Source organism: Ischnura elegans, chromosome 12 (genome assembly GCF_921293095.1).
Source record: "Ischnura elegans chromosome 12, ioIscEleg1.1, whole genome shotgun sequence".
In the NCBI taxonomy this organism is placed as follows: Eukaryota; Metazoa; Arthropoda; class Insecta; order Odonata; family Coenagrionidae; genus Ischnura; species Ischnura elegans.
The window spans coordinates 4,387,761-4,531,939 of NC_060257.1; the positions used below are offsets into that span (position 1 = coordinate 4,387,761).

The 144,179-nt window shown below is 38.5% G+C and overlaps 1 protein-coding gene and 3 long non-coding RNA genes across 4 annotated transcripts; 2 read left to right on the forward strand and 2 right to left on the reverse strand.

Annotated features, from left to right (window-relative positions):
* Positions 1-12,932: 12,932 nt before the first annotated feature.
* Positions 12,933-71,686, forward strand: LOC124169515 (DC-STAMP domain-containing protein 2-like; the record flags this gene model as incomplete). The annotated part of the gene is made up of 13 exons (XM_046548148.1): positions 12,933-13,247; positions 15,764-15,891; positions 17,487-17,622; positions 21,816-21,966; positions 22,402-22,561; positions 24,456-24,719; positions 25,667-25,880; positions 49,212-49,365; positions 54,387-54,555; positions 55,891-56,055; positions 58,209-58,461; positions 69,839-70,072; positions 71,527-71,686. Coding segments are annotated over exons 1-13 (2,433 nt in total), but the record flags the coding sequence as incomplete, so codon positions are not given.
* A 3-nt stretch (positions 71,687-71,689) lies between these two features.
* LOC124169609 lies at positions 71,690-72,719 on the forward strand. The gene is made up of 2 exons (XR_006867174.1): positions 71,690-71,831; positions 72,662-72,719. It is a non-coding gene; the product is annotated as an uncharacterized LOC124169609 (long non-coding RNA).
* A 17,435-nt stretch (positions 72,720-90,154) lies between these two features.
* Positions 90,155-91,606, reverse strand: LOC124169326. Its single transcript, XR_006867094.1, has 3 exons — positions 91,349-91,606; positions 90,735-90,961; positions 90,155-90,396 (listed from the first exon to the last, which is right to left on the reverse strand). It is a non-coding gene; the product is annotated as an uncharacterized LOC124169326 (long non-coding RNA).
* Positions 91,607-102,646: 11,040 nt separating this feature from the next.
* Positions 102,647-104,034, reverse strand: LOC124169408. The gene is made up of 4 exons (XR_006867122.1): positions 103,737-104,034; positions 103,425-103,664; positions 103,124-103,281; positions 102,647-102,888 (listed from the first exon to the last, which is right to left on the reverse strand). It is a non-coding gene; the product is annotated as an uncharacterized LOC124169408 (long non-coding RNA).
* Positions 104,035-144,179: the final 40,145 nt, after the last annotated feature.

Below are 144,179 nucleotides of genomic sequence, written 5' to 3' on the forward strand. Positions count from 1 at the left end.
TAATGCCAGCCAAGTTCAGCAACCCGAAAAACGGCGTCATTGGCCACCGTCTGGATCTTCTGGAAACGGAGAAGTTTCCACACGTTTGATCTATGGTGTCAAAACCTTCTTTGGTTCGGTTATAGTCCATAATTATCTCAGGTTTCTTGTTTTCAATGCAAATACTATTTTCGTGATGCATAATGGATAAAACAGTCACAGCTCTAATTTTATAGGCACGTACGACACGTTGCACTTTTTTGATGCCCAAAAAAAGATGATTCTATTTTTATTGGGAAGAAACTCAGATGGTGTTTCCCTTTTCTTTTTTCTGACGGTTCCAACAAATGTGATTTTGTTTCTTTCAAAAGCGATAATCCCAGTTGGTATACCAATTATCGCATGTCAGGTTTCTATTAGAACCTTTTATGTATTCAATGAGCCTGTGAACAAAAATGAAGGGCTGTTGTCTACTCTATACGGTTCAGCGGGCTGCTTTCCGCAATAAACTTCCAAGTTACAAGCATAAAATGTTGAAGCATCAGCAAACACGAACACCTTCAATCCATATCTAGCTGGTTTACTAGGTATGTACTGTATAAAACTATAACGACCTTAGATTTTTTTTACAAAACTTGACATACATAAGAGATCCCCTTCTTCGAGGCTGTAACCGCTCACTTGCCTGGTCTCGGCGTCTTGCATTTATGGCTAGGATTGACCCGTCTCGGCTGTCATCCTGCTCCTGAGGTACCTGGCTGCGGCTCGACAGGCACCACAGGAGCAGCAGGCGGGGCGGGCCCTATCAGTTTGAGGCAACGGATCGTGCCTCCTCGACCCTGCGGGCGATCTCGTCCACTGAGAGCGCAGTGATGGGGAATTGGCCTTGTTGCACAATGGCTGCCGGCTGCATGAAACGAGCGCAGTTGGCATCGAAGGCATCCGAATAATCGGGGTAACTCTGGATCCGGGCCCTCGAGAAGTGGGGTGATTTAGCCAGAGTGCTACGGCCTAACACGTTCACGACATAGCTACCAAGACGCCCCATGCAGTCTTCAGCGTCTGCATCTGAAAATACGGGAGCTGCGCCATCACACAGGCATTTGCCTCCGATGTGATACTTGGCAGGGTCCTGGGAAACCAAGGCGGCTCGCTCAACTAAGCCACGGAAGGGGCCTAAGTCGCCAATATAGGCAACTATGTCGCTATTCTGCAATTTTTTGAATGCCGCCCTTGCAACATAATGTTTATGCGTGCCTGCAGGCATCGAGGTGACCCTGAGTTCTATATCCTTCCCTGGAGTCAGTTCTTTTGCACACGTGAATGGCAGCCTATAGGTGACTTTGATGTTGCGCACCCCGCAGATGGTGAGTACTTGCCTCGTTCTGGCCCAGTGCCCCATGGTGTGCACCACATTACTCTGGACTTGCTGGCCAAGGTCCTTCACAGCCGGGACTATTTGTACGACCTTGCCGACGTACCCTGTCAAAGGCTGATCGCCTTGTGCTGTATGATGGTTTGTAGCCCACCATTGTACTTTTGTGGCTACAATAAGGGTGGCTGCAGACCGGATGAGGTCCTGGTCAACCCCTTCGGCAACATTCTCAGGTGCTCCCTCTTCATTCACATGCCAAAGACAAAGTCTCCATCGGGTACCCTGCCGTCAGCATCCTCTGTTCGGAGTAGCCCTAACTCGCAGGCGGCATACACCCCGGCAACTAGAATACGCCTCACTTGTACGTTACCTGCATAAATTTTGTGTGCAACTATGGCAGCGGACCTCACAATTTGCTCGCGCCTCACCACCGCAGACATGTTGGCGTTCACACACACCTGAGTTTCTGCGTCTGAGAGAGAGAGAGCGGGGTCCAATGTGGAGACTAGTCCAACTTCAAAGGCGCCATTAACCTCAGGAAGGTCTAGTTCCGCCATGGCAGCACAAATAAAGCACGCTTATAAAAGGAGAAGTGGTCTTACAGAATGGTTAGACACTTTGTGTTTTACGTTGTGGTGGCTCCAATTGATTGTCAATTGTCAAACATTCACTTGATGAATATGAATCTTTGCAGTTGTCGATGAATTTTTCAAGCACAGACCTTATCGGTGCCAACTTGTCTGGCTGTCTCCTTTCGTGTCTTGTTCTTTCATCGTCAAATCTCATACACGACAATAAAAACAAAAATCTCTTGTAAGACATAACAGCGCGATATATTTATATAACTATACCATCATCAGTCCAAAGTTCATGAAAGTTTGTATGATTAGATTTTTTTAATCCAATGAGATATAAAAGACCTATAGCAGCTTGAATTTCATTTTTATTTGTGTCTTTGATGCCTCTATCCCTACGCGTTTCTCTTGAATTTCCTGATCAGTATGAGGCAGTATTATTTCAATAATGTCAGAGTCAATAATTTTAGAAAAAGCTGCAAACTCATCTTTCACATTTTGGCCCCTCTTCTTGGCATTGGGAAACACTTTCACAATGTTGCATGCAGCAGTTCTACTAAACTTACTTTTACAAGGTTATTTACTCCATATAGTCGCTTTATCCCTCCCCAAGTAAAATTCGCCATTCCCGTCAGCAGAATGACTTTCTTCTTCCGATGAAGCTTGTAATTTAGATTCTGAATTATGTTGCTCTTCAAAATGTTGTTCATATTCTGAATCCGAATCACTGCTATCGATATCCGTCATTGGTAAATCTTCAAGAACCTCTGCGATCTCATGATCTCTCAAACTTCTTTTTGACCTATATAAAAATTACAAATAAACTCTGAAAAGCTGTCTTGCTTTACTTAAATCAAATTTATTCATTCCCAATCATTGTTATAACTATTTACGAATTTATCTAAAAATATATGCTAAAAAAGAACTATTTTTGTACGTATAGAGAGAAATAATATCAAAGATAAAAAACTATATGTAACAAAATGACTAAACCTCTTTCGGGCTTGCGGGCGGATAAGCTGCCAATAGATTTTCTTGCCCGCGAGCAAAACCCGGAGACGTTTATTCATAATACAAGTAGGTGTGGATAATGACATGAACTTACATGAATTTTCGTAATGCCGACACGCACTTCAGATGCACGGTAGATTAAGCTAGTAGATGCAGAGTAGAAGGAGGTTTTTTTCCACCGTTGTCAACGAGAGCACATAAAACTATGGAACGAGAGCTAAAAGAACAAAATGTACGAGATATCATCCCCGCACGGGGAGAAGAGTGTGATCTCTTCCTTTGGGGAGCCGCGCCCCCACGGACCCGAGCCCACCGAGGAGACAACCTCGTTAATAAAAACCGGTACGACTAGGGTAGCGTCCGGACAGTCTTGTGGGCCCGACTGTCCGTGTAAGGTGATACTATCTTGCCTTGGCCCTCCCACGTGTTTGCCGTGCGTGGCGACCCGTGTAGCAGGGAACGGGGATCATGGTGGTTGAGGGGACCTCTGAGGGATGGGAGATCCACAACACTCCACTTTGGCCCCTGACTCTCCTAGACGGCCGGCCGGGAACTAACCCATTCCCGGTCAATCGGCTCCTGGCGGCTCCTTTCGAGCGTACGCCAGGAAGGGTGAGCGTGATCCAAAGGGACACTGCCAAGAGCATTCTCGGAAGGCACGACTTATCTTCGGGGGAACCTGGCGCTCTGCACCGGCCCGCGGTGCATCGTCCCCTTGTTGGACTCCATGGTAGGTAGGACCCCGGAGATGAATATAATCAATGTCTATGGATACCCAAAACCAAACACCTATTGCCTCTAGGGAGACTAATCCCAGTAATCGGCTCTGTACGGAAAATGTACTACAGAATGATTACCCATCGTACCTAGTAACGAGCAGTATAGAAGAGGTAGCTTTGAAAGAAGTGTCTCCTTTCGTAATTGCGAAAGTGATCCAGGGATTGGTTGGCGACGTTAAAACGGCGAAGAGACTGCGGTCAGGTTCTCTCGTCATAGAAGTCAATAACTCAAGACAGGCAAAGAGACTGCTGGAGCTGAAGGAGTTCTTCCAAGTTCCAGGGAAAGTGGAACCACATAGATCACTAAATACTGAAATAGGCCGTCGTAGCATCTTAGGACCTTTCAGACTGCACGGAGGAGGAAATTAAAGAAGGCCTGAAAGATCAACACGTAATATCGGTATGCCGCTTGAAAACGAGGCGAAGCTGTACTCTCAAGGACACGAACAGCTTTGTCCTCACCTTCGCCCTTCCGAAGCTTCCCTCGTCAATTTATGTATGCTACAGCGCTATTCAAGTTTGACCGTAAGTTCCCAAGCCTATTTGATGCTTCCGTTGTCAAAGGTATGAACACACGTCTAGTTACAGTAAAGGAGAGGAACTCTGTGGTAGATGCTCTCTGAAGAAGCACGAAGGAGACTAGTGAGAAAGAAAAATGTGTGAACTGCCATAAAGAACATCCAGCGTGGTCACCATCCTGCCCAATGTTCATAGAAGAGAAGAAAATCCCAGAAATAAAAACCTCAAAGAAAGTAACTTACGGAGAGACCAAGAAAGAATTCAGAGCTCTACACCCTGTTTTCTCTGGAAAATCCTATAGCCAGGTGACGGCCAAAAAATATGTGGACGCTGCCGTGCAGACACACACGCCTTCTCTATGCGCGCAATGCAAAGGCGTGTTCCTGCCCGCCAAGTCTAAGAACTTAACAAGTATCAGCATCACGCAGGATAAAGGTAAGGCTACTGCGGAGAGTGACTCTTCGGGCGAAAACTCGCCCTCATCTAAGAAGGCCAAAACACTTACGCAAAACTCACTTTTAAAAATCGGACCTTGAGGAGGACGCAATATCAGACGATATGATGGACGCCGATCCCTCCGAGGTAGCTAAGCAGTTCAAATGCTCGACTAAGCCTCCGGAAAAGGGGAAGATGAGACTACGACGATCGTAGTCGACCGCATAAGGAGTTTTAAATATATTTATCTCTTTTTATTATTCATGAATTTTATGTTTAAAACCTTACAGTGGAACTGTAACGGTATTTGCCGACACAAGGAGGAGCTGTATGCGCTAATTAAGGATTCTAACCCACCCTGCGTATGTCTGCAGGAAACCCATTTGAAACCGTCTGACAGAATGTCATTACAGGGCTATAGCGTTTACCGCGTTGATGATGTTAGTGGCAATAGAGCCCAGGGAAGGGTTGCAATAGCTGTCCGGGAGAACATTAACTCTTCCCAGATCACGTTAAGAACCCCCCTACAGGCAATTGCAGTGTCTATAGGTACCCCCAGAGTTACCTTTTGTAACGTTTACTTGCCCCAGTGGGCACCAGTGAACAAGAATGCCCTTGAGTCGCTAGCCGCTCAGCTTCCAAAACCACACGTGCTGTTGGGGGATTTTAATGCTCATGACTCCCTTTGGGGAAGCAACAGAGCACAAGCTAATAGTAGAGGAAATCTAATAGCCAATTTTATTAATGATTTTAATTTCATTTTACTCAACAACAGTGAACACACTTTTAATAGTGAAAATGGAGAGTTCTCGGTTATTGACTTTTGTTTTTATAGTCGTAGTCTAGGAGATAGATTAAAGCTGTCAGTACATAACGACCTCTGTGGAAGCGACCATTTCCCTATTTTTATTTCGAAACCGAGTGGACGAATTTGCGATTATAACGGACACCGTACTTGGACGATCAAAAAGGGGACTGGTCCCTTTTTAGAAATCTTTTCAATTTTACATTTACTGACAACCGCAATGGAGCTGAAAATGCTTTAACCCTTACCAAAGCTATGTTGTCGGCAGCATCCCGAGGGCATCGATAGCTGCAAGGCGTCCACCCGTCCCATGGTGGAATAACGAGTGCGCAGATGGTATTGCCGCAAGGAAAAGAGCGCTTATAATCTTTCAAAAATACCCAACGACAATGAACCTGACAGCTTTCCGTCGAATCCGGGCCAAAGGCAGGCGGATAAACAAGGAAGCCAAAAAGGCTTCGTGTATTTCTTATGCGTCCCAAATAAACTGTCGGACTCCTATATCGAAGGTATGGGAAAAGGTGAATCAAATCACAGGAAGCCGAACGTCCACTGCTGTCACTGGCCTAAAAGTGGGACCCAAAATTATAACTTAAGTCGCGGAAGCATTTGTGGAGCACTTCGCTGAAGTAAGTTCTTCCAAAAATTATGACCAGACATTGATATCAATAAGACGGATAGCTGAGGCAGCCTCTCTGGATTTTGGTAATAGAGCAGAATTTCCATACAATGAGCCCTTGAATCTATGGGAACTCGAAGCTGCAATCGCATGCTCGAAGAATACAGCTCCGCGTGGCGATAATATCCACTATGCCTTCATACGGAATCTCCCCGTTAAGGCTTTTGCTGATATACCCTCAACATGCAACCGGATCTGGTATGATGGATCTTTCCCGGATGCATGGCGGGAATCTATAGTCATCCATGTCCTGAAACAGGGTAAGGATCGCAGCGATCCTGGGAGCTACCGCCCCATGTCACTCACAAGTAGCCTCTGTAAAATGATGGAGAGAATGGTTAACCGACGCCTGGTTTGGTATCTGGAAAGCCGAGACCTTCTCTCCAAAATCCAATGTGGATTCCGCCGCAACCGATCGACAACGGATCATTTCGTTAGAAGTACCAACTTTATACACGATACCGTTTTGCTCCGACACCACGCAATAGCAGTATTTTTCGATATATAAAACGCTTATGACCGATTATTGCGACACAAAATTTTTAAAACTCTGTTTTAAAACTCTCTAATTGATGAGGTTTTAGGGGCAACCTTTTAATTTTTATCAGAAATTTCCTAGAAGAACGGGTCTTTAGAGTTAGGGTCCACAACATCCTGTCAAGCTCCCGCACCCAAGAAAAAATTATGACCAGACATTAATATCAATAAGACGGATAGCTGAGGCAGCCTCTCTGGATTTTGGTAATAGAGCAGAATTTCCATACAATGAGCCCTTGAATCTATGGGAACTCGAAGCTGCAATCGCATGCTCGAAGAATACAGCTCCGCGTGGCGATAATATCCACTATGCCTTCATACGGAATCTCCCCGTTAAGGCTTTTGCTGATATACTTCCTCCTGTTCCTCAAGGTAGTATTTTAAGCGTCACACTGTTTGCTATCGCAATTAACAGCATTGAGGAATGCATAATACCTCCGGCAATCGGATCCTTATTCGTCGATGACTTGGCATTTTTTTGTCGGTTATCCACGCTCCATTCCGCTATGAGGCAAATTCAGATGACCCTCAATCGGATCGAGAAGTTGTCCAACTGCAATGGCCTTCGATTCTCGACTGAGAAGACAAAATTCATGCACTTTACCAAATACGTGGAGTATTCCCTATACCATCCCTGTTCTTCGGCAGAAAGAAGCTGCCTTTTGTGCAGACGACTCGTTTTTTAGGGCTGACCTTTGGCTTTCGGTTGAATTGGCGCGACCACATTTCTATTGTCCGGGACAAATGTTTTAAAAATTTGAACGTAACGAGAGTTTTAGCAAGTACGACATGGGGTGCTGACCGAACCACGATGTTCATGTTGTATAGAGCTTTGGTGAGGTCTAAACTTGAGTATGGTTCGGTTGCCTGCTCTTAGACCCGAGAGTCCTATTTAAGACCTTTGACTACAGTACACAATGCTGGCCTCCGGCTGGCCACTGGTGCGTTCAGGACCAGCCCGATTACTAGTATTTACGCTGACTGTGGAGAACCAACGGTGTCCATCCGCAGGAATATTTTAATGTGACACTATGCTGCCAAAAGTTAATCATTAAAAGCGCATCCTTGTTTTACTACAATTTTTAAACCTAGATTTTTGGATGTTTTTAACCGTAGGACAAGATCTACGAAGCCTTTAGGCGTGAGATTCCGTAATTTTATGAACGAAGCTGAAATCCGGCCACCCGAGGTCATCCACCAAGGATGCTCAGTTAACCCGCCGTGGGTCATTCCACGACCAGATGTCATTTTTTCTTTAGCGCGGGGAGCGAAGTCCTCCACTTTGGATTCGGAGTACAAGCTCCTTTTCAAAGAAGTTCTCGACCGCCAACCGCGGCTTATACCCATTTAAACTGATGGCTCAAAATCCGAATCAGCTTGTGCCTGCGCCATCATTCCTTATGATGGCGGCACGATATAAGCAAAACTAAACCCGCTCTGAGTATATACAACGCAGAACTTCTTGTCATAAAATATGCTCTGGCAAATATATCTGTACGCGAGTCCTATCTAATCTGCTCAGATTACTTAAGTGCAATCCGAACTATTTCAAATTACTACCCCTCTCATCCCTTGGTGCAGTCCATAAATGATACCCTTTACTCTTTCAACAGGAAGGGCATTACAATTTCTTTCATGTGGATCACACATGCATTCCTCTTCACCGAAGAGAAGCAACCTCCCCGCTGTGATAGCTGTTATTGCCATTTTACTGTGAGACACGTTCTGGAGGAATGCACAAAATACTCTCATGAACGTAGGAAACTAGTTCGAAACCAAGATATAAGAACCGCTCTGGGTTGTAATCTGTATAATATCAATAATGTAATACAATATATCATCAACACAGGCATAATTAAACTCATGTGACTTCATACAATGGGATACCCCTTTTTATTGAAAGCGCGTAATAGAACTCAATAAGCTTCCTTAATGTAAAGGAACCACGAGCGGTACAAATGACCCTGCTGTCGACGCACCCCTAAAAAACGCATCTCTACTACTACGGAGAGTGGTACGATCTAATGGGTATCCTCATTCCGAACAAATCATATTTCTGTCCACTTAATTTTTTCCATATCTGTTTGACCACCCTGAGGTTTTATGATCGGATTTTTCAGATGTCTGAATACCGAGTATGGAATATTGTATTCAAGGGCAGCATTACGAATTACTTAACCCTGATTTCAAAGCCTCTACAGCCTGATTGGTCTCTTCATGAGTCCTTTTGATGTAACGTTTTCCTCTTGGGCCAGGCTTATAATTTCGCGGCATAGTGATGGGTGAGCCTATTTACCCCACTTCGGACAAGATTAGCCACAATCTTCAGGAAAATGGCTGCTACTTTTCACTTAATAAGTTTAAAATTATCAAACTTTGGGGGTGGGAAGAAAAATAACGGTTTTTATAATTAATGAAAACGACTTTTGACTTCACTTTGACTATTTATGGCCAAACCTAGTTTTTTTACAATGAATATTCATACTATAATTTCTATATTTATATTATCATTTTTAGGGATAAATCAAGCATCTCAAGTGTAATGGCCAAGCCATATAATGATTTATTTAAACAAAAAATAGATTTTACAGAAAAAAATTCTAAGGGAATGTTGAAATTTTCCTAATCTTCTTGTTCCTTCTCTCCCTCATCAATTACACATTGAGAAATATCATCCACATTGCCCAATTCAGAATATTATGCTGCACTTCTTTTCCCTTCTAATTGTCTCTGGTTGCTGGTGTTGAACTGAATTTTTGCCTCTGTATTGATTAGTTTACCCTGAGGGAAATTCTTAAATTGGGAGGCTAGAAACAAAGGAGAAAGTAATGCCATTAAGCTGAAAGTTTCTAATTTTGATGAAAAAATGTAGAAGAATGGATACTTACTGCAAATCGCCTTGTTGATGTAAGTTTTGCTAAATGTAATTTTTCCATGTCCTCCATCCCAATTAATGCAACGAGCGATTTTATTCGTAAACATTTTTCTGAGTATAACGGCTGCAGAATCCTTTTCATCAGTCTGATCTATTGTCATTTGCCTAACATATGAAACCTGTGAGAATGGAAACCAAAATAAATTAATTGTAATTTTAACTTTGAACAGAAAAAGGAAAAATAGAAGGTGAGAAGTTGATGGATGATGAAGAGTTGGGGTAGCAGACAAGTTACTCACAAATGATTTGAAGTTAGATGGTGTTTTGAGGAACTCCTCAAAGTTGCTCAGGCCCTTTTCAGTATCCAAAAATATTTTTATATTTTTGGCAAGATCCGATAAAATATTTGCAGGCTTAAACATCTCGTCTTCTGGAGCAATATATGCGAAAAGTTTTCCTTGGTTTTTGGTAATACTGTGTTTAGTTTAATCTCAAGACTTTTCAGAGATTCCGCAACTAATATTTCACGTTCTGCAATGAGTTAAGAGTTACAAATAAGATTGGACAAAGCAAATTGTGTCTGAAAATCAGGGAGCAATAATGATGCCAACTTACTCTAATTATCACCTTGAATATTCGTTATCATTTTATCACACACCAAGAGCGTGTTTGTTTACTCAGCGCCTGTGAAAGATAAGAAGGAAAAGTTGGTAATTAATAAAATATACTAGTGAAGAAAAGAGACAACAGTTTCTTTTACAAAACAAGAAACTAATGATCCGTGTGTACCAAGGAACAGTTCAAAATTATCAGCATTAAAAAGCCATAACAGAGGGATAACTTTTATCGTATAAACTTCCGATCACAAAGCAAATTACTTTGGTACTCCTGGTTGCCTTCTCCAGATCCTCATTCCCGTCTTCTCATCCCTTGACTCTGCTGCGTTCATTTCATTCATTAGCGTGTTACTTGGGTGATGTTGTTGGATGATGCTTGCAGTGTCTTTATTTTTATACTTCTTGGCGTCACCCAGGTTTCCTATAGTAACCCGTTGTTTTGGTCAATCTTTGGGAATCCCTTCGGCATCCAATTTTCCCTTTTCCAGCCCCATGTCCGACTGCTGGAGACCATTACTCTCACTAGAGCTTTCTCTCTCCTGAATCTGTTGATCAGTATCCATCTTAATCTCAGATGGACATTTCTTCTCATTCACTGTATTAACAACAAGGAAGTATGAGATCCATAACTGTTTACAGCATTCAGAGATTGAGTTTTAACAATGAAAAGCAGAGTGAACACTAATTAACATACCTTTAACAAGTTTCATTGTCATTGATTTTGGAGTCTCATTTCCCTTCGATGTTGGCACAGATATAAGTTGACCATTTTTTTTCATTAGTTCCATATCTATTTCCTCATCATCAGATTCTGACTGCATTGTAGGAACTCTTTTGATATCCTTTCTTGGCTAAGGCATAGACTCGCATTGACTTATGCTTAGATCTTCATCATCGCTTCCATTTGTGTACCTTTCAGGTGCCTTCCTTTTCTTCTTCACACCTTTCAAGTCACTAGGTTCAGTGGCAATTGTATCTTCTGATTTATTCTGCTTCTCGGCAGCTATTCTGGCTTTATGGTGCGAATCTTGGTAGACAATGAAGGACTTATACTCGCAATCGTAGTTAACACAGAAAAGCCTCAGAAAGAAGTGAATAAGCAACAGCAAAAGTTGTCCACTTTACATCTGGCTCTTCCAGGCACATTACTTTCCTCGAGCGGTGGTCCACAGCTGCCTTTTTTGGAGGATTAGGCCAGTAGACCATTTTTTTCACCTTCAGGGAATATCCATGGCTCTGGCCAGGCTGGCACTTCTCTCTCCCAAAAACCTTGTGCACGCACAAACCTCCAGGCCCTTCTCGCAGCCCTCCTCCGCATTCGCATAGCTATCGCCTCATCAATATCTATCATCCTCGCGAGGAAGTGAAGCCGTCTGTTTCGAATATTGATGTACCTCTGGTATGCGGCCATCATCTGTAGGATAAGGACATCCATCTTTCTTTATTCTAACTTCAGCAACCTACATGATCAGAATAAGATATTTTCAGAGATACATGTACTTCCCCCTCCTTATGAAATACGTTTTCGCGCATATAATACCTTAAATACGCGTTGAAATGTAAAATAATGCCTAAAATACACGACGAAATATATAATGATTTCTTAAATACACAGTGATATCGGAACCCTACTTACCGCAACCGCTTTGCTTACTGCCAGTCACTTGTTTCCTTTGATTTCAGCTCTGGAGGTCAGCACAGGTTTGACCATCATTGTGTGAATGCAAGATAGTTCTGACAATCGCTCAGACAATCGTAACGTGAATGAGGCATAACGTTGGCCCTTTCCAGGTAACTTTGGCCCAGTGACGTTTAAAGATTCATAGTTCTGTATTTTTGCCATTTGCATTGAGTTTTCGCCTTAGTTCTTGCAGTAGTCGACAGGTAGCAGAACTACCTTCTCTCCTAAATTAGTGTTGGTTTCAGTTCCTTACAATAGACGGAATTTTGAGCATTGGCGGTTATGTATAATACGCAAATTAATATGATTTTTTCCAAGAAGAAATGTTGTATTTTAGTTTTCATTTTTATCCGAATGAAATAAAGGTTAAAATCAAGGAAATTTGAAAACAGTATACTAAGGGGTAATTTGGGTAGGGTATCTTTGCTCCAAGTCATGGTTTACAACTAGATATAAATGCTTTTATTAGACTGGGCCAGAGTAACTCCAATTCATGATAACTTATTGTTAGACCCAAAGTTTTGAAAAAAATTCTGGTTTATAAATAGTTCGTAGGCTCAGAAACTGCTTTAAATTGGAGGTACCTTTATGGACGCTTACCAGACATGGCAGAGACGCTGGAAAAATATGTTGAGGCCGAAGGACAGTACTTTGGGTAATTTAAAGTTTTTGTGATAATCTGCTAAATAAATTACTTAAATAATTACATTACTTTCGGAACGTCATCTCTGTTGTATGATTGCCATCGCAGCCAAGGTCTTTTGTGGATTTTCTTCGCGCGTCGTGCTTTAAGAAACTCGCACACGAGATCATACCGAAGAAACCGACCTTTTTAAAGAGGTGGAGCAGGAGAGGCGTTCTAGTTTGACTCGGAACTATCCCAGTACGAATAGTTAATGTCACTGGCGGTTAAACTGACTCGTATTAGGGATCCCAGTCGACATGATAAAATCTCAGGTTTTTCATAACTCTTTTAATGAATGGTTGTGGTATTAGACATGCAATTGAAAGTATTTGCTACAATATATGGTTCAATTCAACTTTAGTTACATTTTGTTCTTATAAGGAGTACTGAAAGCTCTATTTGCCTTCTTCTGAGCATATACATTCTAAAGTTGATTCATAGCTAGTAGACATGTTTGCCCATAGCAACGCATCTGCTGTTTACATGATCGAGCAGTTTCGTTTAGAACAAAAGAATCCAACTCTCCGAGTGCTCTGCGAATTGAAAATGAGTTTTTTCATCTCAGTGTTGAAAGCGCAAAGAATTGAGAAGAAGAGAATATATTATGAGAAGGAGCGATTGAATGCCATCGCAATCCACTCGAAGAAAAAACCGAAGATAACTCTAGCCGACTGGTTCAATCGTTGCTTGGATTGGTAACGTAAATTTAAACATTTCTTCCCGCTTGTATTAATATAATCTTTCTCTAATTAATAGCCGAATCGGAAGCATATTCGGTGAAATGAGATTTAATCTAATCTCTGGTTTTTGACCTGGCTACATGGACAGAGTGATAAATTTGTAACGATGAAAAAATTCCCCGATATTTCCAGGTTTTCTAGGCAATCGCTTTGTTTTCTAGGGTGCCACCCAGTTCTAGGTGTTTTTCAGAAAGATATGCATAAAATTAATGCATGAAAATGGTGTTTTTTCATATAGATGACTATCTTAGTATAAATAAGCGTTTGCTTAGATAATCACAGCGTCTATAGTTGTAAGATTGGAGGAATCTCAATAGTACATTAAAAAACTTCGTCTACATATTTCATCCCGTATCCCTCTCCTGAGGTAAACAGCAACAGTATTCCTACAGCATTTATCAACGTTCTGTATTCCTTGTATTTCATCTGTAATCATACTGAAGCTTAGGAATACTATCCGGAAGTATTCCTGATGAAGAGGACCAATGATGAGGGAAGATTCTCTCTTTTTATAAACATTATTCTTTTTTCTTTTCTCACTTTCCTTTAAACAGTTCTGCAGGGAGTCTATTCCATTCAGTAATCGTCCAGTTGAGGTACGAGAATTTCTTTACGTTAGTCCTTTGTGGCCGGCATTTCATCTTGTATTGGTGATCGTTCCTACCAATATTAAATTATTCTATCTTATTCAATCAATCTATTCAATCTTCTTCTGTGGTTCCCCCCATACCTTTTCCCCCTTAAGTGTGCGGAAGACTGCGCAAAGCGTATTTATTTTTCCTCTCTGTCCTAGCCAGTGTTTTATTAGTTTTTCATCGGGAGTCTGCGTAGATTTTATGATGCTATTCTAATATTGTCACATTTGAACAATTATTTCTACACCATTTAATAAGTTGATTATTCAACAAGTCTCGGCCAAGCATCGCACAGAGACTCAAACTCAGCTTCAGTTGAACTGGAACAAGCGACAACTGGCTGGCCATTTTTGCGTTACATGACACTGAAGTTTGCCGATCTACATTTTGCACTATGTAATGTCTCACACTCTTGATGCACTCATTCTACGCTCTACATAGCTATGTACAGTGTACACATTTATTCCATGTTTTTAACCGCATCGAGTGACTTTGAGATAAAGTATTGTCGGTGTTACCTTCTCAGAATGTTGATATTTTTTCTTTATGCTAAGGCAGTAGTTGGAATCAAACTAAAAAGTCACTAGTATTACTTGCTAAATCCAACTCAGTGAAGAGTGAATGCAATATTCACTCGGATATTTATTTCTTTACTCTAAATACGACGTACCTCTCCCGAAGTTTGCATGTCTTGGACATACGGCTGTGGTCAACTGAATTTCCAACCCCCACTTCCGGTTTGCGAGACGCTACACTGATAGCAGTCGAAATGAAGACGCGCTCTGATTGGCTATTCTTAAAACACGAGGATAAACATTGGAAAATCAATTGACTTAAACGTCGATTGAGGAATAGCACTAACGGCGTAGGCTAATTATAGAGTTGCCCTAAATAAGTGAGGCACCGCATAAGGAGAGGAAATGCATGTGAAATGTTGCATGGGACTATTATTTCCTACCCCTGTTACGGGATGAATAGTTGGGAATTCAGCATCGGGTGCTGCGATATAGAAAAAGTAACCGCGCGTAAAGACTAGTACAAATTTCTATTGCTAGACATGGGTCTCTACCAGGGTTGCAAGCGAAAAACAGACAGATTGAATTTGAGTTTAATAAATTGAACTTTTCGAGGGGCTTGGATACATCTACATAATACCCTGCGAGCCACCTCTAGGGTGTTTGGCAGGGGGTGAAAAATTACCAACATGCAAGAGGACCGCCACATGCACACCACACGGTCATAAACATATTACGCACACTAGAAAAATATACATGCTTATTCATAAAAAAATTGCTAATGGTTAACAAATACATGCAAGATTAGAACTGTGAAAAAACATGCAATGAGTGATCCTAGCGAGCGATGCCATTAATCCTATCAATGGAGACAGCGTTGCTATCCTTAATAGTACGTAGGAAGGATGACATTTTAAATTTCTCCGTTTTGCGGTCGATTTGTTTTATTTTATTCTCATGATCGCGTCTACCATAGTACGATGCTAAACGAAGGATATGATTCACGTCGTCTGAGAAAATATCTTCTTCGAATTTCCTAAGTAAGTTAAGCCTATACTTCGATCGACGCTCCTGTAAAGATTCCCATCCTAACTCGTGTAACATGCTTGAAACGCTGCACTTTTTGTCGTAACAACTCATCACAAATCTGGCCGCCCTGCGTTGTACTCGATTGATTTAAGATAAAATGACTTCTTTTAATATTCAATCTCCTCACTCTACATCCGACAAGGAAAGGCTTCTCAAGGGGATTTGAATATTGGAATGAATTTCTCCTTCGCTCTATTATAGCTTAACGGCATTGATTTGAACTCAATTTCAGGAGGAATTGGCCATGCTTGAAACCGTGCTTGTACCTGCCTTACCTCCCAAGATGGGCTCTTGCAAAATTTATGGGAGAAGATGGCACTTTCAGAAACTTTGTTATTAAGAGCGTTGTTGGTTTCCTCAGTAAGTTTTCATTAGAGTACCTACCTAAATATTAGCATTTAAGCTTAATTCACGATTGGCGTCAACTTTTACTTCAAACTCGAGTTGAGTACAATAGGTTCTTGTGGACGTCAGTAACGATTTCGTGAAATAGCCAACTTCAAGCCAAGGCTAAATTTGAAGGCTGGAAATTAACGTTGACGGCCTGACTTCAGCGCATGTTTAGTACAAATGCGGACTTAGGATTACAATTTCTCCCCCTTGTAAGCAAATAGAATACTATATCGACGTACTTAGGCTCCGCAACTGGTAAAACAATCTTTGGGGAAATAGAGCCCTAATTTTATTTGTGCGAAGAAATTGCTGAGTTTTCAGAAAGCTTCCTAATTTCTGTAAATTGCTGAAATGGAGTGCCTTCTTCAGTCTTTTCATAGTGCAGATTATACGCAGCAAGGGTAATCGCAGCTGCTAAAACTGTCTTACAACGCTGATCCATACTTCGCTTTTCCTTTGGTGATTACGCTATTTGGTGATCAGAAAACTAAAGCTCAAAAATTCAATCGGCAACTGTCGAGAAGCATTCCCTTATGCCATAGTATTCCCGTCGACGGGAATCGTAAGCCGACTGATGTAATTCAAACTCAGAACACGGTTCACGCAACCGCGGTCGTAACCGAGATCCGTACCGTGTTGGCCCTTCACCACCGTCTGAACGCGCGCGTTGGTTACCGAGATATCAGTAGTTCGTAACTCTGCCACTTAACAGCATGGGGCTGAGGGGTCGTCCGTTGAGAGTCACGTGAGGTGGTTTTCGAACCCTCCCTTCCCCCTTAGTGAGATATCGAGAGATTTGGCTTGACCCCTTCCCCCTCTAATCTCACGTGAGATTTTTCAAGTGCGTATTTTCGGTGTAAGTACGTTAATCTATGCCTCACCCCCTCCCCCTTAAACGCCTCACGTAATTAATGGCTGCCCCCATACATAGAGTTGAATAGCATTGAGCTTAAGCTCTGTACTTAACAGTGATCAGTGCTGCTGGCGCGGCCGAAACAGGAAATATGAAGGGAAGGGCGTCATGATCATTTCGAGTAATAGTGTGCGCAAATGGGTTAGGGAAGAAGCGAGGAGGGGGTGGACCTCCTCCTTGAGGTACACATCAATCCTGATTTTCAAGAAAGATATATCAATAATCGAAAGTACTATTGATATAACGAGCATAATAACTGATAAAATAATACTTATAATATAATGATCTTCTTCCATATAATCATGACTATAAAAATTGACTATAGAATAAATAGCAATATACCTATAAACATCAAAGGCATGCAAACAAATGAAAAAGTGAAGTTATTCGCAGCGTTATGGACATTTATTTCCCTTATTTTCTGGTATTTCCAAACTTCAACACATGAATGCAGCACTGGGTCACTAAGGTAGTGTGAATTCTCGTTGGTTGGTTACCGAGGTACTGAGAGGGATTTGACGAACGGGGTATTACAGTTGAAGTTGACGCCAATCGTAAACTGAGTTTAGTTATAGTTTAGTCATAAGCGTACGTTTAATCATCAATATCTTTCTCGCAAATTTGTGCCTGACCTTCATTCATCTTTCAGGTGGGATAATATTGAGTTATTTGTTCCTTTTATTCCTTGTATTCCAACTCAACTTCAAAGTATCAACAGCAACCGGGTATACATGTGTCCTTGTGATATTCCTTTCACTTGGTCTGGCTTTCTCAAGGAGAGTGAGGTATGTGTGTAATTGTCTTTGTTTTCCTCTCAGTTAACTCTCCTATAGAACTGCAAGACATCGTCCACGACGGTTGAAGTCAATTGAAATGACTAAATTTAGCATTAAGGACTCGTTCCATCACGTAGACGGTCTGTTTCTGTTCCGGCCACTTCGCTCGATTTTAAATCGGATTTAAAAAATGTCCGCAGCGTGGCATTGAGTGCATAGCGATCCACTATTTCCCAATGTATGTATTGCGGTGTAGTATTTGCAATTACGAAGGATAGCATTGTAAAGTTAGAGAGTTGATAGACAATATTATCTGAGATATAACTTTTGGTCAGCTCGCAGCCATGGTTGTAGCGACGCGAGTGGCGACTTTTGTAAACTATTTTATAGGCGCGATGGGTGACGACACAGTGTGGTTGTAGTGCTGAAATTAACCTTAGTTATGATCGAAGACCTGTTTGCCGAAAGACTTTACGATAAATATTTCGCTTAGCGTAAGATGTGACGAATACAGCAAAGGAGAATGTCCAATGGGGCCACAAACTGAGTTGTCAGCCGCCGCGCTTGTAAATATGTTTAAAAAAAAGTCGTCCTCGCGTGCGTGACGGGGAGAGCGATTCGATTAGCTCGAAAAAATTGGCAACTACGTATATTGCAAGTGAGCAATAGATAAATGAAATTAGCAGAATTATTAATGCAGCTGCGGGAATTGAAAGTCATGTGATATATTAGGAGAGAACCAAGAACCCTACATAAGGACGGTAATGTCCTATCTGAAATATGTTATCAATGGCTGCGCAAGTAATTCAAGTTCCTACTTTGGCCGCTGTGGCGCCGCCAACCGCAGGCGAGGCAGTTAGCAGATGTTACAATAGGGAAAAATGTTATTTCTCAATTTTGTTTTACCAAATTACGGCGAACAATGATGAGTTTTACCAATTTTTCTGATAGGATGAGTTAGATAATATTCATATCTGTATTTGATGGGATGGAATAGACCCAGATGCCTGTGATAGTGCAGCGAAGTGAAATTATATTCACACCGGTGCCCTCCACAAGAAACTGTTTTAGCTGTCTGAAAAAGTTGAAAATCCGCCATTGAACCTCAGGTGCACGATATAATCAAGGAAGGAAATCGATAAATGAATGAATATACAAGAAGTTTGCAGCATGCAAGTCTGTTCGCCATGATACCTTGACAGACTCTTTCGAGAAAAGCTCAGGTGATAGTGCAGCCTACCGACGACACGTTTGAAACATGGCGGATCTTTGTTTACAATTTTTCGTTACAAGCTGATGACTTTAAACCATTATCTCGGACGCTATACAGACTTGGAAGCGCTCACATTTTAGGGCTATGTAAAGTAAATGATTGATTTTACCCTCGAAATATAAAATTTACGTTGTGGGAGCAGTGATTAACTTTACTAATTGCTAATTTTACACTCACATTACACTCTAGTACGTCATATGAATACATTACGAATTTATATTTATTCCTTCATCTCACGATTGAAACAAATTGCTTCGATATCACTCATTAAAAAAAGAGGTATCCACGGTTGAATAAGTATATGGTTCTGAAATCAAATTATACTTAAACAATTGGCCTGCTATGCAAGATCGATGCATCGTTATTGAAAAATTTTCATGTATTCAGTTCACTTTCTACGTAACTTCAATAAATCATGTGACCAGCAGAATATAGAATTAAAACGACAATACCTCAAACTTTCTTACCGTCATTGTAATAAAAATACCTTTGCGAGCATTTTTTCACGTACACAGACAGCATCGCCCATTAAAAATACAACACTCTCACCCTCACTGATGCCGATATCGGTGCGCATGGATTTTGTATCAAGCAATACTATTTCTTTCACCATAGGTAATAACCGAACACCTAAAACGACTTTTAAAAAGATTTTCTTCGTTTTAAGATCACAGAATGCGTACCTTCCATTCCAACGGAATAAAGGGGAAATAAACAGAATGATTGCTCGAGACAAAAAGAAATTTAATGAATTACTCATCTTGAAACAGCATACATTGCACTAGAACAAGGCAAAGTCTTCAAACTTGCTGCGATATATCACAATTTTACCCTGATTCAGTCTATTCAGTAATTCAGAGTCTTATCCTCGCAAAGGCAGTTGAAGTAACATACGAATAATATCAAAAGGCAAACATTTACACTTCAACAATCGTTTCTAAAAACACTGAAATTATAATCAGCAGAGAATTGTATCACAAGAATTCACAATCACAACACTCAATCATTTTTTCTCTACGAATGACCTTTTAATCGTTCCACATGTGATTTCAAGCCACAGAAATGTTTTCTTACAACATAAAAACTTCTGTGGAAGTCGTAGATTCGTAGCGAACACTAAATCAATCGATGTAAACAAGCCACGCTAAAAGATACACACCAACACAATAAAAGCAATGCTGTCACTACTAATCACAAATTAAAATAATTATACGCCTAAATAATTAATTATGTGATATCTTCAGGGCGAAAGTGTAGGTCACACACTCAAAAACACATTTGCAAACACGGTAAGTGCTAAAGCGCAATCCTTCCTTGGAATAGCCTTCCTCCATTTCTGAAGCTCGGACTCCATCTGAAAAAGTATCGTAAGAGCCTTTCAAATTTCGGTATTTTTAAAATAGTGAGAATAATGAGACTTAACGCACAAAATTAGGAGCAAAATGACTTCAAATTTTCATGCAACCGCAATGGCGAACGACAATGACTCACGTGTACTTACTTTGTCTTTAAACAACCTCCTGATCTTCACACCCTGAAGTTTATTATTCCCCTTCGCAGATGAATTTCCGCAAAAGCATCCCGCCTACCAATAATTACGTAAACCCATTTCTTCCTGAGTGATCTTCGATTTTAGAAGAGACGCTCTCTTATCTCCCATAAGAGGTAATGGCAAAATGACGGTGTTGGTGACTACACGCAATGGCCAGCGCTGCCATCGGCGGGATTAGGAACCATATTAACTTGCGACACGAATTTTGGACAAATGACGATCGGAGCGCACGAAAACAATCGTCCTTATGTAGGGTTCTTGGAGAGAACTATACTTTATGTGCGTATAAGTGATGTTGATCGGATGTACTCATTTAAATACCGATATGCCTCGATCGCATCGGTCTAAAACTCTAATCCTTTTACATGTGATTTTCGTTTGAGCGAGATGAACGAAGCTATAATAATAACCATATCATGAAGGTGATATATGGTAATGATAGGCATTTCACTTGATCCATTTTTCTTGTAACAACATTAAATAGACATTCCTTGATTTCAATTATTATTATCATCGTATATTGGCGAATGCTACTCGGCTAAATATGCGCTAAAAGTAGCGCGAGGTTTCACTGTAGCTGCCAAACTGCCCTCCACTGTTTTCAGTTGAAATTTGAGTACAGCAAGTCTGCTGAAACCTGGGGATGCCACCGCCTTATCTCGACACAGTGTTGTCTTGCTGTCGAGCATCTCGTTGTCTGTGAGTTCGGGTAATAGCTTCCTCGTCGATCAAGTTTTCGTACGTATGAAATCGTTTTAGGCTTGATTTTGTCGATGTTCGCTATGTCCACGATAAAAAAAAACAAGTGACAATTTCAAAACTTTTTAATTCAACACTCAACGATTAACCATGGTTCCAACACATTGTGAAACCTTGAAATTGACGCAATGTGTTGAAACCATGGTCGGTCATTGAGCGTTTAATTAAAAAGTTGGGAAATTCCACTTGCATTTTTATCATGGATAAGTTTTTGTACGACAATGAGAAAAGTGCCACGCTTTCCTGACCTAGTATTGCTTTTGAGAAAAATCAAATTTGAAGATTTTATCATAAAAAGAAATTGTGTATTTTCAATTCTTTGCTTTGCTACAAACCCCATTCCCCCCAAAAGTTTGAGCGAAGACATAGGGTTCCTCCTCAGCCAATGAAGGAACCAAAACGTTAATCACATCCGCCTTGGGCTATCGTTTCTAAGCAGGTCGTTCGATACCCTCATCAGATTACCCTGAAGGCGATGGGCAATGCGCTCGTCGATGCGAAATTTTAAGTTATTCATTGTAAGAAATCAGTCACCAAAATAGTCAAAATAAGGACCGGGATCTTCTCACATCCAAAATGATTTCTTTTCTTCCTTTTCTTCTTCTTCTTCTTTGAAAGGTGTTTCGTTTTCCTTGTGCTGCCAACCCTCTTCTCCAAACGAGGGCGACAGGCATTGTTGGCGTATGCCGTTGTCTTGGCGCTGGCAGGACCTGCAAGGAACATTCTCCACAACGCCAGCGTTCTCTCGCAATCCCTCGCTTGCTCTCAGGTCAGCCCAACCAATCCAACCTCTGAATCATTCGTTCCAATTTACTGACGTAATTTATTTTAGTCTTGAAGGTATCAATTTTACGTCACCAATATCCCTTTCATCTCTCTATCCTTTTGCTGACATACAAGTGACGTCATATAAATATCACTTTTGATTTGACACATGTTTACCGTGACAGAATGGTGCTGTTTTGAACATGATTTAATTGAAAGCAAAATTACCTAAAGCTTATGTCTTTTATTTATCGAATTTTTTGTCTCAATCATGTTGTACCTAATTGATAAATATAAATATGCGTTCCCTAAAAGAGAGAATACCGGCCACGACATTAGCCTTCTCCCCAAGTGGATACAACAATCGCTTTAATTTCCTGATTGAATTGAATTGGGTAGGAAATCATTAATTTCATGAGATTCCATGTCTTCTCCGCAGGAAAAAGCTAAAGGAGCCGTGAGCGATGCATTAGATATGGTGAAAGAGCCTTTGAAAGGAATTGAAAATGCGGTCAAAAGAGCGATTCAGGCCATCAGAGAAGCTGTGGAGAAAACCAAGCAAGTCATCCTCAACATATTCCGGGTCATCAAAAATATGTGTAAGAAAAGTCCATTGCTCGCATTTGGTGACGTCACAGAGCAAGTAAATTCGTAGAGGACAGATGGTGCTAAAATTGATAGTCATTCGATGCCCCTTCGGCCATCTTCTAAATAAGTGAACTTTAATCACTCGGCAGTGAATAAGCATTTCTGGCATTTATGTTTGCGTTGTGTTTGTTTGATTTCAAGAATCTTTCGTTGTCGGTGATATTAGTTGTTCTACTGGGTCAAGGGGAAGGAAGATAGGAAAAGAAGCGGTTTCACTTGGCAATTAACTGCATATATAACTCCGATGTAAAAGTAAAGTGCAGTTTTTACAACTTCCCGAAAAATTCAGTTAAGTAAGTGTTTTTTTGCGAATACTGGACAGTCTTACTCTAGTATCTTAGTAAGTCGATCGAAAAACTTCGCATTTCTTCGATGTCTGATTTGATTCAGGCGCAATGAATTGGTGGCGCGTTTCCGTACGCATGCATATATGGCGCGGATACTTAAAAGTAAAGGAATTCGTTTCCGGAAATTGAAGGCGTTATCTCATATGGGAATTGCTAACATGAGCAATAATTGGAGTGAAAACGAAGACTGATTTGTTAAGCGAAGATAATCTCCAATTACATCTTATTTACCACTCCCCGGTCAATAATGACCTCGGCTAACCCCCAGGGATCATCCTGTTTAATGGAAGTCAATTACGCAGAGCGTATTTGTTCTGTGGAAATTACCTTGAAGTTATTTATAATTTGGTGCACATTTAACTTATTTTCAAGATGGCCGCCATGCGAAATTCCCTCTACAAGATTATAATGGTATATTTTCATGATGTCCTCTCTTCATTTTCCTATTATGTGTAAATACCGTATGCATAAAATGATTATATTCCTCCTCGGCGAAATATTCTGGCAAAATCTTCTTGGTATTTTCACCGTGTTAATTTTTATATATGACTAACGTTTCTACGGACGACTAATCTATCGTCACCCGGGTGAGTTGTTGGTAACAGTCGAGTTTTATCGAATGGTCGAATGGTCGATTTTTGTCGGATTTTCACCAAATGTGGGAGTCCTCACTTATTTCACTTTCTATACAATATCTGATATGGAAGAAACGCTGCGAACCAAAGTATAATTACTGGTACATATCTACTTATTTTAATAAGGGAATAGTATATCGTTTATATTCGCGTCCATAACCGACGACAGCAGACGATAGAATCATCAAGTGGCTCAGCGACATGAATTAACATAAGAGTAATCGAGCACTTTCGGCCACTATTAGAGGCAAATTAACTACCTCAAGCTGAGAAAATGACTTTTCGAGTATTCACTTTGGCACGACGAGGAAATGGTATCCTTAGTGCAAACACCATTCCCAGACCCAGCACAAAACCCAAACCACCCCAACATAATTCGACTGCCTCACGTCAAAATTCGATATCCATTCGCTCGGATTTTATATAAGTTAAAGGAAAGAATAATTGCATAATGTAATGTCATATCACTTTGATGCTTGTTGATTTGGACATTTGTTGTCATTTTTTATGGGCGCCGATGTAAACCATATACCATTCCCTCAATAAGATAGGAACCATATTAACAATTACTTTAATTGTGGACCATATATGGGATTGATTAGATTGTTAAATAAGTGAAAAATCCTAAATTTAGTGAAAATCCGACAAATATCCCATAAAAGTTGGCTGTTTTCCTGGAATCTCACGCTGACAGCTCCCTGTGGATATTATTGCTAATTTTTGAGAACATTTGTAGATGAATTAATTGCTAATTTTTGAGTACACTTTCCTTTAATTTCGTTCTAATCACGAATGTGGCGTAGTATACTTTTGTTCTGCAGTCATTGGTCTGCCATATTTCTATTATTTCGCCATCTTTGCAGTGAACATGATAAAGAACGCCCTCCGATGGATTGCATCGATTGCCAACGTCTGCAACCGGAAGTTGGGTCCCCCGTCTGAGAGGTGTTTCCGCTCGTTTTCGGCCGCAGTTGACGACTGCGTGGTCAAATTGGGACCACTCTTCTCCTGGCTGTGCTCCATTGCGAAGCTCGCGTCCCTCATTTGCCATGTTCTCAAAATATTGGACAAGATTTGCGAAGTCATCCATTTCACCGGAGAGAAAATAGCCAACTTTGTGAAGAAAAGTGAGTATTTTTGCTTAGAGTAATGCCATCATCATAAGTCGATCCGGATATTGGTTTGACGCAGCTCTCCATTCCTCTCTCCTATCCGATAGCCTTTTCACAGCGACGTACTTCTAATCTTTCACATCCTCTATAACTCATTGTCCTACGTAACTCACTCGGGGCCGTCCCTTGCCCTTCTTCCCTTCCACCTGTCCTACATCATCAGGCCATCATGCCTCATTTTGTGGCCAACTAAGTTGTCCCGTCTTCTGCTTAAAGTTTTTAGAAGATTGTTTTCTCCCACTCTTGTTAGCACTCCCTCAGTACTTTATCGGTCGATCAAATTTATCTCATCATTCTTCTGGTGCACCACATTTCGAATGCCTCGACTTTATCATCGACTTCTTCCACTCTCGTCAACGTTCTTGCCTCCCTCCCTTAAAAAAAACATGCTCCGTATGTACCATTGATAAATTGTTTCCGTACTCCTAGCATGCTTGTATTCTCGGGTGGAAGTTGATGTTTCTTTACGTAGAATACCCTCTTCGCCTGAACTGTTATGCTATTTCTTCCCTGCTTCGTTCATCGCCGAAAAGTCGACTTCCCAGGAAGCAAAACTCTTTCACCTCTTCAATATTGTGTTGTCATAGTTTAATGTTGGTCCTGGTCTCATCTCTTTCTCTACATATTCAAGACTGCTGTTATAGAGTTTGCACTCTATAACAGCACTCTTTTGGTGTAATTGCCAGCCGATATATGTGGCAGCACACAAAAACAAAAATACCAAGGTTAGTATGTACTCAGAATTTTTTTATTAAAAATACCAAAATCAGTGCACAATAACAATATAATGCAAAAATTTATGGATACTTAAATTATCAAATCATTCAATAGCCAAGAGTTATTAATACACTTACAATCAATGCGAATTTAAACGAAGTTCTCTTTCGTTGTTTTTTGGACAGAAATCGAGAGCCTGGGACGTCAGCTGCACGATGCTTTCTACGTCAAAGTGACCTTCTCGCATTCGTTCGATTTCGAAACGAAATCATCGGCTTCAATCGGCGAGGTGGCCGGCAACATTGTGGCTGAAGTCAAACAGAGGACGAGAGTGCTGTCTGACACGTTCGGATGGATGGGTCTGGCAACTTCCTTCTGCTTCCTACTCGTCTTTTTCAGGTACCTATCACATCGCAACAGTAGTAGTAGCGAGTATTCATTTTTAAGGGCTCGGTGAAGGTCATTTGGCATCTCCTCGGTCGAAGATAAAGGGTGGAGAAAAATCGTGTAGCGAAATTTTAATCCGGGACAGCTGATGCCGGCAGGGGCGGCTCAGATGATGTGGCATACAAGCGTCAAAATAAGATAGGAGTTTCGGCATTATAGTTGAGAAAGAATGAAGCAATTGGTACAAATTGTTTGGTTTTAATGAGCGAATTAAGAAAGCGTTACACCGAGAAAATGCAAAAGCCAGTGTTATTTTATGGAAAAAGTTATAAAAGTAATTTCCGATTTACGTATGGAATTTCAAACGATCTGTATAATTTTCGTTCCAAGCGGGAGACACAAGCTTTGAATAGACGTTCGAATCGTAGATTTCGATGGAGAGTTGAGGGAAATAGGGCGAGAAAATAAAAAAAACTCTGTGCAATCTTATGGGAAAATTGTGAGTATAATTTACGACTCATGTATTAGTATTTATGCACTTTCAATTATGATCAAATCATGAAAACAGAGAATCCACACCAAATGCAGCAACACCATCGCTGTAGATCAAAAATTGAGAGAGAAAAAGCAGGCATAAGCGTAACATTTATAAATAGAGGGCAGTCTACGGTACGTGATGCGAGCTCGCATTTTATACCCCTTGACAAAAGTGCTTAGCGGGCGAAATGAAGTTTTATATTCCATATATTCAATTCCAATTTTACCCATGAGTATTTAACTTTTGGATTTCAGGAACTAATGTATGATCGATCAAGAAGAAAATAGAACTGAAGTCGACAGTAAAATCATTTGCCGCATTTCATTTGAATATCTTGGAAAATATTTTTGAGAAGTTATGATAGAGATTATTATCAAGTATTTATAAATACAATCATGTGCACAACAAATTTTCTGATGTATATAGCAAGATATATTTAAAGAATGAGAAAGCTAGATTTCTACAGGAACTATAGATTAACATGGTTTTTTAACATGAACTTTTAGAAGTAAAATGACCATAATATATTTTAGAAATAAAATGCCGATAAAATTTTATGGATCATAATAAGGATTCACATCTTCTAGTCTTTTGAATAGCAAATCGATTGATTACGTTGTCAGTATTAATATTTATGTTTCTGTGAATATATAACAACGCCAACCCAGTCAATCGATCACCCTTGTTCTGACAATGAGCCAAGTTTTCAGTCTTCTCAAACCTGAAAAGCTCCGTTCAGCCGTAGCAGCAGAAATGGGTAGGGTCACCAAAATTTGATACAAGATTATCTACAGAGGATAATCATTTTCATCACATTTCATGTCATGTTCCATGGCAGTTTTCATTGATTTCATGTCATTAAATTCCAGACTTTTTTTCAAAAAAGTTATCTCATTATCTAATTCCGTTAACTTTGTACTTATATTTTTTTTCAATAACGGTGCATATTAATCACATATTTTTTCAAGCATGCTTTCTAACGAGTCCGAATTTATAATTTACTTGATGCTTTAAAAAAGGACACGACTTCATTAATTACGCCAAAAGAATTCCTCACACTCTGAACTTTAGAGCTCCTTGATATGGCTAAATTGAGAGCATGGTTCTTGCAAATACATAAGAGACTGTAAATCGCTTCTGTCTGCATTTCGGACACCGCACCTCTACTCTGATATATTAACAGAATAAGCATCACAACCAACACCTATGCAATATTTTGTATCTAAATTCATCTGTTTAAGTAGAAATAAAACAGATTGTCCTAAAATTTTGCCGGTAATCTTTGGTTCTTCTTCAACCCCAGAATAATTATGGTGGTGCGAATCCAGAAAACCTACGAAATCTTCATGTATTTGCCCTATCGCTGTCAATCCTAAATCTTAATGAAGCTCTGAAATTTCCATCATTGTGAAGAAGATCTTCAGAATCTTCGAGCAAACTCCCATCATCACGGTGACCTCTCAGCGGAATATTCTGCCCTCCATGGAACATTATTGTTTTAATTATTAGGATTAGCCGGGCACGATTACTCATGATCTGTTTCTTCCTCTCTTCGCTTATAAGATTAATTATGCTGTGCTCTGGATTTTTGTAAGCCTTCAAAAATGCATCGCCATCTATTTCCGCATCCCGGTGATGTTTGTTCGCACGATGTTTTTCCAAATCTCCATCTTTTCCAGAAAGTTTAGCATATTTTTGTGAAGGCTCAGTGACTAATTTCTTTAAGGGTACGGTTTTTTGTCCTCCACTCTGCTTAGAATAGCAAAAGACCGCACAGAACTTGCAAAACAGACCCCGTTTTTCTTCAGAGAAGACTAACCAAGGATAGTTTGTGAAATGACTAACTTGGACAGATCTACGTTCACTACGCTCTTGTTCTCTATGTCGTTTTGCATGCTAGAAAACAGGAAAATTGTATCTAGGTGGAGGAGTCCACGGGTTATTCAATAGGTTATACCTGGTAAAATCATCTAGTTTTTCCATGATTTTGATGTAAAGGCCAACGTCATACATCGGTATACCATCAGATGAATTTCTATTGCCCTGTGGAAGAATATCTTATTAACTACTTGTAAAAATTTCACAAACATATTTTTTCAATGCTTCTCTTAAACGAAAATAAAAGTTTTCGTGCGGGATGAATTACAACAAATAATGGAAGTATTTCGCTCACTGCATCAAAATACCCCGATGGAATGAGGAATACAAGAAAATCAGATTGAGGAAAAGTAAGAATCTGATGGAACTTGGTCGTCCTCGTTCTTATTATTTATTACTTGTTATTAGGTGCTGATTTATTCAGCCAGTACACGCAAGCAATGGATGTTGTATTCAACGTTCGGAAAATCGTTAAAATGGCGGAAATAATCATTAATCGGATGTAAAACTATGTAAAACTATTGAAAGCATAGGATAGTACACTTTTTCTTCATCATAATTAAGAAAAAATTAAAGCGGTTGAAATTTAATAGTTTTAATGGGTGAAATACGTAAATATTGCGCCGTATTTAAAGCCCAGCGTCGCAAGATATTTTCCGTTTTGGAGCGTTTAAAATTTAAAAAAGTAGAGTTTTCCGACTTTTCCCGTAGGTTACACGATATGAGCTACAAGTGTGCCAAATTGCAAGACTCTAGCTGAACTGGAAGTGGCCTAGAATATGTATACGTGAGTGAGTTACACAAGCGGTTGTATAGTATATTGTTTTATAGTATATGTATATGTAGATACTAGCTATCAAAAGATAAATAGCGCAAGCAATATATAATAACGTGGGATAACCAACCAAAACATTTTACTCGAAGATTGTAAGATTTCATGCTAAAATGAATGCGAATTCTGTGAAATGATTGAGATATAACGATAATGAACTCCAATCTTCCTCCAAATTAAATTAGGTCCAATAAAGTTGAAATGTTCTAACTACATCAAAAACTGAAAGCGTTTTCAATCCCATGTATATTTCAGAAGTACATAGATTCCCGAATGTAGCTATCTCTCTCTAATAACAAAAGGATTTGGGACCTCCTTAAATCGTTGAGTTTTATTCAGAATAATTTATTTTTGTTTATGACTTTCGCTCTGCGAAGAAAGAGGCTACTGTAAAACAATTTTTACTCCCGAGCACATACGTTCCCCAGTTTTTGCTGACATTTTCCCGTGATACCGCACTTTTTTTTTTACGAAACCTTACCTCCAGAGAACTCGATGACGCTTGTTCGTTGTTGCTCGTAGATAAATGCAGTCCGGTGCATGTCACGGGTGGAGAACATTCAGCTCCATCAGGATCAAACACCACTTCCGAATGATTCACGTCTTTCGAAGTCGCGGGAAGATATGTCGAATCGTGTTCCTTTGAATCATTTTCTAGCCGAGGCTTCTTCCTTATTAGCCACCTATCCATTTTGCATATCTTTGCAAATAAATTTAGATCTACACGTACACAAAGAAAGAGAAATCAGTTTGATGACATAAAAAAGAATACAACCCCAACACAAATGCAGCTGTCCATGCTCACGTGTGATTGATGAATTACTCCAACCGTTTCAGAGAGAAAGTTTTATCTTCAACTTTAGAATGTGTCGTCAGAGGAAATCTTTAATAATTTTTCCTCGTAATTGTACAGAGCTCCAACTTCAAACAGCAAGCCAGCAAAACAGATACCTGCGCTCCACCTTTGTGCTGCTTGACCGTGCGCACGAGTGGAAACAACGATCGATGAATCTGTTGTCGGAGTTGCAGACTTTCAAATTAGAATCATAGATCTGGCAAGCTCATCTAAGGAATATATAGTTGCAGAAATTTTCTACAAAGAAAATAAACTCGCCTGCCGATAGTGAAACAAATTATTTGGAACATCTCAACTTCGAGAAAAACTCTTTCTGGCTATAGGAAGGAAGAATGTATGTACCGTGGAATGGGGTGACTTCGGCCACACGCGCGTCGCTTCACAAAGTGATACTTTGTAGCACAATGGGTTACGAGCCATCATTTCATTCTCGCCTTTCCTGGCATAGGTAAGAGGAGATTGCAAGCAGCAGAAAAATTCCCTCAGTCACCGCTCAGGGGGGGGGGGGGAGGGAGCGCGCCCCCCCGCGCCCCCTGGCTGGAGCCGCCCCTGGATGCCGGTAGGAACCGAAATTACTGATAATTTTTAGGTCGAAAACGCACCATTTTTAAAACCATAAAAACTTTGAGTTAAGCGTCCCTATTTGCCGCGAGCTTGCCCTGTTGCCGGATGCTCTGGACAACTCAGCACAACGTGCTGGAGATCGCGATATATCCAAGGCAACACAGCATGCATTCATAACAGGGCAAACTCGCGGCCAATCCTACTGCGGCTTTTCCTACTGCAACTACACCTAAAAATAGTTCATTTTCGACCTAAACATCCTGGGTAATTGTGATTCCTACTGGCATCGCTATTTATGGTTAAAAGTTCGTGGCAAAATTTTTCTCCACCGAGTATATACAGCTAACATGCACATCTGAGTGATAGCTTTTCATTTTATACATATTCAGTGAGACACATATTTCTTCTATCCTCAAGCTTGTCGATAGCTTTTTATGTTAACCCCAGGATGGAATTTTTTATACAGGAAGTTTGAATGCATGTTGTGGAGAGGTTTTGGATACTCCAAGGCAACTTTAAGAAATCAATCCTTTTCATTTTTGTCTGATATCATTGTAACGTTCAAATCCGAATTTTCTCTATCAGTAATCCGTCTGAAGTTTGCCTACAGTACTAGTCCAGTTGGAGCTCAGCCAAACGAGTTGTTCGCGTCCAGATATGTCTCGTGGTTCTTCTTCTCTGATCAGGATGAGTCATATATTCAGTATTCACTTCGCAACGTCTCTTACTACCCTGAGATCTGATCTTCATCTATCATCTCTATCCCTTCTCTATCATCAACAAAATATCATAGTCTGTCAACAGATCCAACTGTATTTTATTTGGCATCCAAGGTTAATGATCGAGCGATCAGATACCACGAGGTATCCAATTCATATTTCTCATTACTTGCATGAATAATAATCTTCTTTGTCACTACATTATTTATATTTTATTTGCCTCGGGTCTTATTTAAGTGAGTGAAATGTGACCCGTTAAAGTGAATGAGGGGAGGACTGGGACCCATGGATGAGGGACTCTTCGGCGAGGGATCGGGCTAAGTTTGGGGTAAACGCTGAAATTCCTTTAAACGACGCAAGAACGAACGGCAGAATCGAGTAAATATAAATCCATACATATTTTTAGGTTGCTTTATATTTCAGTGCATGACAGAGTGTAGAGGATAGCAATGAAAAACATTTAATAACTTGAGTTAGATAAACTCATAATGCGCCATTCCTCCTCTGTTCAGCAAATCTTTGACAATAGGGTCTCAGATTTTGATCAACAATAATGTGCATGTGTGCATTAGGGTGGTCCTCATTTTTGAAGCTTTCGAATTTCTTTTGGGACGCCCCCCAGTTTTGTTCCAATTGGTGAGACAATGTACCAGATGATGGCTCTGTGAGCCGGAACGCGTTGTACGCATTAAAAAATCTTGTGGAAAAGTGCTACGATCTTTTATTTATTTAAATATGTCTAACTTCCACCAATTGAAGACTGAATCTGTTGAACATAAATCTTGTAAATTATTTTTGCAATCGTATACCGGGAAAAGGTGCCGTATCTCACTCAAAGTTTAGAAATTTTGGCATTTTGGGTACCTTTCGGACTTAACTGAAGATGCGTCACTTTCAGATTATTCTATCACTTTCCTGTTTATTTTACGTTAGGCATTTGTAGCGCTACACCTCAAATATATTTAAATTCTCCACTTTAGTTTCCGGGATATCGCACCAAGAGTGAGCGCGCGCTTTCCCAGGCAGATATTTTGGGTGGCACGAGAGTTGCTTACTAGGGTGGGCCGAATAAAACTCATTTGTTTATTGCGAAGTCGTAATTGCGCAGAAAATTTGCGAATTGTTCAGGCAAAGTAAAAGAAAACATATATAAATTGGTCGACATTTTCGGTCGCGCATGGACCCTAAATAGAATCCATTCTTCTGTGGATGAAATGTTAATTATCTTCTCCACCATTGATGGCAGAAGTCAGTAACAACGAAATCAAATCGCCATTCGACAGTGACCGAATCCCCGACTGTAACATTGCTTTCATAGGATTCCAAGTTCACGAAAGCCTCAGGAAAAGTTTATGGAGCTGAATCTCGAGACAGATTTGTAAGAACCACAATGCAGTCCAGATCATTAATGCGTAACTTCACGAGCAAATCAAGCCTTCTAAGTACCTTTGGCTTCAAAATAGAGAACAGGACAGGTTCAAATAACGTGGACTTTTTAAAGAACTATGTTTTCCTTTTTATAAAAGTAATTTCATTTTTAAAACTATACCATTACATTACATAGCTTAAATATTTGCGGGGTAGCATGTAGTGTGGATGTAGAATTCACTCCGGACTAAACTGCAGGCCTGTGACATCAACACAATCAGTGTAAGGGAGTTAGTGACTTTCCCTGTAGCAGCTCGGAATTTTCTTTTACACGTACGAAGGTTTCACCCACGATTTGACGTGGAAACCTTCGTCACTTAAGCACTCAACCCATTAACAGTGCACATAACACATTTTCATGCTTCACTTTGTGGAATCACATAACGATATGAAATCACATAGGAGAAAATTTTGCCTCGAACCGTTACATTGGATAGCTAATGCCAGTATGAACAAAGATTACAAATATGCCCGACGCCGGAAAGTTGCCAGCTTACATCAGGGGCTAAGATCCGAAATTTCTCAAAGTCGAATGTTATTAATCACCGCTACCTCGGCCCCAAAGTTAAAGACTTAACGAATATTCAGGTTGAATTTAGATGGAGGCACCTATTGAGAATAAATAGCTGCTACTGAGCCCGTTTTGGCAATAAGCAGTGACAAATATAGCATTCAAGGTAATATTGACGAAGTTTAAAGTTTATCTAAAGAATTTTATGGTTTTACGATGGGTGAGAATGATCAACAAATGTTAAGAGTATGTAACCCACGTGCCACCAAAAAAGTCTGACTGCAGGGGTGGCGCGCGCTCACGCTCGGTGCGATATCTACATCTACATAATACCCCGCAAACCGCCTAAAATGTGTGTTGCAGGGGGTGTTAGGACACCAGCCGTACAGCTATAAAAAAAATTAAGGGCTCTAACGAGGTTGGGAGTAGCGTTTATTAAAGTCCTTTATGGTTCGGGAGAAAAACGAATTCCCATATCTATCCGTTCGGCAAAACATCTCTCTTAATTTATCGCTTCTGTCGGACCTGGAAATATAGTGTGGCTCTAATATTATGTTCTCTGTGTCGCTCTTAAAGCTATCCATTCTCAATTGTTCAAGCAGTCTAAGCCTAGCGCGCATCCTCCGAGTCTCCAACGGCTCCCAGCCTAATTCACTTAACATCTGGGTAACACTGTCTGTACGCCCGTAGCAGTTTTTGACGAAACGCGCAGCCTTCCTTTGCATTTTATTCAGTTCGCGAATTAAGTCTTTCTGCACCGGATACCATACGCTCGCTGCATATTCAAGGTGCGGTCGGACGAGAGCGAAATAGCACCTTTCTTTTACTTTCTCATCCGAAAATCTTCCCACAATACGCTTGACGAATCCTAATTTCTTCAGGGCTATGCCGCAAATATTCTTTATATGTGTTCCCCACGTGAGATTCGAGGTTATCGTAACTCCCAGGTACTTCACTTCGTCTGTTGCCTTTATGTTAATACCATCTACTGCATAAACATGGTTAGAGTCGGACGAATTCCGCAAGAAATGTACCGCCATGTTTTGCTCAGAATAAGTTCGAGTCCCCACCCACAAATGAACGTTGTTTAAGTCAGATGATAGAATTTCATAGAGTGATCACTAATTTCACGATAGATGACTGCGTCGTCAGCAAATAAACCTATTTTACTGCTAATGCGAGAACCAAAGGTCAGAAATGAAAGATATTTGAGGAGATACTCTGAAAATGTCTGAAGAGTCGTTGCAAAATACAGAAAAATGATAGAATAATCCGAGAGTAACATCATGTCCGAAAATACCCAAAAACACCAAAATTTCAAAACTTTAAGTGCGATGCGGCACGTTTTCCCTGCATCCGGTTGCAAAAATAGTTTTCACGATTTATTTTCTCACCAAAAAGAACAAAACAGTGGAGGCTTCACAAAAAAAATCGAAAAATTTAAAAATAAGGATCATCGTTGTGTGCATTTTCCATCCTCATTCACTCTCAAAACATTACACACTTGGTATACTTCAATTGCTACGCGAACGGCGAGTAATTTCAAATTAACTACTTGCGAAAAAAATCTAAAACTATATATCTCGTGACGGTTGCGGGAAAAGATTTATTGCGATTTTTACACTTTAAAAGTTTTTCATATTATTGCGAAAATGTGCCCAGATATGCATAATGGCTTAAATTTATCCATAATATGGTCGAAGAGACTTTTTTGTGTCTCTTTTTAAAGGTATGGCTTTGCTTAACACAATTAAATACGGTCAACTGGGGTAACTTTGGACCAGAGACATAAAAAGATTCATAGTTCTGAATGTGCTCCGATTTATTGACTTAGTTATCTCATTGGTCGACAGGAAGCAGAACTGCCTTCATTCCTTAAATAGTTTAGGCTTTAGTTTCATTGAATAAAAGTAAGTTTAAAAATTAACAGGTTATGTATACATTGACGCATTGCATTATAATATGATTATTCATCGCAGAAATATTGTATTTTAGTGTTCAGTTTTACATAAATGAATAAATTTTAGAGATGGGTCGAATAGTAGATTTCTCGAACTCGAATATCGAATTCGAATAGTAAATCATACCTCGAATACTGGAATATCTCAAATTTCGAATACCTCGAATACTAGAATTGCTCAGCGCATATTAAATGTCATTCAACAATTTTATATTGATGAATATGAACTATGGGTGAAAGTGGTGGCACTTACAATGGGCTGTTCTCGATGTAATAGACGTAGACGGCTCCTAGTAGACGGCTCATCCTCCCCCGCTGCGCTCCCGAAAATGTCTTCCGCCAAGTCGGTTTCTTGCTCGGGTATAGGGATGGGGCAGGTGGGGGTATAGAGGTTGTGCGACCGTAACTCCACCGAAATAGGCAGATGTTCTATCAACACAGAAATTAGACAAGGAAATTCACAATTAAAAAAATTCACCTCTACACAACAGTAATCTGTATGAAAATGCCAAACATGAAACAAATCCAAGACCTTTGCATTCATACAAGGCAACCTGTCTATCCTAATAGCCGATAGGAGACAAGGTACACCAATACCTGAAAAATGTCTGAATAGGTAGAGTTCATTTTCACAAACAGATAAAGGAAAAAAACACGCAAAGGTGTAAACTCGAAAGAATCAATCACTATGTTTAGTGTATAAACCTTATTATAGGCTACAATCGTTATAATTTTTAAAGAGTCCAGGTGATTTCTTCCTCACAGGTCACTCACAAGATTTTTTTTAAACGGGGCCAACTAATAAACAGCAATAGGATACACTGAGTTTCTGCATAGAACAAAAAATGAAGCCAAGTCGTGACAAGCAACCAAATAAACGTTGAAGCCGGTCCATAGTCACGATAGTCAAATCTTGCGCTCACCAAGGTACACAAAAAACAACGTTATAACAACCTCAGTCATGAGACTTGAGGAACGAAAAAAAGATAAAGGCAAGAAAACCCAAAAAATAGGGAAAATGCCTAACTGACCAAACCCAGGCTCCTGCTCTCACCTCGATCACTCTCCGGGTATGCCTCACCGCACTCCTCGCCAAACCTAAGAGAAGAGGAAATGGTAAGGAGGAAAATGGGTCGGAGTGCCGAGGACGGGAAGGGAGGGTCTCACTGACGTGCAAAGAATGGTTTAATCTGCGATACATGACACCGCCGTTTAATTGCTCCCGTATTTATATCACACAATTGCACTGTAACTGAGCTGGTAAACCTAAGGATCTTTAAAGGACCCTCCCATTTTGCCAACAGTTTAGCGCTCCTCTTATTTACTGCAGAGCTTTGGGGGTACATTTTACCGGACACCAATTGCCCAACTACGAATGGTTGAGGCTGACGTCCCTGGTTATACCGGGCGGCAACGGCTCTATTAGCCTCTCTTACATTTTTTATAGCATCCTCCCAACGGTTTTCTGGCTCGCCACTCTCTTGAATAACATCGTCATCCATAGCCCACTGCAATGCGAGCGGATGGTTCAGTTCCCGACCCAAAAACAAGCTCGCTGGCGTCATTTTCGTGCTTTCATGAACAGCGGAGTTAAACGCTATTGCAAGTGCACCAAGATTCTCATCCCAACGGTCGTGCGAATCTCTATGAAAAATAGTGAGGGCGGCCTTCAAATTTCGAAAGAATCTTTCCATATGAGAGGGTTGCGGGTAATGAGGCGATATCGTTACATGCTTGATACCCCACCTGAAACACGCCTCTTTCATCGCGCCTCCTGTAAATATGGCGGCGTTATCTGACACTATGATTTTAGGGAACCCCAGAATAGAAAACACCCTATTAAGCAAAACCTTAATGGTGTTCGCAGCCGTCATATTTCTTGTGGGTATTAACATGGTGAACTTAGAAAAACCGTCTATGACTCCCAAAATTGCCGTGTGCCCGCTTCGAGTGCGCGTTAGTGGTCCCATGTAATCAATAAAAATTTGGTCGTAGATTTTAGTCGGCGCTTCTGCCGAATGGTATCCTACCCGAGTATTTTGCGCCGGCTTCGCCCTCTGATAATCTGGACAAGACCGAACGTAATTGAGTATATCTATGTTCATATTAGGCCAATAAAATTGATGAGTTATTTTATTCCTTGTTTTATGATACCCCATATGCCCTCCTATAACAGAGTCATGAAAGTACGCCATCGTCATGGCTCTTATAACCGAAGGAATCCATACTCTATTTCGCCGCGCACGTTTGTTTCTGAAAACTAATATGCCTCCACGAACCTTCATGTCTCTCATCTTTTCCCCCCTGTTAATCCTATCTTTAATTTTCTGGCATTCGGGATCTTGTTGCTGGTGCTCCAATATCGAGATAAAACTCAAGGGGGCTGTCTGAAGGACACAAAGGGCAGGACTTTTTTTCCTGAGTTTCTTCTTCAAACATACGCGATAAACATTCCGCAACGACATTTTCATTACCCTTAACATGCATAGTCTTAAACGTATACCCCGCCAAGCGTTGCACCCAGCGTCCGACCTTTCCTAATTGCTTTGGATGCCGACGCATCCAAGACAGAGCCTCGTTGTCGGTATATAGTTCAAACTCCCGATTACGCAGATAATGGTCGAATTTTTCGACTCCAAATACCACCGCTTGGCATTCAGCCTCGTACGCAGCATATTTTCTTTCGGCTTCGGTGAGTGTCCGACTGGCCTACGCACCGGCGATAACACGGCCGCTACTGCGTTGGCGGAGGCATCGGTGTGCACGACAAACGTCTCGCTAAAATCGGGGATACGGAGCACCGGGGGTGAGGCTATTCTCTTCCGCAATTCATCAAAGGCATTCTGTTGAGCACGCCCCCACACGAACCGATAATGTATTTTCTTTAGAGCGTTTATGGGAGCTGATATTTCCGAAAAACCGGGTATGAAACGAGCGTAATAACTACACATGACTAAGAATCTCTTAGCAGCCCTGAGGTCTTTAGGTGTGGGAAAGTTAAACACGACCCTACCTCTCTCGGGGTCAATCTGTATTCCTTTCTTAGAGATTACGTGCCCCAAAAACTTAATTTCGTTCCGTGCTAGAGATATTCTTTCAGGATTAACCGTTATCTTGGCGTACCTCAACCGCTGTAATACCTCCCTTAAGTTTTTACAATGGTCTCTAAAATTACTGATATAAATCACAATATCATCCAAGTAGTTAAATACGTATTCGTATTTTATGTCAATAAAGATCTTATCAATCAGTCTCGACAATATTTGTCCCCCGGTGCAAATACCGAAGGGCAGACAATTGTATTCATACAGCCCAAATGGCGTAATAAAAGCGGTAGCTCGCCTACTCCTTGACGTAAGTGGAATCTGGTGGTAAGCTGCGTTCAAGTCTAGCACCGAGAAATACTTTGCTTTACCGAAATGAAGAAACGCATTTTCGGTGGTGGGCAGCGGAAAGGCATCAAAAACCACCTTCGCGTTGGGCGCACGATAGTCTACTACCATCCGTGAAGAGTTATCCTTTTTAGATACTAAAAATGCCGGACTGGCGTACGCCGAATTAGATTCCTTTGTCACCCCTTTTTTCAATAAATCTTGAACTACCATTTTCATGTCTGACATTTTGATCGGATTGCATTGGAAGGGGGGCGAACGCACTGGCGTCCAATCAGACAACGGAAGGTCATATTCCAAACGGTCAGTACACCCCAATTTTTTTGTGATTACGTCACGATATTCTCCAATAATTTCTGTAATCTTTTTTATCATTACTTAACTTAGAAGATATCGCGGAATCCACATCGGGTTCTTCATTTTCGGTAGGGAGTACATAACCTATCACTCCGGGACGTGCCTTGTAAGAATAAGTCTTGCTAACAAAATTCAAGGTCATACCTGCGTGCTCCATAAAGTCCGCCCCTAAAATAATTGAAACCGGACAACCCGGAAGAATCAGTAACTCCTTGTCCCAGGTTAACCCATCAATTTTTATTCGCAGCAAAACCGTTTTGGAAATTTTGATCGGCGACGGTCCCACTCCACGGCATAAAATTTCTCTTTCCTGTATTTTACTAGGCAGAAAAACTACCTTCTCTAAAAAGGATTCGTCAACACAAGAATAAATAGCACCCGAATCAAGAAGCGCAATAGTTTTTGTCCCATTAACCCTTGCGTTTACCTTAGGCGACATTCCAGTATCAACTCCGGATATTCGACCAAAAAAGGTGACACTTCTACCACGGCGAGGACGGAGCTTATTCCTCGCGTGGCTTACGCGTTTCCCTGACTATCGTTATTTCTCAATGAAGGCCCTGAACGGTCGAAACGCTCCTGGTCTCGTTGTCTCTTATTGCTCCAGAATGAACCACCGCGGTTCTGACAAGGGGGCGTCACCCGAGGATTAGCCGAATATGCGGCTAGACTATCAGACCTCCTTCTCCCCAAACTCGGGTTACCAAACTCCCTATCAACCATTTCATCACCTGGGGGCGGTTCACGGTATGACTCCCCGACTATCTTTCTGGGGTCCAGTTCTCGACCCCATTTTTCTAATTCCTCTAAAGAGTACGGCCTAGGGGATATGTGCCAAGAATAATATGGATTTAAATTCCCACAAACTATTTCCAATAGCTCCTCTGAACGCACGGGACTTTCTAGTCTATTATTCATTTTGATAATTAAAGCAAGGTAGTCGCCTAACGTTTCCTCCGGTCCTTGCGACCTGTTATATAAGTCCCTTCTTAATCGTGCATCGTAATTGGGGAGACCAAACCGCGCTTTACCTTCCCGCGTGAATTCCCTGTAGTTAACAAATTTGTTGTCCCGGAACAAAGTCCGGGCCTTGCCTCCCAGTACTTTGGGCAATAATTACATTAACATCAGCTCGCTGACTTCAAAATGCACGACAAACTTATCTAGTATTTTCAAGAAACTTCTCGCATTTTCCTCGCCTTCCCCCTTGAACCCCAGTTCCCAGCGTTTCGCCGCAGTTAGAATTTGCTCTAGCCTTACGAAGTTAAAACCGATATCTTCACTTGATTTGGGAGGACCCATGTCAGCTCTACTCACATTTGTATTTTCGAGCTCCGTTTCAATAGTTGCGGACAAACTCCGCACATACTTGCGCAAACGTTTCCTCAGATCATCTACTACGCCGTCACTACTAACCCCAAACCGTTCACAAGCACTAATCGCTTCCGTTTTAGACAGATCATTAATCCAGCTCGTTCCTTCTGGTGCCTTGAATGCCATGATTACCACGATATCCTACACTGCCACCTCAAAACCATGCTCTGCTACCATTGAACTATGGGTGAAGGTGGTGGAAGTAAGCAGGCAGCAATACATTTAAAAAATGCAATTTAATGCCACAAAATGAACTTAAGACAAACCAAAAACCCTGCCAAAAAGACGACCACGGCACACGGAACAAAGGAGAAGGGGTGAAGGGAATAATTTGGAAAGTGGAAAAGAAAGGGCTCCCAAGCTTACGTAGTTTGGCGAATCTGGCGGCGAGGCAGCCCCGGAGCGGTGTTGAGGTGAGAGGGCACAACATGCCACAACGGGCGAATCCCAAGAAAAAAGGCCCCGGATCTTCTTGCTCTCCCAAATATATAGGGAGCCCGCAATTTGATTCCTTCCGCAGCGACGGACTGGGACTGTCGACCGGCTAGGGCTAGTCCGAAAACTCGGGCTACGCCCCGCAGTGAGGTCGTACTTCCAATGCTTCCAATGGGCTGTTCTCGATGTAATAGAAGCTTCCCACGGATCGGAGCCCCAGTAGACGGCTCAAATATATAAATAAATATGTGTAAATGACATTTTAAACATATAAATGACAATACATTTTAAAAATCAACTTTTTATTTCTAATTTGATGAAAACATTTGCATCAATGACTTTATTAAATACCGTAATAAAAAATCACATCATCATAACAAGGAAACATTAAAAAAATATAATCTATGACAGGTTTTTATTAAAAAATACAAGCATTCTAACTCTTTCAGGATCCAATCTGCTTCTTTTCTTGTCACATATCAAACCCGAGGTGCTGAAGAGTCGCTCTGAAAAAAACTGTGGATGGAGGTGCGATTAAATATTTTGATGATAATTCCTTCAAGTGAGGTTACAGACTGTTCATTTTCCAGTAATCAAAAATGGTGTCACTAGGTTGTAGCAAATCTTCTTCCAGGTATCTTTGTATTTCTTCTTTTGGAGTATCCTGACTCTTTCTGTGATAACCTGGTGCTGTAACCATCAATTTTGAATAAAGTCCCCACATCGTATGCTGTTGCTTTGCATCAGCTATCAGCTGCACTTTTCCTACGTTGTCTGTTTTTGTTGGGTGGCAAAGTTTCGACAGACTTGTCATCTCCAAAGCCAATTGATTTTTTATTGTCTCTATATTATACTTATCTTGGAATACGCTACTTTTGAATCATGGATCCAGAATTGTGGCAAAACTGAAAAACTGTTCTTTTTCCAGATACTCACACCGAATTTTTATCGAAAATAGTAAATCATTAACAAAACCTTGTAGCTGGCTATGTGAAAACTTCTTATTTTCTGGGAAGTTAATGATGCTATTTATAAGGGGGATGACTTCTGAAACTGTGAAAGCACTTCCATTAGCAACAAACGTTGCTCTTTCAAATACACCTAGAACATCTATTAAGTGCTTAATAGTATCCCACTGTGGTGGAGTTATATCTACATTGAAATTCAAGTTAGAGGCAGCTAATATTATTGCCTGCTTCTATTTCAGGAGACGCCTCATCATTTGCAAAAGGGAATTCCATCTAGTTAGTTCATCTTGGATTAGCTTATGATCTTTAATATTCACTTGGGCCAATTTTAGTTGTTTTGTTGCTTTAGTAGAATGCTTGAAGTAACCCACGATGCTGCGACATTTTGCTGGAGGAATTTTCACCATCGGTTTGTTGAGGATTCCATCTTTTATGACTAATTGAATAGTGTGAGCTAAGCAAGAATTGTGATTAAAAGGACTCCCTTCAAGCGCAGATACAATATTCCTCACATTATCTCTGACAATGCATACAACTTTGTCAGTCAGATCTCAAACTTCTAAAGTTCGTGCAAGGAAGTTGCGAATATTCACACCGGAGTGTGAAAGCTCTAGAAATGGGACACATTCCAAGCATACGTGTTGATAAGCATGACTTGAATAAAAAAAATTAGCTGTCAAACTCATGTAGTCATCGGTGGCTGTTGATGTCCACATGTCTGTTGTAAGAGCAACATATTTAGCTTCAGACAACAACTTTTCTATTTTTTTCTTTGTTTCATCATACAGATCTGGGATAACTTTGTTTGCAAAATATTTTCTGGATGGAAATGTGTACCTTGTTTCTAAGTGATTGACCAGTTTGCAGCAACCTTTATTTTCTACAACTGATGTAGGTCGATTGTTAAGACATATCATTTCTCTTATCGATCTAGTAATTATTGAACTTCTTCTTTCACCGGACTTAAAACTCTGCGTTTTGTCAATAAAACTCTTCAGAGTAGGTTGAGCACTGGGGATAGTTGATTTTCTTTTTTTCGGAGGAGGTTTGAATGGCATGTGGGAACTTGAGGGGGACGATGAAACTGAAATGTATGGACTGTCTGAGGAAACACTGGCAGCATCATTAAAATCATTTGAAGTATGTGAAAATGTGGTATTGGTAATTGGACTAGGAAGAGAAGTTGCTGATTCAGTATCATCTTGAATCTCAACTACTAATTTTTCTTGCATACTCAGTGAGCGTGAAAGATGAACACTCATCAATTTTTAAAACATTAGCATGTTTTTTTCTTAAGATGAGTCCAAAGAGGGGTGGTTGTGTGAGATTTTCTTCCCCTTGATGTTTTAGAAGCACAATGTGTGCACACGGCTAATTTATTGTCCGTTGCTAGTAGCTGAAAATGGCGCCATATAATTGAACTATTTGACATCCTGATTCGCGAACTGAAAAAAATGTAATTTATATACTAATTAATGGTCAATTGAATGCGTTCAAAGTCGACTTTCTATAAATATTGCAAGAAGTATCGTAAGCTTTCGAGTTGAGTTCAGAAACTCTTAGGTTACTAACTGCTTATGAAAGTACTCCACATTTGGAAGAGAATATTCATTTTTAAAACCAATGATGCAAGTAATGCAAAATTTTCAATTCCGCAACTATAGACTGCTAGAGCAAACATTGACGATGTTTAACCCTCTCAGACCTGAATTAATTTGTAACAGCAGGAAAATTATGGGAATAAGATATTAAACACTTCATAAGCCACAGGTTACAGATTTATTAAAGAAAAAAAATATTTTTACTTCTTACAGTAGTTTTTGATATGCCTCATATGAGGCTGTAAAAATAGATATTAGTAAGATACATAAGATAATCAAAATACAAATACAAAACACTAATTTGTATAATGGCACACAACTAAATTTTATCCACACATCAGTACCAAATTCTGATAACCTCTTGGAAACACCTTCCAAAGAAAAAAATATATTTTCCCAACTAATATTGTAAATTACCAAAATTGATACATATTTGAACAAAAAACTTCTTTTTTCTATATGAGGTAGTTGGGCCTATGGATGGGGTGCACCTTGCACTCCACATAAAACTGTCCTTCCCATTCAACAGTGAAGAGGTTATTGATGGAAGTCTTCAAAGCACTCGGGGCATAGAGCTTCGTCACACCGTTTGCAGGCGTAACGCGTCTTGCGTTTACACCCCTTCAAGTGACGGACAGAAGCATACTTTTTTTCTGTTTTCTTGGGATAATGGGGGCCACCATCCCGTCGCAACTCATTTGCAGCTTTTTTATGGACTCTTTTTTTGTAGTTTCAGGTGTAGTGGATGCTGGTCTGCCCCTTTTGGGTGGGTTTCCACTTCCTTTATGGATCGAGGAATTGGCAATAGAGCTCTTGAACTCCAGTAGATCAAGTTTCTCATTCTCAGGCTGCTTTTTCCAAAGTAGCCACCAATTTACCACAACAACGTTTAGGAGGTGGTGCTCTATTCTAAGATACCACCTTTTGTGGCGTAATGTATGCCGGTACAATCCTATCAAAGAATCCATTAGGTCCACGCCTCCCATCCCAGTGAGAAATGGATCATCGAATCTACGTCGATTCGACGTCGAAGTACTCATCGATAAAACGTCGATGGTAACACATCGATCGATGTCTATATGGTCCGAAAATCGACGTGTTTTCGACGTCGACGCCATCGACGTGTTTTCGACGTCGACACCATCGACGAGTTTTCTATGTCGACGAGATATCGTCTTTTTACCTGCGATTCCTACTAATAATTGCGGAAATATACATCTTTTCGGCTAATAAAGAGCATCTATTGCTGCGCCAACGACGTATTTCAATCGAGCACGTAAAGTCTAAACAAATGAAGGCTGAAATAAATTTATAATGGTGATTTGTAATCTTAAGTCCTTCGTATTCATCTTCAATAATAATCAGAAATCCTTGAGAAAAAATGTGAGGTGTTGACATCTATGACGCGAGTATAAAGGTATCGAAATGAGGTAAACGTAGTCACAAAGCCAAGCTTGTGCATATCACATACCACGCAGGAAAGAAGTAAGAACTTGGACGCAAATAGAAGGTCCGGCGTATGTGGCAAATGTGTGAAAATGGAAATCTTGAACACATTAAATAGGGGAAGCTAATCCTACCTGTCATACAGCGGTCCAAAAGCAGACCGATTCCGAAGTATGGAAGACGTAGTGAAGCTTGTCTTTACTATGCGACGGAATGCCTTTTTCGATGATTAACAAATCCAAAAGCTCATTAAGTTTCAGAAGGATTTTAAATACCAATAACAGGATTTAGAGCTAGCAAAGTTTGTCGCGCAAAATAAATGCGACAATAAATTTTCTATACGGCGCCGAATGTCTCTGTTCCGAGTTTACTGCGAAGAACTAACAGCATGACGACTAACAGCTCAACTTGGCTCAACTGATACACGCAATCGAACTTCAACGGTCAAGTTACAGAATTAAAAGGAATCAAAGATTGTTCTCGGAGATTAAAACTAATGTTTATGGATAAATAAAATATTTATTTAATTTTATATTTCTTATTTAAGACACATATGTTGTAATAGCGTCTCACCGTTATTTTTAAGACATTAAAACTACATCACTAAGTTCTCCCCTCAGCCAATCAACACGCTGACCCCGCTGGCCAATGAGAATAACACGTCGAAAAAACGTCGATTGAACAAATAAAATCGACGTCGACCACATATCGATCTATAGTCGTCGAATCGACGAAGATTCGACGTAGATTCGATGATCCATTTCTCACTGGGCATGTGGGTATTGTACATCTTTACAGCGTACCCGACCGTTTTCCCGAATCGTTTTTTCCGACGACCTTTTTCCCGAAAGAATTTTTTCCCGAATCGTAACGCGTCCTCTTTCCCGAAAGCTTTTTTCCCGAAACCCTTTTCTCCGAAACATTTTTTACCGAACACCTTATTTCCCGATTGTATAAAAATGAGTTCATATTTTTTATAACCAAATATATTCATACACAAGATAAATCATTTTTTTAGAAAATTATATTTCAAACTTTATGCTTCACGACCCCTTATTATATATATATATATATATTTTTTTTAGATCACGAGATGTGGGTCAATCCCACATCTCGTGATCTAAAGAAAATTATATTGTGCGCGATAGCTCTAAGAAATTCAAGAAAATTCCTATCGTTCTTGTAATCTTCATATTCTTCTACAACCGATAGCTAGTAACCTAGTAACCTAAAACGGTTATTCCAACCTTCAGATGCAGTATTTGTTGTTGCATAACCTGCTTTTGTAGCTTCATGTTGATTCCATAGACTAGGAGGATATGGAGGAGGAACAGCGCGTCGTCTGCCAACAGCTTTTACACCAATAACGTATGTTTCTTGAAAATATTTCATAATTGGCTCAAGTCTGGGAATATTTTTATCCGCGTACTTTCTTAGAAGCTCGTAAGTTGTTTCAACGTCTTCAACTGGAACAAACGCTAAAGCTGCCATCATACGAACTGTCGTTTTGAGGGTTCTATCTGTTGGGTCATTGTAAGGGACTTGGAGTCCCACTTGTTGAATTTTACGATAAATAGCTCGTTTGAGATGGAAGAAACAACCTGAGTATGGCGAATCTGGGAAAACGTCGGTACAAGCATTTATTATGGCTTTTTCAAAATCACCCATTATTCTGTTCGGTGCACAATTATCAATGTCCAGATCTTCGGCAGCATCAGTAATTGCTTGAAGTACTGCTGTGTACTGCTTTTTCTCTTTAGATGAGAGATAACAGTACACTAATGGCAATGCAAATACCTGAGTTTTTCCACCTTTGTTTTGAGCGAATGATCCGAGTATTGTAAAAATTTGTGTGAAGATGGATGGAGCTGTCTTGAATGTCCCATCTACGTACCAAACATCACATGTAGCAAGTTGTTTAAGGTTGTGAGTGGTGGCGAAAACCAGGACACGGCCTTCTTCTAGATCGCAGGAATCAGCTGAGTCGAACAATAAGAATTTTTCATCACTTAGAGTTTTTTAAAAAATTGATCGGGCAATTCTCCCAATTCTAGTAATGATTTGGGATTGGCTGGGAGATTTTTGCGCCGAACTTTACGCATCGCCTTTTTTAAATTTTCTCTCTCGGGCAATTGTGCTGCTACTCCAGCAGAAACACCAGCAATCATTTCCCGGATAATTTGAGCCGGAGGTTGTTCAGGGTGCTCTTCTGCTCTCCTTGTTAGGTTGTGTCTAACAATTTCTGCACCAGCTGCTTCCCGATCAGGGGGATGATCGTGGTCCCCAACGCTCACAACAACAGGATTCACAGGCCCCATAATCGTCCGTCCACGACATCTGCATTGACCATGGCGAAGTTTTCTGCACTCCCAATATGTGACAGCACCACTTATCTTAGATCTTTGGTATAAAAATCCGGCCAATACCATCTTCGTTTCGCCAATAATTACTGGGATCTCTTTTTCAGCCATTTCACAAGATTTTGAACTTAGTATTATGTTCTCAATGGTACCAGAATTTTCTCCTGTCATTAATAAACAATAACAGTGCCATGGAAACACATTCATAGCAATGGAATCATCGAACAAAAGTTTCGAAAAAAAGACGTTCGGTATAATTGACTTCGTGAAAAAGGTTATTCGGGAAAAATGGATTCGGAAAAAAATACGGGAGAAAGGTCGTCGGAAAAAACGATTCGGGAAAAAGGTAGGGAATCTCTTTACAGCGTATGGTCTAGGTATCTCAATCATTTTCTTTTGTTTTCGATTCCACCTTTCACATTTGTCCGTAGGTTCAGCTCCTGCGAATGTAGAAGCTACATGGACTGCCGAATTGTCGTACCAACGAGTGACTGTATTGTTGTCATTGGATGTTGCGACTGAATATGATCCTCGTGGCATTTTTTTCATTTCACTTATAGCCTTCAACTTACTTGCTGCGCCATGTAGTCTGTTGCTTCGTATTGTACCAGATGCAAAGATTTTATACTCAAGAAGCATACGCAGAATTGGCATGCTGGTGAAAAGATTGTCAAAGAATAGCTTATGGTTCTTGCCCTTCACATTCTCAATCAATCGTAAAATGAGGTCCCCCATAACCCCAAATTCTGTTGATGCTCTAGTCTCTACCAAATTTCTCTATTTCAAAATCATAAACATACCCAGATACGCCTGCCAGCACCCATATTTTGAAACCCCAAGGATGAGGTTTTCCTCGCAAATATTGCTTAATAGACGAACGACCTTTGAAGGGCACCATCATTTAATCAAGTGAAAGATTTTCCTCTGCATCCGCAGACTTTAAAAATACATCTCGAATGTGATCCACCAAGGGACGTATCTCGTAAATCTTGTCATTTTGTTGAGGTGACAGGTTGTCAATGAAATGAAGGTATTTCCTTATTTCGGTGAATCTTGCTCTTGTCATATTATCTGCTATTATATCTACCCTAGTGCCATGACTAGCGGACCAATACTGGCGCAATCGGCTGTATTTACAGTGTGCCATCAAAAAATTTATTCGGAGAAATACTTTCAGTTCTGATAGCGTCAAATTCAAATTTTCCTTCCCACACTGTGTGGCATACAAATTTGATTGATATACAATATCTGAGAGAAATACATCTGGAACCATTTCCATAAAGTTATCAATCGGCATGTTACCAGAAATGTTACATCTGTGGTTACCAGTGAAAGCTGGGCGATTTACTGACAGATCATACTCCTTTGCATACCATACCTAAAACGGCACTGCATGCACTAAACGGCTAGAGTCCTATGCGTTGTTTCCGAGTCAGCTACCAACGACGTGCGTGCGACAGTGTATGGCGCTAAATTCAAAGTATTCGAGGTCGTACTTTTACCATAATTATTCGAGTTCTCGAATACCGAATACTGTCTAGTTTTCGAAGTATTCGAGTACTCGTGGATACTATTCGCACATCTCTAATAAATTTACAGGTTAAAATCAAGGAGCAATCGAAAAAAGTATACTAAGAGATATTTTGTGTGGGGTATCTTTGCTCCAAGTCATGGTTTATAGCTAGATTTGAATGCTTTTATTCGACTGGGTCAGTTACCCCAATTCATGATAACTCAGGCCCAAAGCTTTGAAAATAAAAATCTGGTTGTTAAAATAGTTCATAGGCTCTGAAACTGATTTAAATGGAAGGTACATTATCTGTCAATAATTTTAATCACTTTAAATGAGGTACAGTGTTTATTAGTTTAAAATTAGATAAGTTCGTTTGTTTCCGAGAAATAATGAAAATTTGATCCAAGGCTATGTGCAAAATTTATCAAGTGCCATTTCAATAATTTTCTGAAATTTAAAGACTAGTTTTCCGTTAAAAAAATTGTGGCGCGGCAAAACATAACCCAATAACTGGTTCAAATGACACTTCTCTTTTGAAGGTGCATTACATTTCTATGATTAACTGATTTTTTCCGCGCACAGCACGCAATGATCGTCATTTTCTCTTCCAGAGTATTGCAGTACTGGTATAAGTATCAAGTGAGCGATAAGTTTGACAACCATTACATATCGCACCACATATACGCCATCGACGCTCGACGGACGGCTGAAGAACGAGAAACCATCATTCCATTGAAGCATCTCGAAAAAAGAAAATATATCAAGGTAGAATGATGTTTAGTCTCAATTTAGTCTCCTCATATCCCTTTTTAAAATTTCCCTCAAGCTATTTATTCTAAATATTTAATAAGGTGGTTTCCTATAATTTTTTTATTGCCTACATCGGAAGATTATTACTCCTGGAGTAATTCGTAATTCATGCCTTTAGACTTTTAAATGACGATATCTATTTTTCGCGATTTAATAAAAAGTGAAAAAATTCAAGCGCGCGAAAACGCGACGGGTAAGTATGAATGCCGGGAAAACTCCCGTGTGACGTCATTCTGGTTCCCGCTGCCGCAAGTGAGGTGACCTTTGGGCGTGGCCCTGAGCGCTGATCCGACGCAGGATGCTAGCAGTTAGCAGATTACTAAACTAGCTGGTGGCGCTTGGCTTAAATAAGGATTATTAATACCTTATCAAACGAGGAAAACTTTCCGACCTTAGCCAGTTTTAATAGGTGAATATTAAGACATGTTTCCCTGAGCTCTGTGCCTCATGCATGCATTGGTAATCTCTGACGACGTAAAACTCCTGACTACTCGTATAGAAACTAGGTCCCTGTGACGTCACGTGGAGTGGCATCGCATGGGCGCCAATCTGGTCTTTTTCAAATGAGGTTAAAATTGACCATTAACATTCGTCTAAACTGGGGTGTCTAAAACCAAATAATTTTTATATTATGAATACACTAATGGTGGGTATCGAATCGCAATCAATGCCTTTCGTTTTCTCTGATAAAGGAAACTACCCTATTGTGGCCTCTACCTCAAAGGCGATAATTTTATGTTTAGGAGGTATATTTTCGTGACGGAACGATCCCAAATAAATAAAATTAACCACCTAGAGCAATTTTTGCGAAATACGATCGTAGGCCTCCCCATCCAACTACCTGTAGGAATTCTTCTCGGGTTTTCCGCGGGGTCAGGTTTTCCATCGGAGGATAGTTAACGACCGTCGGCCATGTCACACACTCATCCCGTTATCGGTCCACAACTTTTCAAAATTATTTCCCGTTTTCGCCTCACAAACATGAGAACAACCTTCCTCAACTACTAATAGAATCTTCATCCCTGAAGATTTTCGGAAAACAATTATGGCTATTCCTAACTATCCCAATCTAATCGACCTTTTCAATGCCATACATTCATTTATATACGTGCCGCAAAGAGTCGCAAAGTTTCCTTTGTATTTTCAATTTATTTCTATATTTTCATATTAACTTGCGATAAATGTAGCAATATAGTTCCAAAGAGAAGATGGGACATAAAAAAACAAATTCTCTTAATTTTATTCCTAAATGGAAGATATTTGGTACCCTTTTTGGATATATTCAACTTTAAACGGTTTCAATTTGTTACTATACTATGACATTAAACTGATTGGTGAGCTGTAAATGGTTTCTAAACAATGTTCAAATCGAATGTAATAGTGTGTAAACAATGAATTATATTATTATTATTATTATATTTTGTTCTTTAATTTTCTTCAGTTTTCACTGAGTAGCTTTAGTGTTAAGAGCACGGGTTCTCACCAAGGTAACTCTTTACTGTTGAATTGGGTTGAGAAATTTTCTCGTGATATGACAGGTTGAAATTATTACAGCCTTTTGCAGTTTGATGTATGTATTTGGATGGAGGTTGAGTATTTTGAAACTATTTTGTATATGTTTTGGAATGATACCGGTAGCTGAGATGACAATTGGAGCTATATAAACCTGTTCCATATTCCATATTCTTTTTATTTCTATTGCCAATTCTTGGTACTTGTTAATTTTTCCTGTAATTGTCTTTTCAATGTTATGCGGCAGTGGCACGGCAATATCAACTATGTAGCAAGTTCTATATTTCTTGTCAATCAACACTATATCTGGTCTATTATTAACTATAGTTTTATCTGTTTGAATAGGCAGATCGTAATACATTTTAAATGCGCCGTTTTCAAGCACTGTTTCAGGGTGGTACACATAATATGGGGTCTTAGTATCTATTAACTTGTGTTGGTAGGCCAGTTTTTGGTGGATAATTTTTGCAACTTAATTATGTCTACTTAAATATTCTGTATTAGCTAGCATCTTACAGCCAGATATAATGTGCTGGATTGTTTCAGGTACTTGAAAACACCTTCTACATTTGTCATCTGTTATGCTTTTATCACCAAGGATGTACTTTGCATAATTTTTAGTGTGGATAACCTGGTCTTGTATTGCAAGCATGAACCCTTCGATTTCTCCATAAAGTTCACCCAATGACAACCATTTGTTTGATGAGATTTTATCAACATATGGTTGATTGAGGTCATTGATGTGTCGTCCATGTAATTCCTTCTGGGCCCATAATTCTACCTTTCTATTTAATAGAACAGCTCCTGTGTTGGTTACTTCATCGGTCGTGCCATTTGTTAGAGTTAATGGTGTTAATTTGTTGTCGGCATATACTATTGATTTGTGAAGCATCGAAATGTTTGATTTATCGTAGAAGAAATGTTTTAGTCTATGAATTTGGTTTTTGAGGAGCTGTTGTAAATCTATTAACCCTCTACCTCCCATATAGCGGGGTAGCGTTAGCCTTTCTATTGCAGCCTTTGGGTGATGTAAATTAAATTTTGTGAATGATGTACGTATTGATCTTTCTATGCCTGCTATTTCGGTTTTGGTCCAGTCAATCACTCCAAATGTATACGTCAACACAGGTACCGCAAACGTATTGATGGCTTTGATTACATTTCGTGCATTTAATTCTGTTTTAAGGATGGATGTTAGTCTTTTATAGAATTCAGTTGTTAATTCCTTCTTGATCTGTTTATGTTGTATTGATTTTGCTTGCAGGAATCCAAGGTATTTGTAGTTCTCATTTGCTTCCATAGATATTATTGACTCGTCATCTGTAACATTGAAGTTACCATGCTTGATTTTCCCTTTTTCTATGTGAAGCAATCTGCATTTATCCAATCCGAATTGCATGTTTATATCAGCGGAGAACCAATTGTGACATCCAAAAGGTACTTGAGCTGTATTTCATTTGAGGCATAGATTTTAATATCGTCCATATATAGAAGGTGAGACAAAGTAAAACTGGTGTTTGTACTATTTTTTATTTTGTATCCATATTTAGTGCTATTGAGGGCATTTGATAATGGGTTCAACGCCAGGCAAAACCAAAGTGGACTCAATGAGTCTCCTTGGAATAAACCCCGTTGTATGTCAATGGTTGGTGTTATAAAGCCTTAACCGGATATATTGACCATTAGGGCTGTTTTCCACTTTGCCATAGTTGCTTCTAAAAACTTAATGATGGTGCCGTGGATTTTGTATGTAATCAGAACTTTTAAGAGCCAATTATGTGGGACACTGTCAAACGCCTTACGGTAGTCAATATAAGCAACATGAAGGTTTCTGTTATTTTTGCGTGATTGTTGTAATACTACAGAATCAATTGTCAATTGCTCCTTGCATCCCATATGGAACTTTCGGCATCCTTTTTGCTCTTTTGCAAGTATATTATTCTGGTCAATATGGCTATATATTTTATTTGTAATACAAGACGTGAGTATTTTGTATATAGTAGGTAGACATGTTATGGGTCGATATTGTGTTGGATCTTCCGTATTCATTGTTTTGGGCTTCATGTATGTTATCCCTGTTGTGAAGAAATCAGGGAGGTTTGTTGGGTTATTAATAATATCATTAAAACATTTGGCTATGGCTCCATGTAGAGACGTAAACTGTTTATACCAGAAGTTTTGAATTCCATCAGGACCTGGTGATTTCCAATTATGTGCCTTTCTTAAAACTATTTTGATGTCCTCGGTTGAGATTTTAGTAAACTGCATTTCAACTAAATTAAGGTGTAAGTTTTCTTCGTTTCCAATCCAGCTTGCACTCGAATTGCTTTCTGTTGGGGTCGACCATATTGAGGACCAGAAGTTGTATACTCCATCCTGATCTGGCAATTTACCTTCGATATCAGTTGTTGCAGATGATCTCAGCTTCTTGTAAAATGATTTTTCTGAAGTTTTAAATTCCCGGTTTTGTTCCTTTCTATTGAAAGACTTATTGTATCTTTTAAGGCGCTCAACTTTAACTGCTAGTTTTTGTTTATTAAGTTCGAGCAACTCTTTGACATACCTGCTGTGGTTTTCATTAGTTACATCTGTGTTGAAATTTTTAAAAACACATTTAAATGATGATACTAACTTTCTTGATCTATTTCCATTTTGATATTGGGTCAATTTACCAATTTGCTGTCTTAGATGTTTTATATCGCTCTCTAAGCGTTTTCTCCATGGTGGAATTGTTTCTTTTCTTACTGGCACTGTTTCAGATCGGGAGTTCGGAAGTGTTTACTAATGGTGATAGAAGCAGCATAAATCAATGTATGGATGTCGGAAATATTGCTTAAATACTGGGTTAGCTGTGGTAGGATATTATTGACCATAGCGACGGTTTGCATAAACTTCGTTGATGTATTTATTTTTGGAATTTTCGGTCGCTGGCTGGGATCTGAACCGTAATATTCTATTACCGTTTTGGTTAGCAATTCTGATATTTCAGTCTCTTCAAGATTTGTCGTTTTGGACTGATTGGTGTCAATATGTTCTTCTTGGCATTGGCTATTGATGATTCCTGAGTTTCCTGTTTTAAAAATTTCGTTCCTAGATTCCTCTGCGGGACGTGGGGTTGTTGACGGTTCAGCTTCGCTAGATGTAGGTCCAACATTTAAACTGATTTCATCCTCATTTATTGGTGGGTCTAAAAGGCTACTTCTGGACTTATTATTATTATTATCAGCCATCGACAGGCCGATAACGTCCTTATATGTCTAAGTTAACACTATTCCCAGCAATTTGAGGCAACCGCTCGAATTGCATATCAGTGTGGGTTACTGACCTGGGCAGGCCGCCACTGGCTACCTTTAGTTCGGGAAACTTATCTTACGTCTATTTTGATACCATTTTGATTTATTTAATCATAAAAAAGAACAAATGTACATTAGTTAAATTTATGAGCGTTTACTTTTTATTCTTAGGTCACATCCTGTCGACTAACGGGTGCGGAGAAACTGAAGATAACCAAGAGCAGTATGGTCGTTTTTCTGGCCTCCATCAAGTTAGCGACGTACATCGCGGCTGACCACTGCCTGTACTGGCTGCTGCAACTCATTCGAAAATATGGAAATATCCACGCCCAACTCCCAGGTAACCGCAAATGAGATTTTAACAATGGTGTACATACTATTATGACGAGGAGGGCACCACCCGTCCTCCCCTTGTTTCTTTCCCTGTTGTTGTTGGGCACATTTTTATCGCTTTTCAAAAAAAAAATAATAATTATGTCGTTTATTTTCGTAGGCACTTGAGCCCATGAGAAAATAAATGTACGGCTTCCTACATTTCCAGCATTGGTAGATAAATAGAAGAATATAAGTAAATAAATAGAATTACAGACAAATGAAAAAATGGCGAGGAATGCAAAGCAATGCGTTTATTTTCAACAAGCGTAGAGTACCTGTTGGATTTCAACGAATAGTTAATTCTATAGTTTGGATTTACAAATATGGTAAAAGCGATATAATGTATTAGGTGTGGGTTTAAGTAAAAGCAGTTCTACTTGTTTGCATGTTTACGCCTAAATGCTACCGCTGATTTCTATCTTTGAAACGGACTTCTGCACCCATGTTCCCGGAGGAAGGGAAAGGAGACGCCGCCGCTATATTTCCAGGGATGAGGATGGAAGGGTATGGGATAGGATGAGGGAATCTCAACGCCATCATGAAGGAGAAACGGGCTGCCATTAGTGAAACCAAATTTGATGCAACTAGAGAAATGGAAGATTATTCTTTAAAGATGAAAATATCAGAAGAATAACCCTCATAATCAAAACTTCTCGTCTCGTCACGGGGGACTTGATCTTATTGCATGATTAAAATTAATTTCTGGTTGAGAAAATTAGCCTATAACCCCATTTTTAGCATTTAACGATTACTCTACATGATGGGAGAGACTATAAAAGCCGACAAAAGTCTCTCTTGGTAGAAAAATATTGGGTACATTTTACACTTAGATGACGGCCAAAAATAGGGAACTAACGCTCTATTTGATTGATTCGGAGTTTATGATTGGGAAAAGCTATTTAAAATATTAATAAAATTCAATTTATGACTTTTTTGAATCCGAAATATTTTATAGTAAACATTTGATCGCAGAAAAAGCAGAACATGTACACGGCAATGATTTGGAAAAACTAAGTTCTGGAATTAAGTTCCATCTCTCAAGAAGAGGAAAATGTTTCCTCATAAAAATTCCCTCTCTCTAGAAAAGGAATTAGTTCAAGTTGTGACCTCATCATAGGGATGGAACCACCTATATGTTTTTACGACAGGTGGTATACGTCACTGCAAGTCACCCCAGTTGACGGTATAAGGATGAATCATGAATATTTTTTGTTACAGTTGTTCTGAAATAATGCTGAATTATGTTTTCTCATTTATAACCAATCTAACTCAAAGAATGACATACAATTATGAAATTCAGCTCCAAATATGGTCGGAGTCCGCGTGGAAGGAAAAGGACCCCTGGCCAATTTGTACCAAGGCACCGTGAACTCTCTTCAGCCCCTGGGTGAACCTCCGACCATAGATACGGCTGCCTGCCTCCCTGTTGCCCGGAAACCAGACATTAACCGCCACTATCAAATAGGTAGGTAACATGCATAAGTATTTTTATCGTATCAGTCAGTCATTCTGGATTAATTTTATCCTTTTTTCGCTAAACTTCTGAGCTACGGAGATGAAAATTGGTGTGTTAATATTGATACTCTGTTATCATGTATTTGTTGTGGTTTTGGGATTTTTATAAGTTGATAAAGTGGAGAAAAAGCCAAAATAAGTGATTTTTCACAGAGACAGCATAAAAAAAAGAAAATAGTGCAAAATTAGTGCATAGGACATGAAATAATAAAAATTTTGCCTTTACTTTCTATCTGCATTTGAAAAGTTAGTGCACTAAAGTGAAAGAAAACTGAGACTACTTTGAGTGCTACCACTGAATTTAAAAATTACTTTGAGTATGAAGCAGAGACTGTTTGCCTAAATCGCAGGCAGTCACGGTGCTTATGTTAACTCATCAAATGGGTCCGTCAGTAATTTTCAAACACTTCGTAAAGCAGATTAAATAAAAAATGGGATTTGACGCATTGTATGCAGAATCATTGCCTCTATGAAGTTCATACGGTTTGGTTGGAACGTAATTACCTCGAAAGACAAAATGCACGTTGAAGGCATCTCACAGAGATTCTGTATGCAAAGCAGACAACAGGTCTGGCAGTCGTTAAATTGACAAAAATCCTCCCATTATGACCCTTTAATTCCTTGCAAAAAGTATATATATCCAGCAGCTACTTCGGAATAAACTGTATTTAACGTGGCGAATATCCACTTGTTCTGAAACGAACTCGAAATGAAAGGTTCTTTATTTCTTCCTTTCCTCAATATAATCAAATTGTCATCATTTCACCAACAATTTGTCCATCCGGTTTTCTATGATATATATTACGGTTTTTTAAGCTCCTCCTTTTACGAGGTTTTCTCAAGAGCTATTCCATATATATGACATGAGCTTTCGCAGAATGATGAAACGGACTCTTTCAAATGTATTTATAGGAGAAAGACTTGATAATAACTCTATTAGAGCAAATGGTTGTTGCTATAAAGCTGCACTATTTTAGTTATTTCAAGACTTACGGGGATATGACAATACATATAAGACTTACTTATATGTATTGCCCGCACCGCGTGTATGCAAAGTTGACTAAGTCTGTAGTTTAAACTTAAAAGGGTAAAAGAAAGAATTAAGTTATTTTGTATTAGGTAACCTGCACTTTTCCTAAAATTTGACCGCCGGAGAGAGCTGAGCCAAATTTAATGCAACTAGAGAAATGTGAAACTAATGTGCTAACAGCTTAACTTGGGAGGAAGATAAAATTAATGGTTTGAGGCGTAACTTTGTGAAAGCATTGTGAAAAATGAAAAAGAAGAAACTTTGTGCTTTACCGTGAAACACATTCACACATATTCACGACCGTGGTTTCAACGAAAGACGTCATCATCAGGTAAACGCTACAGAGGTCCATCACAACAATTTATACTAGGCTTGGAGGGGGAGGGAGGAAGGTTGAGCGGACCAATGATTTTAATAATTTTCATTGAAATATTATTAACGGACCTTTCAATAATTTTTATTCTAATAATCGTGAATCACCGTTGGTATTTTTGCAAGGAGAGTAGTTATTTAAAAGGATAAAGATCTTTTAAAGTTGCCTGATGATGACTACCGTAGAGGAAAAAGAAATTTTCCTTATGTGGGACAACAAAGTATTTATGCTCTTCAAATCCAATATGAAGCAATTAATGAAGAAAATGTGGAAGATTCGACTTCTGCATAGTACCCTGCAAGCCAATGAGTCGCGTGTTTGGCGGGGGGTGTAGCTTTTTCTTTATTTTTTCTCGGATTCTTGATTTCAACCTATTAAAATATGGTATAGAAAGTAGAATCAATGTGCTAAAGAATCGGGTCAGTTGTTTAGCATTTTGAGGTTTCCTAAGGGCACTAAATCCAGCAAAAATTGATTTTCTCAAATGAGTCAAGCGGCATAATTCTAAGAGTTACAGTTGATTTTAATGGGGTCAAATCAAGAATCCGAGAACAATTTATAAAATAATCCACATCGTAGTGACCAATTACCAATACGCAGGTTGTAACGGTGAACTAGATCAAATCCTGCGCGCATTTCATTCGGAAAAGGTCAATACACTCGTAAATATGATGATGGGAATATGAGGTGGACTTTTCAGGTGGGCTGTTGGTGCTGTGCTGGTTGCTGACGATCGCCGAGCCCTACGGGCAGCGGATCCGAGTGCTGGTGATGGACTCGTATTATCCGGAGAGGGCAAAGGTCAGAGCGGCGTGGCTGTACAATCAGATCCTGCGTTCGCGACTGACCTTCCTCAAGTTCACGCGACGTCAGCTGCGCCGGAAATTCTACGGCGCGAAGAGCGGGGGAGAGAACATCGAACGCGTCACCATTCGCCAGCGACTGGCCGCCACGTAAGTCCTCTCAAAGAAAGTGACACCTCACCAAGTGTATCCAATAAATTATTACGCATTTGGCCATCTTGAGAAGGACCTTCAGAATTGCGCTACATTGAATTAAATACACGAGATATCGCGAAAAGTTGAAAATTTTCTCAGATTATATTATTCAGATGAAGTTGCTCGTTAGAAGATACATTACTTGGATCCCATACGGCTGTTTTTTTACACCTCATAATTCACAATCTTACATTCCAACTGCGGGCATTTTTCCATTTGAAATATAATTGATGGGATGAAAAACGCATTTTCAATGATTCAAAGATAAAATGCATTCACATGTGCCGTTTTTGAGATATTTGACGATAAAATTATGATAATTTTAAATAGGCTGTCATGGAGAAATTTGGTTTTTTCGAGCTATAGAAACTGTTTGTTACAAGAGGTTGTTGAGACGGCATTCGCTATAAGCAAAATTTTGCAACGTTTCTAAATATCTACGGAAAAGTATAAGTTAATGGTTAAATAAGAAATATATTTGCGAAAAACTGCCTGAGACCAATGGACTAGTGCAGGCCCACAAAAATGTTTCATGCCAAGAATAAATAGCACTCGCATAAATGTTTTTTTTGATAAAAAAACGAATCTATTTATTCATAAGAAAAATATCTATTTATTCTTATATAAGTAGTGCTTTTACAACAAATTAGGTAATATATCAGGTGTGTGTAAAATTCTTTACCGGATTTTTCGCAAAATAAAACACGTTATTTCAAGTATTTACTTAAAATTTATTTAATCAAAGTATTGACCATTCGATTCTATACATCTTACCATCTCTGAAGTAATTTATGGATATTATTCTAAAAGAATTGTAACTCCTGTGAGTTATCCCATTAATTAACCCATTTTTTAACTTCTTTGAAATTGGCAAAGTGTTGCTCTGCAAGCACATGTCCTATCGATGTGAAAATAAAAACAAACAATAACATATATTTCAAAAATTTAAACTTTATTAAACAATGTAACTTGTACTTAAAAATAAAAACAAACGAATTCAATGGGAGCGTTGGCTTTTGCATGATTTTAGAAAGTTCGGATAAATTTGGCTCATAACTTGTTGTTTTAAGTTTCATACACGACTCCAAATTTTCATTTGTTAGTTGGCTTCTTACTTTACTTTTAATTATATTCATGCAAGAGAACGCTTGCTCGCACGAATATGTCGATCCGAAGATTGTCAGTACTCCAAATGCCAACTTCTTCACCTCACTGTAGCAATCTGGAAGACTATTCCATGCGTCGAATATAAGTGCCTCAACTCGCGGCAATTCTTTTAAAGCTGTCCATTTTTGTTGCGTTACGTACATATATTTCTGGACCTCCAACTCTTCCAACTTGCTTTTCGACTCTGTAAATTTTCCACTCCACAAAGCTTTACTTTTTAAATCGATCAATTGCATTTCTAAAGATCCAGTATCAACTCCAAATGGCTCAATGTGGATTTCGTCACTATTTGTGTTGAGAGGATTTACTATGAATGCTAGAGTGGTTTTGTTGGTTTTAAATTGCTGAAATCTGTCAGCAAATTCATCTTTAATTTTTTTAATAACTGTGCTGAAGTAAATCGTGTCAACAGTTGCACTGGTTTTATCGCGATATTGCTTTAGAAATTGAAAATGAAGCAATTTACCGCTCTGAATATCTTCTGCAAAAATAGTTAATTTTTCTTCGAAACAAACCAATTCTTCTACCAAAACATAGACTGGATTTCCCTTTCCTTGCATTTAGATTCAGCTCGTTTAATTTTGCCGTGAAATCTACCATGAAATAAAATTTTTGCAACCATTTGCCGTTCTCTAATTCAGGGTGATTACTGCCTTTTTCATTGAGGAATGTATTTATTTCATTTAAACACAAAGCAAAACGTTTCAACACCTCACCTTTGGAAAGCCATCGCACTTTATTGTGAAGAAGGAGGTCGGAATACTGAGTCTCCATTTCATTTAAGAATTCTTTAGACTGACGATGGTAGAGTGGTTTTGACAAGATGCTGTTAACAATCTTGATCACCAAATTCATGACCTCAACTATTTCGGCCGGAAATGTTTGGACACAAAGCGCGTCTTGGTGTATTATGCAGTGAAACGTAAGAATTTCGTGATTTATTTTGCTCTGAAGAATCGTTGTTGTCCCTTTATTTTTTCCTGTCATACTTTTGGCTCCATCAGTTGCTATTGAAACGATTTTATTTAAATCAATCTTATTATCTTCGAGGCATTTTTGCTCGGGGCATTTGCTATATCTTCCCCTCTAGTTTGTCCCGAGAGTGGTAGCAATCCTAGAAGTTCTTCTTTTGGTCCTTGGGAAGACATATACCTGACAAAAAGGGCAACTTGTGCCATGTCTTCTATGTCGCAAGACTCATCTATAGCAAGTGATAAGGCAGGCGCCAGTTGAATGTCTTCCACCTGCAAATATGTCGCATTTGAAGACATTTTAGCTATTCTATCTTGGACTGTTTTAGCAGATAGTGGCAAATCTTTGATTTTTTCAAGATTTCTGGCTTGTTTTTGAAATCACGAAACAGTTCTTCAGATGCACGTATGAAACAATCTTTGACATACTGACCATCTGTGAATGGTTTGCCTTTTTTTTGCAATTTTTAGTGATACCACGAAGCTTGCTAGATTAACATTACTTGTAGATTGCGTCCACTTACTTAACATGGAACTTGATTGCTGTGTTTTTTTTGGAGCTCGTCGACAGCTTCTTTTCGTTCTTCGCCGGCTGGATATTTACTAGCAAACTCAGTATATTTAGTAGTAAAGTGTCTCTCTAAATTTGATTTTTTATTGTGTGCGAGTTTTTCGTGGCAAATGAGACAAGTTGGAAGGCCAGCTGAGTTGCATATGAAAGCGAACGACGCCGTCCAATCCCGATTGAATTCTCGATGCTGTTCTTCAGTTCTTCTTCTTTTTGTAGATGCCATGCTTGCGGAGATGCTGTAATAAAGAATATAAAAAAGATAAATATCAAAATAGGTAATTTATTAAATACATACCTACATATTTTAATAAAACACTTTCGCGGTAATATCAAACAGTAGCACTTTGTTTCTTTTTTGACAATTCTCATTGACTTCAAAAAACTACAATAGTTAGGTATCTTATTTGGAAAAAAATATAATTAAATAACTGATTCACTTGATTAAAAAAAAAAACACTTCTATTTCAAGAAGAGAGATATATTTAATAAATTGGAAAATATGACTATTGATCTATTTCTAAATTTACACTGTAGTTATAAGATGTGTTCATTCGTAAATAAAATTTAATAGTGGTCGGTGTTTTACAGGTACAGCAATATATAGTAGTGTTTGGTTAAAGTAGGTAGCGAAGGTAGGTAGGTTCTTCCTTACTTTTTTCAAGGCGCGATTTGTGATTTGTCTCAAAATGCGGGCAGCCGGCGAGCACGTGTCTGGCGGATGTCGACGAATGGACGGTGTCCGTAGGTCTTGACTTTTGTCGAAAGCGTTGATCCGTGGGCGTAGCGAGTGTCTGATCGGTTGGCGATACGCGGGTCCGTATTGCTGAGTTGGAGCTAAGTCGGTAGGAAGGCGAAGGTCGGTTTGAGTAGTGACGGACGATGAGAGCGACAATTGCTGGCTAACGTCGTGAACCGTGGTTCGCGCCGGACCAACGCCACCTAAAGTAAAAGGCCTGAGGACTTCGCTGTGACGTCATCACGCGGAGGCCGAAATCGCCTCCGGAGGTATCGCGCTATAAACGAGGGAGAAAAACGCACTTCAGAGGTAAATCGTCTGCGATGTTGGATAATGAACATTGGGTTCGAGGAAACTGTCATTCAGAAAGAACGATTGCAGTACTTAACGCTAAAAATTGTAATACAATTACATCGAAGATTAAGTGCCCATTCACTTCCATATTATAAACTAACTATTATATTCCATATTATATTGATTCTGACGTGAGTTCATTCTAGCGGGAGGTACGTCACACATTAAATCATTTCGTGAGTTAAAGTGATACGTATCTCGACGTACAGAGTACCAAAAGCTAGCCAGATATTAAGTACATACTACCACCAAATTTTGATGCGCAAGATGTTCTTCTATAGGCTTTCTATTCTATCATTGGCATTCGGCATTTTACTTATTCCATTCTCTCTATCATAGAATGAGTCAAACGCCAAATTTCAATGGCAAAATTAGCATTGAATGCAGAACTTGTATGAAATAAAAGTTTTAACTTGAATTAGAAATGAATATTGAAACTTCATCATATGTTATAAGGAATTGCATACGTGGCAGAATCATATTTCCAGGTTCCTATATCAGTGACGCGACTGGAGGATGAAGTAGAATGCTGCAGCAGACCAATGGAAACGGATGATGATACCTGTAACTTGTCTTAGATGTGATTAGCAGGATAGACTTACCCCTTTCAATCTCATTAAAATTCACATCCAATGCAATAGAACACCTATATGTGTTCAAAGTGCGGACTTTACTCTCCGGCTGTGGCTCCGTGCGCACGATTTGGACTGCTCGTCGCATAATATGCTCAGCAGTCCATACCACCTTGTCCGGTATAGTCCACAAATTTCCACGGGGACGAATGACGTCTCGGTAGCTTAACTGGCTAAAGCACTCGGCCGGAAATCGAAGGATCCGGGTTCGAATCCCGGTCAAGGCGAATGATTTTTTTCTCTGTGGATTTTTCGCACAATTGTGCATTGCGGGTGACTCCCGTAAAAGTTATCACTGTGGCTAGTCCCGGTATACTTAAATTCGCAATAAAACATATTTTTAATACTTCAAAATTGTTTAATAAGATTTTTTTTCACTTTATTAGAGTTACAATTTTCCTACTAAATCCAGGTTTACTACAAGCATCGCTTAATTTACGGCTGTAGTTCTTCAAAAATATGTTACATGCAACATATACAATTTTTTAAATTCCACTTGACATGTGATGGCCATCAGGACAGACTTCATCACTAAAAAAGTCACTCATTATCAATGCATTCATAGTTACGCTAAATAGAACAGTTCTTTGATTTGCTTCCCTGAGGAACTTCTCTTCCAAAGGGCCACTAACTATTTTACTAAACACAACAAAACAAAACAGCATTTAACGAGACTTCATGAGGAAGAAAAAGACCTCCACGGCTCAGACACTTAATGAAATCATTATTGTTATTATCCTCCAACATGCAGTCTTTTGAAAAAAAATCCTTACATGAGGAGCAGTTGACCATCTTAAGGTAGGACCGTACACAATAACCCGCAATGTATGATAGCACCGGTACATGAGAGCTAACACCATTAATGTCATGCGGTTCAACAAAAATCTTGAAATGGATGAACGACCCTGACTCAGAGCCATCCACATCAATGATATCATCATCATCACCATCTACCGAATCAATCAAAATACTCTCACAAGCCTGTGACTTTAATCGTAACGGCAGGCACGTTTGTAGCCTTAATTTGGTTTCAGACTCATAAAGTTGTCGAATGGATACATGATAGTTGGAGCCTGACAGCCGCCTGTAGAAACCAAAGCGAGCCTCTAGAGCATCTGTCTGGAATTTTCCTGACAACATATACTCCATACCCAACTCATTAATGCAATATGAGGCCAACTCAATTAGAGCATGGGTGGTATGCATGAAGGCAGTCCGTGTTTCACGTGATAGATTACCATAACCACTCTCACCCCACCTATCAACCCACTCAAAAACACTCTCTAACAATTTCATTCCTTCACACCCTAAAGTTAATGGCTTTTGCAAAGCATCTCTAAACCTTAAACCTTTGTAAGGTGTCTTGACATTGACTACCTTCCACCAGTTGGTAATAATCTTAATAAAGGCCGCAGTTCCTAAGGAATTCTCCAGTTGCTTGCTTCTCCCCAAAAAGGTAAGCGCGTTCACCACATTCTCGTTAAAAACTTGGAGAGCAAGTTTCACATTTCGTCGCTCTAAATTTGATGGATAGAGTGCTTTAATGGTTAATGAATGCCCATACCTCACAATGTCACCACACTCAAGGAAATATAATTCACGAACAGTACTGAAAGAAGCTATTTCCTTTGGTTTGCAAACATCATCGAAATTGGGGTAAAAAAATTGGTGTCCATTACCTTGGTTAAGCCAATTATTTCTTATGCACTTCAGAATGTGCACAGAGTCAAACAAAAAAAAATAATGGCCTTGACTTATCATAGGGGTTGGGGTACACAATGCTTAATTTGTTGGGGAAAGAAAATTTTGACACAGCCCTCCTATTGATAGAGTTGTTGTCTGAAACCAGGCTCACAATTCTATATCCAATACCTTCTAATGCCACAATGATGTTTTTAGTGACCGCGAATAATTCATCAGCAGAGAATTTACTCACAGGAAGTATGTACTCTACTTCTTTGAAAGAGGACATTAAACTAGTCACCATGAATACATAAGCCGTTTTGGCAACTCAAGGGGAGTTTTGACTTATGCCTACAATGCTACCACCCTTGTAGTCAACATAAGATCTTACATGAATTTCATCCATCATGAGCACCACATGTCTTTCATGGATCTTGAGAGTAGAAAAAAGTTTTGGCATATGCCAAATTGTGGGTCAAATCTCGTTGAGGGCTTAAATTATAACTGGCACACACTTGGCGGATGGTGGTGGGATGTGGGAGTTGAAACATACCGGAACTTCTAACAAACTTATAAGCATGGGGAGATATTGTAAAGAAAATACTGCAAAAATCAAAAGTTTCACTCCGATAACGATAAGAATGCTTACTACTCATCATAAGCTTAATCTGCTCAGTTAAGAAATTGACTGTGTCAACAAAATCATCAGAGGCATGCAAAGATTCCAAGAGCTGCAAAATTACCCCCAATTTATCCACCATAGAAGAATTGGGGACAGGTGTGTCACTTATTAACGTTGTTAGCCCTGCTAATACCTCATTTACAGTATTGGTGTCTTTCACATGCATTGGGAAGATGAAATTACCAATATTTTCCAGTTCAGCGTGGTCCATGAACACATTTAACATTAAATCCCGATCAATAATGACACATGCTTTCATTACTGGAAATGGATCTGCTATAATATGGCAGAGAAGCAATTTGTATTTTTTTTTTAATAAAGGAGAGGTCCCCAAAAGACACGAACTTTTGGAGCTTCTCAAAACATTCACCCAATGTTTTGAAGCTCCTTGCCTCCTCGTACAGCCTTCTTTCTTCTATGCTATCTCTAATGCACTTCTTCAGTTGCTCCATTTCCTTCTTTCTTCTCTTCTCTTCAGGCTCCAAGCGAGCTTTCACTGAAGTACATGATGGACGTTCGGGGAATACTGATGGTACCGCCCCTTCTCTCAGCCTCGGCGCTGGAAGCTTTACCGTGTTCAACTTCCCTGTGCTCTCATCAAACATAGACGTCTCCCAAAAAACATCCTCAGACATGAAACGTTTGATGCACACCTATAAATATCAAAAATTGTATCGTTAATAGAGAGCGATGGTTATCTTCCAACTAATTACGATGTACGAATTGTGAATTTCGAAAAATAAAGTCACATCTTGGAAATTGTTTTAGTAGAATTCTCTCCTCTTCTGCCATCATAAGAGCTTTGGCCTACTTGCAGCGAGATACAAATACATAAATTATACCACGACGCAGCAAAATAGATGGACATTTCATTCATTAACAGGGAACTTAAATCAGTCAGTGCTCATTTTTTTGCGAGATAGTTGAAAATAAGCGCGAGATAAACCCTTTTCGATATCCAAGACCCATGTGTAATTGAATAAATTTCACCACCTTACTCTTTGCACACTTACTCAACGCACGTAACACTACAAAAGGACACTTGAAGTTGGCGGTGGGTAATTAAATAACAAACGTATGTCAAAAATTCAAGCACAATAACATGTACGTTCGGCATAAGCACGAATTAAAATATTTCCGAAAACAGAATAATGTATGAAACCCATTTTTGAACTTTTTCCAGCAGCTCGATTCTGTAAATGTGATATCTGTGCTTCGCGTGGTTCGAACCACAGCGGAGTTGTCACGCCTCTCACCGTGAAAGACCTTCAAGCGATCCTGCAAGCCTGTGTCGTGAGATGTTTGACGGATTGCGAACGATCACTTCAGTTTCTTATGTTGGTAGCTGTGCGGATGCGAGGAACGAATCAGAATCTCCGACACAAACTTACTTCAGCGGCCAACTGCAACTTCAGTTACCATAGAGAAACATATACAATGCCGCGGAATATTCACTCCTAAAGTAAATAATACTTCTTTACTCAATTTTGAGTGAGGTCTTTTCTTTTAAAAGTACCTATTAATGATAAGTTACGGTTGCTTAATTAGTTTATAGCTATTAACTGTATATTACCTCTTTTATATGTTGTCAAGTGCTGCGTATCAAAGCCAGTTATCACGTAGCAGGCTCGTAATTGCACAATTAGCACTAATTTTCTCATGATATGGAGCAAATGCTTACGCGGAATGAGAACAAGTGTTATTTTATTATTTGATAATGGTTCATTCTCGTATGCGTTTGAGCTGTTCTCATAATTTCAGTACATAATTGTAAATGCGCTTTGGTGCATATTTATTTGTCTAATTGTGCAAGCACATGCCACTATTCACGATTTATACTGGTGAAAATGTTTCTGGCGCGAATACGAGTTGATTATTAACAGTTTCTGCTAGAGGACGAGATGTTTACATGTCTTAGTATTTCTATTATGTCAACAGAAAAAGAATCATGTTGGTCGTGTTACTGAACGGCAGCAATTATGCATGTAAGAGATGGAATGGATGATTAATGTTTACCTTAACGTACTAAATCATGCCCCGGGAAGCCACCTAAACGTCTACGAATTAATCGTGGTGTGAGCTAAGTGAAAATATCCATCGCCAATCTCGAGATACGCAGGACTAACCTCTTAAATCTTCTTCCCGCATCTCGAAGGGATTGTTGATATCGCGTATCTGCCGCCGAAGTATGTGTATCTATTGCCTCCGTCGACATTGATGCTCATGCAACAGTAGCGGAGCTATGTAAAGAGCCTACATTCTCCTTAATAAAAACAAATCGAAGGCTTGAACTTACGAAACAAATATTAAATAAATCCGTCAACATTCAATACCGCACAATACTTTTACCATTGGTTCTACTCCAAATTATTATGAACATTAAGTTTTCAGTATTTGACTTGTATATTCTAGCAGATGCACAAGTATAAGATAATTGTCAAACCCTCAGCGCAAAGTTTAACTTCTCACCAACTTCAATCGCAATAAAGGCAATATTAAATGGTACGCGAATGTAAATTTAACTTTACGCATTTCTTTTATTTGTTTTTAATACATATTATTAATGGGAAGTGACAATATGAATTAGCCACCATCGTAATTAATGAATAATGCGTTATTAATTATCAATCACAGCGTAAATTCATAATGAAAAATTAGAGCGCATTGCCGCGACGAAGCTACCACGGGCCCTCTTGGGCGTGAATACTTTCACGGACGCGGCTGTGACAGTGACGTCACTAAAAGTTTCAGAATCGCTCCAGCGTCAAAGCCGTGAATACATTGACGAAATCCGCTTGTGACGGCCATATCACATTTACAGAATCGAGCTGCAGGGAATTTTAATTACTATTAGGTGAAGTTATTAAGTTTGACTATTACATACTATAGTAGAAAGCAATAGTACTTACTCTGGAATAGGTAGTAGGAGTAAAGTTAGTCCTATGAATGCTTCTTGTCCACTTCATCTTCAGCAGCTCATCATCTGGGAATCGAAACTTTTTCACCGTCCACATAATTTCCTCGGCAATGAGGCACACAACACTTATTAACCATTTTCTAGATTAATTTCCGGTGAATTTTAAAGAAATTTCCGGAAAACACGGCAATTAACAACTTCGATTAACTTAAATCAACCTACAACTATATCACTTTCGCCCTTGAACTCGCGTTATTCAAGCATGAATATAACACGGAGTCCCCTTGACTACAAGTAAACATTGGCCTCCGCTAAGTGACGTCACACAACAGAAGTCCTCAGGCCTTTTACTTTAGGTGGCGTTGGCCGGACTGGCCCCCACTTCTTTCGCACATCCACAGCACAGCGGCGACGGCGTCATTCGAGAGCTTGCCTTTACCATACTGACGACAGTGACAACGCGTGTCACGGGGGAGAGGTGGAGTGAAAAGCGAGTACAATGGGCTGAGAGAGAGAAATGGTGCGCAATCCTCGTTAGTCGATTCAAAATCGTTTTTAAATATTTTTTTTAAATAAGTAATATTTGCGTATGGAACTGAAGAGCCGCAGTTTCATATCCAAAGAGCCGCATGTGGCTCGCGAGCCGCAGGTTTCCGACCCCTGGACTAGTGGTATGGCGGCTGGGAATCTCAGGTGCCAATATCGCAAAAAGAGAATCACTAAACCGACTTCGCCTACATCACGCAAATATACTATTTAGTTTCCCGGATTTTTTTCCCGTCTTGCATGCCTTTTTTATAAATATGTATATTAATTTGGGATTTACTAATTAGATTGTGTATGTTTAGTCGAGGTGCGTCATCAGCAGTTCAGTGTGCAAAGGTTCGAAGCAGTGTTGAAACTAGTCTCGTTGGCTACTTTAAAAAAGTAAAAATAAAATACTGAATGCCTATAAATAAATCATTTTTGACGTTTGCATTGTGCTAAGGTGAAAAATTAACTTATATTACATTCCTAATTATGTTTTCTTTTGTTTAGATTTTTTTCGGCGACTCTTTTGCCCGAGTGATTGGTAGCCGGACTACATCACTTGACTTCTGCAGATGCCGCTGTAACTACCTTACCTTACCAATTACGCCACATAATGGGTTTTTGCCCTCTCCAACAGCACCTCTCTCGATCCTTCACACAGTCCACTTCTGCTCCAACTCTTCCTCTCAATGTCTTTGACGATTTATCATTTCAGCGAAGTCGTGGTCTTTCCAAAGGTCGCTTTTCACCTGGTAATCCTTCTGACACAGGGTTTTATAACTTTTGTTTATTTTTATCCTCGACGCATGGCATGCCCGCATGAGTGTTCTACTTTTGATTTGTGCTGCTACGTCTGTTTTTATTGTATTTAGCTCTCTTAGTTCGGTTCCTCCACATCCCATCATTCGTTTGATCATATCGTTAATTTACATCGAGGGCAACTGTGGATTAGTGTTTAACAATAAATGCATAGAGGAATGCTCCCAGCCTCATCTATATATTTAGATAAATACTATACCAGCGAAGGGCATAAGCTAGGCTTCAACATTATTTAATTGGTTTGCAAAATATCGGAATTAAATGTTCAGGTTTCCTCGGCTGAACTTCATCTTTGGCCCTCCAAAAACTGAGAAGATATGCATATTGTGCGGCGTTGTTGGATCTACGGAGAGGAGAGGCGACAGGGAGCACCTGATTGTCTGCAAGAGCCCCGGCTGCCCCGGAATCTTCTGTGAGAAGTGCTTCGAGGAAATGCACAAGGTGTGCACGCTCTGCAAGGAACCGGCCGAGTACGGGGATCTGTCTGACATCAGCGAAGAAAAGTGAGTTGAATGTTGTTGAAGTGTTTGCAAGAAAGTAAAAATACTATTCCAGGAGTTAAGTATAGTTATAAGACTCGTAGATTAGCGCGTTCGTTGGTATAATATTGAAAATATATTTGAAAATAATGAATATTGTGTTCACGAAATGAGTCTCACGAGTGTTTAAAAAAAGCACATTTACCTGATAACACGCATTAATACTCTAGCTTTATAATAGAGGAAATACTTGAAAAAGGTTTTACTGCATTGGCATAAATGCATATCCATGTGTGCCTATGAAAGAAAAGACATGTATAGATCCAATTATTTTTTTTCTGCAAGTATATTATATTTAAATATTATCCAAAGCGTCGAAATCAAAAGAGATAAAAAATGACACTCAGATGTCTGTTTAAACCAACATTAATGATTAACCAACGAGAAAAATTTGTTCATTTCCGCTGGATTATTTTATTCCATGAATGTTTTCGTCAAACAGTCAGCATTATCAGGAGAGCAAATGAAAGACGTCATTCCTTAAATAGTAAAACCAAGGAATGGAGTAGTTAGGAAAACGGAAAAGGTTTTTGATATCTATGAGTATGCTCTGTAAATTGGCCACTCGATAATGGCAACTACTCGATGAAACAATAAATCATCCTGTGGAACTGCACAAAGTTTTCTTGCTGGTTCAACATGAATTATAGGTTCTATAAAGTTGCGTCAGATTCTAGCACATTTACCAAGACTAACATATTTATTTACAAATAAACGTCCCGTGGTTTAAATCTGCGTCGGTAGAAGGCCGCCACTCTTAGGGCCGGTTTTATTATGTCTCGCTAACGCTAACCATAAGGTCTTCAACTTTACCAAGTGATGGCTAAAAGTTCTGGTAAGCTCTGTAAGATCAGACTATTGGTAAAGCGCGAACCATACATCATAAAAGCGGCCCTTGGTAAATGGTTGTAGGCTTTCCTGGCGAATGGTATGGATAAAATGTTCTCGGGCTTGGCACCACATATTAAGGCTGTTTAAAGTCAGCGTTTCGATGAGAAGCTCCTTCATCGATATCTAGGCTAAGACTCACTGCTGATTTTGGTCCACGCTGCATTTTTTATGCTGGGCTAGCCAAAGGACGGTCATTGTCAGCCAGCCGATTTAAATTTGGCTCATTGCCGTGAGAATACGAATTGAGTTCATGATAATTGTATTTTATCAATCAACGGTCTCCAAATTTGGCTGATGTTCAGAGCCTTGGTTAAGCTTTTTATCCTCAAGATATATTTCTATCGTCTCTTTCACTATTAGATCCCAGTAACCATAAGATCGGCATTGGATTTTAAACACGGCAGTCAGTCTTACAATAGCCCTGATGACGATGAGGGAGTCTCTCATCGAAACGTCGGCTCTTAATCAGCCTCACCCGGTGAGAGAAAATTATACCTTCCCTAACTGTTTACAATTTTACGTGATAGGGACTCATCTGACGAACCTGACGCCGAGGTGACCAAGGTAGAGGAGGAGAAGGAAAAGAAGGAAGTGTCTCCTGACGAGGATGCGGACACTTCCATGTCTTATGGTTACCAGGAGGGAGGCAGCCCCTCCTCCTCCCCTCCCCCCTCGCCCCCACCCGCCCGCCCCCACTTCCGGGACTTGGAGAGGCAGGCCGCACTGGACCTGGAGGACTCGGACGAGGAGCGGCCCGCCGGCCGCACCCTGGAGCAAGGAGAGCTGTGGAGGGTGCGGCCCTCCGTCACGCTCATCGACGAGGAAAACGCGGGTGAGTGTGCCCGACATTGAATCTGTATCTGGATGTATATTATTACAGGGTGGAGAAACAATTGAGTCACGAAATTCAAACCCTGGATAGCTGATGCCAGCTGGAATCGAAATTACTAATGAAGCGTTGGTCGAGAACGGACCATTTTGAAACTACAGAAAGCGCTCCGATTGGCCGCGAGTTTGCGCTGTTGCCGGATGCCTCGGATGCATCGCAATCTCCGGCAGTGAAAGCTTTCGAAGTCATGAGGTATCACGGCGAAGTGCGGAGTGTGACATCATTGCATTTTTAGTATTCATGTATCGGGTGTTCGCCGAGGTGTGGCGCTTGGTCTCTCTTTCTTTTCTCAATGCTTTTTGATGCGAGAAGTTAGAATTTCTAGCCAAATGCGGGAATTAATATCAACCGATTTTTTTATATTTTTGGTACCGAATAAAACAGAAAATAACAGACGGATAGTTGTCAACGGCTTTCTGGAGTAGCTGCGTGTTGCGCTTTGTCATGCAAGCTTTCGCGTTCATTACAGGTTGCATCATCAGGCGAAGAAAGCCATTCATCCCCTGGTGATGCGACCTGTAATGGACGCGGAAGCTCACATGGCAAAGCGCAACACGCAGCTACTCCAGAAAGCCGTTGACAACCATGCATCTCACTGCGAAAGCCTACGTTCCAAGCTAACAGACGGATATTAAAAAAAATATGTAGAATTATCATTTATCATCATTAAAGTCAATAATTATAATCATAGTTTTCATATAACGCGGTCAAATGTGAAAATACATGAATAATTTCAGCTCAATTGTTTTTTAAAATTCTCTTTCCTTCCACAGTGTTAAGGAGAAGGAGTTACAATACGGACTCAAGAAATTCACAAATGACAAAGAAAAATTCGGAAAAAGATAGATCGACTTCCAACTGATTTCAGCCAAACTAACTTTCAAGCTATTTTCTATTAAGTTGAAGTGATATTATATTTAATTGGATAATTAGGCGATAGAATATTATCAGAAAAACTTAGAAACAACTACTGTTTTATATAATATGTGGTGAATCACATTTTACCACTCAAAATTAGCGGTTATGCCTTAGCCTTAGAGTTATCAGGAAATTAATGCCCTGAGTGTAGTAATTAGTATGTAAGTGAAATGAGAATATTGAAACAGTCGGTCAAAGTAGCTGAATGTACTGATTTGTATACATATTTACTACACGATAACCATTCTTTATATCCTAATTTTATATTAAACGCCAATAGTGAAATGTCATGGTTTGGTATTTGACTGGCAATTTTCCATTTAAGTTTAATAACGCAACGATTTCAATAGACTTGTCAAGTGATGTATGAGACCGGCTGTGTTATTGCATTTTTGTGGAAAATTGCGCATGAATATTCCACCAAATAATGCCTGATAAACAATGTCCAGTTAGTGGGGGTAACTTTAGAGAAGAAACACGTATTGTACGCCGTAAAGAGCTACATATATCTCCTGTTGCGTTGAATTTTGTCTTCTAGAAATCAATCAACGAAATCTCTTTGAGTACATTTTCGAGGAAAAAATTAGATTCTGCGATTTATCGTCGATGTAACGTTCACCGAAGGGACAGCTATGGAAATTCAAGTTCTAAAGGATACAATAAGGACCGAGGCCATTGATATGATATAATTTTGTAATGCAACGATTAAGTCGACAAAATAAGCCTGCAGTATTTGAATGGAGGGAAACATCTGTTGCTGGGTGAAAATTGTCGTTATTCCAACGCGCCTTGCGGATAAAAAGGGAAAAATATGATTTAGTCTCCTGACGTCGTTCTCCATTTCGTAGACGACATACCCAACACACTACACACAACCATACACATGTATGTATGCTGACAATACTGCAATCGTAGCTATACCACGGAAGGGAGACACCAACGTAGCAAAACTCAGCACTCATTTTCACCCGTGGACAGAAACATGGAACATCGAAATTCACGCTGGTATAAGCACACTTTTCACAGTGCAAGAAACGCGTGCTAAAATTGTCATACTCTGTAATAAATAAAACATGAAAAAGCTACGGCGCAAAAATTCCTCGATGTCATTGTCGAGAGGCTAGTTCCCCACCGTTCCAATCTGCCACTGTTCGTCTATGCAAAAATATTATTCGCATGGTGGTTCTACGGTACGCAAGCGAAATTTACGACATGAACAGAGCAATTCGCAAAATACTAGAATTATTCTATATAGAGCTATGTATTCCTTCCTCCTTCTAATTAATCAACATATTAGATTTCATAAACACACACTAACTCCCAACCGTACACTTCGTTTCCTTCTCGACCTCTCCAGTTCCATTAATAAATATTAAGCGTTGTTCGTGAGCTTGACGGTGATTAAAATTATAATCATTCTTTGCCTGCGCTTAGGAATTTAATGAATTCCATCTTCAGGTCTACATAGAAAGAATCATATTAGGGTACAACACTTTCATCTCTTTGCTTGGTAAAATAAATAAAATTTAAACAGGGATAGTTACCATAGAAATTATTATATGGGTACTTACACCATTATTGCTACTTCATATTTTTGGATGAATCCTCAAGCAATCGGAATAAAATAACAATGGGACTTCAAAGGATCATTAAATCAAATGTTATGAAATTAGATATCTAAAGGATGAGTCAGAAGGGAGCTCTATGAGTTTGCGGCCGGGACCTGGAGCAGCAGTGGAGCGGAGCGAATTTTCATTGTTGCTCCGGGGTGCTCCACTCCGCTCCGGCCGGAGCGGAGCGGAGTAGGTCGGAGCAATGTCGGAGCGGAGCAGTCGGGTGGAGGGCATGTCGGAGCTCCTCGGAGCGGAGCGAATTGCTATGATGCTGCTCCGCTCCGGTATTAATTTTGCGTTAACTTTGTTCCATAAATTCTATTGCCACCTGGAAGTGCGTATTTTCCAAATAGAATTAACCATAATTAATTATTAATAGAAATACCCACAATAAAACTTAATTAATTTAAATATAATGAAGGGTTACCCGCACGTGGTGGCACAGCGATATTTACTGGCAATTCCCTTCGTGACGTATTTATTTAGAATACATCATTTTATAAAGAAATATCGGATTCTTAGCATAATGATACCCTTGTAAAAGTTGACTGATATTCATCAATATGTCCATAGCTAAATCAACCATTATAACGAAAAATTAATTGGAAATCAAAATTAAGTGATGCACTACTTTCCACTATGTTTCAAATTTTAAGCATACGTTTAAGAATACGCAGGTAAAACCTTTTAACATGTTATATAATGTCTTCACAGCAATTACGCCAACTGCGATTTTTATCTTTCACGTGTTTAATGTAGATTTTTTCCTGGCCGCAACAATAATTCACAATGATTATTATTTATGCGGGTTTTAATGGCATTGGAGAAACATTATAAACTAATAAAATAATTTAATTTTGTGATCATGATTTTTATAGTTGATTATTACATGTTTTACATACTATTCTTAGCTATCAATAAAATTCGGAGATGATAGATGGAATATTTGACAATACTGCCATATACCTGGCCTTAACTAACTGGCCTTGTAGGGTATATATATAGAGCGTTCCACATTTAGTTGACAGTATGGGCTCTTATGGAGAATCGTTTCCCATGTTAATCTCCATGAGGCCAGGAGCGCGGTGTTGTCAATAACAGCACGAAAATTATTGTTGCGTTATGCACTGATTAAAAATTGCATTCTAATGTAGAAAGAGATGCTGCATTCATTGGTGCCAATAGTTTTTCGATAAAAATTATATCAAAAGCTATAAAAAACATTTCCTTAAATTTCCGTCAGAAACGTGTATTTTTTTACTTTATCTTCTTCTCGCAATTTCTGCCTGACCGTTGTCTGTATTGAATTAAATCTTCTGCACAAAATTCTTCACACTATTTTCTCTTTGAAGGTCTTCACCAATTGTACAAATATTGAGTTAAAATGTTGTTATGCCGACGTAACACCCTTTAGGACAAGAAAATTTTGATTTTTGCAAGGTAAAAAGTAGTCGCTTACTAACTTACGTTTCTTACGTCGCAGGTCCCTATATGCTGCGTATAAAATGTGAAGAAAACTACAAAGTTATTTTTGGTGAAAAAAAATAATTGACTTACATCAATTCTGAAGCGAGTTACAAGGTTTTCATCTCAAGAAAAAATATTACGGCGCCGCTGGGCCGGGCTTCTTGCTTTTTCTTGCGCCCAGAGGGAAAATTCGGGCGGAAAAGGAGTTATTTGTCAATGCATACTATGAAATGTATGTATCTATTCGTTTGATATCCTAAACAGATAATACTCATACGTCGTAACAGCAGTGTTTTTATCTGAGTACATTGATACACGAAAGTATGCAAGCGGCTTGGAAATAAGACGCTTTCGCCTTGGGTGTTTCGGTCCCACCGCAGAAACCAAGAAAGAGAATATCTCATAATCTGTGCAAAACACTACCCCATCCAGAACACGCCTTTTACAAAAGGGGGCTTGGGTTTTTTTCTGAGTTCCTTTCATAGGGTACCATAAAACCTGCCCCAGAATCGTCCCTAGCCGAAGGGGCCGTGGGAAGAATTTACGAAGGTGTTCAGGTTGTCATTGCATTTTTTTGTAGTGAACAAGTGTTGTGTGGTCTGCTGAATTTGAGAATTGTGAAGTGTGTTTTACACTTATCTCTGCTGTAACACGCCCAATCAATGTGTCCGATAAAAAGAAGAGGAGAAAAGGTGAGAAGCTCATAAGCCACGAAAGACAGTTGGTGCTCGAAGTCTTCTCGTACTTAAGGAAATCTCTCAGCATTAGTGAGACCTGCCGAGAAGCTTCGAAGGCTACTGGGTGCTCGGAGTCCGCTGTTTACGGAGTGAGAAAGGAAAGCTCCCGTGGTCCAGTGGTAACTCCTTCAAAAACTAAAGAAATAAGACAGCCTTACAAAAATTCGAGAGCAGTGATTTTCGACGATTTTGTGAGATCGGGAATTAGAAGGAAGGTACATGAATCCTTCGTGAAAAATATTCCTCCGACTTTAAAATCCATCTTAAACTCGGTAAATATGGATAGTATTCGCCCAGATTACCAAAGGACAACACTATATCGTCTTCTTTTGGACATAGGCTTCGTGTACGAACGCAGGGGGAAAAGAATCATCCTTATCGAAAGGGATGATATTATTCCTTGGAGGCACAATTAATTATTTAAGGCAGCTAAAAAAATATCGTCGCGAACACAGGACGAGTGTATTCACAGGCGAAAGTTGGATCAATGTTGGACAAATAGTGAACATTAGTTTGCGAAATAAACAATTAGAAAATCCGTGTCAAGCTTTCCTTGCTGGACTAAGTACTGGGCTTGGCCACAGCCACCTAGAGATAAGGCCCGTTCACAGGCGTGTGACGTCACTCATTGAAGTGCTAATGCCAGAGCATGGCAGAACAGAAGTAGTTGTGGTGCTGTCTGCGACGGTGGTTTAGCCGCCGAAGTGAAAAGATAATTGATACCTAATTTACTCAGTCAATAAGAAAATAGTCAGCGGGTTCCGAGAAAATACTGACACGCATCAACAAAAATATTTTTCAATCTCAAAGTTATTCGTTAATATTACGTCTTATGGCACGTAACATATAACTTCGCCGTTCTCAAGAAAAAACTATTTATAACTAATTCATAAATTGTCGTTGTGAACTAGAAGTACTACATAACAATATTAAAATCTGAAATGACTATGTAGAGAAGGCTCTTTGCATCCAAAGAGCATTTATTATTCAACATAAAACCGTCTCGAAATTCGATAGCATAAAGTAGTGATGGCAAGTATTTGATTAAACCTGGTTGCATTCCATATACTTCCCTTGGATAAATAATTTCTTTCTGGCAGAGTAAAAGGTGTTCACACAAAGTCCCAAATGGATCTATTATTTAAGAGTGAATTCTTCTTTATTTTGGCATTAAATTAGATATGCCCATGGGCTATGAAAATCATACCGTAGAGCCTGACGAAATAAGATTTTCAATGTATATCAAAGACTTGTGAAATTTGGTATCGTTGACACATCTGCCATTATTACTCTCGAATGCATCAAAATGCAAGCCAAAATTTACGTATAGTCCAGCCTCGGCTAATAAAACGTACCCCTCCCAGGAGCTTAAGTATTTGAAATATTATTTGGGATGAGCAAAAGTTTCAATCCCACTTCAGTAGATGTATCAATCGCATAAAAAATTTGGAAGTCCTGCCATATCACCAGCATTCACATTTGCATAAAGAACACGACATCTCTTAAATCACACCTCAGATCTTACTTAACATGCATGAAGTAATCACCACAAGGAATTTTGGCGGCAGTAAAGAAAAAAGCACAGAAGTAAAATACAAATATTTTGTATTTCCATTCGTCAATCAAAATAATACCTACAATTTTCTCTTATTACGATGAACTAATTTGGTGAAACTAATACTGGTATTTTCTTTTGAACAAAAATCATTTAAAAGAGCACTGGCAGAAGCCACAATAACTATCTTCAATAGTTTTTCAGATGAATGTCCATTGTCACATGAACCACTTATAAAAAACAAATCCACCATAGTCCCTTATGTCACTTCAACCACTATGACATTCTGTCTTCTAGATGACAGTTTCAAATGAAGTAATGGCACCCTCCTCCTATGACACTTCTAATTCAACACGAGTTATCTTTCCCATCTTCTCCCGCAAGGCCACAGGTTCTTTTCTGATGTCACTCGCTGAGAAGTGAAGATCACACGACTAAAATTAATAAATAAGAAAAAGTCATGAAAATTACTAAGTAGTTATTTCATTTCCAATTTTAGGCATTTCTGCATGAGAGATATCTAATGACTAGGCCAGTAAATATAGGAGATCATTATGTACCTTAAAGATTTTTTAAAATTTTAAACTAGACCATAAGATAATTTCAGATGATGAAAGCCGGGCATACATAAATTACGGTTCATTGCACCAATTGTAAGAGAAAAACGCAAATTTTCATTCACGGTTGTTCAGACACACCAATAACATAGTATAGCATAGTATAGAAACATACGTTTCTTACGCGACTTATGCATTTCTCATGATTAGATGCTATCCATGCAATTTATCAAGTAAATATCGTTGGTCTTACGGAATTATATATGTATAAGCTGAAATTAATTTGAACCCAAGAACCCTAGAAATTTATGTGCTTTACCCCCTAATATAATTTACTACGCCAAAAATAAAAGACTGGTAGTTTCATGGAAAATACCTTAGCACATAAATTATCGCGTAGATAATTCACATTGCTTTTCAACTATGAGTAACAAAAGTATAGTTAAATAAGCACTGTTTTGCTGAGTTTTTAGACGCATAACACAGCAGAGGGCAAGATACTAAAGAATATTCGATGCTATAAACTTGGCAGCTATATTATAATTCCCAAGAAACTCCTTCAACCTCACGTTTACTGCACGAAATAATACAAAAAATTCAGCTAAAATACAAGAATTTCCAATTGAAATGCCGCTTCTGTATTTAATTCACTCACTTTTAGTACTGTCAACATCCAAGACACATCTACCTAGAAATTACATCCAAATAATTACAGCTAGAAAGAGTACATACCTTAATGTTTTCCGTCGAGGTGAAATTGTTTCTTTTTATCCCCCATATACACTTCTTCTTCAGCTCAGGATCTTTTGGAAAGTTAAAAACTCGAACCTCGGGTCCACTCCTGTGGAGTTTTCTTCGCATGCCGGCACTACGCATGTGAAAGGAACTTTTTAACAAAGAGGCCTCACAAATACACGTATATGAAGTCCAGCGAATGAAATTCAATAATAAAGGAAACTTCACTACCCTCAGAAACTTAAATTTTCACCAACTAACACCACAAAAGTCCCTAAAATGTGGTAAAACGTAACGTAAATACACTCGTAAACAAAGTGGTCTCCAACGGCAGCCGGAACAACACAGCACTTCTCGTGGTGACGTCAGAGCCTCAGCCGTCGCTTGTGACGGGGCCTTTTCTCTAGGTGGCTATGGCTTGGCCCCCACTTCCCGAGGAGGACGATTTGCAATGGGGAATTTTCACATTTTTTGAAAACTATGTCAAAATGTAGTAAACCTCTAGGAAATAATATCTACCAGGGGAAATTTCAATGCAAGCGTTAGTTTTCAAGATATTAAAGGTCAAAGTGGAGGAGTGGGGGGTGCGAACGAAAGTAGTGTGTCCAAGAGGAGTGACGTCATTTCTCCCCAAACAGAGTTGCTAACGTCCGAGGCGTGGAGCTTCGAGATTGTTGCGGTATACGTACGCCAGGAAGACGGTATGTTTACCTACGTGAAGTGCTGTTTATAATATCGAATAATAAATATTGCGTGGTGCCTATACGTTCAAATACATCTCGAAATTCTAATAAAATATTCGTTCTTATGTCGAATAGTAAAGCGAGAAGAAAGAAGTGGGTTAAGGCGATGAAGAGGAAGAACGATCTGTCGACGAAAACGACGGGATTTGTTCGTGAAGATCACTTTACCTTAAGTAATTACGACAGAATTATGCTGAGAAATTACTTGAGCGTGTGGTGCGGAGGACGTGCAGTTGCCTTGTTCGCGCAGTACCCGCCTGTCGCTTGCATGCTGTTTTTGCTGAGTTATCGTAGGTTGACGGCCCTCGTAGTACCCGATGTCTTATAATTATTGTATGTTTTTGAATTCGTCAATGATTAATCACGATAAGAATACTTAAAGGGTACAAACAGTAGGCTACCCTCCCTCTCTCCGAAATCAATTGATTCACATGCATAGTATTCCAACTGAACTCCCTCGAAACCATATTTGCTACCTAGCAGTGTATAATTTGTAAGAAACTCACTGATGCATAATCACTACCTCCTCAAATCAACTGACTTAGAGCCATAGGAGGAAATACAACCTGAGGAAGTGGTGGAAAGTCGAGGTCAGGATAAGTCATGCCAATTGAAACCAGAATCAAAAATTGTTTGTGTTCAGAAAAGAAACCTGTTTCCGCCAATGCTGCTACTTCTCCTATGAATATGATAAGTGACTGACATGGAATCAGACAGGGAGATATATAGCCAAAGGATCAAGTATATTGTGTTTTTCTTGGAAAAAAGGCAGCATTGCATTTAAGAGTAGATTGTGAAAATTATTTTATTGTCGATATGCTATCAGGAAAGACTGGGTTACCTGTTATTGCTATGTTCAGGAAAATTAGACTCAACAAATCCTTCAATATTTTAGCCTAGAAGATCTCAATGTCTCGCCCTCGACAGCGGCACGATATTTCTCTGCTTCCATTATTCCGGTGGCTAGTCTTTTGAAAAATCTAGTTTTTTGGGTTGACAAAAATAAGATATTGCTTAATATGCCAATTCCCTTTCCTGCTCGCCTTCGCATGTAGAGTCAACTATTGATTGTTTAGAAATAGAAATAGAAAAGCCAGGTAACCCAATTTGGCAAATTTAAACCTGAATTGGAGCATAAAAAAATAGATCAGTACTCACTGCAGTGAGTGACATTTTCTATTGTATGGATCAGTTCTTTTTACTGCGATCAGTATAACAAATTGCGCTTAGTTTATTACGCTGCGATAGGTATAAAGTAAAAAAGTGAATTGCGAAGGAAACTCTAAATTCGTTTTTTTACAGTACTAATCAGTGCATTATACTGCTGATTGTGAAGAAAAATAGGAATAATGTTTTTTCAAACGCAATTATTTCAAAAGGAATCATTTTTAACATTACTATAAAATCAATGAATTGTTTATAGCTCAAATATTTCTATCTAAACTCAATCAAAAAAAATAAATCATATGATTCTTCTTTAGAAAATTTCATTTCGAGGGGTAATGGTGGCCGGGCAATAGATAGTGCCATTCGCATAAACTGGATTTCTTGAGCAAATTCTAAAGGCTGTGGGGTAAAAGTAGATCGCGCGTTCAAACTAACTGATCACTCATTCAGTGGTAAAATTGGAGAGTTAATTAGACCACCAAGAGTTTCCAAGAATGTAGAGAGCTCTCAAGACGAAGTTAAGCTAACTAAGCAAATAGAAAGCTTTAGGACCCATGTGGAGAGCGTAATAAGAAAGGTCAGGGAATACAAGTTGCTTGTCCTTCATTCCTGCATTGACAACCGTTTGGTGTAAAAAAGCAGGATTAGAGGATAGCTTTAAAAGACAATCACTTCTACCATAACGGTATTCGGGCTCTGCCTCAATGATGGGGAAATTTTTTAGGAAGCGACGGAAAATACTTTGAATGATTCATTTATAACCTTTTTTTAAATAAAGATGTGTTTTTCATTTAAAAAACAGCGAGAGATTAATTGCGCACCTAATACTATTTAACATAAATGATTGAATTTTGTCATACGTTTGCTAAATAGCTTATAATTATTTTGTAGGCTTCTAATAGAAGTTTCATAGCTAACATTAAAAGCTGTATTATCTTATGCTTATGCCTATCGTTAAGCAGTCACTATAAAAGCGGCTACAAAAGTTCATAACGTGTCAAAACCTGTACACACTTCAGACAGTATGCATACAGAACACACCTTAAAACTGTACATAGTATGATGTGCATAATGTGTACAGAAAAATTACCTTAAATCTGTGCACAGAAAGTATTTCACAACATACTGAATCAAAAAGCTGATATCATACAGAAAGGAAAAAATCATAACTTGTACCATATTAACTATATTTACACTAACTAGATGCATCAAAATTTCATGTAGAAATTTTCAACGGAGGCCGAGTAGCTACTACTGTATTCGTAAAAGCTGGTCCAGTAATGCCATAATAAACTAGAAAAACTTACCGCGAAGCCTTCACTTCTCTAAATTCTGCAGCCAAAAAGTCTGGGTTACTTTAAAAATATAATGCCATCATTATGGAATTCACCTCTCGGAGATTATCGCAACAGCCTTTTTACGAAATCGTCTTCCATTTCGCATATATTCGATATATTCTTGTTCTACGAATACAGAAAATGGATAAAATATACTTGACGTGACTAAATAACGTCATAAAATGTCTGAGAGAAAACACGGATTAAAAAAATACCGAAATATTCACTTACTCAACGACTGCTTCATTGTAGCTTCTGCGGCCGTACATGCAAAACGAAAACGCCGTAGGGAGAAATGACGTCACCAACAATCAGAGCTAACTTCGCGTTTGCAGACGCATTTCACTGTTATAAATGAATTTCATGATAAAATCAATGGTTTACGAGAAGTTTGATTGGCGATAATGGATTCCTGGTGAAAATTGCTATAAAAATCACATATTATTTCGTTGGAAAAAATTTCATGCAACTTCCCCAAACAATTAGAAAATCCGTGTCAAGCTTTCCTTGCTGGACTAAGTACTGGGCTTGGCCCCCACTTCCCGAGGAGGACGATTTGCAATTATACACGCAGGAACGGAAAATGGGTTCATAAAAGGAGCATCGCATGCGTTTCTGTACATAAAGAACTCAATGGATGAGCATGAAGAAGTGGGTGGCGAGTGTTACGAGAGATGGTTTGAGCACTCACTTCTTGCAAACTTACCCGAAGGATCAATTATAGTGGTAGATCATGCCTCTTGTTACTCAAGGAAATTGGAATCCTAGCCTAATACACGGTGGAGGAAAGAAAACATTAAGGAAAGTAGCTTTGAAGATGTCAGCTTGAAAAGAGATCTTTAATTTACAATAAACCAAGTACGGGAAAATTTGGAAAAATTAAAGATTGATGATGCCTTATACAACATCGCCTTTCATGTAATACTAGCCAGAGCCAAAAAATATTGCATAATATGGAAGGAACAGAAAATTTGTCTCATTCAGGAATGGTGATAATTTTTATTATCCTTCAATTTATTGTTATTTTTTACATTACAGAATATTCATTATTCAGCTTGTGCATTGAATAAGTGCATACATAAAATAACAAAAGACTTTTCCTTTTATATTGCATCAAAGTTATTGTAATTTACGCTAAAAGATTCCTTAATATACGCCGTCTTTCGTGCGATTCCTAACTTTTTTTTGAACACTACCATTTTGGCGCCACTTTATGTGTGGTTGCATACGCTGTTAGGATGCCTGCCGGCGGAGCGGAAGCTTGGCAACACTGTTATCCATAAGGCCCGTACTGTCAACTAAATGTGGAACGCTCTATAGATATTTTATCTTGTTCTTTTTTGTTGATGTTTTTCACACTTATGAGCAAGAAAAAGAGCGTATTCCGAAGTTATGCGCTCGTGAATCCAAACTTTAATTTATTGCGATCCTCTCTGTTGAGTAAAAAATCAAACACTGATGGTTACCAAGGCCGTTTCATGCCATAATTTTTACGATATTTTCATGAATAAAAGTCGTCTGCAATTATGAAATTATGCTATTATTTTTCTACAGTTATAAATATAAATTTTCCATCATTTTACAATCTAAAGATTATAATTAAAATTAATTAAAGATTTATTACAAATGTATTGAAAACTTGTGTTTCCCTTGTATTTTGCCTTTTTATTACAACTGAATTGCGAATCATCTGTATACAAGAAGTTTAAATACTACTGTTATGCAATTGTATCACAAAAATCGGTACAATTTGTAAATGTACAAAAGATATACCATTTGTAAATAAATGCTTGCATTGTTTGGGAAAGAAAGACTATATTTCAAAATAGTTATCGCGGAATTCAGTTTAGCAGACAGACATTGCTCAGAAGAACCTCTAATTACAAAGCATGTTATTCGGAAAAAATTATGGGCTTTGGTTAAAATATATAGGTATTACTTTTAAATCCAAGTACATATGTATTGTAAAATTTCATTAGATATGCTCTTTCCACCCAACGAAGGGCCACATCCTTAATATTTTAAACGTACTACGTTATGGCATCGTAAAAAAAACGATATCCCAGAATTTTGAAAATATTAGCCTACAGCATTTTTATTTTTTAATATCGCCCGACAAAGAATTTTATAATGCGATAATAAAATTAATAAATTATTAAAATGGCGACACAAAGCCTGTGAAATTATAAAACAACATAGATAGCGATTATTGACTATCGTATTGTATTAATCCTTAATATTATCACTATCATTATTTATTATTCAAAAGTATCTAACGCAAGGTATTTAAATAGAACACATATTGGACTGCCCAATTTGAAAAGTATTTTTTACATAGTGAAAAGTAAAGAAAACTTTGTTATTCCGCATAAATATTTAATTTACGACCTAGGTTTCCACGTGGCACGTCATCGTCTGGTACAAATGCACAGAAGACAGAGAATAAACAGCCGCACATAAATTTTTTTTTAATCTTTACTTTTCATCGTGTCAAGCAGGTTCCATTAACTCACGCCTGAAACAAATACTTTTTTTACATAATACTATTTTACGCTCTATCTATTCTAAGATACACAACACGAAAACGACATTCAATTTTTTATGAAACAAATGAGTATTGCACAATTAAAAACACCATTAAATAAAATGTAAATATTCAGAAATGTAATAAATATATGAATGAATGTACATTATCATAACAAAACACAAATTTAACTCAAAATACCCGTGAAAGACACTAGAAATCTACACCCTATTTAAATGGGTTAAAAGCTTTCTAACCCAGAGGTGCTTCTGAGAGAAATTACATTTCAAGACTTCTCATTTTAAAAAGTGAAAATTCTTTACTCAGTCATAATAATTGTGGCAGATACATATTTTTTAGCCATCAGACTTTACAGCACGAAAGATCGCGTAGTTTAAATATTTCCTGATTAGGGCTGAAAATGTATAATTTTTTTTATATTTCTTAGAAGCAAAATTGGGTTATGATATGTTAAAACTGTCGAAATAATGCACACAAAATGTCATTTAAAAATTTCAGTAAACATAGAACCATCACGTGGACTAACTCGAAAATTCCACTGGAGTAAGAACTCTTTAAAATATAGTTACACATCAAATTTCTTTAATGAATTAGAAGTTATTCCAAATGAAATGAATTAGAAGTTATTCCAAAATTCATCAAGAGGAACATGGGAGTTACATTAATTCTACGATTGAAAATGTTTAGTTAACATGGAAACATTGCGCCGAAGCTCACGAAATTCCTACCGAAGTAAGGACTGATAAAATTATAATTATACTTAAGCCTCTTTCACACTATTCGAGATGTCTTGAACAAGGAACGTTGAACAAGTCGTCTTGAACGATAAATGAAGATTCAAGACCATTCGAGACGGTCTTTCAAGAGTGATTGTTCAACACACATTGAATCGAGTTAAACGTTCTTTCAGACTGTTCCAGAAAGCTTGAATTGACTTGAATATCGATAGGCAACATGATCGACAAAGGAATAACGTATAGCGTTATACTCTCTGATAAAGCGCGTAGAAACCCGCACTCATAACAACGTTTTGATATCATCATTTGATACATCATTACAATTATTAAATCTGGTTTTGCGTCCGACGATGGATAGTGACAACGCAAAGATAGCAAGAGTGGCATTTTGCGTAGGAGTGGTGGCAGCAGTACTGCAAGGTCGGAGGAGAAATCGTCGAAGGCTTTGGTCAAGAGAATGGCTAAGCCGGAGGTATGCCGCTGGTAGCATGAGCTTGCTGTACCGGGAATTGGAAACGGAGGATCCGGAATCTTTCACCAACTTCCTCCGGATGGATAACAACAATTTTAGAGAGTTACTGGAGTTGGTGTCGCCTCTCATATCTAAAAGAGACACAATTTTACGGGAATGTATCTCGGCAAAACATAGGTTGGCGGTGACATTTTTAGCCACTGGGGAGTCTTACAAAAGTCTACAGTACTCCACGAGGATTGCTCACAATACTATTTCTCTCTTTGTACCTCAAGTATGCAGAGCTATTTATGAAGTTCTGAAAGAGAATTTCTTGAAGGTAAGTTGTTTGAAACGAGCTAATTAGATAAAATTTGTACAATATACTCAATTTAATATTAACATAAGTATAGAATTCCTCGATTTGAATTTTTAATGTATTATCTTTCATTTCAGATGCCGATAAGTGTTGATGAATGGGAGGAAATAGCAAGGGAATTTCAGGAAAAATGGAATTTTCCCAATTGCATTGGTGCTCTTGATGGGAAGCATATACGTTTTAGATCCTCAAGAGCAGACGGGTCTTTCTATTTCAATTATAAAGGCTCACACAGTATTGTGCTGTTAGTATTAGTAGATGCCAGATATAAATTTTTATACATCGATGTCGGGGTGAATGGTAGAGTGAGTGATGGCGGTGTTTTTCGTGAGAGCACCCTTGCTGAGGCATTGCGCCAAAATTCTTTGCATATACCCCCGAACATAGCTTTGCCTGGCCGTGTACTCGGTGTCCCTCATGTGATTGTGGCAGATGATGCTTTTCCTCTTCAATATAATATAATGAAACCATATCCAGATAGGGGACTGAGTTTGCAGAAGAGAAATTTTAATTATCGCCTTAGCCGGGCAAGGCGGACATCAGAGAATGCTTTTGGTATTTTAGCGAACCGCCTCAGAATACTATTAAACTGTATCAATCTCTCTGTTGAAAAAGTGGAAATTGTGACCCTAGCCTGTATAGTACTACACAACTTTTTGAGATCAAAGAAGGACGCTAATTACTTGCCTCAAGGTCTGGTAGATAGAGTGATGAGTGATGGAAGGGTAATTCCTGGAGTGTGGAGGGAGGGCCCAATACTTGACGGTCAATAGGGTTGTTCACCATATTTTTTTATTTAAGAAATCGAAAGATCGTGCTTCAGAAGGAGCAATGACAATTGTATTATGCTATTTTCTTCATTGTACATGTTTAGAGAAGGCTTTAAACAGTGACAAATATTACGTTACGCCAAAAAGCCCTACTTCCATCTTGAATTCATGTGTGACGTCACAAGCCTATAGACGCCCTACTGCAGTGTTGTTTAAGTGGCTCAGCAGGGTTATTCCACTTTTTTTAAAGATCTCCAGCGTCTGCCGCCAGATCAGTGTTTAAAGAAAATCCAAATTTATCCTTCAATAAGAGTAATAATAAGCAAAATTACCCTTACTTGTACATATTTATTGCTCATCATATCACAAATAGCACTACAACGCACATATTTCACGAGCTGTCTTTTTGATACTTATAATGAGTATATTCTGAATCAACTGATTCAATGAAAAACTTGGCTCACAATAAATATAAAACACTATTATGTAACGCTAATAAAACATGACAATCGGTTTTCCAATCACTCTGCACACACTAAAAGAATTTGCACTCCTTGAAGTTCGAAAGGATTCTCCACACCTCACTTCCCACTCATCACTAACAACTTAGAATCAGTTTACGTTAGTTCACATTGACATTGCGAAGATAATGAAATGAATAGGCTGAAACAAATTATTAAACTGGCTAAACCAGTTATTGTAACATCAAAAAACTTCGAATTTCACTTTCACTCCTACCGTAACCAAAATATGACCAAAACAAACAACAGCGCAACGAAATTCGTGAAATGTAAACACTGGCGAATGCTCAAAAAGAATTGGCAATAGGTAATAAAATCAAACAGAACTTAGAAGCGAACAAACGAATGAAAATTAATATGCGTTCGATGTATCCCTAAAGTACAACTAGCTCAAATATGAAACATATCCCCTTCGCAATAGTTAGATACCTAAAATCGCAATGTATAGGGTTGATTGAACCAGCACGGAAGAAATAAATAATTTCGTCGAAGATGTTACATTCACAACTCACTTCACTTGTCGCTTCACTCTTTACTTCATCGTCTATATGCAATCATTCACTTAGGGGTACATTAAGGGCACAAATATTGTTCACTTGCACTAGAGGCATAATGAAAGTTCACTGCACGTAGTTTCCTAGCAAATGCAGCTATACAAAACTTTCAATTCCTGTCAACGCTACATACGTTGCCTGCCTAACTTGAAGAATGGATTTCATGTCGCCTTAATCCATCCGGAAGTTTCATGCTCAACATAGGCCATTTCAAAATAAGGAATAACCTTGGTCAATGTCCAGTCGGCATGCAGAGTGCTCAGCTTGGCATCGAGGGTACAGGCCAGCCAGGCCAGGCGTACAGGCTTTCTACGTCATCACCTCTATTTCAAGATGGCGGACCGTTTTTGGCGGCGTTGAAATTGTTCAAATTTTGATTGCTAATAATTCCACCATTACTTTTTCAACGCATCTGTAATTAATCCCAATCAAAATGAAATTACATCAGAAGTGATATCCATTCGTTTTTTGAGACCGTTCTGATAGGCTTGAACAACCCTATTGGTAAGACAGGGTGGAAATAGGCACAATAACGATGCGAGAGCTATTAGGGATGAATTTTGCGAATATTTTGTGACTGATGGAATACTACCATTGGGAAATGGCATGTAGGTTGTGGTAGTGCTAATGAATTCCTCTATTTCATTCCCCCTTTTGTTATTGGTGATTTTTGTGGTAGTAAAGATTGTAATATTTCTGCAATTATATGAAAAATTATTCCACTTTTCATTTGTGTTATTGGCTTTATTGATGACTCACAACCTTCTTGCGCTATAAAGCTTTTTATATTTGAACCAAATCAAGACTTTTTTTGTGTGATAGTGGCCTACTATGCCATAATGAACCAATATTAAAAAATCTATGATGATGATTTATCTACCTATGGTTAATAAATAGGAAATTGCTGGAATGAATCGTGTTAAGAAGGAGAGCACTCATTTGCGTCCTTGCATCGCATGGAAATAGAAGGACTATTGGCTAAAATGCTATAAGTTAAGATTCAGAAACCAAAGTTTATTCCAGAACTTCTTCAAATTAAGTTAGTTTGCAACCTTGTCAGAAATTGAATAATAATAATAATAATTGAACAACTAATATAGCTTACGTACTACCTGATGTTATACGATTACTTGGTATGATATTAGAAACAAATTCTTAAATCATGCAATATACTCAAGATTTTTTAACTAATGGCCATTGAGGGTTGAAGAAATGACCAAACAACAGTGATTCCACCAAGCAAATTATATAATTAACAATTATTTTACAATCAAATTCAATGTAACAAAATGTAAATTAAAATTATAAAATAAAAAACATACAAAAATAGTTAACTTTCATTCTCATCATCTTTAGCTTTCATTACTATGTCAAAATTTTCTGCATCGCAGCTTTCTGTTATTTTTCGTCTCTAATATCGACAATTTCTTGCCCTACAAATAGGCCGAAATTTTCAAATTTTGTGTTTTTCCGCAGTGTCCCCTGCTCAAGGGCTGAGGAAGCCTTTGAGAGGAAGGTAGTTATGTCTGATTCCTCAGTCCTTCTCCTCTTGGGGGTCGGTACTCCTCTTGATGACCCGCTTCTTGAGGAGATGTTGCAGTGGTCAGCGCTGGCAGAGGTGGACTCTTCACTGAGTAAGGGGACTGGGATGGTACCAATTTCATGCTGCTCTTCTGCCGTGACATCTGATAACTCTCGTGATTGTATTTCAATGGGCGTTTCCTACAGACAAAAAAATTAATGTAATGTTCAGAAGTGCAAAGAAGTCCCTTCGTGTATTCAAGTGTAGCTAAAACATAAATATCGCAGAAGTAACTGCGTTGAAGTGGGCACTCAACTTAAGATCACAAATTTCCGTAAACAGTAAACCAAAATAGATGATCAACAATGGTAAATAACGGAGTCAATGGATGATCTCAAACAATAGACTCGTTCCAAACATGCCCCTTGAATTTGACTTTTCATGTTATTACTTCATGCCAGAAGCAAACAATGCACATTCCAGCAAAACAAATTATACGTAATAAAGACGAATTTATTTGCAAGTGTCATCGGCATACCTTGTTAAGCTCCACGGGATCCAAGTTTGATACGCTCTTCCTGGGTGCCGTATGCCTTTCAAGGAAACTTAAATTGTTGTAGCACCACAATTTTGGCCTTACAACCTCTTCCACTCCTGCTCCACTCTTCTTCGACCTGATTAATTTGTTTTTTTTTCGGCCATATATTGTGTGCGGAGGCCATTTATCTTCGTTTTCACGTCCTCCGATGTGGTACCAGGTCGAAACTGTTGGGAGTATCGAGTACACATATTTTAAAAGACCATATCGGCGGTAACCACAAAATAATTCTTTGTAGGATTCATTGAAACCTCGTATTACAAAAAACTCAATATAAAGGCCACTTCGGGACCACCGCTTATCTAAATAAAAACATATCCAACACCATTTGAACGAAACAAGCCTAGCTCCAGAAATGTATATTTGTGAATGAAATTATAATTTTAAGGAAATAAACGTACAAAATATTATCACGACAATTATCGAAGCATTCCGATATCACATATAATATATACGTAATATATATTTATATAAATATTGCATTAGTTAATATCTTCACGAGGTAGGTATAGGTCAAGGTTAACCAAAACAATTATAATTATAATTTTACTTACAGGCAACAAATTAGTGGCTATGTCTTGCAGCGCCGAACTTCTCTTCTGCTTCTAGTGGTAATCTGGGGAGCTTACTTCGTACAAACACCTTTTTTCCTCGTAAAAACTAATGAGGGCTTCCACAGCGTTCCTCTCCCAAACGGCCATGATGTCAATAGTTATCTCCAAGGTCGCGTTGGCAAGGCTCGGAAAGTTATGTATCGTTCACTGATTGGTCGAAACGCTTCAATACCATTCGAGATTCAATAGAAATTAGAACCGTTCAAAACAAGACGAATTTGATGGAAACGAAGTGATTCAAGAGCATTCAAGCGTAGCCACCGAGAGACAAGGCCTGAGCAAACAGCCGTGACGTCACGACGAAAAGGGTTAGATTATTGCCACTCGTCGTTCGCTTGAACGATCGCAACTGGAGTGAACGTAATTCTTTCTATTTAGATAGTAGAATTCCTTCGCATTTACTTTGCTACGTTAAAATATTTACCACAAATATTTCAGGTTTACTTTATTCAGCTCTTAACGTCCTTATGTATTTAAGATTGCAAACTAAACCACCGAAAGTAAGCAAACGCAATGCTCGAACTTCTTGTTCAATAACACATTTTTGCTGCGGGGAATTCTTTGAAAAGTAACAGCTCATTTGTTTTCTCCAAATATATGATAAATTATTCCACGAGACGTTAATTAATACGTTTTAAAATCTGATCGGAATGAAGTAGCTGGCAAGGCTTTAACCAAAATCCTCAGTATATCACTCCGGTAGCTTTAGACATCTCACTTACTTGACGTGCTCCTCTCCGAAATTGATTATCTGGATACCATGGACCTGTTTAAAAATAAAAGTCATAGGGAAGTGGAGGTGATGCATAAATAAGGATGTCAACAGTTGCGTATTAACATGTTTATTATTATCATCAAAACTCGAGTGTAATTGTACACATCATAGAGGACATTCTCAAATGCGGCTGCACACATTTCCCTGGTACTTTTACTTTTAAGCAGAAGTTGAGAGATAGAGAGAGAGAAGAATTGCACTAAATATCTACATATCTGTGGAATAGTCAGGCTTATTATCAGATTTCAAGGACAGATGTTCCCCAGTAAAGTGATAACAGGGATCTCTGTCTGGCATGACAGATTTTCCATAATCAGAGGCAATGACTAAGGAGTCAATGTTATATCTACCAGAGGAGGCAGATATAGAAATTTGGGAGAAAGTCTAACCTAAGATTCCAACATTATCAACTTTCTTGGGTAAGCTAAACTTCCCTAGTTTAAAAATTTGAACTTTTTCAAAATTAGCACTAACATTGCGTGCCTCGTTTACCACAACAGAGTGCTAAATTCAAGGTATGGGATTGAGGACAAGGTGTTCGGAACAAGTATGCCGTCATGCTTATGAACCACTGTCCAAACATTTCACAAATCAAGAAACTGAACTTTTCTCCAAGATTCACTAAGCTTGAAATAATTTTCTCTCGGTCGTATGTCTCCTTCACCCTAATGCTTTCCTCCACCGCCTCTTCCAATGCAGAAAATTCCTTCACCTTTCTTCGTTTGCCTGGGCTCTCCCGTATGCTTGCCTGAGAAGACAGGTAGATGAGGTAATAGGGAAGTTAGGATGTCACAGCGTCTCAGTCGTGACCATTTCAATGGTGCGGAAAGTAATCTCGCTGTCCTCTCATCATACTTCCCTAATTCACGAATTATGCGATGAGGAGCAAAATTCTCTTTACACACACCTGTAAAAGTAATGCAATTCACTATTAAGGTCCCAGCACAACAATCAAATTAAATATTTTACATATTTACGCTCATATAAAAAGTAATCCCTTACTTCCCATTACATGATATTTTGAATGACTATTAATTTATTTTAAAGCATTTTCAATTCTTTAGACTACTCCATTTTTCTATTCTACCCCTCATGCCTTTAATTTTTAACCTTGAGAAAACTGAGGCGTGTATAGGGACACCAATGACTACAATATTTATTACGGAGGCTTCCGCGGTGAGTTATTTGGTGATTGGTTTTCGGGTTCATTCAGAATTGACTCATATTTTGCAGACGACAGTTTCGGGCGCGTTCCAGCTCCCGTCTTCGGGTACAAATGATAATCAATGATAATGTCCAATCATTTGGAACCGAAGACGGGAGCTGGAACACGCCGAAACTGCCGTCCTCAAAATATGAGACCACTCGGAATGAACCCGAAAAACAATCACCGACAACAAGATTTGTTTAACTATGAATAATCGAGAATTATGGCTTACAGGAATTAATAAGAATTGATTCACCAAATAGGAGTCATGAATAAATAAAATTTGACGAATTCCCCAAATTTTTAACTAGAAAGCAATAACTTTTCTATCGCTGCGATCAATACAATAAGCCTTCCCGTGAAGGAACTTGGGAGCATAATTAATGCCACGCGAGAAAAATTTCACTTCACGTAGAACCTTCGAGAGGTAACGTAGGGAGTCACCAGCGAAGTGAGAATATCAACACGCGTAAAACACACATTATATAACGAGATAGGGGAGTGTGTAAGAAGTTATGCAAAAATTATCCCAACGAAATTGAGAATATAATGCCATAACACTCAAAAAAATTCGCATTACATAGTAGCATAAGCCGGAAAAAGACGAAATTACCAACGAAGTGAGAAAACTTCATAATTGAACAAAAAAATTAATTGATGAGCATGTAATTATTATGAAATGTCTACGAATTGGAAAGTTTTACCTATAAATGTCACGCATGTAAAATTGCACTTTTTTCAGAATCATCGCGTTGAATCACACGAATTTCCACCAAAGAAATAACTCTTTCAATTAAAATTAAGATCGAAAATTAGTCGTTGAGCACTAAATATATCAAGAGTTATTAAAGTATTTTCGGAGAGATTTAAGAGAGTTTTATTTACGTCACCCATGAAATATTTTAAGTAACACACAACCATCGCATGGAAACACACGGATTTCTACAGAAGTATAATACAGCATTTCATTTAAAGTGAACACAAAAATTCATTTACGCGCACGAAATAGGTTGATTACCATTGCACAGTTTACACGAGATTTTTGAGAGTTTTATCTATGTCACTCACGACATATTTCACTAAACACAGAGCCATATCGTGGAAACACACGAATTTCTAGTCTTTTTGCGGTCACAGTTTTTTTATTGTCTCTCAAAACCTTTTTAGTAACACAGTATTTTCGCGTGAGTAGGCACGAAAAAAATACCAATGAGCATAAAATATTTCATACGTTATTTGCAAATTTTTACCAGAAGTTTGGAATTTTATCAATATCACTGGAAAAATTATTCAAATAACACAGAATTAAAAGTAAGAACTATTTCAAATAAAATAAAACAATAATTCATTGGATTGAGTTTAATTGTTCGAAAATAAAAAAATTGATTCCGAACACGGATTTATAGCGAAAAGGCGACTCACTCAATTACGATTTGGCATTAAAAATCATGTAACGAGCACGAAATATGTAAATTTTTATTGGCAAAAAATTGTTATTGACAATTTTATTACAGTCAGTCATTAAATTATTCAAGTAACTGAGAACCATCACGTGGAAACACGTGAGTTTTTACCGAAAGGCAAATTTCAAATAAATTAATGTCGAATAAATTAAAACGATAATCCATATGTTGAGAGATGGAGTCAATCGTCGAGGAACAGGCAAGAGCGGAAGAGGAAGACTTCGAACAAAATCTATGGAACAAGTAAAGGAGGATTTGAAAGAGAAGAAACACCTGAATAAGAATAATTTATCTGATAGGAAATACGTAATTGTATTTTTTTCAATTTTAATTACAAAGTAATTTACCTTAATGAGCAAGAAATATGTTAGAAGCAATTTAATCATTCCTCTCATGGAATTTAAGAGCTATACTGATGATATGCTGAAAAAATTTACTTGATATGGAGACATTACAAGGAAACACGTGAAATCTATCTGAAGAATTATCCCATTAATAATTATAAGAAAAATCATTTATGGGCTTGTGAAATTAAATAAATTATAAAATCACTCCTCTTTGAGGAATGCACAATTAAAAATCTCGCAAATGAAAATTTTCGCTTGACTCATAGCAATCGTGCGGAAACATAAGAAATTCATTCTTAATTACACACACCATTCACCAAATTTCATTAATGTACGTAATGTACTAGAATTTGTTCCACATTTTCTCGTGGAAATCAGGAGTTTTAACTATTCCAAGGCTGAAAAAATTGCTCAACAAAGAAACACTGCTCCAAAAAAAGTAATTTATTCCGACGAAGGAACTATCAAAATTATCATTATACATCCAATCTCATTGAAGAGCTGGAAATATGTTGTCATTTATTCCAATTTTTTTTTCAGTAGAAATCTAAAGTAGTTGATACGAATTTCGCTCTTGAAAAATTCGGCGGAACTTTCGCGTGAAAACGCAAGAAATAAAAAAACTAAATAAAAACTCTTTTAATTATTATTATTATTATTATTAAACACCAATTTCATTGATTAGCACGAAATATCTTAGAAGTTATTCCAACATTCTTCACCAAGAAATAAATAACAATAGTAATATAAACTACACTCACAATCAGCATGGATCATTCTTACGGAAACACTCGAGTTTCCCATGAAGTAATTTAATTTAACTCTCTAGTTAATAATTACACGCTAAATTTCATACATGAGCACGAAATATCTTAGAAGTTATACCAACAGTATTCCCGTGAGGAATGGAGTTCTAATAATGCCACGCTTGAAAAATTCACTTAATGTAGAACCATCGCACGGAAAAGCACTGAATTTGAAGCGTCTGTTTGTAATGTCATTAATTAGGACCGAATAGGTTAGATGTTACTGAAATATTTTTATCGTGGAAATCAACGTACTTGGATAATTAAGCTACAAGGAATATCACGTAGGATAGTACGGTCAAAACGCATGGAAAACTTTGCTATACTTAAAATGCTTCACTGAGAGTAACACGCATTTTCCTTACCGAATTAGCAACTGAATTTACTCACCAATTATCGTTGATATGTATACTTGAATTTATTTAAAAATTCATCCCGTGGAAATGGAAAATTTTAGTAATTACTCTCACGATAATTCTGTGTTAACTATTATTTGAGTGGAATTAAAAAATCTCTCATACCTCGTTAACAAAAAAATGTTTTTACCATTTTATAAACATAATTTACGAGTTATGAAGTATAAAATCTCTCTCAATTAATGTGATAGGCATAAAATCTTTCCGTATCTATTCACAGTGTTCTTAGTAAAGATTTTATGGCGTCTCCGTGATTATATTCCACGATGCGTTATTCGAATTTCATCAGAGCGAGGAAGTAAGCCAGTAAGCTGTCGACTCTAAAAGTGTGTTTGGGGTGGTTTAAATGAAATTAACCTCCTGATTGATTGAAACTCGAACGCATTAATACGCCTTTATTTAAAATTGTGGGTCATGCTTTTTTTTCGCAATGGCATGTAGTTTACGTGGGATCTTCTTTCTTTTGCTTTCCTTTCCGAAAATAAGTTCACAGAGTGTGTGTAGATGATGATAATAATCAAATATCTTTTATAAAAAATATTATATTGCAAATTATTAATTTTTCTACCTTTTATGCAACATTGTTCAATTGCCAAGTTTTAACTTTTTATTTTTCAAAAACATCATACTTAACACCGATAACGCAAACAAATGCACAAAAAATTATTGTTTTTATGACTTGACTGGCTGTGGTGACTCACCGGTCGACGACATTGTCAAACTTTGCGGCTTTCGGCGCTGTCATAGAATCGTGAGGGGACGGTGTTCCCAGACGGAGAAAGGAGAAATTCAGCGTTCATTCCACGCAGCAGTAATATACTCGAAACTAGTTTGTAATCGTGAAAAATCATCCATATTTTCACTACAATCAAGTGAGCTAATATTATTTATAAGTAAGCTATTAATAAGCGAATGGCAGTTTAAAATTTCGTTTTGTAGGCAAATACTTATGCTTCGAATGTTCGTTTTCATTATTTATTTTACGGGTAAACACATTTTCAATATTTTTCAGAAGACACTCAAGCATAAACATATTATGATCATAATGAGTTGATAGTAACATTAACTACAGAGAAATAAAATAATCAATAAATAATTCAGGTGGGAAGGTAATATAAGTAGAAATTTTGCAATATGCAAATTGTTGTAAAAGTAAAGCATTTGCTGAAACACGCGCACATTGGCTTGTAAATGCAGATCAAATTTAAATACAAATAACATTCGGTAAATAACAATATTGGAGATTATATGAAAGAGAAGAACACAGTTGTCATCATTTTGTGGCCCAAGGCTTTGTTTATATAATCTACGTAAAATAAGACTGTGACAAAAATTCACCATTAAATAGAATACGTAGAAGCATATTGCAGTGGCGTGGATCTGTTTAAAGGCCTGGTTACACGGTACATTAGAATGTATAAGATTCTGTACATTTTTCTGAATGGTTTTCTGAACAGATTCTTGTACATTCTCATGGACAAGATCCACGAGTAGGTGGTTACACGGTACATTTTTTCGGACATTTTTTCGTACATTTTAAATGCGCAACAAATTATTTCAACTTCATATATAAACCAATGGGGAACATGCAAACTTTTTTAAAATTACTAGAACAATAAGATACTTACCTCAAATGTACTTGCCGAAAATTTCGCGGATGAATAATGTTTTATCGCTGAGATATGAGTCGTTAAAAATAATCTTCATCGACTGTTTGAAAACACGTGACGGAGCGTGCGCACGTTACATCACGGCACGGTATCCACTGATGACAGGCCTAGGAAGTGGATAGAAAAACTGTCTATGTGGGGCCTCAAACGCATATTTGGTGAATATAATTGCTGTTTTAACGTCAAACTTCGGATTGTGAATATTTTGGGTTGCCATGGCGTTGTTGAAATAAATAAAGGCGATTGTTTGGGGAGCTTTGGAAAGATTAAATCCAAATAAGTTGATAACAGATTGTGATCTACGTTACACACCTACATCATTTGCATAATGCAGTAAGTGTATTGCAGCATGGACCTTCAATAGAAAAACGTGTGAAAGCCATATAAATCGTGTATCCCATAAAACCATATAAAGTGCTACGTCCTCTAGTACCTCTATTTACTCGCCGGAGAAGTTTTTTGCTTGTGTTCGAAAGGACAAAAATAAGAGGAATAAGTGGTTAATGATTCACAGAATGGAGTCAAATACATTATCTATATTGTCAACGAGATATCCTCAACGTAAGCACACTCTTAAATCATGGTTACCGCAGGATTTTATCAAGTTACTTATTTCACTTTGTAAACAACTCTATAAATGTACCTATCATTCTACCCATTGTAGGATCAAATTATAAGGAAAGTGGCTGTTTACGAGAATAAATTCTGATTACGTTTAAACCACGGAGAAAAATAAGGAATGGGGTGAACCGGAGTTTAAGCCCCTTGTCGCATTGGCGGCGGTTTCTAGAACTATTTAGGAAGCGCGTGACGTCACGAAGTTCCACATTGCCTTTCGCTTCCTCAGAGTTCCTAGGGTTCCTTGCATCGTGGCTCAGCCGTGGAAGCAATTTGCGGCTACCATCTACTTTGACTTGAAATCTTTGGGTAACTGGAATATGAGGTTGAAGTAACTTCATAATAATTGAGAATATTTCTTTAGACAGGTAAGTATTGTTTTGTTAAAGATAAATTCACTGGCCTTCTGAGGATCCTTTATAACAATTCCTTTCTTTTACAGAAATAGTTATCACTTCATCCTAATTCGTATTATACCTATTTGAATGTGTCCGTGAGGAATATGTATATATGAATATGTATATCAGTAGTCCACAAAGATTGTTATCAATGTAGTACTTAAGGTCATTCTTCTGTCCGCCGGTAAGTTTGGCTTTTCCATTAATTCAATGCCATTCTGAAGTCCTGTTTTTAATTTTGTTTCTTTCCATAAATGTCAATTGTTTCGGCCTACCTAGAGAATTATTATGTTTTGTTAGTGATTGAAGGATATCCAGTTAACATTCCGTTATGGTTTTATTTGGAATCATTCTGTTTTTATATCTTCATGGTGAGAAGCATTAAGTTGTGGATATGATTGGAAATGTCTATTGAATGTGAAATTCATCTACCTCTTCTGCTGTTTGGTAAGTTGCCAGGTTTTATACCTTATTATTTTCAGTAGTCATAAAAAATACAATGGTCATGATTGAAAAATGTATTAGTTTTTTTACGATTGTAGTTATTAAATTTAATTATAAATGCAGATATTTTGGTAAATATCGAAATCTTTTTGTCGAGGAAAAATGGTTGTTGTGTAATGGTTATATCATATTATTATGTTTTATAGTTTCATTTTGCTGTTATTATTATATATTGCTAATACTGCAAATTGAAAGTGCTCAATCATTGTCTTCTTGTAGTACAAACCTCGAAAGATGAATTAGAAACTTGAGTGATAGCCTGTTTGATAGAGATCCAAAGGTTTTAGAATGTATGATGATTGATGATACTGACCATTTAATGTATATATCACTCTGATGATATTCATTGAAATTATTAAATTCTTTGTTTTTTTGGTCTAATCAAGCTCAGCAATTAATACACATTCTCAATTACAGGTTCAGCTATTCCAGCAACAATTAATGGAATATGCGTGGCGGCTTTCATCTCCTATGCATGGTTCTCTCACTAATTTGAAACTTTTTCAATAGAATTGTTCCATCATTTGTACTTAAGATTTATTTTTAAGTTGCTTACTTTGCATTGATTGTGTAAATAATATTAAGTATCTATTAACTAATATGATATCTTATAGTTTCAATGGCGTTCTTATATCATTCTGAAAATGTAACATTTGACATGTGTGTACATTATATAAATTTGAAAAATGTGAATTGTTTTCCTTTTTAATACCTATGTCTGTGATTCCATTTGATGCAGCTGTTATCCATGCTGCAACTCTCATGAAAAGCACATATACTGCATGTTAGGTTGTGGTTTCCGTAGTTGTTCTTGTCTTATTTCGGGGAGTGATAATATTTCTGATTAGTCAGCCCTTAAAATTGACCAGATTCGTGCTCGATTCTGTTCATTTCACTACCTTAATGGAAGGTTACTTGGAAATTATGTGCGGAATATCTTCGATCTTGTTTCTCAGTTTATATTTTACTTTCCTAAAGCTCAAATTATTCCATAGTAAGCATTGCTACTTTGTGGGCATGAAATTAATACTAGTACTTTCAGATATGATTTACCATGTTAATATATAAGTTCCATACCCGGAAAATCGTCCTGTAAAAGCATAAAAACTTGTCTAAGGCACGCTTATAGTTTTCCCTTAATTACTTTTTTGTGGCGAATTAAGTACTGCTGGTGCTGACTTAGCTCAGATTACGGTCTTCAATTAACAGAGGATATTTATTTTTAGCCAAAATAATAGTTGTGACACATATTCACATTACATGTAAATGTTTTATCTTGAAATCAATAGTATTCCATTTGCGATTTTGGAGTGGCAAAGAATCTGCAGTCCTGGTTTTCAGTTTAAATTTTAAAGCTAAAAATACGTGTTTAACTATTTTTTGACGGTAGCTTATTCCTTTTATGAGTTTATAATTTCAAATAGCATGATACATTGCGATATTTTACGGATGAAACAATAGGATGTAGAATACGATAATTCTGCTTACTCTGCTAGTCTTCTGATGCGATTGAAAAGGAAACAGGGACATTCCGGAAGAGTATACAACGTAATCTGGGGGGGTGTGCTTGAATCGCTCGAGATTAATTCCGATACGTAACCAAGGACTCACCCGGAAAATTTCGATACGGAATGTGATTTGGTGTGCTTGAAACGCTCGAGATGAGATTTTGCTCGGGATCTGCTGATTCCGTGCCGGAATGAAAGCCGAGTGGTCGTAGTTAGGTGAGATTATAATTCCGTGTCGCAATCTTGAACAATATGGCGGATGTTATGGTTTATTTGCGGTTAATAAGAGAATTAGAAAGGAAGAAGGTGAAGTTTTTGGAAGAACGAGATACTTCAGGGAAACAGAGGATTCCTTCAATGCGAGCGACGGCGAATTCAAGAGCCCTTTTTGTCTTTCAAAGGTATTGACAAGTGATTTGACTGAATCTCTCACAGATGTCATTCCGAAGGAATATCCTCATCGCTTTCAGTAGAAACTAAGGCGAGTAACATTTTTGCTGAAATCGTATCAGGATAATGTGCTTATGAGTAAATTTTATTAACGTAATTAAGTCCCTTCACCTTGAATTCTTTGAGTTTCCTAAATTTTAAAAGCATATTCATTGCCATAAATTCAGGTTATGATGCAATTTCAGATGTTTACACTACATACACGGCTGCGCGTGTGATGTACATCCAGAAACATTATGTTAATTTTCGAAGACCATACAAATTAACATGCTCGAATGTACCACTGTACGCGTTGAAGAACCCGGCACGAATATCGAATGTCTGTGTGCTGTGGTTAACTATGTTTCCTGTTGATGCTGAACGAAATCAAAGGATGCACTTGAAGGTGCATTTAGTAATTTTTGGACGCCGAAAGTTACTTGGAAGAGTTCTCGTTATTTATGCGTACCTTCAAAGTTAACAAATGTGGATTGAAACAAAATAACGTATCTATAATGGACAGAAGCCTAATATTCACTGAAAGTTGTGACAAAAATGCCTTTTTTGGGTTCAAGGAGTCTAGATTAATTAATAAAATGCTATCGCATACTGTATTTCAAGTGGTTCAAATAAAAAAATGTTATTTAATCTAGAGATTTCATTTAATTTCACCTTCCCTAGTAGTAATCCTAATTTTTTTTTACTCTTTTTAGCCCTGCTAGTATGAATATACTAATTTTAAAGAATATTATTAGGGGAAAAGTTACTAAGGTTAATATTTATGATTATCATGAGAATGCAATTTGGATGGAGGTAAACAAATTAGTTATTAAACGATTTTAATTTCTCCGGGTGAATACTATTGATGAATTCTTTGATATTGATGATTCTTTGATGAATTCATCTCGGGTTCTCAGCCAGGTAAAATTTTGTGAAATTGGACTTTCAAAGAGTAACACGACCTTGAAGATGGGAGACAAGTCGTCTCTCAAAACGTCGGCTTATACAAAATAATTAACCTGGCTGAGAATCCGAGAAGAATTCATCAATTTAGTTATTGGTTATAGGAGAGGTATTCATATGAAATATTTCAATGGTAGAATTCAATTATTATATTGAACACAAATAATCAAATACAAAGTTTGACAACTAAAAATTAATTTTGTCGATCTTGGCCTCAATGTTTACTAATTTTAGTTCCTCCCTTTCCAATCTAAGCATTTTGCATTAACTTTTTTTTTGTTTCCTCTAATTGCTTCACTTCGGGTAGAATACTTTTTCCTGTAGTAACAGTGGCTTCTCTGGAATTCTTTCAATTACTCTACACTGGTGTTGGTATCTGAAATATATATTTTGTAAATAATATAATATTTTTAAAAAGGGCAATGAGGGTTTTTAAGTTCATAATGTTAATATTTACAGTATTTAAATTAATAAATTACATAGTATAATATGATTTTACACTATTAATAGCAATTTTAGAATAGTATTAAAGTAATAACATTGTGTATAGAGAATTATTATTCAAAGGACAACTTTAAAAAAACCTCTCCTCATAAAAAAAAATCACCTACTCATTAATATTGAAATAGCCAAGAATTGCATTTCCACTTATTATATCAGCCACCCGCCTCTGGAAATATTGAGCTACTGGAGCCCCACTGGCAGTGTGGATTATATCTTTTGATTGAGCGGCTGCTTTGCCCTTGGGAGCATATTTATCTTGCGAAGACTGTAAAGAGATATATCACTCATGATACCGATACATTGTTCCACTCATAGCTATTAAAATTATCGCCATACAAAAATATGCGTAACGCTTCATTAACCGAATCTATTTTATTATTTATGCGGCGAAAAAGTCATAGCACTTACAAAATTGTGAGAAGCCGTGTCGATGATTTGTGGTTGAAAATTATAAGTATTTACTTCGCGATACATAAATTCATTCAATTTTCATTATTTCCTTTCTCCACCACTTCCATAACCTCATACATTCTTTAAGTTTCAGCTGGTTTCAGCGTCACCTGCTGCCAATGCATTGCTCCTTCTTTGGCAGTAAAATTATTTTTTAGTTTTCCGTTGTTTATGCTTTCACTTTCTGAAAAGTAAACACTGATAAAAAAACATTAAATATTACAAACAATAGAATCAAAATTGGTTCCAGTTACTTATGAGGTTACTTACCTTCACAAATTGAAGAAGTATTTCCTTATGTTGTTTAGTTGTATTAATTTATATCAGCGGTATCTGAATTTCTGCTGTCGATTGTTTTGTAAATATTTGTAGGCTCGGCGTTAACAACGGCCGTATTTACGTCCTAAACCCGACGTTGCCACGTCTATCGCTCGGGTTGAATCTAGATAGCAACACTCGAAGCCGACAATCGGCTAGAAAATTTCAAGCACACCAAATCCCGAGCAAAAAGATTCCGACACGGAATGAGAGATCGGGATTATTCCGTGCCGGAATCAATCCCGAGCGATTCAAGCACACCCCCCCTGATGGCTAATAACGATATTTTTGTTGTAACTCATAAGAATTTGATGCGGAAAGGCGATATCACGACCCGGTTCCTGCTTGTTATTCCCTGGCATACGTCTACGTTGGGAACTTCGTGACGTCACGCCCGCACGGAGTTTCAGCTGAGACCACCTCCTATTATACGCACCTTGCCCCTAACAAGGAATATTCACGAAGTGTCTTTCGCCGTTATCGTTCAAATTTTGTTGGATAGTAGTGTTCCATAATAAAAGCACATTTTAAAATTTTCTCGTGCCCTTAAGCCTTGTGATATAAAAAACAGTACATAAAAAAGACAGTTGAATTTTAGTCTTGAAAGCGAGTGTCGTGATTTCCCTCCATCCTTCTCCTGTGAATCGGCGCACGCTACAGGAATGTACGAGAAATATGAGGCTTTTGGCAAGGTAAATTCAATATTTATTACTGCGATGCCCATAGCATTCAAGCAAGATCATATCAAATCCAAATAACTATCGGGGCCGTACGTAAACAAAGAAGTCGCCTATACAAGCCACATGAAATGAATGTGTCGTTTTCGTAGTCTGCCACCAGGTGACTCTGAGTTCAAATTGTATGATTGTCTGAACGAAATAAGAGCAGGCGTTCAGAATTTCATACATTCTTACATTTTGCGTGGTTACACGGTGCATTTTCGCGTTCATTCTGAGATTCAGACATTCTCACATTTTCTTGTACATTCTCATGTACCGTGTAACCAGGCCTTAAGAAAGAAACAAATGTTTCAAATCTCTATCTTATGCCTATCGATGGACTGCAATGTCTGAATGTGATGTAATCGATACTTTATAACGGCTGCGACTCTGTATATTCACATTTATATTCATATAATTGGTGCACAATGAGTTTTCCCTCTTTTTTTACTGTTGGGGGACCATATCAAATCAATATGTATAAAAGAGAAAAATCCTTCGGAGAAATATAAAAACCAAAGTAGTTTATTATACCGAATGCGCTAAATGGATACCCTCTTCACGTTGAATGACTTACCTGCTTACGTTCCATAGCTGCGTTCTTTCGGTATTCCCTTTGAAAGAGCTGTCTAATAATGTTCCGAATTTATGACGAGAGGAAACGAGTGGAATGGTCGAATGAAATCAGGGGTCGCGGGAGAAGTGACTCTTCCTATCCGAGCAAACATTTGGGGCTTGATGAAGAGGCAATGAAAATGCAGTAAATGACAGACGACTGCGGTCGTCCCTCGAAAAAGAGACCGGGTTTATTTGCTCACGCGGCGATAAAAGAGAACACCCTTTGAGAGTGTAAGTTTTCACGCTCTTTTTACTATCAACACTAGACACTCGGAAGCGGTCATTTTGAACTGTTTAAGTTTTCATTGCATTCAATATAGTGATAAGAAATGCCGTGAATTTTCTTTTTAAATGCTCATATTATTTGTAAGTGCTCATAGCGATAGAAATCAATGTTAAGATTTCTATGAAATACGTAATTTCGTATCTTCTCGGACAATACCGTTTTTTATCAACGGAAAAATTACTATGTAATTTGGTAGTCAAGAGTTTGTTGACTTACTTTATGGAGAGTTACTTTTACTAATGGTTGAGAATAAAAAAAACCGAAGTAAGATGTGGTAAGTGGAACCTGATTTTTTTCCGGACTAACCGCCGAAGCTTGTTCAGTTGCGCGAAGACTTCGTCCACGGATTACCGCAATAATATTATTTTATAAATTCGCAGCGGTTCCCAAAATTTTTCTCCTCCCGTACCCAAAAATTCCAAAAAAAGGTATTGTGTGTATTTGTGGGGAATTGGATAAGCATGTAATCGTGTGAATATAATCAAGTGAGCGAATATTATTTATATAAGTAAGCGAATGGTAGTTTAAAATTTCACGATAAAAGCAAAGTGCCGGATAAAATTCAACAAGTACCTTTCACTCGTCTGTCTGTATCGCTGCGCTGGATTAAAAAAAATCCTTTCCGCCGTCCGAAATCGGGGGTCCACTGCCGGCCCCCCCCCTGCCTCCTGCATACACTCAATCCGTTATTACCCTCTCACAGATGCGATGCGATTCCGATTGATCTGCTCGAGTGGTCTCCACGTCAACCGGTCCATCACTGGTTGTTTGCTTGCGCTCGCTAGGTCCCATCCGGAGGATAGACAGGACGCCACTCTAGTCGAAAGGTCATCGCGGAGGAAATAGACAATAGACCGCTTGTTGTCGATTCCTTCTCTTTCGGATGGACGGGATTTGACCGAAACGCGTGATTGTGACGTCTCCACTCACGATTAGAAACGCACGCTCTAAACGTGATAGCTAGCGTTGGGCGTCGTTTTGTGTCTTACACTCCCTGCCTTTCCCTGAATTTCTCGACGTCACCATTCCGAACAGTCAAGAGGCAATTTTCGAAAAGCCTTCCTCTCCTGAATGTTTAATCATTTATTTTTGTATTTTAATAGGTTACACTTATTAATTCTGCTGATCATAAATATAATACTCAATGCAAAGGCCAAATTGACAGTTTTCAAATAATTACACAAAATAATGTACATATGTACGCAAGAGCGAATTTCCTTTTACTTAAACCAACTTCATATCTGTCGTCGCAATTTGATGTTGCTTGCAGTGATGTGTTACGGCTGTAGTTGGTGATTATTATCCTTCGTCGTGACTTAGATGCACGTTATTTTGAAATTTTATGTACTTAAGTGTTCCACTAGCATTATAATGTCGACATCCCATCTATCAGACAGAAAATTTATTTAAAACGCCCATAATTCCCACTTTGACAGTCGTGATTGTGTTTCCGTCATCAACTTAAGTAAGAGTACCTTCCTGCCACACCCTTTCGGACTCCCTTGTGTACCTGCCAAATATTTATGCTTAAAATAATTACAAGCTATCTTTTCTACCGTCTTTGTCATCCAAAAATTGCTCTCCCATCTGATATTAATCCTATTTCTTCATTGATTAATTATTTTTCCTTACTTGGCATCTTCTCAGTATTCGAGAAATAACAAAATAACTACCTAATTACCAAGGTGATGGCATTGCAACGCATTGTTATATTGTTTCGTTCCTGTTTCGCGTGTAATTTTATCAGCTTCTTTGTTTCATTTCTATTGTTATAATTGCACTTTAAGTTGACATTCTTGCTCCATGTGAATCATTTTCTTAAAAATAAATATTATTTTTATTTATTTCAAAATACGAGGCAGGCCTTGAGAGGTCCATTTGCATTTCCTCCGAGGCTTTCCTCCTCTCATTCCTAATCCTTCTCGTTCTTATTCCTCCCTAATCCATCTTTAAAAGCCCTGGACCTTGATAAACAGACCATGAATTGGAATCCTAATGCTCTGTGCATTACACCGGAACGGATAATGCGAGATGCGTAAATGGGGAATGGTAATCGATCGAAAGACGCTGAAATCAAAACAGACGTCGCCATCTTGTTTCTAACGCCACCCTAACACTCATTTCACAAACAAACGTGTGGAGATGGATAAGTCGAAAGATCTCCACGTTTATCTAATTAATTTATTCGTGCTCATTCATGAAAGACCTTTACAATCACTGTCTTTGACTGAGCTACGTAAGAGCGATTCCACGTAAATGTCACACTGACTGATTAAAAATAAAAAGTAGTTGGAGGCTCCGTTATGGATCAAAATCTCTGCTATAAAGTGTACTATTTCTTTATAAAGTGCTGACTTTTGTTTGAGTCGTGTGTATTCCTGACACGAGATATTTTTGTACGCGTTTACTATAGTTTTTAGCCACTCATGAAATTTAATGAATACATTTATTTAAAAAAATTAATATCATAAATTAGAATTAGGAATAAATTTTTGTACGAATTGATATTTCTATTTCTTTAATAACACACCTAGTCCATAGTTGCTATTTCGAGACCTATTTCTGTTCAGAAAAATGGAGTCTGCAATTCAATACATGCATGTCTATCCTTGACGGTTGATATGAATTTATTTCCGTAGATAATTGTTCCGTCATGGTAGAGACTTCTCCTTTATTACCCAAATCTAGTATGGGGTTCTCGACAATTAAGATGCTGAGCTGATTTTGTGGCAACAATACTTTCGGCGCTGGAGCGCCGTCTCGGACTGACATTGTTGCGCTATATATGGGACACTATAATATATTACCAGGCCAACGAAGAGCTATTTAATCAGTTAAATCAAGAATGAATGATCGCTCAAAATAGGGAACAACATATCCAATATTATCAAAAGTTCCATTCCTTTGAGAGTATTTGTTCCATTTATTTGTTTATTTGTTTATTTGTTCCATCCTTGTTTGTTCGGTCTGATCGTGAGCGACAGTACTTGTCGTCTACTTATTCCACGCTTGGTGAAATAAGCGTATTGAGGAAAAAATGGGTAAAACGGATGCTTAACGGCAGCGTGACTCTGTGCAGAGAAAGGAGGAGGAAGAGGAGTATGGGAAAGGAGGAGGATAAGCCGAGGAAGCAACGGATGCAAAAGAGCAATAGTTAATTCCAGCCAACGAGGAAAGGCGAATACAAAGCGGATGAATAGGGTCTATAAACAACATCAGCGCCACTGTGAAAGAGCAAGAGCTAGTGAGTCACTTACAATGGTAAGCAGAGTAAAGTTTACTTTTCCTACGAACAATATTCATGAAATTACTGTTGAATAAAATCATAGCAAAGCCATTTTATCTTATCGCTTAGGCAATTCCATCTTCGGATTTCAATGCCTTTCGGGATTGACAATATTTTAGCAAATGTAAGAAACGAGGATTTGACGAGGAAACGAAGAGAAATTCTCATTGATGTGATGAGAGAGATTGGCGTAGAAGTGAAGGACACTAAACCTAAGGCTGCTGACCCGCGCTCATCGTGACGTCTGTCTGACCAAACACGCAAGGCCGTGGTTCAGTACTACGAAGACGATTCCATTTCCTATCAGTGTCCTGGGATAGAGGAATGAAGGAAGATGCAAGTGGACGGAGCTGTGTTGGAATTTCCCGTGAGTTATAAGAAGGATGCCTCTTTCTCCAAGAGCACGGCTTGAGTATCAACTTTTCCAAATTTGCTTCGCAGCGCCCTGTTTTTGTCTTATTAAAAGGAAATACACCTCATAATGTATGCACCTGTGTTTTACTTGAAAGTATGAGATTTCTCCTGAGGGAGTCCACATCACATCTAAGGAGTCCCAATTAATAGAGAATTTAGGATTTTATTTCTCAGATTAATAATGCTTAAGTAATCAAGAGTCCGCCAGATGCATGAAGTCAGAATGTCCTTATTGTCCTGGAATCTCCTTCCTTTGACTGACCGATGATATCACTAATGGAAGTTGTGAGTGGCGTTGTTGTAGCATCGAGAGTGCAACGGGAATTTTGAAAACTAAGGAGAGCTTAGTTCTTAACTCTCTTAAAGTTTTAGATGATTCACTTGTTAGATTTCTAAAACACACGTGTGTGAAGAGACAGCAGATTAAGGCATTCAAGTAAGGCACTGGGCATTATTACATATCTATCTTATGCATTTAATGTGTCTATGGAATGAAATGTTTTTTAGCCCTACCATGAAAAGGGGGCTGTGGATGCAATGGGTGGGTTTTAACTCACGTAAGTCCTTTTTTTTCAAGGCACAGTAGTGTATCAACCCAAGTTAAATGTCTCACAATTGTGTAGCAATTTGGAAGTTGAAAACGTTTAGTATGTCGGTCCTTTCGCGCCAGGTGTGTTCTTAAAAGGTCTAAAGCGTATTGTGACGGTCAGTCTGTGACGCGTGGGATCGTCCATAAACAAATAAACACCCAGGTCTCCCTGGCAACAATACAAAATGTAATGGCACCACTTACGGTCGCCACATACGGTTCAATCCGGCGCAGCACGTAGGTATTCGATTTCTTGAAGTGAACTATTTACTTGAGAATGGACCATAACGTATCAATGAAACATGTGAAATCGCGACGCGTCTGTATTCCACCGCTTGGGGAGTAAAACATTGAAATATTTCGTAAAAACCGCACGCTCAAGATTTCATAGATTTATATTGATTTTTGGTGAGATGTACAAATTAAACTATTTATTGTGATAAATTAACTTCAGTTTCAAACGCCCTGGAAAATGTAAAATGCTGACGTACTACTGATTCATGGCGCGAAATGAAAAAGTCAGTATTTTGATTTTTGGCCCGACTGTTTTAGATTTTAGCCCCTGTGTCATTGCTATTAATTCACTGCTGTTGGTCTTTCGTCTCCTAAGTACGTGCGAGCATAATTTCTGCGCCGACATTACACCCTAAATGAAAATTTTCATTCCTGAGTTGCGTTGGCGAGTGGAGTCCTCATGAAAAAGCCTTCGATGTGACGGGCGATATTTATTCCTCTCGCTTTGCATTTCCGATCCCTAATTCTGATCTCTACACTTGAGTAGCACTTCCTCTTTGACCTTGTTCCCGAATTCTCTCTCGACCACTCCAGCCGACAACACAATCGCAGCGGGAATCCCAACTCACAAAGAGGTCGACCTTTTTGTTGATTCCTTATTCCAAGTTCAGACCCCCACCGCTAAAACTTCCTCGTTGCCAAGCGCCCAAGGGGCACTGGATGTCTCGCTGGCGTAAACTCAAGTCAGTTGCCGTAGCCTATAAGTAGTCCTCGTCCTCCACTTCCCCTCACTCTTCCCTCCAAAATCCTTGGCGCTTGAAAAGCAGTTCGTGAATTGAGTCGGTAGTTTCATTGTTGTCGATCACCGATCACCATTCACTGCATTGAGCCAATCACGAATGATCAATCGTCTGTCGCTACTAATGGCATTCGAGACCGATCTAAGGCCCGTATCGTCAGTCGCTTCTTTAGCCATCCTTCATCTTCCTCGGCTCCTAAAGGATAGATTTCAGTTCGAGAGACGTCCGAAGGTCTTCTTCAGCGCACTTTGCTGGTGAAGGACTCCTCGCCAGCGTAGGTTGGTCTGGCCCAGCCTTCACATCCACTTCACAACCATTTCATCACTTTAAAGATTTTTAAACAGGCCTTACATAAAAGATAGGTCGGTAGAAATGATTTTGTTTTTATTATTTGTGATGGCGATAACGTTTTAATTTTGTTTACGTTCATTTTTCTGTTTATTTCTGCTTTCCATTGCAATGTTATCCGTAAGCCGGTGCATCAAAGGCAATGATTGAACAGCGTATTATCATGGATATTAAAGCTGTAAGGAGATGTTTGTGTATTTCGACTCATAAAAACCTTAATTAGAGGTATTCCTGCGCGGCATAATCATTCGCGATCATGTTGAATGACATGTGATAAAAGTCGTCATACTAGACTCAATCCATCACCCAGCACGTTAAAATCATCTCTACATCGATGTAAAAAGCCTACAAATAAAGTTTTCTTGCGCATCTGCACTAGAAATGGATATGGAGTAACTACGTAATGCAATTGTGTGCATCAAGTATTCCTCTTGAGCTTAGAAAGGGAAAGTTTAGTCACATCTAATTCACATTTCAACGCAAAGGTTGATTATTTACATTAATAAAATATTATTGCCTTTGTGTATGGAATTATTATTGTAACCGATTTAGCCGAGTCGTTACCGCCCGTCGTTACCAAGCGGAGGGCCCTCGTTCGATGCTGCTTGCAGGTGAATTTTTTTTTAAGCTTTTTTTTGTATTTCTTTAGCATAAACTTACGTTAAACTGTTAATTTTATGATTTTAAATCAGAATAGTGTTTTCTGGATTGAAAATCTTTCACGCGCACTGTGCACGCTACGTCGGTTTTATTATCTTTTGATTTTGATAGTTTTTATCGAACTGCTGTGGCCATTTCGGTATCAATTACCAAACTAGTTTGATATAATTTATCAAACTGGTTTGGTAATTGTTACTAAATTTTTCAATATGACGACCGAAAAGTTTGATAAATTTCATCAGAATTCGATAGTTCTAACTAAACCTTTTTTCCGCGTACGATTGCTTATCTCGGCAATACTTGAGGAATTGCCAAAATCCAGTGGAATTTTATTCGGAAAGGGAATGATGGCTTTAAAATAAAACAACACGTTGGCAAACAACTTTTTGCATTATATTACCTACACCCCAGGAATTATTTAATCATCATGTTGGCTTACGTTAATGCTGGATTGTTTAGGTGTACGTTTCGACTACTAAAGACTATAGTTGATATTTACTAATCATCTAACTGAGGAAACTTGTTGCTTTTTTCCCACGCTTCGGTCTGTTGTATATTTGAAGTATGAATTATCTATGAATTTTCGGTGAATTTAATTTCTGATTCCAATGCAAACTGTCACTGCGTCCCTTTTCTTATTTTCTTGAATATCCCTATGTTTGATTACCAAATTAAACAGAAAAACTCTTTCCGCGTTACCCATTCGCTCCATTTCGGCATATTTTGTGACCCATGTGACGCTAGGTGAGTTATGCTTTGTCTTTGTTTGACTGGATGAACGGATCTCAGAACCGGACATTCCATGAGCGACGAAAATGATCCAAAAGACCAGCTTAAGTCGGAAGATAAAGAAGAGCTTCACTGAGGATCGTCTCTCGAACGTAATCGCGTCCTTCGCGAAGGAGGCCGCCGAAGGAATCCTAAGTGAAGACGAGATCTGAAGGAGCGACTGACGATATGGGCCTAAGTGTATGACCGTATGGAGAAGCAGAAAGTGATAGAGTGCCATTAGTCTATGAGTCTTTTCTAAGTCTTTTCCTTCTTCAAATCACAGGGCCATCCGTAATGTATTGTCAAATCATTTGTTTATTTTTCTTTTTTCTCAACTTGCCATATACAAACAAAAATAAAAATAAAAATATCAATGCAAGGCAAGAACTTATTGTGTAAAAAAATCCATAAAAATAAAAAAAAAATTTAATTGCTATTTGCAGAACAATTGTTTAAAATAAAAAATAAAAAAATACTATACTAATAAAAATATGTATAAAAAATAATAAAAATATAAATAATTAAAAAGAAAAAGAAATCAATGATATTGTATTACTATCTCTTTGCAATTGTACAATTATTTAGTTTCTAAGTTTCCTCTTCAAACAAAAAACACTCCAAACAACAAAAGAACATATGCGCACGTCACCTGTATCATTGTCATTCTGTCTGAGTGGTTGAGGTGAGGTTGACTCAGCAGTACAGTAAATATCGACGCGTCTTCGGCGCGGCCAGTAAGTGAAAACACAGCTATATCAATCTTTTCTTCGCATTGAAAGCATAGCTGTCCGATAACAGTTTAAATTTCAATGTCATCGTAGAAAAATAGATTTTCTATTCTCTATTTAAGTGTGTCAAGAGTGATGTAAGAATCACCACCGATTTCGGCTCCAAACGATGAACGAACATCTGCGGTCGCGAAGGACCAAAAAAGATTCTGTCGTTCGGTCAGAGTGATTCCTTAAATCAATCGATCCAACAAATGATCTCTATCGCCCATGTCGGTCGATTATGATCGATCCATCACTGGAATTGAGTCCCTCGTGCAGTGCATTACGCGTGAGCTGATTGAGATGTTAAGGTTGACGCATTCCCAATCCTCCATTCGTATTTCTTCTCTTTTCCTGACTTCATTTTTTTCATGGAAACAACATCAGCCCGTTAATTACAGTGAAAGGCAAGGTGGAGTTATCATCGACCTTCCACTAACTTCCCCGGTGTGACTTCACGGAATCTGTTAACCTTTGTGAATGAAAAGTAAGGCCTTCGCAATTCCAGATAATTTATTTAACTGACCATAGGTTTTACAGGAAATTTCATCATCAGGAACTAACAAAATATAACAAGCATAGCAATGCAAAGGCAAGTCGTAGAAAATGTCTAAGTCATAATTGTAGAAGGAAGGGAGACTAATAAAAAAACAAACTAAGAAAACTAAGGCTTGAAGAGGTGGAAGAGTTTTGTGAACTAGGAAGTCTAATTACCAGTGTCGGAAGAAAGAAATAGTCAATATAATAGCGCAGGCGAAGAGGGCTTTCTTCAAAGAGAAGAATCTTCTTACAGCTGAGAATACAAGCGTAGAAGTAAGGAAACAATTCATCGGACGCTACATATGGAGTATGTTTCTCTATGGAAGCGAGGCTTGGACGTTGACAGCAGCGGAGAAGTCAAGAGTGGAAGCATTCGAAATGTGGTGCTACCGAAGAATGATGAAGGTGAAATGGATCGACCAAGTAAGAAAATAGGAAGTGTTAAGAAGAGTGGGAGGGAAGATAAGCCTCCTAAAAACCTTAAGCAGAAGACGGGACAATTTAGTTGGCCACATTATGAGACATGGTGGCCTGATGAAGACAATCGTTCAAAGGACAGGAAGAAGGGAGAAGAAGGGCAAGGGACGGCCCACGAATCACATCCGGCTTGACCCCTGAGGAATCCTATGCATAAGCCCGGTCTTTCGATTCCTACATCAGATTGCCCTGAAGACGTTGAGCAACGCGTTCATCGAAACTTTGGCTACGATGCAGTTTTTAATCCGAGCGGAAGCCCGACAAATATTCACTGCCTCTCCTTTTTCACCTTTCCGACTCGTTCGCCGAGAATTCATTGCGCCGTCTTGAGCGAATGTGGCGCCGCCAAGAGGAAGACGAGCGGAGTCTTCCGTTGCGTCACTTACGAGACTCCTTCCCACTCGGCGTCCAATTGGTCATTCCAAATATTCCCTCCGCCTCTTCCTACTCCGATGGATCTCCGCAGGGGGGCCTAGATCCGCCCCGGGCGGTCCACTCGCCCCACTTCATTCGGAGTCCCCCCCCCCCTGTGGCCACAAATGGTACTAATGGTCTCTTGTGTCGATGAGTCTCCCGTCCGCTCAGAGAGTCAATAGGATGTCGATGATAATGTGAAAAGGTCAGCCATGGTCGGACCCCGACGATGCTTATTCGGCTCATCACCATTTCAACGGTCGCAAATACATTCCGAAGACGACGCCTTGTTTGCGCATTGGCGCTGCACGGGGATTTTCGCACTTCATGTTTATTTTACGGGTGACTCCGAACATGCAGCTGAAAATGCAAGCGAAGGAGTGAGGAAACAATTCATCGGATGCTTCATAAAAAGCATGTTCCTCTCCTTGGAAGCGAGGCTGTGACGTTGGCAGTAGAATAGAAGTGAAGAGTGGAAGCATTTAAAATGTGCTGCTATCGGAAAACGATGATTAGGATATGTATTAGTGTGCTAGTTGGTGATCAGGAGAGTGGGAGAAAAGAGAATTTTCGTTAAAACCGTAAGGACAAGACGGGACAACTTAGGTAGTTGGCCGCATTATGAGACGTGATGGCCTGACGAAAACAATCGTAGAAGGACACAGGTGGAAGGGAAGAGGGGCAAGGGACGGCCCCGAATGAGTTACATAGGACAAAGGGTTATAAAGGATGTGAAAGAGAAGAAATACGTCGCAATGAAAAGGCTAGCGGATGGGAGAGAGGAATAGAGAGCTGTCCCAATCCAATATTTGTATTGTTGACTTATGATGATGATGATGACTACGAACATGTACTTCCCTTCTGACTGGTTATTATTTCTTTGAATTATTCGCAGCAACATTTGTTACGAGAGCACGCATCGACCAGTCTTCTTTCGTTACGGATGGAAACCGATGTATAGAAATAATGGCAGGGGAAAAAATAGCGACGGATGTATAAGTTAATCGCAGGTGTGATTCCAATAGCCATAGTTGGAAGGTGGAGCTCATGGAAAAAATCGCGCGAAAAAGTGACAAAGCAAATTAAGCTACAACTGAATGGGGCCTCACATATGTCTCCTTGGACTCCTCTTTATGAGAAAATTGAAATATACGTTGGCTTATCATTGGAATGAATAACGAATAAATTGAACAAGAAGCAATCTGTGGTTATATTCTTTAACCTGCATTGTTAATTCAACAATATCGGATTGCTATCCATCGTTAGCCGTCGCCTCTATTTTATTACGTTCAAAGTTGTACTGCTTCATCTCTGATAATACATCGAATCAAGACCTCAATCGATTCGATTTCTCTTCGGAGTCCACTCGCACGACTGGAGCCTAACAGTCGAATGCATCCGCAGTCAAATACGATGCGTGAACCCACCTAAAGGTAGATGGTAAGATTGTAACCCTTGCATTCGTCTTGTGCGAGTCACTAAGGTCGAGAGCATTTCACTGTTATCTGTCTGTGTGGGCTCATGTATTTGGTTCCTTCCGGATTACGGACGTCATGTATCACACCGTTATTTTTGAAACTCTCAACTCGGGTCACATTCTCGGCGCGGAGGAAATGAAAGAGTAGGGGGAGGTTTTGTGGAGACAGAATTTATGGCCATCTCGACCCTAGAATAGTCGCAAATATTTTACGAGACTCATAGCCTTTAGGATGGGGTCGTAGGGAAAACCCGCGTAACGGAAATTAGGTGCGAATTTCGTCGGTGGTCAACACCTTTAGGGTGGAATTCGGCATGGGAAAAAATATTTGGCTTGGCTGGGATTTGAATAGGACACTACGTACTTTTTTATTTGCAAAAATCAAGATTAATTATAAAATAATGTAATCTCTCTCTTGCCCCTAGCCCATTTTGGCTAAATAATAATTTTGCGTCTATGAAAAAGAATTTTTTCTTCAGAATTTCAGAAGAGACTCCATAATAAACATAATACAGAATAGAATGGCTTCCGCGTATATAAACAATAAATCATGTAAGCAAAACTTACCAACGTTTCAATAGGAAGTGATGCTTTCGCTGCCATGCTGAATTCCACGACGCATCAACTTAGTTCGGTAAAACTTCAAGAGATGACAGTGGTGTCCTTTACAGCACGTGTACCTCTTCCGAGACACATCGCACGAAGTGTAATAAATATGTGGATGTCTCTTATGCTGGCCACGTTGAATTTTGTATTGCACGAGATACATTGGCCGATTTCATAATTTAGCTTAGCCGGAATTTTTGCGCACTTGTGCAAAGTGCGTATTTACACCAGAGGTGAGAAATTCAACGCGAATATAACATTCGCTTCAGCCAGAATTGGAACCCGGGAACGCCGGGATAGTGCTCTCTAGGTTCTACAGCAGTAGTGAGTTAGAAAAGTAATTTTACGATTAAATTATACCCTATATTGTATAGCAAAAGAAGATACGTAAGTTTTCGATTTCTTTTTTTTCGTTTGTCGAACTAACTAAAGGTCATGTAAGGATAAAAAAACTGAAGATCCTTAAATTAATTTTTATTTTCGTATGCAATTAATAATTTTATTTCATTTTTATGTTGTGGTACTCTTATATGATGATGCTATAATAAAGTTTGTGAAAATCATTGATTAATTACGAGTGAAAAAATTAAGTACTGTTAATTGATAACTCGTAAATATAATGTGAAGACCAATTCTAACTATCCGAAAATCCATCCTCCTAATTCACCATGAAATAATATGGTCTGAAACTAAGATATGGTTGTCAAAATAAATCTTTGAAAAAAAAAATAGAAAACTGTAAAATTTTATCTTTCCGTAATTGATGTGTTAGCGTGCAACTTTGAAAAGTGAACATTTTCCATTAACTGATCGATGATTACTTCGGCTGGTTTTGATCTTTAAATTTTATGTGAGAATGCTGGCGAGGCCAGACGTTATGGAGGGAAAGTCAGCGCAGATTCATAATTTCCACTGCTTACTCTTTAACGGATCTTACATTGCATCGGATACCACGCAATAGCGGACGCTCTTCATCGCTCTCCAGCGTTATCGGGGATCAGAATTTTTGTTTACATCATCTTATATATTCAATTCCCAAACTATGCCGTGAGCCGGTGAAATACTTTAAAAGAATGCATGTATTTTACTCTAAAATAAATGTAAGTCATTTCTACAAACCTTACACTGATGGTACCTCCTGACCTCACCTAGATACCGCGATTAAAGACTGAGATGAGTTAATTTTGTGATGGAGTGAGTTTTCCTCTTGGCCTTTTATTGTAGAATTTGCAGTACATTGAAGAAAGATTTCGTGCTTGCCAGTAGTATATTGTCATTATACTGCAGTATATTGTTTCACTTTCAGAGTATGATAGGCTTGGTATTCAAGGCCAACGTATAACACCAATAACTACAATTGAAAGATTACGGCTAAATAGGCCACAATCACAATACTTTATATTTTCATCAGTATATGCCAATATTAGAAGTACTTTTAACATTAGTGTTGCAAAAAAATGATGGAGCCTAGTCATAATTTCCTTTTGGTACATTTTGAGCCGTACTGAGTATGTGGGTCATCGGAGACTCTCTGCATTTTTTCATTTTTGAAAATAAAAGATAAATTTTGCAGGTAAACATAGAATACTATAAAATAATTGCAATATTGATTTTGGTGGTTTATGATTAAAACACAGTTTAAACATAATTCAGTGAATAAACACTAGTACACCTGCCACACATTAAAATATCTTAATTGCAAAATATAAAAAAATATAGAATTATAGACTATAGAAATTTTAATCACTTAAAGTAGTAGACTCATAATACTTGAGAAATTATACACCAAGCGTTAATCTCAGGTATAATTTAATAATGAATACATTTGCTTATTCTGAAATGAGCGTGAGCCGTTCGTTACGAAGTTTTTCAAACTGATAGTTTTATCTTCTAATTCATCTAAGTTAGGCTTAATCTATAAACCGGTAATCCCAAGTGCGGTTGCTACTTTCAAACCTTTAGTATCTCCTAAATGTGTGTAGGGCTCCTCGCGACTATTCCTTAGGCTAGGGAAGCTTGCTATCCAGCATTCAGTGTTTATGTCCAATGTTCTTAACTGGTCCGCAGTCAGAAAAAGCCCGACAATAGCCCAAAATGTTTCTTTTTCAAAGAAAAAGTCGTAAAAATTAGCGTGAATGCGCATAAATGGTTACTGATTACGGATTTATATGCCATTTTACATAAAAACAACCCGTTACTGAGGCTAGGAAGCCCACATATGACCAAATTAATAAAAAACACGCGCGATCTTATTTTTCTTCGAAACCTTTTGAATTTAAGCAGGTGGTGTTGAGGTGATATGATTTCTATGGCGTAAAAAACGCAATATTCCTTTTGTCTAGTGCTTTTTCATATAATTTCCATGACTTTAATAGATTTTGGCTTACATCTGTTTGGTTGTGCCACAGAGAATGGCATAGGCAAGCCCAATTGTTTTTCACGTGAAATTTGACACAAAAATGACATCAACTTTCGTCGACGAAGTATGTAACTCAGGAAAGTTACATCACAGTGCACAGTACATATTTTTGAGAACAATATATAGAAATCTTGGAAAAGAGCTGAAGTAAACGGAAATGAGAGCGATTTTTCGATCGCGCGTCAAAGATCAACGCTCTCCGATGTTCTCAACAAGGCTTCGTCTTTGAGTCATGTGACTCTTGACCGGGCGAGGGCACCATTGATGCAAGGACTACGAGCAAGAGCTACGATTTCAAAGGTTCCCAAGGAAATGGGTTTTGGCCTCTTTGGACCAACTCATGCTATGCGTAGTCCTCCTTGAGAGGATTTTGCCTGGGTTATTGTGTCACGAGGGCACTGCCATGCTTGGAAGCATTATGGGTTCGATTTCGGCGCCGAACCTGGCTGGCAACTAACTCGTGTACCGTAATTCAAGCTCGCAGTAAACTTGATGAGGAAGGAATATAATTGTAAGATAAGAGCCTCCGAGGCAGCTCAGATGTGCGTAAATTTTCCACCTTACATCGGGCGATAAAAGGCTGGAATAGTTTACTCGAAGAAGTATTGGACTACACCATCTATTAATGCTCGCATTTTTACGACGAGGCTGGAAAAAATGATATGTGATGGCCAATTCGTACTTAGCATTTTATATTTTGGACTGAATTTTGTGCCGTGTAATATCACCCGACCGAGATTTCAACTTGTAACACTTTGTTAATTAAGAACGGTAATAATATAATGTAAGAGCGCTCAAGGTTATATAAAAGCACACGCCGGGCACGTGGCAAAATGGCTGCACCTTTTTATCGCACCGCTCCCCTCATCTACTCATTATACTGCGCCATCGATGAAATTTGGTTGTGAAAAAGTGGAATTTTCTTCTTTTTTTAAATTATAATTTGCGCCATCGATGAAATTATTATCCATGTAGCCAAAATGGGAAATGTATCTCAGGAAGTCTATTGCAGTATTTAAAAATTAATCAAAATTTTTGCAAGTAAACTAATTTATATATCTACTGTCCTTTATGTTATTACTTACTTTGACTAAATGTAGAAGAATATTTTCGCCTCAAAATTTGAATAATTAACCCATTTAAGGTTAAAGTCTTCCTTCGAAACGAAAAGTAAACAATCAAATCGTCACCATGGCAATGAAGTCGACGCTCTCGGCTCGTTAAGATCCACTGATGACGACACATCCAAGATGCACATCGCTCCGCGTCAACTTTCAATAAACCGATCGCCTTTGCGATCGAATAAATATGCACTCCACAAACATACGATCAAGTCAGTCCACGTCACGCCAACAGATCGCCGGAGGTTTCCCACAAAACAAACATTTAAATCGATTAAATAAATCCAGAGATCATGTTTAATCGCCTCCTTAGATGACTGGAAAACGATAACAGCCGTCATCCTTCAGTCGAGAAAAAAACCAACGTTCTGTCGAAGTCTTCATGACTGTTTACGTTGAATCCTTTTTTTTCATTATTTCCGCTGCGAATGAGACGGTATGAAAATATCAGACGGTCCAGAATAGCACTTCCTCGCTCTGTTTCCAATTTCGTTGAGTTGATCTCTAAAACGGCGATGCTGTTATTGCGGCCAGCTCCGCCAGCCGAAGCTTAGAATTTCTAGAGTTTGACTCAAACTTCTGGCGTTTTATTTTTGAATTTTAAATCCTCCACTTATCTCAAAACGACGGACAACCCTGCCTCAATCCATAAAAGGAGTAGATTTGACTTAGATTCATAAAAGAGGTGTGCATAAAATATCATCCATTCACCAGTCAGCAATCTTGACTTGGTTAATTCGTTTTTACTCTCTTTCAGACTGAATATGCAGCACATATTTTTTCCATGTTAAAACCAAAATCAGTCTCTGATACTAGAACCTCTAGAACAGACCAATCATTCCCTCTATACTTCGGACCAATACTTATCTTAAATCTTTTCTCTTCTCCGTCGGTAATATCTTGAATTCCCAGCCGTTTTATATAAAAACATCCTCTGCTGTCAATTTTCTTGGAAAAACTATTTAAAAACTCATTGAGTACTTACGTCAATTATTTTTTTGACATGCCATTAAAAATTATCTGGGAAATTCTGTCTGCTTTTTATCTTCCTCCTGATCATCTCTGTATGCTCTCATTGTGTTCATCGTGTGATTTTTTTCGGTGTCGCAATTTTGCTTTTTTTATTGGCTACAGAATTCCGCCTCCACGTATATTTTTATTGTTCGAGTATAAATTGTTGCATGTAGTATTTGAATTTGCTCCAATGCGGAAACTCAGTGCATAAATAAATATCATTGATATTAAGATTGGTTTGACGCAGCTCTCCATTCCTCTCTCCCATCCGCTTTAGCCTTTTCATAGCGACGTATTTCTTCTCTTTCACATCATTTATAACCATTTGTCCTATGTAACTCATTTGGGGCCGTCCCTTGCCCTTCTTCCCTTCCACCTGTCCTTATACAATTGTTTTCATCAGGTCATCATGCCTCATAATGTGGCCAACTAAGTTGTCCGGTCACCTACTGAAGGTTTTTAGGAGGCTTCTATTTATCTCCTACCCTTCTTTGCACTTCCTCGTTACGTACACGGTCAATCCATTTTATTTTCATCATTCTTCAGTGGCACTACATTTCGAATTCTTCCACTCCTGACTTCTCTGAGTCTGTCAAAGTTTAATATGAACATCAATGTAATTACTCATGATTTTCAGTCCTATTTGTTAGGAGCCGACATGTACATGAAGACGCGATTCTTTAGCTTAGTTGGCATAAGCTAATGGAGACAATAGTCCTGCTTACATTAAAAAAAGGTTAAAATATGTGCAATTGTAATTTTCGATGTCAACGCCTTGCTTGTGTGAGTTAAAAGAAAACATTTTCTTCGGTAATGTTATCTTGAAAATAAGTGATGACTACAACAGATGAAAGTACTCACAATTCTATTAATGTGATAACTACAAATTACGATAATGATTTTAGTCCTGATGGGAGACTAGCTTCGGATGGGTTTTTCGCAGTGGTCCACAAAAAGAAATCCATAGAGCCCTTTGCTGTTTAATCTTTATCATGTGCGTCATCGAGATATGAATTTAAATATTTGATGAAAAATGATTTAATTGAGGAGGAGTTTCGCTTTTACGTTTTCAATCCAGTGTACACTCCGGGGTTTTCATCTTAAATTTAGCTTTGTTTTGTCAACATGTAAGAAATGTATCCTTCCTCAATTACTTCACTTCTGTTAAGAATTAACGGGAATTAAGGCAGTAAACACTCCTTCTTACGCTATTCAAGTGTTCTGATATATTATTTATATTACGGGGAAATAACATATTTTCAGATCTTAAGTAAATTGTAAATAGACTGTATTCATTTCGAATTTCAGTATGATCACATTATCGATGAATAGGAGTATTTAATGATGTCAAAAAAATACATCTATTAGAAATATGATGGAGACAATACTTTTTAAAAATGTGTACTATTTTTTTCACGGTAATATATGTAACATCGTAGTTACAAGATACGAGAATTGTTATTTTCATTTCTAATCATTGTATAATTCTTTGAATGGATGCATATTATTATCTAGGGATATTATTAATTTCCATCAATGAAGCAAAAAATACTCCTTATCTAGCTATTTTCGTACGCCGTTTAATTATTAATTTGTTATGTAAATGGCATATTTTCAAAATAAAAGTTATTAAAGTGGACGATACTTGTTAGTAAAATTTTATTGCTACCGAAAAGATACGGAAGTCTCTAAATGCAGTAATTACGATTCTTCAATGCAACAAACAGTTTTTGCTGTGGCTAATTATTAATATTGAGCGCAATTTTTCAAAGTTTTCTAACTTATAGGTAATATGTTTTCAGATCAGAGGTAAATCACGAAATATTTATACCTTTCTCTACCTCTTAGTAGGATCGGTGAGGGGTGCTAATAGAGATCAGCTGACCGAATAATCTAGCGACCTATTTCCAGAAATCTATGCACCCTTGCTTAGGAAGGAGGACGAGAGAAGAGTCGTTCGAGATGTGGGTGTGGCGAAGAATGGAGAAGGTGAAGTGGATAGAGAGGAGGGGGAACGAAGAAGTGCTTGGCGTGGTGGGTGAGGAGAGGCAGCTTCTAGATGAGATACGGAGGAGAAAGAAGGTATGGATGGAGAGAGTACTTAGCGGGGATGGAATGTTGATAACAGTGTTGGTTGGTAGAATGTCAGGGAAACGAGGGAGGGGAAGGAGCAGAATAGAATTTTTAGATAGAATATGAAAGGGAGTAGGTCTTATTATGCATTGAAGAGGGAATTACATGAAGGAAGGGTAGACTCCCAGAATACTTTTTAAATACTCCATGCAGACCCTCCTTAATGGGTTTGAACACTTACAGAATAACGCAGCCTTAATGTTATTAAATTTAGTTTAAAGCAGTTAATTGATCTTATTTATTATGATTTGTTTCTCTTAAATCTAGCCTAAATGCTAGCCTATGCCATACACCAATGCCTCTGTCGAAATGTCGAGCCGCAGTTCATAAAACATTTTTATCTTGGACTGCTGATATGTTGCTATGTTGATATGCACACCATTAGGCTTAATCTGGTCGAAAGTCTACCGTATTGATTATTTTTTAATTCACTGGCAATGTTCCTCAAATAATTTTATTTCTCCTCGGACCAAAACAAGATACAAATAGTGTTACCTCTCTAGAAAGAAATATCTATGTTTTTGTGGAAAATTGCCGCTGATGTTAAGTTTGTTTAAGTCATGCACTTTAATTGACATCAATAATTAAAATGTAAAACTGAGAACTTTAAAAGGAATAAAAAAATATTCATTAGATAGATATTACACTAAATATTTTAATAAAAAGTTTGTTATAAGATATTTTAAAGATATTAAAATATGATAAAATTTGTTGAAAACTATTTTTACTAATGGATATTATTAATTCATGATGCAGAGAATACTCCATCTTCCACTATTTACCAATACATTATTACATTAAGGGAAATTGAATTATTTTCAGCTGAATCTGAGATCTTGCAAATTCGCTGTTTTCCCTCACTATCCTTTTTAGTGGAGTCGCTGTGGAAATTGCGGATCGGGATCAGCTGATCGACCACTCGCCCATTTCCAGCACTTTGCGCACCGCTATCCATCGTCGGCACACCCAACTGCGGCCCACATCGCTTTTACGACTCTCTCTATCGGCGAAAGCCGCACTCTTAAGCGAAGTGCGCCTCTAACCTGAAAACGCTTAAGAAATCTAGCACTCACACGTAGAAAAAAATTGTTGCTGATACCTTCCGTGAGTTGTCGCATCAAAATTTGTTGGCCAGCATGGTGACCGAAAAACACACAGTAGCGTTGACAATTGGCGTCTGCTAGCTTGAATCCGCGAGCAAAATTCATTATTGTACGCAGAGCTACCACAATGGCCCAACATACATTTCCTATTTGCTCCATCAAATGCCAGACTTGCTGAGGAAGTAGTAATTAGATTTGTTATTTCGGTGTTCAGTGGCTATTTCAGCCAAGTGGTTTGTAATCGTAACATACAATACTGTATCACACAATACGGTGCTGATGACGCAGTTTCTCACGAGTGCACAATTGGGTTTTAGCTGTAGATATAAAAATGTTCTGGTTTTTCTGGTAATTCAACACTTATTTGTATAAAAATCATGGAATACCTGGCATCTTATGGCAGAAACTTGATTAAAATTTGCAACCCTTGAATTATAGTGGAGTCTCTATTTCGGTAAGGTCAAAATACTAGTGCCTTTGCAAATGTTATGCAAACGAATAGACCTTAACCAAAAGTGGAGACAAAATGTGGAAATTATGACGAGACAATCAAAAATTGTGTCAAAAATCATCGAATAGTTAGTATTTTTTGACAGAACCTATAAAACATTTCGCAACTCATGAATGGCAGTTCTCTCTGTGGGTGAGGTCATTACACTTCTAATGGGAGTCCCCTTTTATGCTGGTGATTGGTCGCCCCCTGCCAAACACCCTGGAAGTGGCTATTATAGTATGTAGATGTATGGGGATGGAGGATCGCTCTTGATTGCCCGCGGAAGCTGAGAATGGCGGGAGGGAAGCAGGAAGGAATGTTCGTGAGTAGAAGGAGGTGATCCGAGTGTTTTCCTCAGAATCTCTCTCTCTCTTTTTCCCGTCGGCAGGGAGTGTTCTCATCCATTGGAGCTATTCTCGGCGCCGACCGCCCTCTCCTCGATTCAACAGAAAGCAAAAAAAGCACAAATATAACCGCGATCACTTCCTCCTTCCCACTCTCCTTTCCGCTCTCTCATAGAATATGAGCTGATAGCGTGTGGGACCCTCTCGAAAATGGACTTATATCTGTAATCAACAGAGGACAGCGCAGGGTGTCCAGATTCGTGATGACCTGCTACGATAAAAAGTGCAGCGTTAGTAATTTGTAACGCGATTTACGATGGAAATATTTACAGGAGCGTAGATCGAAGCATAGGCTAAATTCGCATAAGATTTTCTCTCAGACGACGTGAAACATCCTTCAATTACAGTCGTACTGTGGTAGACGTGATCATGAGAAGAACATTAAAGAAATGGACTTCAAAACAGTGTGATTTAAAGTGTCAATATGTCCCGAAATATTCTCTACCTTCTCATCATGAAGAGGAGAAATTTAGTGGTTACGAACTAAGCAAGATGCTGCGCACTTTCGGAGCTTAGTTCGTAACAACCAATGTGGCGGAGTACATTTTGGGTGCGACGTTGCGCTCTGTTTTTGCCGCGATCTTCGACAAAGGGTGGCAGGAAAAAGCAGGATGGGTGTAAAGGCGGAACAGCGGCGCCCGCCATTGTTAAATTTAAGATCATTTTTTAGAAAATGTTTACCTTCCTATTTGGAAAAGAGTTAAATTTCTAAGTTTTTACGTGCTTGGTTGCCAGGCGGTTGTTTACCGAAGTGATGCGGAGTGGAGAGTATAAAAGGAAATGAGATCGGAATGATTGATGAAGTAAAACAGTTATTGACTTCAGGAAAAAAACTTTTATCAAAAAGTAATATAAAATCATCTCAATATTAATGCTTGTCTTCTGTGAGAAGGTTTAATTTAATCGTTGACGTTATTTAACGAATACAATATTAAAGGGGATTCTTCTATGTTTATATTCATCAACAGCGCAGTAAAACGTGCTTCTCTTAATCGCCACTCGCTTCGTTGATGGCAAGAGTGATACAAGAAAGAAAGACCGCAATTTATTTTATTTATGATGTGATCTATCGAATTCATAGCTTTCCAACGCTATTCCTCGCGCCGGTAAGCAATTTTTCGAAAGTAATGAGATCGAATATATCGCCCCGCACTCAGCGCTGCGCTGCGGACATTTTTGGAAACCGATTGAAGAGCACCTAAATTGGTAGCATTATAAAATAAGCTTCTACGAGAGGGTGTGGGGTCTCCTCTTTGTAGTTGGGTGCTATTTTAGGTATATATCTATGTCATTTTTAGGTTCTCGAGTCGATAGATGCTGCAAACGTTGATTACCTTAACCACGTTGCTCGCTTTGTAATCATCGTAGCATATTTCGGGGGCTACGTAGTGTTTTGTTTTTGCCGCGATCCTCGACAAAGGAAGGAAGCAGGCGTGCAGGCAGGAGCCTAACAGCAGGGTACCGAGAGCCCCCCCCGCTGAGATAAGGACCCCTACCGGACAGCGTCTGGCCGGCGCCAATAAAGGCGCCTCCCATACCTCCCCACTCCCGAAATTCATCCAGTGATGAGCTCAGAAATATACTTCGATAGTTCATAAGAAGCAGATTAACTCTAGATTAACTCGCAACAATACTCTACTCATCATGTCGAGTTGCCACATAAACTTCCACTGTGGGAAAGGCTGTGTCCGCCATTGTTAAGATAAACGCCCCCCCCCCCCTAGGGTGTTCTAATGGGGAAATTTGCAGATATATTGTTTTTTTAAAGGTTTATTGAACGTATGAAGATTTTTAGTTCATTCCAGAATAGTTTAAATGTTTTCGAAATGTTTTAGAACGAAAAACGAAAAACGTTTGAAGTGTGAAAACTTTGGGAGCGTCGGAAATAAAGTGAAGCTTTTTTATGGAAGAATTGTCTGTTGCTGACGAAATGTCAAACTATTTAAAATTCCCATTGGAAAAAGGAAAATTATGAGAATAGCCCCTTCGGTCGCATTTTCAGCTTTAATCACGGGGAGTTTTGGTTTACCACCGCTAGGAGGCATTCTCTGCCTCAGAGTCCTCTAGGTTGCCTTAGTATAACTACGAACTGGAGTCGCTGCGGCCCACCATTGATTCTCACATCACTGATGGCACGCTGTGTTCAAGCACAGACGTCGATGCATCTGTAATACTAAACCTCACTTTTCATTTTATCGATTTTAAGAGTATTCCTGACTATTTTCCATTAGAAATTTTCCGAAATATTTATCAAAGCCTTCTTTATTCTATAGCTCCCGAAGGAATATGGCAATGAATGCGGATTTCTCGTCAAAATGAGGGAATAACAGTTTTTGCAGGAAAATAATGAAAAGTTATAAAAACAAATCACGGTATCATTGTTCCAAAACCTAATATTGATGTCTTTCATTATTCATACCAATATAATGCCCCTAGCATTTATCTAGAACTCCCGAATGGAATGAAATAAGGTCAAATATTATTATTATATGATTTATTTCTATTGTTTAAGTATACGTGTTATTGGTAATCATACTGGTTGTGTACCATTTTATTTGAAATAAAAATAATGCGAAATTTTGACGAATATCTACGAAATGCGATCGCTCACCATTTGCTGTTATTTCCGGTTGTCATGCTGTCTGAAAAATCAAGAGGCTCATACCTTCCCGACATTTATCATTCACCTTCTTCTCTAGCTAATCGCGGCGTCAAATAAACAGCATAAACCTTTTCACAGAAATACTTTGCACGACATCGACTCGTGCCGATCGGGACCCTGCGTCTCGGCTGTTCTTTGCATACGCATCCGACTCGCGTTCTTCATTGTACTCACCCTTAGGATAGCGACTCTTTCCTTAATCATAGTTTTCTCCAAAAGAATGAATTTCTTAGACCTCTGATGACATCACCAACTCACGAAAAGATGGACATTTTCGTATTTTCTTACTTCCTTCAATGAAATTCAGCAAATCGCAAAAATAGAGGGTCTATTTTTTGTTTACAAACTACGTGAAAGTGGCTGACAGAAGAAGATACCAGTCCAAATACCAGATTTTTAAGAACTGAATGGAGATTTCGGGCCTTAGCGAACAAGTATTGTAAATACAAACGCAATTAGGTGTCAGCTACTTGAAATCGTGTTTCTACGTACGATCGAACGCAACTATGACCCCATTTTGGTGGGAATGCCTAGAGTTAAGAAATTGTTTACCCGTCGCCAAGGCGGCAATACGTGGACGCCACGTGGCGATAATTACGCCGCCATACGAAGGTGCTTCCTCGCTCACCAAAATGGATGGCGAAACAGCTTCCGACCTTTTTGCAAAGATAGATGAACTTCCTCCTTATAACATTCACGGTGCATACAGCCTCCAGTAGCTTCCCTGTTGCGCGGAGATTGCCGGCGGAAAGTGATTTTGCCAAGATGCGGAGATATATACGTGGTGGGGTCGGCTCATCGTCAACAGACATAGACCAGAGTTTTCCTACCTAACTGCATCAAAGCTCAAGTATGGAGGCAGGTTCTGTTGGTTTAAAGGCGTTCCTCGCATCCTCTTTCAAAAGGGAAATAATTGACGAATGCCAAGGCCATAAATTTGGAATTAATTGATGACCAGAATCACTGTTATGTATTTTTTCATAATAAGCCTTTATTATCACTAATAATATAAAACCATGTGCTGAAAATAAAATGAACCTTTTAAACATTTAACTCATCGCTAAGTGTTTAAAGACTTGTCAGCTTGTGCTATCATTGAAATATTAAATTTTTTAGCAAAAATGCCCATTTTTATTATATATAGTACCCCATTCCATTACTCCATACATAGTACAATTTAAATACTACCCAATTACATACAACACCAATACCAGTACGCCTTAAAATATGAAGTAAAACTTTAGATTCGTAGACAGCGCTAGTAAATTTATTGTCGGATTACTACGCAGTACAATTTAATTTAGCTCCTCAATCTTTTCTCGCGTATAGCCTTTACGAGTTAACAGACAGCTCTTGAAAATGATGCGCAAGCATTGAAACCGGTCGAGAAAGATTGAAAAAAAGTGTGTAAAATACTACAGCTGTTTCAAAAGGGTAGTTTCCTTCATGAAAGAAAACGAAAGCAATTGATTGCGATTAGTTACCCACCATTAGTGTACTCATTATATACAAATTATTTGGTTTTAGAAATACCGGTTTAGACGAATGGCAACGGTCAATTTTAACCTAATTTGAAAAAGGCCAGATTGGCGCCCATGCGATGCCACTCCACGTGACGTCACAGGGACCTAGTTTCTATATGAGTAGATAGGAGTTTTACATTGTCTGAGATTACCAATGCATGCATGATGCACAGAGCTCAGGGAAAAATCTCTTAATAATCACCTATTAAAACTGCCTATGGTCGGAAAGTTTCCTTCGTTTGATAGAGTATTAATAATCCTTATTTATGCTAAGCGCTACCTGCTAGCAGAGTACTCTGCTACCTGATAGCAGCCTGCGTCGTATCAGCGCTCAAAGCCTCGCCCCAAGGTCACCTCACACGGCTACAGCTGGAACCAGACGTCACACGGACCATTCCCGGCATTCATTCTTAGCCGTCGCGTTTTCGCGCGTTCGAAAATTTTCACTTTTCATTTAATCCCGAAAAATAGATATCGGCATTTAAAAACTAAAAGCGTGAAATACGTACTCCAGGAGTAATAACCTTTCGATTTAGGCAATAAAAAAATAAAAGGAAACCCTATTATTACTATCCATGGACTTCCACGAAGTCAACTCGTCGACAATGTCTGCTTTACAATTAACTTGTAACGAGGAATTAGCTGATATCTCCTTTTCAGGACTTCATATATATCAAGTATCACTATTTGGCACAGCAAGAAATCATTTGAACAAATCTTCTTAAGGCCTCATTGCACGGTACATTAACCCGAACGAGTTAATGTCTAATTGTATGAACGCGAAAATACAGCATGTGACCACCCTTACTTGGGCGAACGCACGAACAGAAATAGAACCTTTTGTAATTTGGTTCACGCATTCGTACATGTTCCTTTCCTCGAAAATCGTTCTTGCATTCACACATAAACTTGTATGCGTTAATGCACCGTGTAACTAGACCTTAAAATGGGTAGACATTCCTGGAAACATGATTTCGAGAATGCCCAAACAGGATTACAGAATTTCAGTGTTCGCATTTTTTTTAAGGTTCCGCGGACATATTCGTATTCAGAGACTTCGAAACCTATTATACTCTACTTTGGTTTCCATAGGTTACCGTACCGCAATCTTCAACAGTCTGGACCACTGAGGCTGTGTCCTTGTGCTTTAGGGTCCTTGGAGTCTTCGCTAATGGGTCGAAGTGGCATGCGGACATTTTGAGAGCAGGCGATGACGTGATCACATTGATTCATCTACATCGCATTCAGAACTCCGAGAATACTCGGGAATCTGTTAAAAACCTCTTTCTGAAGATAGGCCAAGGCTAAAATGGCTCCTGAGCCATCTAAATGGATTTCGCCCGCTTGTTTACACATAATTCCGAGATTTTTTCCCCCTTCTGACCCATCTGCCCTTGAATTGTTGACTGCTGTTATGGTCCAGCCATTTTGTTTAGGCTTCCTCCCTTGATAGACCCGTGGGCAGTGTTATTTATGCAGTCTCCCAATGCTATCGATATAATTAGAAGGTCTCCGAGTTGATTGCGTCATAAATCACTTCAGATTGGCGGTGCTTGCCAAAAAAAATTGAGAATGACTAATAACATGTTTGTAATAAATCCGAAAGTGAAATATTGAGTGCTAAAGTCGGGTTAAGCTCTTTGCCGCATGTTTTCCAGTGCGTTGATTCACAGAATATGCCACATCAGAATATATATAGCGACTGGCCATTATGAGCTCAAAAGATTCAGTAAAATTAGCAGCAGAAATCACTTTATAGGACAGCGAAAATCAGCCATTTTATATGAATATTCTATGTATGTAAAATGTCAGTGTTCATTTGACTTTCTTCTGGGCTCGAATAAAAATATCAATCATTCCTTAGTATTTAGACGTTTCTTTTATTAATAGTGAGTCATTGCATGGCATAGTTCATTAAATTCCAGTGGCTTACTTATACTCATGGATTGATGGATTATTAACACATTAATCATGAAATAATTCAAATATTTCTCACAATATTGGCTGTCACTGTAGTATATTAAATCTCATACATAAGCTATGAATCTTTTCAGACTTTAAAAAAGCAAATCTTTGGAAACTTGAACATATATCCTGGAGTTTCAGGTGAGTTGGAGCGAAATCTTCAAGGTTATTCCACTGATCGTATGGCCGGGCCATAAGTCGAAATCGACCATAACTACGGCCTCGAGACATACGTATGGTTTCGAGCGATTCTACTCTGATCTAAAGGCCATAAGTCCGGCGGTAGCTATTGTCTAAAGGCCGTAATACTATGCCCTGCCTAGGAGGCCGTCATAACACGGGCCATACGAAATAACATAGCTCGCCTAAGGAGTTATAAAAGAAATTTACGGAGTGTCATCGATTATATAGCGATTGTTTCAAGAAATATATGAATATTGCGGGGGAGCACATGCGGATTCAACAGGCATTGGCTATATATATGACAGAAAGTCAATGTCATAAGGAGGATACGGGATACGTGTAGGTATTCCGTTCGCATACGATGATGATATTTTCATTAAATATTTCCGCGCGTCAAAAGAAGTTGTTACTTACTTTGTAAGTAGATATAGTGGATGAACTAAAAGTTCGCTTGTAGTTAAAAAGTTAGAAATACTTTTTAAATGGATATTCTGTTGAAGTGAACGAAGGAACGGCGGCTTATATTTGCTTTATGTGCGACATTTGCTAGCAGATTTCTTACTTATTTGTTTCGAAAAGCTGTTGATAACTCGAAATATTCACTGTGAAATTCTTTATATTTTAAGATTCTCGTTGCATTACGGTTCACGAGGGAGTATATCAAAGAAACATAGGGCAAGACATTTTTTTGGCAGTAAGGTAATCTTCAGTAAGTCGATACGTATAGGACAAATGCCGTCCACAAATCAAGGAAAGAATGATAGTCTCAAATTGATGCTATAATTTTTTAATTAAAATAATATTAATTAAATTAAAAAAGCCAGCTGATCATCACAAGGCTTCCAAGGCTGTAGGAAAGATGAAGTTATACAGACAGATAAAGTGTTGGTAATTGCCAACTGATGGCAGCACTAGCAATTACCGGTAAAAAATTGGCATTCAAATAAGTCACCCCATTAATAATGTGTAAAATAATAACATTATTCAAACATTCTGAAAATAAATATTTCAATTTATTTTTAATAAAAGCCAGTAATTATTTCAAGTAATTTTTATTGAGTTTAACTGAAAGTCCTACATTTTAAAAACCAAGTGCAATTCAAATTCGAAAATATATAAAAAAAAAAGCACTGAAATTAAAACAATTGAATTACCTAACACATCCCATAATGCTGAAGGTAAAAGTAGTGAAGAATAGGAATGCCAAGCAAAACCATCAAACCAAAGACAGTCACATGGTTACGTGTAAGGGGAATTGCCTTCTTCACGTGCGTGGCATTAGAATGACTTAAAACGAGATACAAATGCGGTCCAAGAGTATGTGTCATCACTCCATTATTTGGCAACTTTCTTGAACCTAAGTATCTCTTATTTCGATGTTACCTGGTTTCGTTTTTGTTTCAAAATAGTTCTGAATACTGCAATTAAACTTTTGCGTGGCGTTGTCAAGGAACTGAATGCGAACTCTAATTGACTCAAGATTAACTAAAACAATTAAGCCTGAGGCCCGTATTCTTAGCCGGCCCTGTAGGGCCAACCGACCCTGGATACGCCATCAGCCCCTATATGAACCGATCTCGCCCTACATACGCCACATCAAGCCATACATATGGCCGTTTTCGGAACTAAACGCGCCCTACTTGATATAGGGTACCCGAACCAGCCTTACACCCTACAAAAACATAGCGGCCAAATTTAGTCCTCTGATAACTCCGATCATAGGCGGATCCAGGGGGGGGGGGCACGGGGGCACGTGCCCCCCCCAGACCCTCAAAAATATGCAAGATTTTTAATACGGTCCCATTATGATTGCGTTCGTTTTGCATTACGAGGTATCGTTGTGCCCCTCCCAGAAAAAAATCCTGGATCCGCCCCTGACTCCGATTAAAGAATCTACGTCACAATGGATATTAATGGACACGAGATCACACGAACCATTTTAAAATGCACAGAAAGACAGCAGGAAGGTAATAACACTATCACATTATACCCATCAAGTGAAATAAATAATAAAATTGGCTGAAGTAGTTTGAGTACAATACAGTGGTATACATCACCTTGTTTCTGAGGATATATATAAATATTTTTCACGTTTGGCACTTGTGACGCTTTTAGGAAACGAACATCGGTTACGTATAACCATAGAAAGCATATTTTCATGCCACTATTTGCCACATAATAAACTTAACTACGCAAGGAAAAATCGGATGACGAACCTTGATGATGCAACGTAAGTTCCCACGTTAATGATCATATTTGCCCCGTCCTTATCACTATCTTGTACATTCCGCTTTTGAAGTAATTTAAAGATAATATGATTCTTCTTTTGGCTCGATATGAGACTATTTGTAGCGATAATTAATGTACCGACACGACGTGGCGGACGATACCGATTGTTTATTTATCTTGAGCCGTTAGAATCCGGGTCTGAATCACATGATCATCCCTTCCGATCTATAGCTCTGCAGCGACCTTTCCAATGATGGCGGGGATATGATCGTTTCACACAATCATTTTCCGCGATGGCTTCAAGGATGGAAATCCCATCCCTTTCTTCCATCACGGGGCACGTCCCTTTTTTCCGTCCTTGAAACCATCGATGGTACTTTTTTTCAGTCAATCAGAGCGCTCGTCCGCTAACAGTGGTTATAAAGCCACGCTTGGCTTGTGGAAATGAACGACTGTTGTAAACGTGGAAAGTGATGGAATAAGCGATGGAAAGAGGGATAGTAAGAATGAGCGTCAGAAAATGATGAGTCGATCACCCTTTTAGTCCATTAAAACTTATCGCTGGATAAAACTCTCTTAGAGGCAGGAAAAAATTCCTGTGTAATTCAGGCTTTATACCAGGGGTCTCCAATTTACTAGGCCACGAGGGCCACATTCCAAGTTCCGAATCGCCCCTCGGGCCGGATAGCAAATTTGCCGATGACTGAAGTATTCGATACCAACGTCTACTGAAGTATCCGGTGGCATATTTCTTATTTACGAACAGTTGAAGGCGACTTTGACGTGCAGTACAGTGCTGCAATGCTCCTAATGTCGTCTCACAGAGTTAAACGAGCGAGAATCGCGCGTTCCTTGAAACGAGTGCGCGGGCCGGATGATAGCCCTCCGCGGGCCGTATTTTGGAGACCCCTGCTTTATACAGTCACAATCGGTACAGAAATTGAATGCAATCGAGTTTGGGAACGGATAACTGAATAACGAAAGGGAACATGGAGGTATTAAATACGTAATTATATTTATTATTAAATTCCGCACTAGCTATACTTACTCTATGGTATAACTTAGATTTTCACTTTCGGAACCCTATTCAAGAGCCCTGCTTATCTTGATGGAAACGGAATGAAATGTGCAATTGTTTTGTGACCGTGCGAACGAAGTGCCTAATTTGGTGATAATTAACTGGATGCATAACCCTAATGATGACAAATAAATTCGTCGAAGCGTTTCAAATGAACTTACCACAACGTTTAATTGACCAAGTCTCAAGAGTACCTAACTCAAATAATTATGGAAAAATTATAAAGCAGTATTTTCCTTCTCGATCTCTTGTTTTATGTACCCATTGAAAATATGGAGTGTAGAAATAGTCAATTTGGGCGATTAGAAATCATTCTTTGACAACGTTATGGAGTTTTTTTTTTAATTCCATCTTCAGGGATACATAGAAAGAGTCATATTAGGATATAACACATAGTACATCTCATGGCTCATTTAACAAAATCGATATAATTTTAAAAGGTAATCGGTTTTCGATACTGTACATGTTGATTCATAGAGGTCTCTTACCTAAATTTCCTAAAGACTATATGCTTTTCAAGTTTCATTTTTATTTTATCCCAATTTTATGAAGATCCATCCAAATATGAGGTAGCAATATTGATTTACCCTTATAAAAATTCTAAGGTAACAATTATTAATTCATAATTCCATTTTAAATTGTATCAATTTTTTTTAAAAGCTATCAGAAGTTGGTTTTGTACCCTCGTACGATTATTTCTATTTAGTCCTGAAGATGGAATTCATTCAAAATTCAAAACTTTAAATCACGCAATCTGACGAATTAAACTCTATATTCGTAATGGATGTAATGATAATAGCAATGTAATTTATAATCTTGGGCTATTAATAGCTCATGAGTAGAGATACGTGTAAATCGCACTTTCATTTTTATTTTATCGCACTTTCAAAAACAGTTTATCGCATTTTGTAGCTTCTATTTTTTATTCTCATAATGAGGTAGATGACGATAAAATGTAGTGAAACACAGTTATATGACAATATACAGAATATTTTAAACAACTATGTTGTAGAACAATAATAAATTAAGGAATAAGACATGTAGTGGTGGAGGTGTAGCCTGCCCCCGCCCACTTGTAGTTCGCGGCCTCGTAGAGTCCCAGCCAACTAGCAGCTGGACAGTCGCAACCATGCTTTAAGCGGTGAGTGTCGGCGGAGCATTTAAACTTCGCTTGGCACGACATGTACGAATTTTGCCGTCGAAAAGGCAAATATGCATAAAAATATGATAAAAGTCGAGTCATCGCATCTATGTCGCATTTATTTGCGCACATCGCATTTGCGATTTTCACGCATCTCTACTGATCAGATAATTCTGAGAATGGACAAAATACAGATGCGAGCCCGAATTTTGAAAGGCGATGTGAGAAGTGGCCGGAATGCATGCTGGGATTCTCTCGTAAAAGCCTCATTCAACGATCCGTTAAGGATGTCCAATAGTAAGCACCTTCCACTCTACCATCGGCGATTCGCATCTTAGATGTTGTCCGAGTATTGGCTCTTGCCGGCTAAACAGGCATCGTTTGAAACGGATCCCACTAGGTACTGGCGCTAAGAAGGAGCTGTTAAACTTGCGTTCGCGTCACCCACAGCGTCACACATCTGAGTGCAGCGAAACGCCGGCAAGATTTTATCTTTTCAAAAGCTCACTGCTTTGAAATTGATCCCTCATCTGTGGTTATGTTGCCTCGAAGAATAAGCTGATTAACTTGTGTTCATACGTTTCACGTGCTGCATGTTTTGCACCGTTTTACTGTGGCAATCGGATGTATCTGTACCCAGGTATTTATATCTCTGGACGGCGAGAATCATATTCAGTGCACGTGTTTCAAAACATCATGCCACGATGCCGTAATATCATGCTTTTTATCGAAATCGTCCTCTTTTCCAAAATAGGCTTTTACTTGCTGTCAGATTTAATGAATGAAATAGGAAAATGCCTCCGCTAATCATTAAAAGTGTGGGTGTCCATCCGATAATTTTTAAAACTGCTCTATCTTGGTGCCATGAACGAACCGAGGCGAAACCACAGGTTGTGGGATCATTTTCCAAAAGCCAATATTAAAAAAATTTCGGAAATACAAATCGCAAAGGGTATACTAATCGCAAGAGCTAATTGGAACTCCGTAAAAGCAATGACTAATCATGCGGAAGGACTTTCGAATGATCACGCGAACGAAATTCATGCGCATGATCGCTAGAAATTTCTGCTTCACGCGGTAAATTATTTCAGTGGATATTCAGGGCAGAAACGACGGGCAGAGGTGTGAATATTCAAGGTATGTTTCGATTTTAGCGATATTTCATAGCGATGTTTGCAGACATATGATTTGAAAGTCGCTGACGACGGATTCGCTTAAGATGCGAGCTTAAATGTCATTTCGTACTGCTTTGACCAATTTCGTGGGGCATTAAATGGAATGTTTCGATGGGGATTCAAACTGAAAGGTAATTCTGAGAACTAATTTAAGCAATCGCTCATATGTTGTGTTTTGCGTTCTCGCAACAAAGTAATGAGTAGTCTCCCCTGCGGTGTAACCATGGTTACGGCTGCAAGATGGTGCAGTGTGGAAAAATACCCCAAATGGTGATGCAACATCCTGTTTTTAATGGAATGACCCTACACATATTTTGATGTAATACAATACGTGTATGAATGGGTACAAGCTGGTAATAATAATAATAATGATAATATAGCATGATTAATGATTATGGATGCATACCCTCTCGGGCAGACGAGCCGCAGAATCGAAAGTTCTCTTTAGTGAGTTAAACTCCTCTTTCCTTCGGAGCGGAAAATTTATGTCGCACCAAAAAACGCGATTCTATCTTTTTTTATTCCCTGTTGGCTCGGCTCAATGTAAACTATGTGGTAGGACGGGGGAACGCGAAGGATTAAGACGCCTCTCTGCTCTAGCAGTCTCATTAAGGGCTGGTTCAAAGTTTACGAGCCCCGCAAGGAAGCGATTAGTTAGTCACAAGGAAGGGGGGAATTCCCCCCCTTTAACATCCTGTTGCGTTCGTTTCCGCTGCGACGACGCATCTGGAGCCACCGTTGCGCTGATCTTGAAAAAATGGTGGACAAAATTAGAATACGACGTTATTCGAGGTCGGACACTGAAAATTAGCAAATATACTCAAAAAAATTTTGGTTGGCAATCAAAAAATGCGTTGTCAGTGATGACGTATTAAGAGTTTTAAAAGTTTCCCAACGAATGAAGTGGTGCTGCAATCGCTTTAGTTGAAATATTAGCTTCGTCTCTCTTGTTGTACTGTTTCTTGGTCTCGTTGCAACGGCAATCATTTTACACAATTACGCCATGAATTTTGTTTAAATACCATTGATAAACAGGAAACACTGTTTCTCTTTTCACGTTCTCTTTTCACGAGAAACACTTCATATTCAATCTCTTTAACCCATTACCGGCCGAGTAAAGAAATACTTGAAAATATATAATTTTTTCTCTTCATTTTACCTAATAACATGCTAAATAAGGTAAATTGAAAATATGGGCCTTCTAAAAAATTTGCTTATGGTAAAAAAAATGTTGCGTTTTCGCAACGTTGGCCGAATCAGGTATCTGTATGCACGTATGCAACCCGCATTACAATACATTGACGTCTCATAGGAATATGCTGTTTTTACTGTCGGATATAAACCTATACCTTTTTATGCCACGTATATGACAAATATCGTCATACTGGATAAATAAAATCCTTAGATATTATGTTTCCAATGACATGTTGTTATTATTTGACCTAAATCCACTATAAAAAAGACATGCTTTGCGGTTTGAAAGAAATGAGTCAAAGCGAAAATTTTCTCAGAAGAGCATGTATTTCACATTTTTTCGTTGACTTTAATTTTATCATTGCAGATTGAATTACAACAATTAATGGCTAGTTATGAAATACTCAAGCATTCTGGGTGCAATGGAACATAAAATTTCGTACATTCATACATGGTTGGGCTTTTACACTGTTTCGGCAACTACTGAATTTTTTTAACTCTATGGCCAAATTCCTCCTTTCATGCTTCACGAATCCGCGATGAATTATATGGCCTAACTTTTTCTATGTTTAAGGACGCGAATTTTATAGGTGTTCGTCATCTACTGACTGATTAACTTCACTTTTTAGATGCGTCCCTGCTAGATACGATTTGATGTCTACCAGTGAAATTTACTTCCGTTGCATAACCTGTACAATCTCCTAGCGTTAGTGCAAACGCTGTCCAGTAAGTTGATAAGCTAGGACCTTTTTTCCCCTGAATTATAGTGCGGTAATTTGCATTATCAAGTAGGTCCACACCTCCCATGTATTTACTATACTCCCCAATAACACGAATAGTATTTTCTTTTATTAACGTTGAATAGTATGTGAAATAGTATTTTCTTTTTTCTGCTGAAACTTTTCTCTGGGCCTAATGGAAGCGAAAAACTTGTATTGCTGTCTACAGGGACAATCTAGTTATCATTTCATCGAACAATACTAAGACCTTCGGCTTTATCAAATGTTTGTTTTCATGCTCCTCTCGGTTTCACGTCGATGGTTTTATTATATTCCATCAGGCACTCCTCCGTTATATTTTCATGGATGGCTCCAGTGACAAATAATCCTTTTTCTTTCAAAACAATAAACAGTCTACAAGATGAAAAGAAGACATACGATGATTCGAGGGATCAGGAATAACCTTGAGAAATTCCAGAATAACACTTGCTTCCAAGCCTAAATTTCGATGGAAGTAATTTTCTATCGCCTGGTTGAACCCTAAAACCGTCTGAATAACATAAGCACCAAAGTTCAAAGCAAAATCTAAAACGCTTGTTTTAAAAGAATATTTATGCACTGTAGTGACCAAAGTAAGGTACCATTTGCTCATTATTTCAAAATTTATGCGCAAATATTCCGAATTGTAATAATTTTTAATTCAAGTCGTCAAATTTGAGGTCATAATTTACAAATCTGTCATTTTTGTCCAAACAGGAATTGTCTGAAAAGTGTAGATTATTTTTTATTAATCTAAATATGTTTTGGTTCAATCATTTCCGAACCAAATATACGCCTTATCGTCTTCTTTCACCCAATATCTTGTTGTGGAAGTCGGTGATATCGCTGAATCGTGAAGTAAGGAAGGACTAATTCGGATTGAATGTACAAAGTTTTGTGTTCCATTGCACCCGAAATGCTTTCATGTAATTCATAAATAGTCATTATTTGTTGTAATTCAATCCGTTGTGATAAAAATGTCAATTAAAAACTGGAAAATACGTTATCTTCTTTACAAATATTCACATTGACTCATTTCTTTCAAGCCGTAATGCATCTCTAATTTATATTGGATTTAGGTTAAATAATGCAGCATCCCATTGTAAATATAATATCTAAGAATTTTAATTATCAAATATGACATAAAAAGGCGTAGGATTATATCTGACAGTAAAAACGGCATAATCCTACGAGACGGAAATATGTGGTAACGCGGGTTGCATAACTGCCTATAGATACCGGATTCGGCCAACGTTGCGAAAACGCAACATTATTTTCCGGATCTGATTTTCGCTTAATGTTGACTCCCTGATGAAATATAAGCTTTAATATCTATTAATTGAAATTTCTACGTCCACATGGATGAATAAAAAACTTAATAAAGGAAATAGTTACTCTTAGGAAAAATTATTTATCTTACTTAACAGGAGACTCGAAAACTGACACATTTTGAGTATTTTTATAAATATCGAAATACATATTAAATGTCATTATAATCTCACTGAAAATCAGTTTAAACTTATTTTTATCGAAAAAAGTGAGTTCTACATGAATAAAATTCAATTGAAACATTTTTTTTGCATTTCTCAATAATGTTGCGTTTTCGCAACGTTGGCCGTAAATGGGTCTTTAACAACGGAAAGTATATGAAGATTATACAGATTGTCAATGAATTAAGCTAAAAGACGCTGGAAACTCCGAGGCTGCGCGCTAGGCTTAGATTGCTTGAGAAATAGGGCAGTTTCCCTCATCAAAAAAACGAAAGGCATTGATTGCGATTCGTTGCCCCACATTAGTGTGATCATTATACACAAATTATTTGGTTTTAAAAAACCCAGTTTAGGCGAATATTAATGGTCAATTTTAACCTCATTTGAAAAAGGTCAGATTGGCGGCGATGCGATGCCACTCCACGTGACGTCACTGGGACCCAGATGCTATACGAGTAGTCAGGAGTTTTACATCGTCTGAGATCACCAATGCATGCATGAGGCACAGAGCTCAGGGAAACATTTCTTAATAATCACCTATTAAATTGCCTATGGTCGGAAAGTTTCCTTCTTTTGATAGAGTATTAATAATCCTTTTTTAAGCCAAGCGCTACCTGCTAGCAGGGTAATCTGCTACCTGCTAGCAGCCTGCGCTTATAATAATAATAATCGTCATTTAAAAATCTAAAAGCGTGAAATGCGTGCTCCAGGAGTAATAATCTTTCGATTTAGGCAATAAAAAAATAGGAAGCCACCCTATTGAGAATAGTTATCTTTAAAAGCGACACGGAGAGCATAATGTTAGAGCCCCAATACATTTTTACGTACAGATAGATATGGGAATTCGTTTTTCCCCCGAACATTAAAGGATTCTAATGAATGCTAGGCTGCATTAGCGCATTTCCTTTTTAACTGTAAAATGTTGATGTCATAACAATCCCCGCCACACGCCCATTGAGGTGGCTTGCATTGAGGTAGTATTTACATGTAGTATAAGAGCTCCTCTACGATTATTTTGCATTTTATTTGCCTGTTTTTCATTCGCGGGCGTGTCGCGTCGGCGCGGAGGATATCCGACGGAAGAAATAAATCGCCTCTCGCGACCGAGTCGTTTTTCCCCTCAAAAAGTGGCACCTGAACATGACTCGAAGACATAAATTAAAAATATGGGCGTAGAAACATCGAGAGTGACCCTCTCCAGATGTGCGAAAATAAATAACCGTGGCGCTGCAGTGGGCGAAAAAGCGAGCGAAGAGGAAACATCGTAAACAAGATGGCGCATGCGCATCAGGCATGTCATTATTGTTGCCTCGAGCAATGAACGACTCATTTGAGCGATTCATATGAAGATCCGAACAGCTCACCAAATGAAATGAGTTCCTTTCAGAAATACAGAATAACCTCCCTGAAATTTTCTGAAAGCAGGGTAATAACATATACATACGCTACGCCGCCACTTAACCTAGGTCATTGCTGCTGGCGCAACCGATACCGGAAAAGGAAATGTTAAGATGAGGACGATATGATCATTTATAGAATAAAAATAATGTACGACTTCATTTAATTCGTTATGGTATTCAATAAGAATCGGCTATTATAGAATGAAATAAGACACCCAAGAATAGCGTTCTGGTAATTGGGTTGTCATTACATACGGCATCTACGACCAACAGAAATATCTAAACATCAATGAAATTTTACGCACAGAAAATTATTGATTAATGGGCAATTCCATTTATGACGGAATTACCTTTAGAGAAAACTATGGAATAGGATATTTCGATAAATTTGTAAAATACAAAAAATGTCAAACTTCTAGCAGAGGATGATCAAAGAAATTTATGAATGTGATTTTAATGTACAGAAACAAAATTAATTTATCGAAATACCTTCTAAATACGCCCAAAATTAACATGTGATGGGAATACTGCCAGGTTGACCTCCTAAGAGTAATATTTGAAACATCTTCAAAGCTCTCTGAATCTAAGAGTAATTTGAAAACTCTTAATTAGGCTCTGAATAATGTTTCAAATACCGATTTCATAAAATTCAAACATTTAGCTGTAGATTTGTCAAGGTAACATATTTCCAGCATAAATTTCGATTTGAGAGAAAAAGTTGACAATTTCATGGAAATTCCCTATTGCAAAAATACCAAAATCAATGCACAATAACAGCAAAATAGAAACTATCGCTGCAGAAAATTTTATGAATACCAAAATTGCTTATCAAATCGATCATCTGGCTATGAGTTATAAAATCACTTGGAATATCCTCCTGCAAACATCAAGGCTCTCAATTAGTCGAGAAACCTGCATTCATAAGTACCCAATTTCTGTCTTCTGCTTCGGGAGTTTTAGATATAGGTACACATTTTAGGGGCATCATGTTGGCTTGTGTTTAAACTTCAATATTATGTTTTGGAAAGATGATGCCGTGTTTTGTTCTTAACATACTTCTACATGGACGTGTTTTATTTTTATGACCTCCCCTCTTGTAAAATATTCTTAAAACTTTGAATTCATACAAATGCCTCAGAGGTAATATTTTGAGTCGCTGAGAGCGAAAATGGATGGAAGGAAAGTCTTCATCGAGGAGGAGCAAACGAAGGGAGGAGGCAAGGAAACCTTACCTTGAGGTACACTCCAACACTGCCTTTCAGAAAAAGTAAGTAATATTATTTGCAATACAGTGGAATTATCTTCCTGTTCTTTCCGAACTTGGTCACGCGAGGGCAGCACTGGGTTATCATGGTCGTTTGAATGCACGTTGGTTGTTTATCGAGGTACTGACCGAGGTCGTATGAACAATAGTATAACAATAATAATAGTAACATAGTAATAAATTAATTGGCTTACTTTTGGATCAGCAGGTAGCATAATGGTGGATATGCCTTTTCAAAAACCGTGCTTCATCGCCACGTATTTGATGATTTATATTTACCTATAAATTAGCATTCCCCTTCTTCCGATGCGATAACCAAAATTTCTCTATACAAGCAATAGCATCTTCTAAAGGTGCATAATGGAAGTTAATTCCTATATCCGGTTATGGTAATTAATCGACGTTTAGCAGTAAATACAATATCCAACAATGTTATGGCGTCAATATATTTGTTGGGGAATATTATTTAGCCCAAATAATACTAGTAGGAATTGAGGAATACCAAAAAATCTATTTTTTCGAAACGTAATAAATTGCTAAGATAGTATACTAATTCCCTTACATTGGAAACATACATATATACTTGGCAATTTATGTGGTAAACTTTTAGCAAAGCACTATGAACCACACTTTTCAT